A 144,179-nucleotide genomic window follows, 5' to 3' on the forward strand; every position below is an offset into this window, starting at 1 on the left:
TAGGGAAAGTGTTGGATAGCGTAGAGGTTAAAAATAGCACACTTATAAATAAATTATTTTTTTAAATATTAAAAAATGTAATTATTAAATTAATCTAAACTATTTACAAATACCAATAAATAATTATTAAAAAAATAATTACCAAATAATAATTAATATCCAAACAATTAATTATCAATACCCAACTATAATTGTAATAACTACTTAATTACATATCAACTACTTTTCACACTATTCCCCTATTAACACACAACAAACTCCAATAATAAAATAATACACTTAACATAATTATCAATTAATCAATTAATTAAAATTAATTACCAATTACTAAAAATGAATTACCAATTAATAATTAATTAACAATAATATAATTAGCAAAAACAATTAATGAAAATAAATTATTACTTAATTGCATTTAAATTCCTTCCCACCCTATTCCCCTATAAACCCATAACCCTCTACAGAACATAATTATCAATTAATCAATTAATTAAAATAAATTACCAATTAATAAAAATTAAGTGCCACTTAATTAAAATGAATTTATAATTCCTAAAAAAATAATAATTCATTTAGTATAATTAAATTACTTCCCACACTATTCCCCTATAAACCCACAACCCGCTACAGAATATAATTATCAATTAATCAATGAATAAAAATAAATTACCAATTAATAAAAAATAATTAACAATTAATTAAAATTAATTTATTATTCCTAAAATATTAATAATTAATTTAGTATAATTAAATTACTTCCCACCCTATTTTCCTATAAACACACAACCCGCTAAGGTACTAAAATACAAAATTTACTTAAATTACAGTAAAAAAAAGAATACATATTAAATACATAATAATATACATAAAAATCATATAAAAATCAATATTAGTAACATCGATATTACTAACATCGATATTAGTGACATCGATATTACTCACATCGATATTAACAAAATCCATATTACTTACCTCCGAAATTCTGTCCCTTCGATATTAAAAAAATCAATATTGCTTTCCTTCTATATTCTGTCCCTTTGATATTAAAACATCGATATTTTGGTACGTCGATATTAAAATATCGATATTTTGTCTGCCTACCTATTCAGGAAGCAGAGATAGTTAAACTAATCTCCAACGCATAACACTCATTCCACTCCCTTGAGCAGCTACCCGCTCAACTGACCAAGGACTTGAAGCTCGTCCTAGCCCCAGTATGATGCAAGATCATTAACAGCTCACTGAGATCAGGAGTCGTACCAGATTGCCTCAAAGTCGGTCAAGTCACACCTCTGCTGAAAAAGCCAGGACTAGATACTGAGGATTTGAATAACTTCAGACCTATCTCAAACTTACCTCTTCTGTCCAAAATCATGGAAAGATGTGTACTTCCTCAACTGACCCAACATTTGGATAATATCAACCTTCTAGATCCCCATCAATTGGGCTTCAGAAAAGGCTGCAGCAATGAAACCACAATCCTCAATGTCATAGATGATCTACACATGTAACTTGACTCAGACCAATGCTGCCTGCTCATCCTCTTGGAGCTATTGGCTGCATTCGATTCAGTCAACCGCAAGCTTCTCCTCAAGGTTCTACAAGAAAGGGCTGGTCTTGAAGAGACGGTCCTCCTCTGGTTCTCCTCCTTTTTCCACAACCGCTCACAAAGAATAAAAAATGTTAATTTCAAATCCGGCCTCCACCCCATTACTAGGGACGTTCCACAAAGGTCAGTGCTCTCCCGTCATCTTTTCAACATTTACATCAAACTACTCACCTCTCTACTCAGGAAATCCAACATCCCCTTCCACCTTTATGCTTTACGAAACGCAGTTATATCTAGAAACCTCCTCCATTGAAGACCTCCAGAGACTCAACACCATGCACAAAGAGGTGCAACATTGCCTCAGAAGTAACCACCTGAAACTCAATCAAGAGAAAACGAAAATACTCCTCATCTCCAACAAAGACGAAAACTCCAAATTGCAGAATGGCTCAAAGCTATGGGCGCCCTCAATGGCAACATCACACTGGCGGATTCAGTAAAATCTCTAGCTATCACCCTAGACCCGAAACTGGACATTAAAAAACACATTACAAGATCCGCTAAAAGTGCTTTTCTCAACTTGAAACTACTGTACGAAATAAAACGCTTCCTCCTGCCCAAGGACCTTAAACAAGCCACCCAAGCATTGGTGCTCTCCAGAATCGACTACGGGATTGCAGCCCTGACTGGCACTGCAAAATCCCACCTCGCCCCCCTGAAAACAACCTTCAATGAAGCAGCAAGAATGGTCACCAGAACTAAGAACTTCGAACACATCTCCCCTGCACTCAGAGAACTTCATTGGCTCCCAATTGAGTTACTAGCCAACTTCAGAACTGCCTGCCTCACGCACAAAGCCCTCCACACAGGCAAACCGGAATACCTAGCCGCCAAACTCAAAAGGGCCGGCCAGTCCAGGAACCTCAGGAGCTCCAACACTCTACTACTCATCCCGCTGAAAACTCGCAAACAAAAAACGGCGACCAGATCAGTTGCTGGAAACGCTCCCAAAGTCTGTAACTCCTTCACCCCCACACATCAGAACGATCCCCTTGTTTCAAAAATTCAAAAACCTGCTTAAAGTCCTCTTCCTGGATCGCTCTCAAGCGAAGAGATAGGAGCTAAGGAAGTACTTTAACCGGCACTCCTTCCAACTTTAACTAGGTGACCAATGTCACTGATTCGGATCTAGAAAACTTTTTAGAGACTAGTATTGTTTGAACAAGAAAACTCTTTGGATACTCGACCCAAGGATTGTGGATTACAATGGTACATAACTAAGTCACCTCCAATGGCATTTATCTTCTTGTGTAATATGACAGAACTATAACATGCTCAGTCGTTTTTGGGAGGTTTTTTAGGTTTTTTGGGGGATAGGGTGACAATTGTTCTATGTCTGTAAGGGAACATATATTATATTCATTGTTTGCATGTTCTGGTAACATTTACTACTTATATGTCCGATTCGCTATGTTCCTCTATATTCTCTGTACTGCCCATTTGCTCATAAGTTACTTGCAGTGAAGCGCTCTGATACCCTCAGGTCCAGCCAGCGCTCCCAAAAAAATAAATCTAAGGAACCGAACACACAATCCGGTGCCATTCACTACTAGGGCATGTAGCGCACTCACACTCATGCCCTGGGAGTATTCTAATATAGCAAGAGCTGTGCAAAACATTGGCCAGTAGCTTTTTAAATTCCAAGCCGAGTAACAGTAACTTGCGCACGCAGGCCCCTTTATGACAAACCTGTGGCATATTTGAAGATCTACCTCCCTGGGTGGCACAACCAGTGCTGCAGGCCCACGGAGGAGCATTTGAGTTACATGCCCTAGGTATATGTCTTACCCTTAGCCAAGAGACTTACAGTTTACTCAAATTAGTGAATCATGTATGCACCAATCACCATTATGTATATAACAAGTGCAGCTCTTTGACACTGAATGGCAGTGTCAACGGCACTCAAAGTCCTACGCCAGCAAAACAACGTCCAAACAGGTCAGAAGCCAAAAAGGTCAGGGAAGACCACGCCAAAAGATGTCAGGTCCAACACGGAGTATTTCAATATTATTTTTAAAAAACGTCCATCTCCTGAACATATCTTGCTGTCTACCTCTTCAGAATAGGGAACAGGGGCTGGTACTCTGCAAATTGAGTTAAGATTTTTCATGACTATGGGTATAAAGAGATCCTTTCATGCAATGCAGTCATCCTTGTCTTGAAGAAAACTGCCAACTCATTCTCCATCTCCATGGAATGTGGTATAAACAGTTTTACCTTAAATAATTTCAAGATAACATTAGCATTGTGAATTATCACGATGGTACGTTATTCTGTTTTTACAACTGAACACAGCATAGTGGTAATGAAAAACTCTGCATTGATCTTTAAAAAACAGCATAATTAAACCTAGCAAAAATATGTATTATAATAATTTATCAGTAGGACACTGCTCAATAATGTATATATGAAGGTAAAATATAAAAAAAATATGTTATGCACAAATGAATTCAATTAAGTTTGTAGTATTCTTTTGTTGCTTGGATGATTTTCTTTTTTACAATTCCCTCTGCAACTTTCTGCAAGTAGGATTGCCATCTGTTATCTGATGTTCTTCACTTTCTTCAGTTTGGTTTCTCTCTCTTCTACTTATTGTAATGTCTAGCTAGAATCAATTGTCACCCTTGTTGTTTTCAACCATACATGTTATATAGTTTTTTTTCAATGCTTTTATTGGCATTTAATCATGTTGAGGGCATTTCAATACATATATTGAAACATTTGGACGGTAATTTTGTATTTCTAGTCTCTTATGGGAGGGTCATCCGACCATAAGCAATCCTTTTGCCTATCCCTACAGCATATATCACATAACATTCTTAAAGCATACCTTCTTGTCAACATAGCCACTTAACTACCCTAAATGCTCCCCTCCCACCCTCCCTCCTCCGTGTCTGAATGTCTACTTATAATCTACGGTTGATTCCTGTTTACAGCTCCACTTATGTCCCACTCATGGCTCATCAGGCTGTGTTCATAAACGTCCTTCACCCACTTTGCTACTCTTGGCGGGGCGTGACTCATCCATGACATGGCTAGACTGTGCTTTGCAAGTACGAATCCTACCATCACAAATTTCCTACTCAGTTTTTAGTGTTTAGGAGTAGGGAGCAACCCTAACAGGACCTTACGGACCTCCTTAGGTATCACCCATCCTGTGGCTTCTTTTAGTTTGGCTAAGACTTCTGTCCAGTAGGGGTCCAACGTTAAGCAAGCCCAGGTCATATGTATAAAATCTACGTCCCTTTCACCACAGCGGGACATTAACCTGACTTATCTGGGTATATTTTATTAAACGTTTTGCGGGTAAGGTAGGTTTGATGCACAAAATAGTATTGTATTAGTTTAAACAGTTTATTCGAGCTCACTCGTTTAACTCCCTCATGTATTTTAATTCAATCTTTTTCTTTTAAGGGAGCTTCCACTACTGTTGCCCATTTTGACTGAACAAGGAGTACGTGGACCATTTTATCCTCCCGGATCGCCGGGTACAGGTGCGAAATCAGACGACATCCCTGGGCCATACATAACATTACTTGTAATACATTTGTAACAGGGGGTGTTTCCGGGAATGAAGGCCATACTTCCGAGGTTATGGGATATCTTCCTATAATGCAATAACTGTCTCCTCCCCAAGTCAAAAGCAGTCTCTGTGCTTTCCCGTGTGATGATTTGTTTATTTTCAAATAAACCCCCCATTTTATGCATCCCCCCTCCTTCCATCTACGGACGGACATAGGCTCTGCAATTTTAGAGAAGGGCTGAATCACCCAAAGCGACATCTTTGGGGCATATGGCGCCAGACCCAAGACCCTCCTAACTGTATGTTCCCATGCCGCTGCAACATACCGCATTATGTAGGGGCAGGCGGTGGTACCCCCTTCCCCAACACCAAGAGCTCAGGAAGTGAGCCTCCTGGGAAGGTACCTGCTAACAGTCTCTTCTCCCAGTTGTCTGCGTCATCTAGCCAATGGACTGCATGCTGCAGCTGAGAGGCTAAACAACAGAATTCGGAACACTGTACCTTCAATCCCCCAGTTTGTCATGTTCTCTGTAGAGTGGTCAGGCTCACCCTTTTACGTTTGATACCCCTTAGCAAGTCTATTAACAGGTTATCCAGTATTTTAAAAAAGTGCTGCAGGATTTTATAAAGAGAGTGCTGCATTGCATATAAGTATCGGGGTAGAATGATCATTTTTGTAATAGCAATTCTTCCCATAAGGGACAGAGGCAACTCCCACCAGAAACGCACTGAGCCTCTTATTCCTTCTATTACCTTCCCTATGTTAAGGATCAGGTACCTCTCCTACGTAGCTGCCAATCTGATTCCCAAATATCCGTCCAATCAGGAGTAGTTTCGATTTGCCCGGATTTACTTTTAATCCGGATATATCACCAAATCCTTGCAGTGTATCTAGAAGTATAGGAATCGCTTGAGCAGGCTGTCGGATGTACACCAGTGTTTTAAACCATACATGTAAAGTAATAGCTGGAGACTAAAGGCTGCAAACAGCAATTGGCATTCCCATAAAGGTTTTTAATTTCACATATTGTTTCTGGAGCCGCAGAACGGTCCCGGTCTCCTCCAGTACACCATCAAAGGCTTACACTGAGATGTTCCCCTAATTTGACAAAGGTTTTGTTTCGCTCTTTTTGAGGCCAAGATGATTCTGACAGCTCAATGATCAGAAAAGGAAAGAAGGTACAATGAAGAACTAAGACAATTAAACCCACATGTTATATCCCGAACAAGGAGTAGGTTGATGTCCCTTAATGCAAGTTATCTCCTTTATCCATTTGTTAAAGTTACAGCCCTCAACAACGCCTTTTGCCTTATTAAATATGGGGCATTTGGGCCAAATTACTGAAATTGCCCAGGTGAGTGAGTAACGTGTGCCAAGGAGAGGTAGGAACTCGTGTTTTTGCCACAGGCAAAAGCATGGGGATCAGGAAAACAAGAACATCAACCACTGGCCAAAGAGACACAGGCATGGACACTCAAGCGAAGGAGACCCAGAAATTGGAGAAATGAGGTCTAAGTAGGAGAGCATGTGAATGTAAGAAGACACTGTGCCTTAACGACAAAATCCACTTAGACTCACTCAACTGGCCAAAAAACAGCTCATGGTTATGCAGCGATCTACAGTTTGGTAAATGCTAAGAACAATTTCTTCAGAAGAAGAACCTGCAGAACATAAGACTTTTCCAGCTAGAATTGTCTTTAATATAATGTAACAGTTGTCAGAAATGGCTGCGGAACAAATACTTTTTTATTGGCTTCAATCAGAAAATGAGTACAGTTTAAATTTTACAGTTAACTTTAAAAGTACAGAAAAAATTAAATCGAAAGGATAAGAGTAGGTAAATAGACATTAAATTCCTTTTAACGTAAAAACGTTAGACTTTTCATCTGCAGAAACAGCACGCTTATAGAGAGCTTCCCGAACGTCGGAGCTGCAATCCATGTCTTTTTTCGTGGTTGCATCTTTGATCTAATAGTTTCCTTTTATCAAGCCAAGGAATAACATTCACGCGGAATGTGCACGTAGATTTCTGGGGTAAAAAGAAATAAAAGAACAAGTTCAGTAACAAAAATATGCATATGGGTAGCTTCAGTAGCGTGAGAGCTTGCTCCACCCCACACATAACATGGCTGCCGAGCTTCGCCTCGCGCTTCCTGATGTTACAAAGTATTGAACCACAAGCAGGACACTTTCACACTTTAAAACCTCACGGGTACGCGTTTAACAACTTCATTTAATTTCTTAATCAAATGTGAAAACCTGATTTTGTTACTGAGTTGGCTCTGGTGGCATTCAACGGATGTCCTCCTTCAGAACTTTTGGGTAAATCTGTGCTATTGTCCCAAACATTGTATTACTGTAAGATTATCTTTAAGTAGGAGGTTAGCAGTGTTTTTGCGAGTTTCCTCGCATCCACTGGAACAGAGTTAACATCAATAAAAATCTTTCATTTTCTGTAATGTTGGTGAGGTTGAACCAATACTTTTGATTTCATGTGCACAAGGATTTATGCACGGTTGATGTGCTAGCCGCTTAACCCTATTCTTGATATGTATGACAAGGTTGATTTCTATTCCTTGGGTAGAGTTTAACAAGACCGTGGGGCATATTTACAAGGGTAGTGACAGACTGAGGCGTTAGCCTTCTTGGCTTAACGCCTCACTCCGCCACTTCAGAAAACGTAGGGGTGCACCATATTAACAAGAATATGGTGCACCCCTGAGTTTCCCCTGCGCTGGTGCTACATCATGCAAGGGTGTCTGCGTGCAGGGGAAGATTGTTTGTGTGCAGGGCGGTCCCCCTTCCTGCACATAACCAATCTTTAAATGCTTGGTCCTAATTCTGGCGCTGCTTCCTAGTTACGCCTCCCGTGTAAATAGGGGAAAGCTCAGAATCAATGGATGTTGCGGTGAAACACCCACTGGAACAATCATGGCCCTTCCCTTTCATGCTAAGTAGAGCGATAAATGTGGCCTTACCTACAAGGCAGTGTTCTGTCTTGTTAAGTGGCTCAACTCTGCCTTGTAAATAAGGCAAAGCTCCTATCGCTGCAAGAACGTCGCAAAAATTGACTTTCCCTTGGTCATACAGGCTTGTCAATATGCCCCAGGTTTCATTGGATGTGTGTCACTTTTATCACTACCTTTTTGCACCAACATTTAGACTGAGCAATCATGCAAAATATTGTTTTGGTCAGGGTGAGTTGGTGAAAATGTCAATTATGCATTTGAGAGGTGCAAAATCACAGCAACACAGTTCAGTCTAGTTAATCCGAAGATACTGGAAACATTTTCCAAAATGCTATCTTATTTCAATCTTTTCTTATGAGTCCACGCTGCAGTACTCTTTCTCATGCACTATGGGCCTCATTTACAATGAGGATGTGCCACCGCAGCATCATTTTTTGCGACGTTTCGGTAACGCAGGGTTCTGCTTCATATTTACCAGGCAGCACTAAGCCACTTTGAGTGGCTTAATGCGACCTTGTAAATATTGTTCCCTTCAACGCAGTTTTCTGTGTTAAAGGGGCATGCAATGGTTGTTGCTGTGGACGTTGCAGCAACACCGATGGCTTTTTGAGACTATCCAGATTTAAGAGGAATCGTAACTCTATGGTAGGAGAAATATCTTTATTTCGCCTCAGTTTTAATTTTTTTATGTGTGATGTATTTTGCAGCACACATAGAAGGAGGAAAAAGCCTCTTGTGATTGCTTTTGTGCAGGAAAATGTCCCTTCCTGCGCAAAAACAATCATACCTGCAACGCAGGCACCCTTGCACCATGGCGCAAAGGTATGAGCATTGGGGCATAGCAGTCCATTGTGGTACAGCACAGGGGAAAAGGACAGCAATGTGCTGTATGTGATAGGCGCATTCCTGCTCCTTTCTTTTGCCATAGGGCAGCGCGGTGTAGCAGGAAGGCCTGCGGCACTGCCCTACAGCAAAATCTTGTATATAAGCCCTATGTGTTTATGTTGATGCTCAGGAGTATTACAAAGCTTACCTCCACTTAAACATTCAGGGCCTGATTCACAAAGGGCCTTCACACTTGTGGCGGAGGCCTCTCGTCGTGGGGGTGTCTCCGTACTCGGAGTGGAATCTCCACAATGATAACTCTCATTGTGGAAATTACCCCCGAATTCGGAGAGTCCCCCACGACTTGGGGGTCTCAGCCACAAGTGTGGAGGTTCTTCATGAGTGAGACCCTCTAAGAGGTAATGGATATCGGCCTCCTAAGCAAGTAGCTTTCAGAGGCGAATGCTTCTTCCTTCTTGAACAGTGCTCACCAATTGCAGACCTTTCACTGTACTGCAGAAGAATTGACTGGACCTTGGTAACCAAAACAAATATTGAATGACCAGTTATTGAGCTAATGTACAGAACATTGAATAACAGAACACAACAGGTGCACTTAAAAAGTAAATATCAGTTTGACCCTCCCCCAAAAAATGCACCAAATAACGCACACTAATTCTGGCAAATTCATAATGGAGAATAGTTGCATTCTCCACTTGGGTTACTAATGTGAATGGTATGAATACCCTGATATTTCTAGCTCTCTAAGCAGTATTTGACAATGTCAACCATCAGGTAATTGTTGACTGCCCCCACATTCTACCTTCTATGATACTGTCTTAATTTGGTTTGAATCCTTTGTAAGAATCAGGATTCACGCTATTTTCTTTCCTACATACTTCTTTACATTTCTTTCTTAGTCCGCTGATCTGCAGGAGTTTACATTTTACAAGTTCACCAATAATACTCAGCCTCTTCTAAGGCTGGTGGTTCTCCAGATACCTTGTGCAATATTGACACTTTGATGTCAACCAGTTAGTGCCCGGATAGGAATACTCTCCCAGAAATAAAAGCGAGTCGCTGTCGCCCTTCTCTGAGCACTACAAAGCCACACCGATGGCAGATCTAGGCTTTAATCATAGCCACAAAAAAATATTTTTTTGTGAAATCTGCACACTGTACCTTTAGCATGTACGGAGAGGTGTGAAAAGGACACTCTTCATTTTCAGGGGCTGTTTGTAAGCATGTTGTCAGACCCGTCACAACTTCCGCTTCAAAGTTAATCCCAGCGACGATCTGCAAATTTGGAAAATAGAGCAATATTTATATTCACCAGCATCATTTTACCATAGATTGGTTTTAATGCCCGAACAGAAAACGATTACCACTTTGTTAAGCAAGACGGATCCGTTGAATGAACCATAAGTTTGACATAGAATGTACGAGCAGAGATTCACATTCCAGTAAGCTGAACATTGCTGTTTTTCTTCTTTTGCATGGTGCAAATTAAAATGCATTACAATTTACACAAAAGTGAATCATGGCATATAAATTAGATCACTGAAGAGAAAATGACGTAAAAAAATACCTACCAGAATGCATGTTCAGATATATAGCATGTTATGTTCGCACAGAGCAGGCTCCTCTGTTATGGCAGAGGAGCATCAGCCTACTGCTGAGAGGCAGCGGAGTCAAACATGAAAAATAGAATGGTCAAACAACCATTTCAGGCCCTTGGCCCCCATGCAGTTACAGTTATCACACAGACACACTGATTTACTATCTGGAACTGGCCCAGGGCACGTGCAACCCGACCCTTTTATTAGCCATGTCACCTGACCAGTGACACATGTGATGGATGGGTGAGGGTGAGTGTGGAAGCCACGCCTCAAGGAGGGGCTGGTGGAAGCACAGCATTTGTAGGAACACTAGACCATGACCATCCGGTCACTACATCCCTCTCAAACTTGACTAAAATAGACAATGAGTCCAACCTGTGGCAGAGACCAAAATAACAAAGATAAGCTCCACTGAGTCTATCCAGACGGCAGGCAGGATAGGATGAGTGGAAATGCGTAGATGGCATCACGGCATGCCTCCATAGTTTACCCAGATTTCTCTGGACCGAATAGCAGTGTGGATGAAGTCCATGTTGTTACAGTCCACCTGGGCACTGTGGGTCCTGTCCCACCTGGTCTCACAGTGTGGAAGTCTATTTACAAAGTTCACTCTCTTACCAGGAATCCCCTGAGGCCCTTTTCACAAGGATTCCACAGAACTGTATGGACTACACAGTATCCCTTCCATGACACACCATAGGGCCATGGAGGAATCGCCACCAGTCCCACCTTCAAGTCACTTGCTCTGCCTCAAGAGTAGTTGTTTCAGGGTTGATGTACTCTTGCCATCTGGACTCTGGTGAACAGGCATTCATAGGTCTTTGGGGTTACCCAGTCTCCATGCCTGCTCTCATTGTGTTCTGATGCCTGCTGTGGAGCAGCCACAGACACATTTCCCTTAGCGGGTCTCCCCTCTCATGGAAATCCCTTGATTCCCGTGCCCGTGGATTGCCATGGGTTGGCGGGGGCTGTGCAGTCCTCTCATAAGCATTGCCAATGGGTCACTGAGGAACTCCGAACAGGGTCACGTCCAAGCCTCATGCACAACCCAAACCTTTGGTGAGAAGTGTCACCTGAGTCATATTAGCAATATTTTTGATTATATTTATTCAAAATGTTCTCAAGGCGCCATGAGGCCAGGCATAGCACATGATTTTTTTCGTGTAGAGCATCATGAATAGCAAAGTATATATGACATGCAGTGGCTAAGTGTTACAATGCTAAATGTACTTTGTAATGTAAGTAGATCCAATAGTCGTAGATGTTCTTGAATAGGTGTTTATTAGTTAAAGTTGGTAAATAGGAAGGCCCCACTGGGAGCAGCATCCAGCTGCTCAGCCCCACTCATTCAAACTGATTACACATTCAAACCATGCATGCACGATCATTCTAATGACATCACACACACACAGGCTGAGCAGCAGGGAAAGAGATGATCAGAATATAACACTAAGCTATCATCCCCAGGTCGGCACTGATTCACACTTTGAAAATGGATTTAGACATTGTACTAAGAAATTGTAGCAGTGTCAATATAGAGACATTGAGGACAATGCAAGAAGTTCAGAAGGAAGGATCTTTTATATGCAAATAAATCAGATGATATGTGAAAAACTAGGCTTGTAGTGGTGACACAGTCGGCTTTGTCAAATTTAACGCAAGAAAAGATCCAGTGATCAAAGTGTAGTTGGACAAGGCAGCATGGCTTGGGTGAGCCCACCGATAAATAATCTAGAATCAGTTACCAAATCATATCAAATAATGATGATGTATCACTGATTTGACTCACTATAACTAGGGTATTTAAGTGCTGCATCTAATAGTGGGCTATCCTTCCAGAATATAATCTCAGTAATATTGTGGTACCATAATATTGTGGGCAAAATATTAACAACCAAAGGTTGGACAAGGTAAATAAAGGTTACTTAACTCCAACAGAAAGATTTGCACTTTGGCAACATATCTTCAATATAGTAGATGTGGAGTTAAAAATAGTAAATCTATACTTACCAATATGAAAAAGCAATACATCTGTGCACTCATTGTGTTCACAGATTATTGTAAGCCAAGATGTTGGAATTGTTGATGCAAAAGGGGTAATAGTTTGTGGACAAAGGACTGAATTCTATATGTATATATTTCAGTCCTTTGGCCACAAAAATACGAGTGCACAGATATATTGATTTTTTGATTGAGATATATATATATATATATATATATATATATATATATATATATATATATATATATATATATATATATATATATATATATATATATATATATATATATATATATATATATATATATCGAAATCCACAATCCTGCAGCACAGGGATTCCAGCGAACACCAGCACAAAAAAGCAGGTACAGACCACAACGAAGGGTGAAGAAGTGCTTTATTCCAGAATGGGCAGCAGCATGACGCGTTTCGTCCGGGGATATTATACAAGATGAGAAGTGGATGAATCTATGGGTATGAATTTAAATCAGTATGTCTGTTGTTGGCTACATTTTGATACAGTGACATTGTTATTTATTAAATTTAAATGATTTTCTATTTTTGTACTAATATGATTGTTTTGACTTTGTTACTTGCCTGCATTACGTCTTGTTGTGCTCTGTGCTTTCTCTGCTGCCCGGAATCACCCGCAACGCCGCACCGGTCATTTCTGAAACTCCTGGTGGGAAGAGGGTCCCAGGAGCTATGCGGTAGCCACAGCATCCTGCACAGCACCTCCCATTTTGCCATGCACACTCTGGGGAGGACAATTTTGTTTAAATAGATTTTAAATACATGCCTTCCTGAAGAAGGCGTCTCCACTACGCCGAAACGCGCGTCGTAAAGAATATTTTTTCTGCCACAATTTGATATTATGTCTTACAGTATTATCCTGTTTATTATTACAATGTCTTTGTGTGATTTATATACTCAGTAGAATGTATGTTTTCCCTCTAATCCTGTAGTGAGGATTTTTTAATTAAACTTTTTTTTTATATAAATAAAACAATCGATTCTGATTTTCTATTTTTCTCTCCTTTTTCATTAATGATATCTGTTTTAGATAATATATATTTATGTTGTCTGACCTATAGTATAGTTGTTTATACACCTCTATAAATTAGAGATTGCCTAGGAATGTTTATACATTGTTGAAATTTTCCCTGTCCTAGGAATCAACCTATGAGTGATTCAGGGGGTCCTTGCTACTTCCAATACACTCTGGGGAGGACTACAACCCCCAGAGTGCATCACACCAGCCCACAGCTGCCGCAAGTGAGGTGGAGGCGGGGCCAATGCACTTATAGCGCAGCTTCTCCACCCGCGGCGCAGTACGTAGCCCGGACAAAGCCTGTACCAAAGGCGGGCCCATCTGAGGCTGACAGAGGCCTAAGGAGGCTGGGCTGGGTCACCCCTCTTTCATGTGTGTTAGGACTTTTTGAACTTTGGACACCGATACTGATCAACTGCAAAGATATCTTTTGCTCCTAACAATGACCACCAAACGTAAGATCAATGGGCAGAGGGTGGGGGGGGGTGTAGCGGGAACGTTGGACGCGTTTTTATCAAGGGCGGAATCAGTTTTACAGCATGAAATCCAGCTCACAGAGAAAAGCCTCTCTTTCGGGACTTATGCGGGACAAAAAAGATCATCCTTGGGGGCTATACCCTTGGTTAAATCTCAATTGGGCGTACCGCAAACCATGATCTGCCCAAGTATGGAGTCAGTAGAAGCTGGTGCGGTTGGCGTACCCAGTGATGGTGTAATCTCTAAACAAGGAGTTTTAGAGGTGGACAACCCAAGCATTTTGGAGCCTAACCAAAGCCCAAGGCTGAGCCTTTCTAGAGTTCCAGGGGGGGCCACTCCTGCGCAGAAATTAGACCTGCCCACTTCCCCTGTTTTATCCCAAGCTCACACTTTAATTACGCCCCAGGCAACAAAAAGTGACCGAGTCACTAGATCTAAAAGAACGGCTAAGGAAAGGGAAAGTGTGGCATGTTCCTCCAAAATTAGATTGGGAGCTAACAACGAGGGAGGGAATGAGGAACCACCTGCAAAACGCACAAGGGGTGGTGTGGCACTGAGGAGCAAGGCCAAAGCTAAGCTTAAACACCAAGCCCTAGGGTCATGTTATAATCTTTTCCCGAAACCCAATTATGGTACACCTCTTATTCTAAATTCTGATTCCTCCACGTTGGTGGAACATGAAGGCGATGCTGATCACTGGAAATGCCTGGAGACTTTAATTTCTGTTCTCCCAGCACCTTTTTTAAATAAACTAGGGCGCTCGAAGAAAAATTGTCTCTCCTTCTAAAAAGGACTCACGGCCCAGATAATTTGGAGGCATGTGGGTGTTACGGCACTATCCGGGAGGGTGACAATGGACCTGTGGCCCTATCACTGCCAGGGACCTTTGGTCCTGTGGGGGATTGTAATGGGGATGCGACCCATGGGGCAGGAAAATTGTAATGGGGATGCGGCCCATGGGGCAGGAAAAAAGCTCACTGGTAACGCGCGCCCTGCAATGCTGCGACCGTTTAGCTTGCCATCTGGGTCGGGGGGAACAACCCACTATTGACCATGGGTGGCCAGGGGTTAGCTGGCCCGGCGAATGTTTTCCGCCCAGACGAACAGTACCTGCTTATGCCGGTGGGCCCCCAGAGACCATTAATTGTCCCAGTAAGGATCATAGAGATGGCCCTATTATGTTGAACCCTGTGATTACTAAACCCTCCTGGGACGTCTTAGATCTGCCACTGGCTCATGTCCTTATGTCATGGTCTTGGCTGGTGTTCCTCCCCTCAGACCAGACCAACCGGAATCTTGGACCCAATTGCGTAATAAAACCGTAGATTGGCTATCCAGACAGAAAAGCTTTAGGGTAGCCATGAGCAATAACATCATAATGGTGCGCTGAGTTGGGTGTGTGGGCAGTCGCTAAAGACTATTGAGGGGGACTGTGTGGTTGTTAACTTTCGAAACCCAGCGGTTGTTCAAACAATTTTAAGGGGGCAGCTTTTGTGCCCTATGTCTGCGAACTACATATGGGCTTTGCCACTGGGTTATTTTTACAAGCCCCCTGTTAGAACACTGAAGTAGGCAGTTCTTCCCATTCCTGTTTTAAAGAGGTTAGAGGTATTGTCAAACTAGATACCCAAGATTGACTACCCGTTAGTAACATAGTCCCAGTGGTTTCATTGAATTTGGAGAAGACGGAGGAAGAAATATATGCCCCCCTGGCTAGTCCATTGATTTCAATTATCTCTCCCCCTTTGGAGTGTCAGCCTTCTCTACCTGGTATTGCTACCTCTAGCTCTACCCGGCTACCAACTGATGGAGGCTGCACAAAAGTATTATCATGGAATATTTCTGGCCTAAGGGCCAAAAGGGCGATGTCAATAGGGAACTCTTCCTTGCCACCCATCACATTAAAGCCCTTCAGGAACCATGGGAAGCTAAAGAAATCTATTTTTTGGATGGGTTCACATCGTTTTGTAAACATGCCATACCATCCGGTATGGGGACAGCCAGGGGGGGGGGGGGGGGGGTTACTGTTGTTAATCTTAAATTGTCATACAAAGCAAAGTTGATAGACTCATGTTCACCTAATATCTTGATACCAAAGCGATGATGGACGAAGGGTTTGAGCAAATCAAACACTCACCCACAGTCAACTGATCTGGGTTTAATCCATCACCATTCTTTAGCTCACTCCACCACCCAAGTTCAGACATGGCCATATGCAAATCAGTCTGACCCTGTGCCTCATGGGAACAGTCCAGCCCGAACTGCCAAGCCATGTCTTCCCTGGACCGAAAACATGCATCCTGGGACCGGTTTCGGATTCATAATCCTCATCAGCCATGCTATCTTGAATCCAGTGGTAGAGTGAGCAAGGGATCCACGTCTCGGTATACCCTGCCAACTAAGAACGAACAAAGCGATACCAAAGGGGATGATGGACGGAGCGTTTGAGCAAATCAAATACTCACCTCCAGTCATTTGATCAGGGTTTAATCCAGCACCATTCTTTAGCTCACTCCACCACCCCAGTTCAGATAGTATACAGTCAAAATATCGAGTTAAAAATATAGAGTTGCATTAATATCGAATTAAGATATGGAATGGACAATATCGAATGGACAGAAAATAGACAACAAAAATATCGAATTTGAGATAAGTAAGTTAATATCAATTTTTTAATAATATCCTATTTTTTAAAGTGTTTTTTATGTTAGTACATGTGTGAAAAGTGTATATTTATTTTATAATTCATTTTAATTAATTAATTTTATGGTATTTAATTTTTGCGTAATATAATTCTGTAGCAGGTTGTGGGTTTATAGGGGAATTGGGTGGGAAGTAATTTAATTATAATTAATTAATATGTTAATTTATTTATTGGTATTTATTTTGAATTAATTGTTAATTAATTTTTATTTGGTAATTATTTAAAATATAAGTGGTAATTCATTTTCATTAATTGATTAATTGATAATTATGTAAATTTTTTTAATTTATTTTCTGTAGCGGGTTGTGGGTTTATAGGGGAATAGGGTTGGAAGTAATTTAATTATAATTAATTAAATATGTTAATTTATTTATTGGTATTTATTTTGAATTAATTGTTAATTAATTTTTATTTGGTAATTATTTAAAATATAATTGGTAATTCATTTTCATTAATTGATTAATTGATAATTATGTTAATTTTTTTTATTTATTTTCTGTAGCGGGTTGTGGGTTTATAGGGGAATAGGGTGGGAAGTAATCTAATTATAATTAATTAAATATTTTAATTTATTTATTGGTATTTATCTTGAATTAATTGTTAATACAAAATTAATTGGTAATTAATTAAAATATAACTGGTAATTAATTTTTATTAATTGATTGATTGATAATTATGTTCATTGTATTAATTTATTTTCTGTAGCGGGTTGTGGGTTTATAGGGGAATAGGGTGGGAAGTAATTTAATTCTAATTAATTAAATGTTTTAATTTATTTATTGGTATTTATCTTGAATTAATTGTTAATTAATTTTTAATTGGTAAATAATTAAAATATATTTGGTACAAGTGGTCGATTAAGATTCGGGAAAAAGCGCTCTTAACTGTACGGAGCGTGTTCCCCTTAAGAATTGTACACCTACAACGTCCCCATACGTACGAGCAATTACGATCCTAAGCCAAAGCGCCACTCCGTACGACTCGTACCAAACACCATACAACTAGAAAGTACATATGGATTGTATCCAGGTGACGCGGTACGCTACGTCCGAACGTAAATAGGCCGCTCTTTCCGGACCAGGAAGTACGATCCGTGTTGATGACACTCCGTACATCCCTTTTGCTACGGGAGCTGAAAACAGCCGTAAAAGCAGAGTCCGGCCTGGACCGCACCCCGGTATGCGACATACACGACATGAACACCATTGTCCGTGTCATCCCAGTCCTATATGCCTACGACCTCGTACATAGAAACCGACGACGGCGCAGACGGTGAGTACAACATACCGCAACAACGGAAGTATACCTGTATGGGGCGCCACACGCGCACATCACCATTGCAATAGTGAAACGTGCCGCATATACGCTATAAATGTCGGGATACGGTGCGCCACATGTTAGCGCATATCACCATTGCAATAGTGATACGTGCCGCACACACGTCTGTAATGTCTGGGTACAGTGTGCCACGCGCTAGCGCATATCACCATTGCAATAGTGATACGTGCAGCACATACACCATTAATGTCGGGGTACGGTGCGCCACACGCTAGCGCATATGACCATTGCAATAGTGATATGTGCCGCACACACATCTGGGATGTATGTGTACGGTGCGTCACATCTGAGTGGTGGGTGGAAAAGACTCCCAGCAGTGCGTAACAGTATTGGGGGTGGGTGCTGAGGACTCCCAGCAGTGCCCAGACATAGGAGGGGTGGGTGCACAGGACTCCAAGCAGTGCCCAGACAGTATGGGGTGGGTGCAGAGGACTCCAAGCAGTGGCCAGGCATAGGAGGGGTGGGTGCACAGGACTCCCAGCAGTGGCCAGACATAGGAGGGGTGGGTGCACAGGACTCCCAGCAGTGCCCATACAGTATGGGGGTAGGTGCAGAGGACTCCCAGCAGTGCCCAGACATAGGAGGGGTGGGTGCACAGGACTCCCAGCAGTGCTCAGACAGTATGGGAGTGGGTGCAGAGGACTCCAAGCAGTGGCCAGACATAGGAGGGGTGGGTGCACAGGACTCCCAGCAGTGGCCAGACATAGGAGGGGTGGGTGCACAAGACTCCCAGCAGTGCCCAGACATAGGAGGGGTGGGTGCACAGGACTCCCAGCAGTGGCCAGACATAGGAGGGGTGGGTGCACAAGACTCCCAGCAGTGCCCAGACATAGGAGGGGTGGGTGCACAGGACTCCCAGCAGTGCCCAGACATAGGAGGGGTGGGTGCACAGGACTCCCAGCAGTGGCCAGATATAGGAGGGGTGGGTGCACAGGACTCCCAGCAGTGCCCAGACAGTATGGGTGTGGGTGCAGATGACTCCCAGCAGTGCCCAGACATAGGAGGGGTGGGTGCCCAGGACTCCCAGCAGTGCCCAGACATAGGAGGGATTAGTGCAGAGGATTCCCAGCAGTATCCAGCAGTGCCCAGCAGTGCCCAACAGTATAGGGGGTGGGTGCAGAGGGGTGTGCATTTCCAACATCATACCACAACTACATGCCTGTATGTGTACATCCCTAACTTGTAACACTCATGATAGTTGCATATCAACACATCACTCACAGCAGTGACCTACTCCAAGTAGAATGGTATCCTGTCACACACTGGGTGACACACCACATGTGGTTGTTTTGTCAGATCCCGCATGCATATCCACCCATGTAGTTTGCTGGCTCACCCCCCCCCCCCCCCCTCCCCCTCCATCATGGCTCAATAGTGTGTAGTCATGTAACAGACCAACAAACAAATGAAGCACAAATGGACTAATAAAGTGTCATGTACATCCCGGACATGATGTGAATGTCCAGGTGGTGAAACATGTACTCCCCCATGAAAGGAACAGGGTAGAAAACCCCTAGATACAAAGCACCCAAATGTGTTTTGTGTGCACAAATTTCAAATTTTCCAATCTGAATCATGAGGTCAAGGAGGATAACATTGTCATGCATAGTGTGAAAAATTATGATAGACTCCCTGAAGGCATTACTACACACTACAAACCCAAGCACAGTGAGTAGCATGGTTGGCACTGACCAATTATCTGATTTCATTTGTGAGCAGGCATGGCCATTGCAGAAGGGAATGTACAAATATATGGGAAATCCATACAAAAGTCACCACAACAATTGTGCAACTGTTTGTAGTGAAGATCTCATGTGTCATTGAGGAAGGAACACTCTTTCGGATAATGTCTGTATGCAAATTGCACACACACCAATCTAGATAATTTGCTGCAACATAGGGATAGCACAGAGATACCATGGTCCACCTCATTCCCATCAGAAAAATAGACATCTTTCACAATACCAAAACATTAACATTACACCAACTCGTAGGGACACAGCACCTAAAGCAATTCCCTGAAATGCAATAGTTCAGAATGAAAAATAAAATGCTTTATTCAGCGCCATAATGTAAATGAATAAATAAATGAGTCCAGGCTCACAGAAGGCCAATGGCCAGTCCAAAATACTGTCCATAACAGTGGTGACTTTGTGGAGGCTGTCACCCCCAAACTTGCCTGCACATGGTGGAGTTAGAGGTCTGTGGACCCATGGGGGGCATCATTGGAGTCAGTGTCCGGCACCGCAGGGACAGGAGAGGGAAGGGTATGTGTAGTGGGTGCAGGTGGGGAGGATTCCTCCACAGTGGCAGGTGCAGCGCAAAAGGATGAAACATATTCAGCGCTGCACACTGCTGCCAGTTCTGACAGGCTACCACCTGAACCCGAGGACACAATGGGAGTGGAGGTAGAGGGCTGTGAGTAAGGTGTAGTGTGTCTGTGGGTGGGTGTGTGATGTCTGTCCCCTGTCCCTGTGGGTGTGCGTACATCCCCCTGAGATTGGGTGCCTGGAGGTCTGCGCTTTGACTTACGTGTGGGTGTGCTGGGTGTCTCTGTTGGGGTGTGTGATCTGGTGCGTCTGCGTGTATGGTGGACAGGTATGGGAGAGGGGGATGTGGATGGGTCCGAAGGAGTGGGGGGGGGGGTTGACGCTGCAGGATGGCAAGTGCTGCCTTCAGTGTAGAGTCTATGGACGACAAACTCCAACATTGATCAGACATGTCAGATGACATGCCCTCCATGAATGACAACAACTGTGTCATGATTTTTGTTTGGCCATGGAGGACAGTCAGCATTGACGTCTGACCAACTTGAATCTGTCGGAGTAGGTCCACCGACTCAGCGCTGAGGGCAGCAGGGGAGACAGGGGCAGGGGCTGCAGTGCAGGGGACGAAGGAGACACGGGGGCAGCTCGGACTGAAGGGGCCCTAGATAATGGGAGGGTGAAGATGGGTCTAGAGGAGGAGGGGACAGACATAGTGGGTGCAGATGCTGTTGCTGCGTATTTCCCCTCCTCCTGGGAGTCCGAAGCCGAGCCGTCCGCATGATATGATGTTTCTTGCTCATGAGGTCCAGCCGCCTGACTCCCCTCACCCTCTGTGCCACTGCCTCCCTCCAACACCTCAAAGCTGGTGGCACTGTGGCTGGGTCCCTCTGCCTGGTCTGTGCTTGTGTCTCCTACACTTTCGGGTGATGTTGCTGTTGGCAAAGAGAAAGTAAAAATATATATCAGTCACCTGTACACATCAGAAATATGAGCAACAAATCATTTGGGGACATTTCTAATCATGGCATGTGTTGTGTCGTGCTAGTGGGCGCCGGACAAACACCAGACTCTGGGCACAGGTAGGTTGTTCAGGGTTTCTTTTATTTCTCTTTCTTGGCTGCTGGTCACATGTACGTCCGTCCTCATGCCCGTCCTGGTCAGTCTGCCCTTCCTGTCCCTAACCGGATGTGGTGTCCGGTGACCTGGTCACCTCCCTCATGACCCACAGGGCCCTAGCGTCCTCCTGTCCTGTCGCCCTATCTGTCGGGTCACGACATCTCCCCCTTTGTTGCAAAAAATGTTCATGGTACAGTTCTATTGATCAATTTCACCCCATCACCCTTTACAGCATTTACTCATTGTTGTGGTGAGAGAGAGAGAGAGAGAGAGAGAGTGAGAGAGAGAGAGAGAGAGAGAGAGAGAGAGAGAGAGAGAGAGAGAGAGGGAGAGAGAGAGTCCAGGTGTCTGATCGACCCGTCTCTCCACTTTCTGACTCCTATGTTTTATCGCTTAGTCTCTTTGTCCCCTTGCATTCCATTTCGGTCGCTGTTCTCTGCCATCGGCTTTTTCTTCTGTTTGTCGGTTGTCCTCTTTCTGCTCTCCTCTTGCCAGCCTCTCTTCGTCCACTTCTAGCTCCTTGCCGTGTGCCCAATGTCCTGGGCCAGCTGGCACTATCTCTGTTGGCTCCTCTCTTTCTACGGCCGTTTTTGTTTTGCTTGTTCCTTCAGTGATTCTTTTTCGTGCTCTTCCTCTTTCTCTGGTCCCTGCTTCTTCTCTTTGCTTGCTCTCAGTGCGTCTTTCATTTTGTTTCTTGTCATATGTCATAGTTATGAGACCCATTGTTTGGGCGGTGCTGTTGTTCAGCAGGCATGGTCCTGGGACGTCGCCTTTCAGCACATGGATGTCCTCTTTGTTCTTTTTGTCTTTATACCTCAGTTCCTCTGTGAACTTTCCCAAGTTTGTTACCTCTTTCTTTGACCCCCAGGTGAAGATCTTCACCTTGGACACTCTCAGTGTCGGCTTTGCTTCCATCTTCTCGTACTCTGATGCACACATGACATTGCATGTTGCACCACTGTCCAGTATAAATTCCGCTTCATGTGCTCCTACTCCTATCTTTGCCAAATCCGTCTTTTCCTGGGTGCTTCTGCCTGTACGGTGTGTTGTTTCTCCTTTTTCATTTTTTTCTCTCAGTCCTGTGTCAACCTCCGACATGTGGTATAGTCTTTCCACTTTCTCTTCTTCCTCTTCTTCACCTGACCCTCTTGATGTACTTCTCCTTTCTCTGTCGACATACCTGACGTGTCTTGTTGTCGACTCTTGTTGTCTTCCTGTTCTTCCTCTGCCATCTCTGAATTGTACGCCTTGGCACATACTGGCGTAGTGATTTCTTCCATTACATCTTTTGCACGTCTGGCCAAACGCTGGGCACGGGCCTCTGTGTGGAAATTCAATTCCGCACCTGTAGCACGTTCCTTCAGGTTGTCTCCTCTCTGTTTGTTCCCTCCAGTCGTTCCTCTGCCGGCCTGTGCGATATTTGTTCGTCACGTAGTGTGCGTTTTCGATTTCAACGTTTTTCCCTCTTTCAATTTCCTTGGCCTTGGCGTTGCTCTCGCCTCTGCTCTTGCCAGTGACAGGATGCTCTCCAATGAGGTCAGTTCTTTTAGGATCCTTGCCCTGAATCCTGTGTCACGACAGCCTTCAATGATCCGTAGCCTTATTGCTTGTTCGTTGTCGAATTTGTCGAACTCACAATGTGTCACCAATTTTCTCAGCCTTGTCGCAAAGTCATCCAGCGTCTCGTCCACTTGTTGACCGCAATAGTGAATGTATATCGTTCGAAGTCAATGTTCCGTTGTGGGTCAAATTTGGCCGTTAGGCATATCTTTAGTTTCTCATATGTCTTTGTTTCTTCGGTTGGCAGTGTCACTAGAAGTTCTTCGATGTCATCCCCTGCTAAGTTCAGCAGCAACCCTAGTCTCTTTCCTTCTGTTACATCTGTTGCTTCCATATATCTTTCGAACCGTCTCATCCACTTCTCCCACCTTATTCCTGTTTGTGGCTCCGATAAGTTGAACAGCAGAGGCCTCCTGTATTGTGCTCTGGGCTTTGGGTCTGCCATTCTTGCCTTCTTGCCTTTATGTGCTCTTCCCTCTTTCTTCTTCTCTTTTTTTTTTTACTGTCTCTTTTGCTTCTTTTCTTTCTGTTTGCCTTTTTTTTTCCTCTTTGTTCTTTTTGTGATTTTTGTCCCTTTTATTTCTTGTTTTTCTTCTTTTATTTTACTTCATTTGGCCTCTTCTGGGCTTCCTTGGTCCTTTTTTGTCTTTATTCTTGTCTTTTTCTTCTGTTTTTGGCTTCTTTTCCTTCTTGCCTGACCTTAAAATGGCCGCCCTGTTGGTTTCTATGGTCTTTCTTTTTCTTGTCCTTTTCCCCAAAATGGCCGCCGGTATTCTCGCGTTGTTTCGTGGCCAATCGTGATTCTGCCTGTCCTCAAAATGGCCGCCGCGCTGTTTCTCTGCTCCTATTGGCTCACGCACCTGATTCTAAGATGACCGCCGAGACTCTCGCTACTTGCACAGCGTCTGCACTTTGCTTCCAGCGATCGGGGTGGGCTCCCGCGTCGCTGTATTTCTCCTCAGCAATCCTCTGTGGCAACCGCGATCCAGGGTAGACTCCTGGTCTAAAATCGCCGATCTTTGTCGTCCGACGTCGAAGACCATGCACACGATGGGAACGTCCCTTCATCGCCAGATGTCGTGTCGTGCTAGTGGGCGCCGGACAAACACCAGACTCTGGACACAGGTAGGTTGCTCAGGGTTTCTTTTATTTCTCTTTCTTGGCTGCTGGTCACATGTACGTCCATCCTCATGCCCGTCCTGGTCAGTCTGCCCTTCCTGTCCCTAACCGTATGTGGTGTCCGGTGACCTGGTCACCTCCCTCATGACCCACAAGGTCCTAGCGTCCTCCTGTCCTGTCGCCCTATCTGTCGGGTCACGACAGCATGCATCATGAGTCACATGCCACATAACTCAGCACACATTAAAGTCTAGTACTGCGCAATTGTAATAGACACAACACTCCTTGTATACAAAGATACAAGTAACAGACCAGGCCACAACTTGAATGAGAGTCACAATGATGAGCCACTGTATATCAACAGGTCAGGTGTTGATCCATCACCGTTCTTTTGCCCACTCTGCCACCCCAGTCCAGACATGGTCATGTTCCAATCTGTCTGACCCTGTGCCACATGGGAACAGTCCTGCCCGAACTGCCATGTAAGGCCATCCCTGGACCTGAAACAAGCTTTCTATCACTGGCATCACAGCCGTCTACAGCCAGGCTTGCGTGAAGCACAGATGTGTATACAAACAAGCATGGCTGAAGACGGCTGTAATGCCAGAAAGTGGTCCCAGGAACCCTGTTTCCAGTCCAGGGAAGGCATGGCTTGACATTTTTGGCTGGACTGTTCCCATGAGGCACATGGACAGACGGATTTGAACATGACCATGTTTGAACTTAGGGGGCAGAGTGTGCAACAGAAAGGTGATTGATAAAACCCTGACCTGTTGACTGGGTTTGAGTATATGATTGGTACAGAGGCTCCCTCCATCACCACACACTATTGTTAAACTCCTCACAGGGGCATCTATCATCAGATCATACAGTTGCAAGCATATAACACACACTGGCTGTCAAGTGAAGTGGCCCAAATGTCCAAAATCCTGAAAATGCCTAAGCTAATGTGCCTGGATTGTGAATATTAAAAACATCGCTGCATTGTTAACACACCCTCAACCACATGGGAAATGTGAATACAGTAGTGTGCACACCAAGACAAAACTGCATTGCACCACCAATACATACATGTTGCACAAATCTATGTGGAACAATCATCTCTGTGAGTCAACAACATAGCCTCCAAATCCAACAATTACAGCATTGTCCATCATCACAGGGTAAGTGCATAGTGATGAGTTCGCATCAGAAATTACATACACAGCTCACCACTGACAAGGCTAAACAGGCAGGCCCATCACACCTCCCCTGCACAGCACCCCCATCACCCCGTCAATGTGAGTGATACAGCTCAAGTAGTGAAAACTCAGTATCAGGGTATCAATAACTGTGCAGCGATTTAAATTAACCCAAGGTCACCTCGTGTGGCTGCCCATCCATATTAGTCACAAACAACCAGCAACATATTCTTGTGAATATGCATACACGCACTGCCCAGTGTGAGTATGCACAAGCCAAACATTGTATACATGGACAGTGTGCACATGTAGCTAACACATGAGAAATACAAAGTATACCAGGGACAAAGGCCACTGAGGCTGACCCGTGCTAAACTCAATGTTGAGACTCATGATCAGTGCCAAAAAATCATGAAGGGCAAACACAGTGCACAGGTCGTGGAACAGGTAAGGTACCATCACGTGTCACAGACCTCCCTCCAACTTGATGATGTGCTAAGCAATATGCATACTAATACATTGCACCCTAGGAGTACATGCGCAAAAATAAAATACCAAAAGCAAGGGACACATGTGGAGGATGGGAAGGGATGTAAAAGAGCATCAGCTGAATATGGGGCATTGAAATGACAATGCAAACATTGCCTGTCCGACCAGACCACCCCAACTGTGGGAGTGTTACCAGGCTTCTGAGCACTGCAGGTAGCAGGTGACACACATGACAACAAATAGACATGTACCTACCCCCTCCTTGCTGCTGTCCCTCCTGCAACTGGCTATGGAGGTCTAGAAAAATCACTTCCAGGACCCGGAGCATGTTGGGGGTGAGGTGACGGGTGCCGCCATGCCGGCGTGGAGCTTCAAGCTTCAGCTGGACCGGGGCGATACGGCAGGTCCAGCACCGGATGTCCTGCCACCTCTTTCTGATGTTCCGGATCCTTCGGCGAGGGCCCCCTACAGACCTGACAGCCCTGGCTATGTCCAGCCAGATCTCCCGCTTCTCATAGGCAGTTACCTGTGAGGAAGAAAAAGTGAAACAACATCAGTACACCTGCTCCATGTCCCAAAGACACACACTTGCACCACATTGACGATGACAACAGGGCATAGGATGCTGACAGGATTTGCATCATTGTCCATGTGAATGTGGCCTGTAAGCAAACACCAATGCACTACATGCCTTTGAAAGGCAACAGATGCCATAAGGGGTGCAAATCACTCACTGAGCATGACACACACTGAACAAGATATGCAACTTCAGGGTGGTGGACAGCACGTGACATGCTGTTACATATCACACTACACCTAAGAACCCAGAGCAGACCACACATGCACACCCTGGCACAGATCATTTGCTTGTCATTGTCAACAGTGTATACAACCTCACTTTGCACATGTCACACTTTACAAAGATGTGACACAGGCGTCCTGCTAACTGTCCAAGTCATGCACATGGCACTGCATACTTGTCACATCAGATGGGTACAGCTGTGGCGTACGCCATTAATCAGTGTTGCCAAACATCGCATACACAAATAGCCAGGTGACAAAGAACATTCACACTCTTCAATGTCCATGACTTCAAAGCATGCATTTGTCCAACATCCACACAGGTCACGAAAAACAATTAACAACTGTGAGTACATTCATCTGTCACTCTGGGGGGAACACTGTTACACCTCAGTAAATCATGGCTAAAAAACATGCAAGGTGTGGCACCGCAGAAAGTGTGATTCACATTGCATTGAATGTCACAGTTAGCACAATGCAGGTAAGCAGTAAACACTATTTAACTACATCATTCACTGCATGGGAGATACCACAATGTACACACCCAGCACTCACTCCAAACAGCATTGCATCTCTGTTTCATAAATACACAATGGCTGTAGTGACACTCTCACATTCATCACTCACCTGATCCCCTGGTTTCCCATACAGCTTGCTGAAGCTTGGTAGGAGGGCATCCAGCAGGGCCTGGTTCTCCTCCTCACTGAATGCAGGTGCCCTCTCCATGGTCAGCAAAATCAGAGTCCAAGGAATGCAGAGACAGCAGCAGTGTTGTCCACTCCAATGTTGTGCAGGCAAGTGCCCTCTCACAGCCACATGCAGCCTTAAATCAGTGCTTCTGAGGGGCTGTCAGTCCAAGGAGTACAGTGTGATAGGCCAGATTACTTTGCATCCTATGTTTCATCCAATCCCATTACACATAAGGCCATGACACACATTTGCATGGTTTAAAAATTGAGCTTGAGCTCCACAACAAATTTTGCAACATTGTATAGTTTTGGCCAACTGAATTTTTCAGAACACCTGTAGAACACACTCAAATCTCTGCTTCCTTGACAACTAGCCTGCATTCTGGTCATTCTACTCGTCCCCTAGATGTTCCCTATGTATTTTCTGGGATCCCCACACAAGTACGGTGCGTTTTCCATCGCAAATGCAACTTTTTCAATAGTGAAACGTCCCGCACACACACACGCAAAGGCGGGGTACGGTCCGCTCGCGTATGGCTCAAATGTAATAGTGAAACGACCCATACACACGCACGTACTATTGGGGTACGGTCCAATCGCGTATGGCTCGAATGTAATAGTGAAGCGACCCGTACACATGCACGTACAATTGGGGTATGGTCCGCTCGCGTATGGCTCGAATGTAATAGTGAAATGACTCGTACACATGCACGTACTATTGGGATATGGTCCGCTCGCGTATGGCTCGAATGTAATAGTGAAACCACCCATACACACGCACGTACTATTGGTGTATGGTCCGCTCGCGTATGGCTCGAATGTAATAGTAAAACGACCCGCACACACGCACGTACAATTGGGGTACGGTCCGCTCACGTATGGCTCAAATGTCATAGTGAAACAACCTGTACACATGCATGTACTATTGGGGTACAGTCCGCTCACGTATGGCTCGAATGTAATAGTGAAACAACCCGTACACACGCACGTACAATTGGGGTACGGTCCGCTCATGTATGGCTCGAATGTAATAGTGAAACGACCCGTACACACGCACGTACTATAGGGGTACTGGGCGTTTGACACGCTCTAGTGAATGCATGTGTACGGTGCGTTTTACAAGCTCACGCATGGCACCATTACAATAGTGATACCAGGAAAACACATGGCAGGGATGTAGGTGTAGGGTCATAATGAGGATGTGGATGTATATATTGGCATGGCATCCTTACATCAGCAGGCTCTAGGTGTGGCAGACAGTGATATAGCACAGGACATGTGATCATGTGGCACAGTTGATGTGTGATGAGCTGTTGAGACATGTCATTTGTGATGGGGCACTATGAGGTTCACATAACCTTTACACTTGTAACATAAGTAACATCATAAACATGTTGTGATGCACATCAACACTGGGATGGCACACTTTTCAGTACGGGCATCTGTCACATGATGCCAGGGATCGGGGCACTGTCTCACTTGTCAAATTGACGCCCAGCATGACCCTGTGTGACAATGTCATGTGTGTGCCATGTGAAAGATTAGGCATGCTGTTTGTATACCGTAAACTTAATCTGCTGTAGGTGCATCTATGAGGGGTCTGTGCCGTGATTGCAAGGGTTTCACATGTACGCACACCATGCCACAGGGGCATTTCAACTGCTCGTGTGTGATGGCATCATAAATCATTTGTCCCCAAACATACAGGTCTGCATTCTGAGAATGGCTGTGGTGTAGTTTTGTCAAATGCACACTTCATTCACAATATTACAGATATGTGCAATAGATAGCACATGTGACGTGGGTGTGTGCCTTGCAGTCAGCTGTCTGGATGTGTTGACAACCTTCTCATGCAGGTCACGTGACGTGTGTCACTGACGTGATACATTGTTCTGCCTACTCATACCAGCCCAGCAGATCATTTGTGTGCATGTCATGTCAATTTCACAGACAACAGGTGTATCAGTTCTTATGGAGGAGTGCCAGCTAGCTGGCATATGTGTCCTTGATGTATAGCCCACGCCAGACTCAATAGTGATTTGATGTGTTGAAGCAGTGTTGCTTGGGCTATGTACATTGTAATTGTCGTTGGCTGACAGTTGTACACCTTTTTCCCCAAATATGTTGTGCAGGGCACTCCCTCTGCCAAGGCCATTGCCAGACTTGGATGCCATGAGGGAACGTGATTGCATCCGCCGTTACACATTCACTCAACAGTTGATTCAGGACTTGACGGACAGGCTGGAACCACATCTCCAACCACGACACAGGTATCCAACTGCGCTGACACCCAAGGTAAAGGTAATGGCAGCCCTATATTTCTTTGCCACAGGTATGTTCCAATTTACCATAGCTGATGTGGGGGGGATGTCACAGACCATGTTCAGCAGTGTCCTACGTGATGTCTTAGCTGCTATGTTGAGGCACATTGATGAATTCATAAAATTCCCTACTCCAGACAAGTGGACAGATGTCAAGGGTGATTTCTATGCCCTGGGACACATGCCACATGTAATTGGGTCCATTGATGGAACAAATGTGCCACCACAAGCTCAGGAGCAGGCCTACCGCAACATGAAACATTATCACTCTATAAATGCCCTGGTGGTGTGTCTTGCTAACATGCTGATTTCACATGTTTGTGCACGTTTTCCAGGATCGTGCCACAATGCATTCATCATGAGGCGTAGCAGGGTACCACAGATGATTCTGCAGCTGCGCAACCATCGGGCATGTCTTGTTGGTGGGTAAACTCGGTTTCTCATTTATGTCTCAATTTTATTTATTTCTCTGACGGCATCACATTACACACTCATTGCCATGATGTCAATTTGTAGGAGACGCAGGATATCCCAACATGCCGTGGCTCATGACTCCGCTCTGCAACCCCAGAACAGCTGCAGACCAGCGGTACAGCAATGCACACTGGCAGACCAGGGGAGTGATAGAGCGAACGTTTGACTCCTGAAGAGCCGGTTCAGGTGCCTCGACAAGACTGGCAGATCCCTCCCAAACGCCTTGCTCAAGGTGTGTAACATCTTCATTGTGTGCTACATGCTGCACAACATGGCAGTTGAGAAGACTGTGCCACTCATCCTGGATCCTGATGAGCTGGAACATCCACCCGTTGAGGATGAAGGCCTTGGCCAGGATGCAAGCGATGAGGAGGAGCATGATATCCGGAGTCAGCTCATACGCAACTTCTTCTCATAATGGTAAGCCCTAGGAAAATAGTGTGCAAGCTTGTACCATAGAGTGGCCTGTGTAGAATACTGTGTGTCCAGCTGACTGTATGCAATGTCACTTTGATGTTTGTTGTGCAGTGTCACACAAGTGCTGATGTAATGCCACACACATACGTGCAATGTGTGAAATTGGAATGTGCAAGTGTACTACATTCTTAGTGTATTATACATGTCACGGTATGACATTGTGTGAGACATCACAACCACGGCCTCTGTGGGGAATTGCAGCCTCACTGTGTGCAGCAGGATGTGTCTGGATCATCCCCTCAACCTTGTGGGCCAGTACAGTTTGATTTCCCAAACACTAAGTTGTGTAGGTGTGGGCCAGTGTATGTCCCACATGTTCAGTCAACTGTCCTGTGAGTCTGTTTGCATGGATGCATTGCCCCTTGTGCCAGTATGTCATGTCACTGTCATGTCGATACCTCCGTGCCGGTGGAGAACACTGCTTCGCTAGCCTTCTCTGTGAGTTGATGTTAACTTTCCATTCCCATGATGCCAGGTATGTTGCGCTGATGACATCACAAGGTTGTGCTGTAGCAAATGTTAAATCTCCGTGCCACCAGTCGAGTGAGGCTATTCACAGGATTATCTTGTGCCGTGCAGCATCTCAAGGTCACGGTAAGGTTTTTTTGTGGCTTTGTTCATCATTACTCGCTGTTGAGTTTGGTTCCACCTGCTTGTCATGTTTAGCATAGTGAGGCACAGTTGCAAGAGCCAATGACTGGCTCCTGCTGGGCTTCCTTGTGTTTAGGTCATTCCCTTCCTCATTGGAGGAGCTGCTTACGGCTCTAGTGGATGATGTCTACTTTCCCTTCATGGCCCTTACGGATTCACAGGGCTAACTACGGATTGTTGGCTTTGTGTCAGTAGCACTGCTATACATAACATTTTCAGAGATTAGGACCCTCAATCATACACTGTGACTTAGTTGATGGCTGCATGGATCTAATTACATAGTAGCAGCCTTGTGAGCGTTACACATGCTTCATTTAGGTGACAAACTGCGCTACCATTTATGTATCCGTGTTCAAGCATCTGATCTTGTCTCATTGCAAAATCTGTGATCACACATAGGGTACAGTGGTGGTGGTTACACTCCACAGGTGTGACTTGTACAATGTAGGTCCGGAGGTATTCTGTGATTCTGTGACTAAAGTATGGAATCCTTATGCTTGTTTTTCCTTTGTTTCAGATCTCCCTCCCTGTATTTCCTATCCTCCCCTTCCCTCGCCTGATCTCTCTTTTTTGTCTGTCATTTGTACTCAGACTAATGGGCTATTTGGAGATGGAACCCTTTCAGCATCGCACCACTCTGATGATCAAAGGTACGGACAGTCCCTGGCAGTCGTGTGGAGAATCTTTCACCAGCATTACAGGTAACATCATTGCATGACTGTTATTGTCTTTGGAGCAATGCCACTGGGCATGTACATTGGCTAATGCAGCAGGGCCTCACAAACAACTTTATCCTATTGTGTAGGAAGTGTGTTTCCCACAGTACATTGTGCCTCATTGCTGTCAACGCACATCTCTTGCCAGTCTGCATGCGTTCAATATGGCATTTTTTACGATGATTGTTCATATGTGGTTACTTGTACAGTGACAACATGCATGCTGTTGGTAATGGCAAATGTACCATATTGTGTGTGATGTACATGGTTGTGTATGTGTTGTTTAGATTGCTATACACGACGTGCAGGCTACACCTGCTGACGCCATGTGTCCTGTGCCCCGCTTGGCCTTATGGTGTCTTATCCTGTGCCCATGATCTTTGGTGATTTTACACCCAATTTTGCTCGCGGTGACCCATGGGTAACCAGACACTCCTGCCTTCACATACACATGTCACTTTGTGCCTTGCAAGAATCCTTGGGTTTGTGTGCTTGTTTAGCATGTTGTCTCACCCCTTCTGCCGTCATGTGTTCACTCATTCCTGCTGCTGCATCCCCAGCCACAACACAGCACCGAGTGGCCAGATCCTGCACCACACACGCCTGCAAGATACTCCTCCATCCATCTATTCTTAAAGCATGCTGCAGCTTGTCTGTGCCACTGTTGCACAACCTCCATGACAAAGGCAGGTTCGTCACGCTGCGAGTTTTTTGTAATTTTTATTATGACATCTGTGTATGAATTGTTTTACCTGTATTGTTTATGATTTATATATGCTGTGCATTTATTGTGAATATAATGTGTTATGTTTCTTTTATTGTATCATATAGTTGCAACGTGTTGTAGTTACTATATGATTTTTATCTATGCTAATTAAACATATATTTTTAATATATATTTATATTTCATTGTTCTTCTCTCTGTATAGTTTGGACTAATTGTTCACTAACTCTTGCTGACGGCCTAGGTTGTTTTTCTCATATTGGTTCTTACCCTGCCCTAGGAGTCTGCGTACCTTACTACCCAGGGGGTCCTTGTTTAAGTCTCACACATTCACACTGCAAGACACTCAGCTCATTTCATGACTCATGTGACACAACAGACTCATGCTCCAGCCACCCACCACACAGTGAACACCAGACAATCATCCACCTAGTATCACCCTACCACAAACACACCCATGACAGCTTCTCAGCCTGTTTGTGCAACTCATACTGGCAATACGATGCAGCCCCACATAACAGTGTGTCTACGTACAACCAGATCATGTGTCTCGTACAGCACACACACAACTTCCAGCAGCACCACATTGTATTGTGTTACCTCATCAACACAACAGCACCACCCATCGCCTTCATTACTGTAACGTGGTGGTACGCAACCTCAGCACACAACTTCTACATAGCCATCACAGACGGATAGTCCAAAACCCACAGGGACCACACACCAAAACCAGGATTATGATTGGTCTAACATAACGAGGTACACCATCAGAGTCACATACAACACCAAGGACACACTTCGCATTGTCAAACATCTGCACATCCGGTATCACACCAACAGCCTGACCACCCTCATTGTAACTATCATCTACAGCTCTCCAATCCTACACACAAAATTTGGCTAAGCCATCTATCAATCAATCAATCAATTAATTTGTTGAGCACCCTACCTACCCATGAGGGTCTCAATGCACTGGGTGGGGGCTGCTACAGATCGAATATCCACGTCTTGAGAAGTCTTCTGAAGGCCAGCAGGTCCTAGTTCTGTCGTAGCCTTGTAGGGAGGGTGTTCCAGGTCTTTGAGGCGAGGTAGGAGACGGATCTGTCACTGGCGGTGGTTTTACGGATGTGAGGGACTGTGGCAAGTGCGAGGTTTGTAGAGCGGAGGCTGCGGGTGGGTGTGTAGAAGCTGAGTCGGTCGTTGTGGTATGCTGGTCTGGCGTGGTTAGGAGCTTTGTGTGCGTGGATGAGGAGTTTGAAGGTGATCCTGTTGTTGACAGGGAGCCAGTGCAGGCCTCTCCGGTGTGGTGTGATGTGGCCGTGTTGGGGATATCGACAATCATACGTGGCGATGCGTTCTGGATGCGTTGCAGCCGTCTCAGGAGTTTGGTTGTTGTAGCTGCATAGGCGGCGTTCCCGTAATCCAGTGAGCTGGTGGAGAGGACCCAGATGACTGTTTTTCACGTGTTGGAGGTGATCCATTTGAAGATCCTGCTGGGCATTCAGAGGGTGTTGAAGCAGGAAGCTGAGATGGCGTTGTCCTGCTTGGTCATGGAGAGGGAGGATTTGAGGATGACCCACAGGTTGCGTGTGTGGTTGGTGGGTTCTGGGGCTGTTCCTAGCGATGTTGGCCACCAGGAGTCGTCACAGGCTGAGGTGGTGGGGCCGGGGATGAGGACCTCCGTTTAGTCAGAATTGTGCTTCAGCCTGCTGTCCTTCATCCATTTGGCAACGGCCTTCATTCCTCTGTGGAGGTTTCCTTTGGCAGTGTGTGGTTCTTCGGTGAGGGATATGATCAGCTGGGTGTAATTGGTGTAGGAATTGATGTTGAAGCTATGTTGTTGTGCAACATGGGTGAGTGGTGCCATGTGGATATTGATCAATGTCGGGCTGAGGGATGATCCCTGTGGGACGCTGCGGATGGTCTCAGTGGTCTTGGAACGGAAGTGTGGGAGGCAGACGCTCTGGGCTCTGCCGGAGAGGAAGGATGTGGCCCAGGCCAGGCCAATCTCTTGGAATCCGGCATCATGGATGCGTGCTGTTAGGGTGTCTTGGCAGACCGTGTGGAAGGCTGGTGATAGGTCCAGAAGGATGAGGGCGGCTGTTTCTCCTCTGTCCATGAGGATGCTGATGTCGTCGTTGGCGGTGATGAGGGCGGTGTCCGTGCTGTGGTTGCTGCGGAATCCAGACTGGGATGGTCCCATGATGTTGTTGTCTCCGAGGTAGCGGGGCAGCAGACTGTTGACGATCTTCTACGTGACCTTTTCTGTGAAGGGGAGCAGGGAGATGGCCCTGAAGTTCTTGAGGTATTTGGGGTCCGCCTTCTGTTTATTCACTAAGCCATTGATCTCAGCATTCTCCCAGCTCCCAGTGAAGGTAGATGTCTCGAAGGTGATGTTGATTGTTTATTGGAGAATGGGTGCGCTGGCTTAGCTGGATTTCTTGAAAATGTGGAGAATCCATGTGTCAGATGGGGATACGGAGCGGATGGATTCCATGGTCCTGATGGTGTCTTCGTCGCTGACGTTGTACCAGGTGGTCAGGTTATTTGTGTGGGTGTTGGTCTAAGGGAGGTGGACTCGTTTGTGGGTGTGGGGGTAGCGGAGTGGAAGCTGTTGTGGATGTCGATGATCTTACGGTGTAAGAAGGTGGACAGTGAGTTACCCAGGTCTTGTGATGGGGGTATGTCATTGGTGTTGTAGGTGGGAGTTGTGAGTTCAATCACGATGATGTGCTGTTTGCTATTGTGTGTGTTGCTGTCTAGGCTGTCCTGTTGGCGGTCCTGATGAGTTGGTGGTGTCTGTGGGTGGCGCTCTTGTGTGCGGTGTAGCTGTCTGGTGTTTGGTTGCGGAGCCAGTTCCCCTACAGCTTCCGACAGGTGCACTTGGTCGTCCTGAGGTCTTCGGTGAACCATGCAGCTATCTTGTTGTTGTGATAGGTGGCGGAGGTCTTGAGTGTGGCGAGGGAGTTGGCACAGTCGTTGATCCACTGTTTGAGGTTGGTGGCAGCGGTGTCGGAGTAAATGTGGTCGGCGGGTGGTCCCAGAGCGAGGGTGGCAGTCAGTTAGTCCACAGTGGCCTTGCACCAGCAGCAGCGTGGCATGTGCTGTGTGCGGGGTGGTGTGGTGGGTTTACTGTAGATGAAGTGGAGGCATCTGTGGTCTGTCCAGTGGTGTTCGGTGGTGTGGTTGAAGGAGACGTGTGGAGTTGCGGAGAAGATGGGGTCCTGTGTGTGTCCAGCGGTGTGGGTAAGAACAATATGTAAAAATAATTTAAAAATACTCAAAAATATAATAAATATAGTTAAACATATTTTATATTATTTAAAATTAATAAGTAATATAGATAATTTAATAAAAAAATATTAAACAAATAAATATAATAGATAATATATATACTTACTTAATAATCAGTTTTAATAACTATTGTAATAACATGTAAATAATTAAAAATTGTATACATTACAAATTCAACTATAAAAATAAAATAATAACATAAATACAAATTTAATAATTATAAAAAAAAAATTATTTACTTTTAATATTTCTAAAATTAATTATTTATTTATTTATTTATTTAAACTTATATTGCGCACAGCTACCCTCAATGGGTTTCCCGGCGCCAGGGATAGATAGAAGAAAGAAAACCAGCAAAAGGCCCAAACCAGAACAAACAGTGCAGAGGGATCAGTTAAACAGAAGAGTCTTCAGTTTTTTTCGAAAAGGAAGGAGATCAGTCTCGGCTTTCAGAGCCGACGGAAGGGCATTCCACATCTTTGGGCCAAGATAAGAAAACGAACGGCCACCCATTTTGGCCAATTTAATTCTGTGGACCAGAAAATTGCCACTAGTGGAAGATCTTAGGGTACGACCAGGCTTATAGACTTGAACCAAGTTCTGCAGGTATTTGGGAGCAGAACCCTGCCGGATTTTAAAAAGAAGGCAAAAGGTTTTACATTTTACGCGGTTCGGGACCTTAAGCCAATGAAGGTCACGCAGAGCCTGAGCTGCAGAAGATCTCCGGGGTACATTACACAGTAAACGAGCTGACGAGTTTTGCACCACCTGAAGCTTATTTATTGTGGCCTTATCGGCCCCAAGATAAAGCAAATTCCCATAGTCAATGCGGGAGATCACAAGAGCCTGGACTACAGTTCTCCGAGTGGAGCAAGGTAGCATCCATAGGATCTTCTGCAACCATCTTAAGGTGGAGAAACAGATTGCAGCGACCTTTGTTACTTGCTGTCTCATAGAGAGCCTATCGTCGATGAGGAAACCGAGGTTGCCGGCTACGGGGGCTGGATTCGGCAGAGGACCCATATCACAGGGCCAATGCCGAGGGCCCCACAGATCTTTTTTCTTGCCCAAGATAACAACCTCGGTCTTGTCACCGTTGAGCTTGAGCAGATGGTCGTGCATCCAAGCAGCAACGCGTGACAGGCCAGATTTCCAGGCAGAGACCTCATGGCCCTCACTGCTGGAGAGAGAGAACACAATCTGCGTGTCGTCGGCATACGAACAGATTGTCAAACCGGCGTCCTCCACGATGGTAGCAAGGGGTCTGATATAGATGTTAAACAGCAATGGGCTGAGAATCGACCCCTGGGGGACGCCGTGTGCCGATGAATAGACAGCAGATTCAGATTCTGTCGAAAACACCTGAAAGGTGCGCCCACCTAAAAAGGAGGCAATCCAGGCCAGAGCAGATCCAGCAACACCAAGGGAGCGGAGAGAGTCAAGAAGAATGGAATGAGACACGGTATCGAACGCTGCACTCAAATCCAAAAGGATGAGTGCAAAGGTCTCCCCGCGATCGATACCGTGCCGAAGCCTCTCCGTTACCCCGAAGAGTGCGGATTCAGTAGAATAATGAGCACGAAACCCGGATTGGGACGGATGAAGATATCCCACTTTCTCGACAAACGAGTTAAGCTGGGTGTTCACATGTCGTTCCAAAATTTTAGAACATGCAGGCAGCAGGGATATGGGCCTAAAATTGGCTAAGTTAGTGATGTCCGCGCCAGTCTTTTTCAACAAGGGAACGACCATGGCGTGTTTCCACTCCTGTGCCACAGTAGACTCTGTAAGAGATGTATTCAGAAGTCTCATTAGGACTCTCAGTGGCTCGAGGTCCAACAGTTTTATAATTTTTATAGGCACCGGGTCCCGAGGGGAGCCAGATCTAATACTGTTCAGGCACGATAAAAAGGTGACGTCATCAAACAAAAGTCAGTCGATGATGAGAGTTGAGGAGAGGGGAAGAGGACTGCTAGAGGTAGCCGCTGGTAAGGGATCGGCAGATGGCGGGGGGGTAGTCAAGGATTCATGAATACGCTCCACCTTAGAAATAAAGAAATCTGCAATAGCATCACACTGTGGTTTATCTAGAGCTGGAGGAGAAGGTACCGTATCTGCTCCCGTTAGCCTCTTCACCACTGCAAAAAGAGCCCGCGGACAGTTCTGTGCCTGAGTAATCGTAGATGCCGTGAAGGTGGCCTTGGGCAATTTACAGTTAACATGATAGCTCTTTAGTGCTTCTTTATAAGCTGCCTTACTAGGGGTTGAATAGGAGAGCCTCCATTTTCTTTCCAAGGCCTTGCACTTGGCTCGTTGTAATTTTAACTCTTCAGAGAACCAAGGTGCAGGAGGATGAAGAGATCTGCGGTTGTTGGATATAGGGGGAAGGAATGCAGTTACAGCATCCGTTAACCACTGGGAGACTACAGCATTGGATTCTGGTCCAGATTTTTCCAGAATCGGAATAGATTCAGTAAGATGTTGATTGAATGGCACCATATTAAGCTTATCCCACCGATAGGAAGGATTGCTCATACCAACACAGGACTTAGCATTGGTTAAGGAGAGAGGTAACATAAAGTGTACCGCAAAATGGTCAGACCATTCTAGTGGGCGAGCCCTTTGGGAACAGTCATAAGGTAGATTAGAAATAATTGGGTCTAACAAGTAACCGGCCGAATGAGTAGCCCCAGAGTTGCGAAGTAAAAGATTGAAGACTTCAAGGTCAGACAATAACGACTGACTGAGAGTACCTTCGGCATCTTCAAGATGGATGTTAAGATCACCAAGAATGGTGAAATTAGCCGTTTTTAGTAGTACAGGGGATATGATATCGGCCAATGACGATATCCAAGGGCCAGCATTGCCTGGAGGGCGGTATATCAAAAGACCGGAAAGCGTTAGTTGAGGGCCTATCATTAGTTTAAATAGAGCGGCCTCACTTCCAGGAAGGGAAAAAGACTCCAACTTGCTTTGGTAGATAGTTTTAAAAATGATAGCGATTCCCCCACCCTTCCCGGAGGCCCTGTCCTGACGTACCATCACGTAGTTGTTAGGAACGGCTATGGCAATGTCAGGTCCAGAGCTTTCGTGAAGCCAGGTCTCAGTCAGAAACAATGCGTCTGGCAACTCTTCATTTATAAAATCAAACAAATTGAATTTATTTTTGGGAAGCGATCTACAATTAATACTCCAAAATTGGAGAGGAGGGGAAGTCTGAAGTTTCTTAGTGGCCTTCCTTTTACCCGGGTAATGTGCCTTGGTGATTTGTGTCTTAGAGAGCATCATTTTACCGGTAGAAAAGCCACAACCTGCACAGGTAAAATAATGAGTAGGCAAAGTGCAGGAGGTACAGGAGGCGGGTATGCAGGATCGCATAGAAGTTAAAGCATGAGCAGAATACGTCAGACGATTGGAAGACAGGTCGTGAGTTAACCAACCTGAGCTGGAGTGCGAGATGTCAATGAGCGGCCCGTCCTGCAGCCCATCCTCAGCGCGGACGGGCGCAGACGGGCTAGACTCTTGCGTGACTCCGGCAGTGATCCGGCGTTCCTGCTGCGCGTCAGCATGATCTCCTTATGAGGGTTCGAGCCTCCTTGTGCGCTAGAGCGAGCACTGCCCGACCGGCGTGCTTCCTCACCTAAGATGGCCGCCAAACAATTCGTCTGCCGAGGGGCAGAAACAAAAGGATCCGGGACCCGCAAAACACGGTGTATTACCAATTATTGTGCAAGTATGGGGGAGCAGCCCTTAAAAGCAGGGGAATAACAAATTAAAAACACAAAGAAAATAGAAAACGAGGAGTTTTAAAAACGCTTATTAATCAAGCATATTTCGTCTCTTTAGCGCGCAATGCGGTATGACCGCTCTATACAGGTCAGATCTTTGTTTAAGGGTATTACAAGCAAGGCAGAGCCCTGGATTTACCCTCCTTATGAGGGGTCGAGCCTCCTTGTGCGCTAGAGCGAGCACTGCCCGACCAGCGTGCTTCCTCACCTAAGATGGCCGCCAAACAATTTGTCTGCCGAGGGGCAGAAACAAAAGGATCCGGGACCCGCAAAACGCGGTGTATTACCAATTATTGTGCAAGTATGGGGGAGCAGCCCTTAAAAGCAGGGGAATAACAAATTAACCACTTGGATGCTAGGGGTTTTCCCCCTCCTGTGCTGGAAAATGCCATTTTAGTGGCACCATGAGGAGCTCAGCTCGTCATCAGCACACGACACCCGTGGGTGATGACGAGCTGAGCTCGTCGTCAGCATTGAAGGGGTTAAAAACACAAAGAAAATAGAAAACAAGGAGTTTTAAAAACGCTTATTAATCAAGCATAATTCGTCTCTTTATCGCGCAATGCGGTATGACCGCTCTATACAGGTCAGATCTTTGTTTAAGGGTATTACCAGCAAGGCAGAGCCCTGGATTTACCCTCCTTATGAGGGGTCGAGCCTCCTTGTGCGCTAGAGCGAGCACTGCCCGACCGGCGTACTTCCTCACCTAAGATGGCCGCCAAACAATTCGTCTGCCGAGGGGCAGAAACAAAAGGATCCGGGACCCGCAAAACGCGGTGTATTACCAATTATTGTGCAAGTATGGGGGAGCAGCCCTTAAAAGCAGGGGAATAACAAATTAAAAACACAAAGAAAATAGAAAACGAGGAGTTTTAAAAACGCTTATTAATCAAGCATAATTCGTCTCTTTAGTGCGCAATGCGGTATGACCGCTCTATACAGGTCAGATCTTCGTTTAAGGGTATTACCAGCAAGGCAGAGCCCTGGATTTACCCTCCTTATGAGGGGTCGAGCCTCCTTGTGCGCTAGAGCGAGCACTGCCCGACCGGTGTGCTTCCTCACCTAAGATGGCCGCCAAACAATTCGTCTGCCGAGGGGCAGAAACAAAAGGATCCGGGACCCGCAAAACGCGGTGCATTACCAATTATTGTGCAAGTATGGGGGAGCAGCCCTTAAAAGCAGGGGAATAACAAATTAAAAACACAAAGAAAATAGAAAACGAGGAGTTTTAAAAACACTTATTAATCAAGCATAATTCGTCTCTTTAGCGCGCAATGCAGTATGAACGCTCTATACGGGTCAGATCTTTGTTTAAGGGTATTACCAGCAATATTATATACTACATTAAGTAAAACAAAACAAAAAATATTAAATAACAGAGGAAATAAAATACTATTCCAACCCCCCCCAAAAAAACAGTAAGGAAAATGTTGGATTGCGTAGGGGTAAAAATTACTATTCCCACTCCAGAGAGTGCAACAGTAGGGAAAACGTTGGATAGCGTAGGGGTAAAAATTACTATTGCCACTCCAGAGAGTGCAACAGTAGGGAAAGCTTTGATAGCGTAAGGGTAAAAATTACTATTCCCACTCCAGAGAATGCAACAGTAGGGAAAGTGTTTGATAGCGTAGAAGTAAAAATAACTATTCCCACTCCAGAGAGTGCAACAGTAGGGAAAGCGTTGGATAGCGTAGGGGTAAAAATTACTATTGCCACTCCAGAGAGTGCAACAGTAGGGAAAGCTTTGATAGCGTAAGGGTAAAAATGACTATTCCCACTCCAGAGAATGCAACAGTAGGGAAAGTGTTTGATAGCGTAGAAGTAAAAATAACTATTCCCACTCCAGAGAGTGCAACAGTAGGGAAAGCGTTGGATAGCGTAGAAGTAAAAATTACTATTCCCACTCCAGAGAGTGCAACAGTAAGGAAAGCGTTGGATAGCGTAGGGGTAAAAATTACTATTCCCACTCCAGAGAGTGCAACAGTAGGGAAAACGTTGGATAGCGTAGGGGTCAAACTTACTATTCCCACTCCAGAGAGTGCAACAGTAGGGAAAACATTGGATAGAGTAGGGGTACAAATTACAATTCCAACTCCAGAGAATGCAACAGTAGGGAAAGCGTTGGATAGCGTAGGGGTAAAAATTACTGTTCCAACTCCAGAGAGTGCTACAGTAGGGAAAGTGTTGGATAGCGTAGGGGTAAAAATTACTATTCCAACTTCAGAGAGTGCAACAGTAGGGAAAGTGTTGGATAGCGTAGGGGTAAAAATTACTATTCCAACTCCAGAGAGTGCAACAGTAGGGAAAGTGTTGGATAGCGTAGGGGTAAAAATAACTATTCCAACTCCAGAGAATGCAACAGTAGGGAAAGTGTTGGATAGCGTAGACATTAAAAATAACATAATTATAAATAAATGTATATTTTTAAATATTAAAAATATTATTCATTAAATAAATCTAAACTATTTACAAATACCAATAAATAATTATTCAAAAAATAATTACCAAATATTAATTAATATCCAATAAATTAATTACCAATACACAAATATAAATTTAATAACTACTTAATTACATATCAATTACTTTACACACTATTCCCCTATGAGCACACACCAATAATAAAATAATACACTTAACATAATTATCAAATAATAAATTAATAAACATTAATTACCAATTAATAAATATTAATTACCAATTAATTATTAATTAACAATTATATAATTACCAAAAACAATTAATAAAAAAGTATTACTTAATTACATTTAAATTACTTCCCACCCTATTCCCCTATAAACCCATAACCCGTTACAGAACATAATAATCAATTAATCAATTAATTAAAATAAATTACTAATTAACACAAATTAATTACCTATTAATTAATAATTAATGTATAATTCCTAATAAATTACTAATTAATTTACTTAATTAAATTACTTCCCACCCTATTCCCCTGTAAACCCATAACCCGCTACAGAACATAATTATCAATTAATCAATTAATTAAAATAAATTACTAATTATTAAAAATTAATTACCTATTAATTAATAATTAATTTATCATTCCTAATAAATTAATAATTAATTTACTATAATTAAATTACTTCCCACCCTATTCCCCTGTAAACCCATAACCCGCTACAGAAGTTAATTATCAATTAATCAATTAATTAAAATAAATTACTAATTAATAAAAATGTATTATCTATTAATTAATAATTAATGTATAATTCCTAATGAATTACTGATTAATTTACTATAATTAAATTACTTCCCACCCTATTCCCCTGTAAATCCATAACCCACTACAGAACATAATTATCAATTATTCAATTAATTAAAATAAGTTACTAATTAATAAAAATGAATTACCTATTAATTAAAAATGAAGTTATAATTCCTAATAAATTAATAATTAATGTAGTATCATTAAATTACTTCCCACCCCATTTCCCTATAAACCCACAACCCGCTACGGTACTAAAATACAATATTTACTTAAATTACATTAAAAAAAAATAATACATAATAAATACATAATAATATAGATAAAAATCATATAAAGATCGATATTAGTAACATCGATATTACTAACATAGATATTAGTAACATCGATATTACTAACATAGATATTAGTAACATCGATATTACTGCCATAGATATTAGTAACATATATATTACTTACATAGATATTAACAAAATCGATGTTACTTTCCTTCGATATTACTTACATTCGATATTACTTACCTTCGATATTACTACTTCGATATTATTGTACTTCGATATTACCAATTCAATATTTTGACTGCCTACCGTGTGTCCTCAACCGGACTCAGATCCCAGTGTGTGGATGGCTGCAGTTTGTTCAACACTCTTGCATTTTAATGATATCCCCACACATATGTATTTGACTCTGGGTACAAAACTTCTCCACCAATGCGTATTATGTTATTTTGATTTATTTTCTGATCTTGTGCGGTAAACGTGAGTAGGTGCTGTACAAAATGGGGGGAATCCAAAGTTCACAGCTGGAGATGTGATGCCTTACAGTTTGAGTGAACAGAGTCCAGGCCACAGTGCTTGGCATCATTGGGCCCACTGCGACCAGCAAGTCCATGTGGGAGAGTCAATTAGGTGATGCTGTTGCACACAATGGCAAGATGCCGGGCCAGGTGACCTGGGAGTTGTGCATAGCCCACTGCCTCTCAACGTCTTAGCCGTGGACGACCCACCTTCCTTGTGGGACCCTCACGTGCAGGCCTTGACGGTGCCTGGGAAGCTCCATCAGACAATTCCTCCTCCTCCTCCTCCTCCTCCCTCCCTGTGGCTGGTGTTGCTCTTTGCCTTGATGTTTCTCGCCTGGTGACACAGGGAGGGTGCTGCATGTTGACAGCAATCTGACGGAGTGATTGGCTTATTTCCCTATGCACTGTCAAGAGCTCATCCAGTCTTGCCTCCACCCGTCCCTGGTGTCGTTGTTGACTGGCATGTTGCTCGGCCTGATAATGTTTAATTTCGTTGAGGGCCTCCACTACCTTGCTGAACTCCCTGGTGTCCGGCCGGTGTGCATCCATGATGTTTTGGAGTTCTGACATACCGGGCCCTGCAGCTGGCTGGTCAGGTTCTCGCCTCTGCCTTGCGCCACTCCCACCATCCCTGCCCACACGAGGCTGGGCTGCGCTTGTGGGCACATCGGATCTACGGGACCCATGAGTGATGGCAGTGGTGGTGTCGTCTGCCACCTCATGGGTGCCCGGCGAACCTTGTCCCTCATTGTCAGACTGGCTCTGTTGTGGATTATGGGCAGGGCTCAAGCTGTCTGCTGGGATGTGGCAGGAATGGGTGTGGTGGTTGGCACAGATGTATCTGATCCAGCTGCTGCACGGGTTTGGGATCCAGAGGTGCCAGGTTGGTTGGGGTCATCCACGGTGTGTTGAGAGGCGTCGCTGTCGGTGGGGTCAGGGCCCTGCTGAGCCTGGGACTGGGATCCATCTCCCCCTGGTTGGGGGTAGTTTCCACACGTTGCCCTGTGGGTGTGAGAGACAGACACTGTTAATGCACTATCATGCAGCATCCAATTTTGATATCCATTGTCGTTAGCACTGTTCCACCTGCGTTGGATTGTTGTCATTGTTCACTTGTGTATGGGTATGTTGTGGGATCAGATTGACATGTGCTCAGGGGTCATTGACATGTTCCGGACTGTTTACGATGACTGGCACAGCCATTACTGTGGCTTGTGTCGCCAGCACGACACAGATCCAGCTGTGCTCTGTGTGGCCCAATCTGCACAATGCAGCGTCAATCCTTATGCCATGATTCAAGCACGCACAGGGTTTAAATGCAGCATGTTTATGATAGAGACTGAGTGGAATTTTTCTAATTTCAGTCAGCGACTTTTGAGAGGTGTTGCTGTGCCGTGACGGCCACCCACTGCCAACCCCTCTGGACCAGTACACCTACTTCTGGCACAGGGCTTTAGAACGTGGCACTTCTCCAAGATGCATCACCTTGTCAATACCCAGGTCCATGGTGCTACTTAAGTGCATCCACAGTGTCCAAAAGCTGTGGCAACAGCATTGTGTGAGAGGCACAATGGACTTGTGATTCAGCACTGTGCATTTTTTGATTGGATGTGTCAACAGGTCAGTATTTGTTTTGTTGTGTTACATGACGAATGTGACAGTGGTGCACTCCATCGCCTGTCCCCAGAGGCTCTGTTTCTGTAAGGGGTGTGTGTGACAGGCCATGCTAGTAGTTTGAGTGTGATTTGCAAGTGGCCGTCCCTCGTGGTGTGTCTGTCCCCCCTGAAGCATGCTGCCATGATGGTGGTTGTGAGTTCCTGTGCAGGATATCTGACCTTGTCCTGGTGTTAGTGTTTGCACTGGTCACAGGAGGGCCTTGTGCTGCCTACACCAGTGCCCAGTGTAAGCTATCTTGTCAGTACTTTCACACTCCCTGTGCATTGAGCATGGTGCATGATTGTGTACCTGGGCCATATGGGATGAGTGCAGCCTCCTACCCTACAACTTGCACCCTCTCACTCTCCCCTTCCAGCCTTCTGGCACTCCCATTGCACCCCCTATACTGTTAGGCACTGCTGGGAGTCATGGCCACCCACCCACATACCACCCCCATACTGTTAGGCACTGCTGGGAGTCATAGCCACCCATCCCCATACTGTTAGGTACTGCTGGGAGTCATAGCCACCCAACCCCATACTGTTAGGCACTGCTGGGAGTCATGGCCACCCACCCACATACCACCTCCATACTGTTAGTCACTGCTGGGAGTCATAGCCACCCATCCCCATACTGTTAGTCACTGCTGTGAGTCATAGCCACCCACCCCTATACTGTTAGTCACTGCTGGGAGTCATAGCCACCCACCCCCATACTGTTAGGCACTGCTGGGAGTCATGGCCACCCGCCCACATACCACCCCCATACTGTTAGGCACTGCTAGGAGTCATAGCCACCCATCCCCATACTGTTAGTCACTGCTGGGAGTCATAGCCACCCACCCCATACTGTTAGGCACTGCCGGGAGTCATAGCCACCCACCCCCATACTGTTAGGCACTACTGGGAGTCATGGCCACCCACCCACATACCACCCCCATACTGTTAGTCACTGCTGGGAGTAGTAGCCACCCACCCCCCACACTGTTAGGCACTGCTGGGAGTCAGAGCCACCCACCCCCATACTTTTAGTCACTGCTGGGAGTCATAGCCACCCACCCCATACTGTTAGGCACTGCTGGGAGTCATAGCCACCCACCCCCACACTGTTATACACTGCTGGGAGTCATAGCCACCCACCCCCATACTGTTAGGCACTACTGGGAGTCATGGCCACCCACCCACATACCACCCCCATACTGTTAGTCACTGCTGGGAGTCATAGCCACCCACCCCCACACTGTTATACACTGCTGGGAGTCATAGCCACCCACCCCCATACTTATAGTCACTGCTGGGAGTCATAGCCACCCACCCCATACTGTTAGGCACTGCTGGGAGTCATAGCCACCCATCCCCATACTGTTAGGCACTGCTGGGAGTCATAACCACACATCCCCATACTTATAGTCACTGCTGGGAGTCATAGCCACCCACTCCATACTGTTAGGCACTGCTGGGAGTCATAGCCACCCACCCCATACTGTTAGGCACTGCTGGGAGTCATGGCCACCCACCCACATACCACCCCCATACTGTTAGTCACTGCTGGGAGTCATAGCCACCCACCCCATACTGTTAGGCACTGCTGGGGGTCATACCCACCCATCCCCATACTGTTAGGCACTGCTGGGAGTCATAGCCACCCAACCCCATACTGTTAGGCACTGCTGGGAGTCATGGCCACCCACCCACATACCACCCCTATACTGTTAGTCACTGCTGGGAGTCATATCCACCCACCCCCATACTGTTAGGCACTGCTGGGAGTCATAGCCACCCATCCCCATACTGTTAGGCACTGCTGGGAGTCATAGCCACCCACCCCCATACTGTTAGGCACTGCTGGGAGTCATAGTCACCCACCCACATACCACCCCCATACTGTTAGTCACTGCTGGGAGTCATAGCCACCCATCCCCATAATGTTAGGCACTGCTAGGAGTCATAGCCACCCACCCCGTACTGTTAGGCACTGCTGAGAGTCATAGCCACCCACCCCCATACTGTTAGGCACTGCTGGGAGTAATAGCCACCCACCCCATACTGCTAGGCACTTCTGGGAGTGATGGCCACCCACCCACATACCACCCCCATACTGTTAGGCACTGCTGGGAGTCATAGCCACCCACCCCCATACTGTTAGGCACTGCTGGTAGTCCCCCCATGTTACATTAGTTGTTTGTATACTCACTAGGCTCCACAGCTCCTTCGATTCCGTGATCTCCCACCGGTGGTAGCAGGGCCATGACTTTCTCCTCCCAGGGATGGTATTGTGCAGGTCTGCAGGGACCACCACCTCCAGTGTGGTGTGCATGGGCGTAGTCTTCATCCATCTTCTTCTTGACCATCCTCCGCAGATCGTACCACCTGGCCTGGCAATCCCTCCTGGTGCGCCTGATGGGTGCAACAGCATTGACCTTATTGACGATCCTCTCCCACAGACGTGTTTTCTCTGCAATGCTGGTCTGTCTGACCCATGCACCAAACAGCTGTGGCTCAACTCTGATGACTTCATCTGTAAGGATCTCCATCTCCGGGTTAGTGAACTTTGGATTCTTTGGTGTGGTCATGGTGTGGGGTGTATGTGATTGGGGGGTGATGGTGTGTATGGATGAGGGTGTGTGGGTCTGATTGTGAAGGGGGTGATATGGGTGTGAATGAGATAGGGTGTATGTGTGAAGGTGTATGGGTGCAGTTGTTGGTGTGCTGTTAGTGTTTTGCGCCAATAGGTATGTTGCAAAGGATGATGGGTTGTATGTGTGGGCCCTTTTATTGGTCGATTTGTGGGTGTGGCTTATTTTGAATTTTTGGTGGGTGTGTTATAAGGGGTGGGTGTGACTTGGGCCCTCTGTTTGCCTGTTTGGATGTGGCCAGGATATTGTTATCCAATGGTGTGTACACAGGAGACATGTTTTGTGGGGTTGTGCGACTCGTTTGCATCCTTCTTGTGCTGGTTTCGGGGTTCGCGTGCGCTTTATTAGTGGGGGGGTGCGATTCGTATTTGTTGGTGCTGCTGGCTCATACAGGACGTTTTTGGGGTGTTCGCGTACGCTTTATTGAGTGGTGTGCGGTTCATATTTGTTGGTGTAGCTGGCTGATACGGGCCGTTTTCGGGGTGGGAGTTTGCGTACGCTTTATTGAGTGGTGTGCGGTTCGTATTTGTTGGTGCGGCTGGCTGATACGGGCCGTTTTCGGGGTGTTCGCGTACGCTTTATTGAGTGGTGTGCGGTTCGTATTTGTTGGTGCGGCTGGCTGATACCGGCGGTTTTCGGGGTGGGGGTTCGCGTACGCTTTATTGAGTGGTGTGCAGTTTGTATTTGTTGGTGCGGCTGGCTGATACGGGCCGTTTTCGGGGTGGGGGTTTGCGTACGCTTTATTTAGTGGTGTGCGGTTCGTATTTGTTGGTGCGGCTGGCTGATACGGGCCGTTTTCGGGGTGGGGGTTCGCGTACGCTTTATTGAGTGGTGTGCGGTTCGCATTTGTTATTGCGGCTGGCTGATATGGTCCGTTTTCGGGGTGGGGGTTTGCGTATGCTTTATTGAGTGGTGTGCAGTTCGTATTTGTTGGTGCGGCTTGCTGATACGGGCCGTTTGGGGGCGTGTTCGCGTACGCTTTATTGAGGGGTGTGCGGTTCGTATTTGTTGGTGCGGCTTGCTCATACACGATGTTTTCCGTACGAATCATGCTTCAAGCGCGACTACGTTTGCCCGTACAAAACGCGTACTCGATCCCCAGTCTGGATCGTACTTGTTTGGTCGTACGGCATGCTTACAAATCGTACGGTTTGAGTTCTGACGCCATTTCGTATGGGTCTTCGATTATGGTTCGTACGGCTCGCTGATATTCAGACGTATTTTCGGGATACGGATCGTGCTACGCAGTTCGGACGGTCTTTTTTCATTCGTACGGAGACGGCTACGAATACGAATCGTACGCCGTTTTTTTCTCCCGAATACGAATCGGCCCCCAAGTATCTTGTGAAATATGGTTAAAAATGCGAAATGGTGAAACCATTTATCAGAAGTAATCGTAGACTGTAAAGGGAGTGGAGCAGATGAGAATTTATAGATTTTAGACACAGTATGGCCTGAATGTAACCACATAGAAAGGAGTGAGACAATACTCAAAACATGGACAGGGGTATTTTAGCAATTTTAACCTTTAGTTTAAAAAAAGAATAAAAGTCCATATTACAAAGATGATATTTCTTGGCTAAAAAGGAAAAGGGAAGCGGATCATGATTAGAGTCATATAGGTCCTTCACCAATCTAATACCTTTGGCTGCCCACAACGAGGCTATGCTAGGATCAAAGTCAGTAGAAAGTTTATTCCATAAAGACCATCTTGATTTATGTATAGGTTTAGATTCTTTTTTATCAACACATTTAAATGCATTAATCAAGTCTAATATAATACGTTGAGAATGGTCTAAACAAAGCTTAGAAGCTGTGAGAAAAGAAGGGATAGAAAAAGGAGTGCAAAGTTACCTTTCAATATAAATCCAAGGGGGTACCAGTTGTGAGTCTGGGAAGGAAATCTGATATAGATTCCAATCCGGAAGATTACAACCACCCAACTCAGAAGATTTTCTGTGGTATTTGGAGGCAATTCTACCTCTCCTATCTCTCTATAAGAATTGTGAAGAGATTGGATCAAGTTCGTGGAAGAAGGCAGAAGAAAGGTTTATAGGTAACATGGAAGATAAAAAATTAATAATAGGGGTTATCATTATTTTAAGAGTTTGTAATCTTCCCCACCAACAAATGTATTTAGGAGACCAGGAAGATAAAAGGTCTTTGACCTTGGATATGATATGAGATTCATTATAGGTGATAGTATCTGGCAGGTTCTTACACAACCAAATCCCTAAGTATTTGATATGAGTCGATGGTCGTTTAAAACACGAATCACCCATGTGAACAGGAAACACAATGCGTTTAGAGGGAACAATTCTGTCTTCTCCTTGTTAAGAGTGTACCCAGAGACGAGTCAAAAATCACTCATGATGTTAGAGATAACTGGGATTGCTGGTGCAATATCTTCTGAAAGAATAAGAACGTCATCCACGTAGGCGGCTGTTTTAAGTGTGTACAAACCAAATTGAAACCCCTTAATGCCCTGATTCAAACTAAGTAGATGAAGAAGCGGATCTATAGATAGGAGAAAAAGAAGGGGTGAAAGAGGACAACCTTGTCTAGTGCCCTGACGAAGATTAAAAAAGGAAGATGTAGCACCATTAATTCTGATATTAGCTTTTGGTTGCTCATAAAGAGCCATGACCATATTAATAAATGAATCGCCATGGTTATGGGATTCTAATACTGCCTGTAGAAAAGGCCAAGAGACTTTATCAAAAGCCTTTTCATTGTCAAGGGCTATCACCACCGATGGCAATACAGAAAGCTTTGCTTTTTCCAATATATGACAAAAGGTCTGAATGTTGTCTCTGGCAAATCTCCCTTTTACAAAACCTGTCTGGGAATCATGTAGGAGATTAGGAATGTGACACTCTAACTGTTTAGCTAAGACCTTGGTAAAGATTTTAGCTTCCATATTTAATAATGAAATTGTACAATAATTTTTAGGATCAGCATGATCTTTACACTCCTTTGGTATAACTACAATGGTAGCCTCAGCAGCCGAACCAGAAACCTACTAGAAACAACATAATTATCAAAAATCATCTTAAGATATTTGATAATTGAAGGAGTAAAAGTTGTATAAAAGGTGATAGGAAAACCATCTGGCCCTCGAGCTTTCCCTGAGCGAGTAACCTTAATGGCCTGGATGATTTCCTCAATCTCAATTGGATTTCCTAATTCAATCATATCAGTTTGGGAAATAGTATTAGTAGGAATTGACTGAAGAAACTGTTCACAGGTAGTCTTGGTAGATTGATCTTTAGGAGTATGTACTTTTTCATAACATTCTCGAAAGACCCCGAGAATTTCTTGTGTATGGAATTTCTTTAAACCATTTTTATCAGTATTATGAGAAAAGCGGGTTGTATTGACATTCGTGTTTTGATATTTTAGCGTGGAAGCCAAGAGCTTACCAGCTCTATTCAGTACCAATAAATGGCTAGATATTTGGGCATGTACACCAATATAAGCTCTTTTAGTGACTATGTAATTAAAAGTGTGTTTCAGGTTTTTGATATCCTGCAGGAGTGATTTGTCATTTGATTGTCTAAATAATTCCTCTTTACGTTTAATCTCATCCCCCATAGATTGAAGGGATTTTTTAATGTCACTGTTCCTTTTGGCCATTTTTTTAATAACATGACCCTGTATGGAACATTTAAATGCTTCTCACAAAACAATTGAAGAGTTCACCGAAGATTCATTATCCTTAAAGAAGTTATCAATTACCACATTAAGATCTTTAACTTCATTATTATCTTCCAAAATGTCTGTATTAATACGCCAGTTATGGGGGCCTCTCGTATCTGTGAGATTAAGAATAGTTAAAGACACCGCTGCATGAAACCGCTGCATGGTCAGAAACAACTATTGGATGAATCATGAAATTTGTAGTATATTTTAAAAGAGAGGCATCTACCAAAAGATACTCAATGCGAGCAAAGCTAGAATGTGTCGAGGAGAAAAACTTGAAATCACTACCAGTAGGATTATGCAATGTCCATGCATCAACCAGATGATGAAGCAAGCACATATTGAGTAAGGGTTTATGCAACCTGGGGGGGTCGAAATATAAACGCAGAGTATCTATCCAAAATAGGATCAAGGGGAAGATAAAAATCCCCACCAACCATTGTTCTAGAATTTTGTGGAATATCAGTAAGTTTTTTATGTGTGGTGCGCCAAAAAAGTGGGTCATCAATATTAGGGGCATGTAAATTCATAATGTATAGATCTTTCTGAATCGTAAGTCAATTGGGTAAGTAGCCATTTACCACTGGTATCATGTTCAGCTGTAACAACAGACAAACCAGAGCTTTTGGAAATAAGAGTGAGCACCCCATTTTTTCCCAGAGGCCTCAGAACAAGTAACATCAAGAACCCAATCTTTCCTCATAAGAAGAGCCTTTTTAAAGGCTATCTTCGTCTCTTGAAGTAAAACCACATCACCAGATAAACTTTTACAGTAATTCCAAATTTTGTTCCTTTTAACTGGCTGATTCAATCCCCGAACATTAAGTGAAACTACATTTAAGCCCGTCATAGATATGTAAGGAGCAACAAGATTGAGTACATCTGATAAAGAGGTAAAAGGGAAGTCAAGAAACAATTAAAAACTAAAGTAAGTGTAACATAAATCCCAAAATAAAATGAAGCAGATGTCCCGGAATTAGGATAAAAAGAAAGGAAGGGAGTAAAGACTAGAAACAAGAAAAGAAAGAGCAAGAGTACTCCACAAAAAATGGAGCATTAAAAAAGTGTAACCCCACTAGGGGATATGTGTAGTAGACAAATTGCATAGGGGAAGCAACGTGGAGGAGCAACAGCAGAGACCATCAACCACGGTGTAGACGGGTCAACAATAGATATGTCGCTAAGCGACTAAACAAGTGTACTAATACCAGTGTATTACTATATTGCCTATAACCCATCAATAAGAAAAAATAATGCAAATTCATTAAGTATAACTTACTTGAACATTGAAAAAGACATATATCATGTCATAAATAGAAAAGGTGAGGTTATATTAGCAGATAAATATCAAGCTATGTTATTATAAATAACAATATGAGGAACTATCACTATCAATCTAAGGTATTATAAACCGGCCTATAAAATTAACATAAGTAAGATGCAAAGAGGATAATCACAAAATATAGAATGTAAAATATCTAGTCCACTATAAATTGATGGAAGTCAGGAACAGACTCATTCAACAGAATCATTCAGACAATAAGCATTAAATAAAGTATCTAACATTAGATGCAATTCATAAGTTCAGGATAAATATACAATAAAAGAAAAGGGTCAAATCGACAAGAGTCAGCAAAATAATTTGACATTTCAATAATGAACAATTATGTAGATAAATATTAAACACACATAAATAAGTTATCGCCAACGTAGAGTAATAAGATGAGACAAAAAGTCAAACAGAAATTAGAATAAACAAAACAAATAGAAAAAAACAGTAAAAGGTAGAATAAAGGAAATAAAATAAAAAAGAATAGGGAAATAGAGTATAAGATACTTACTTTTGTCATCAGATTAAAGAGAGAGAACAGTGATGATAAGTCCAACTATAAAGTGATATTACACCAATGAGGTTTCATAGCTATGAGCTAAGATAAATGTATAGCTATTATAACATTGATGACGAATGATGTCATGAAATAATATATCTATTTAGAGAGATTACTGTCTAAAGTGACCACAAAACAGAGGAAGAACAGAGTAAGGAGCAAAATCGAAATTGGAAAAAGCAAAAGAAATAAAACACGAGGAGATAAGAAAGATAGAAATGAGTAAGAAAGTAGATATATATTGACGTAGTATAGTTTTAACAATATACCTACAGAAGAGCCCCAGAAAATTAGGTCAACCAGACTGTACATAACATGGGATGTGATCCCAAATAACATTACTATTAGTACGGCAAAATGCATTATCCTGTAAAAAGTAAAATCAGTTATTAGATAATAACTAATCTAGGATGAATGAAACTTCAGTGTGTATCACCCATTGTAGGAAGAACACAGAAAAACAGCAATAACCAGAAAGATTGTGGCAAGGCACAAAAACAGAGAACCATCATGTGTAATAGCTGAATGAGAAGCATTAGGCACAGACAAATCAATAGCTGTACATCGTTAAGGGCAAAAAGCACTATGAAGAGAGTCTGAATCCATCTGCAATTCAGTCTGATTGTCCAAGAATGTCGAGAGATCTGAAGGTTCATAAAAAATCTGTGGACGACCTTTGAAAGTTATTCTGAATCTTGAGGGTCCAGCAAAGGAAAATGGAATGTTCATATCAATGAGTCTCTTGTGTAAATTCAAGAAGCTTTTGCGACCAATTTCAGTGTCGCTGGCAAAGTCTTGTGATATTGATATTGTGTGACCTTCCCATTGTATTGTTCTAATCCTCCTCATTTGTGCCGGAATTTGCTCAGCATGTTGGTGAAGCAAAGGTTTAAAGATCAAAGGTCTTGGGGGCGTGGCTTGCAGCCGAAAGGAATGGTCGCGCTCTGAAGCGGCTCCTCGGCACTCGCTGCTATTTCCAGCGTCAATCCTGTGCCAGTGCCTTTGTTTTGCCCCAGACTTGGGGGTATTGCTCTGCTGATCACCTGGGCTCCCCTACCCCGTCCCCGCTGGCCTACGGACCCTTGGACGCTGGGGCTTGCTTCTGAGGACCAGCTCCCCTTCGGCCCAAGATGGCGGCCGCGGTCAACAGCCGTTTTGCTGTAAACTCTGGAGCCGCTACGAGAATCTAGCGGCCACCGATCCTTCTACACGGCCCAGTCGGGGCTTGGGGGGGAGATCCTTCACCACTTCAGCCTGGTCGCAGCCTGCTGGGCCTCACAAGCGACGAATAGTCTAACTGGAATCGGGCCCCCCCTGATGCCCGTGCCCATATCTACACGAGTCCCTGGCTTTGGGCCTACCGCCGGGGACCGCTTTCGGGCTGCCAGGGACACCTGATCCTCTCGGCATGGGTCGCGGCATACGGACCTAGTGAACCGCCTGGCGACTTACCTCTCGCTGCCTGGACGTGCGGCTTTTGCCATATTGAGGGTTTGCGCGCCTCACTGGGGCCGCACTTGGTGTGTGGCCCCAATTTGAGCTGGGCCCTGTTCGGAGGCGCAGAGTGCAGCGCTCGCCCTTTCTTCTGCACAGCCTGGTGTCTGAGTCCTGTGCCCACCCCAGCTTCTGGAGCCTGCTGGAGCTCGAGTGGCTCTCACTGTGGGGTGTCCGGCCCTCCCTGCGTCGGTAGTGCCACCTGGACGCTGTACCCCGGTTGCCGGCTGATTGCTGCCTTGGGCCTAGCTCTGGAATCAATAGAGGGCACATCTTGCCTCCACACCGACGTTTAGACTATATGACCTCTTCTGTAGTTCCTGGGCGCTCCGCGAGGAGGGCTGGCCCGAGGTGCCCCTTCCCTCCCACCCTCATTCCTCCTGGTCGGACAGGCTGCCCCCCCCCGCCCCCCGCCGGTATGCTGAGAGCCGAGAAGTGAGGTCTGCGCAATCATGAGTAGAGCACCTGCTACCCCCCCTTTTTTTCTCGAGACTGTTGCTTGTCCTCACCTCCCCCGGCCCCACGAGATCCCAAGACTTTCCAGAGTGACTATTCCAACAGGTGTGGGGACCACATACATTTCCACAGCTGCCGGGGGGGGGCCCTTTCTAATTGCGCACTCCTCGGTCCTGCGCCAGTGGGACATACTGTGCGGACTGGACTTCATGATGGCCTCTAGTAAAGGAAATAAGCCCTCCAGCCAGAGACAGATTAACAAACTATCGTGGGGTTCTAAAGGAGAGCCTAAGGATGCCAACCCGGATACCGTATCTAAAACTGTGACTCCTCCTCCTGCAACGAGGCCCCCCACCCTAGAGGATGTGATGGAGGCGATCGCTAGGGTCCGGTCCTCATTGGAGACCCGTATAGATTCTGTGAACATTGAAGTGACGCTGCTGTGTGCGGACCTTCGCAAAATGGACACTAAAGTGAAAGACATAGAAATCAAAACCACGGCGCTTGTTGATGATACCTCCACCCTTCAGCAACAAGTGGCTCAACTCCAAAAGCAGCAGTTGCAAATGGGGGTACTCCTTGATGACTATGAACGGCGCGCGCGGTGCAGCAACCTCCGAATCCTAGGTGTCCCGGACCGCCTGGAGGAACCGGCTACCGATCTCTTTGTGGAGAACTTAATATTGTAACATCTCCAGCCGAAGCAGCTGTCCAACTATTTCTCCATAGAGCAGGCACACAGAGTCCCCAGGGGCAGGCCGAAGCCGGGCGCTCTCCCCCGTCCTAATATTGCCCTTGTGTTTAACTTCAGTGACCGGGATGTCATCCTCCAGACGGCGCGAGCAGGACCGCCTTTGCGACTAGACAATGCCCAGATCACGATCTTCCCTGACTACACGATGTAGGTTCAGGCTCGTCGGCGCAGTTTTCTTGAAGTAAAGAAGGCACTCAGAGCTCAATCCATCAAATATTCCATGCTGTTTCCCGCTAAGCTATGTGTTGAGTCGGAGGGCAAGACTTGGTTCTTCGAGTCCCCTGCTGAAGTGTGGGATTGGCTTGAGGGGTGGCGTCAGCCTGCGGCCACTCAAATCATCACAGACAATCGGCGGACCACTCCGGCCCAGAAGCGCTACCTGAAAGCCAGGATTTATTCAGGGACACTGCTCACGGTGATCAATGATGCTTTTGTTTATCTGGTCTCACTCCATAGGTCATCCCGATAGAAATATCTTATGCTCCATGACCGGCCACTTCACTTGGAACGCTTTTACCTCAGACCGTCTACATATTGACTGCTTGTTACTCATTCCTGCTTTTCATGCGATTTCCCTGATGGCTTTTGTGTTAGGTTCCACTCACTTCTTGTTTTAATGTGTCACTGTAGTACTGTTGTGGCAGTCCACATCGAATTTAGCTGCACTGGACTATTTCCTCTTGGACTCCCTAGGTGTGAACCTTTCAGCAGCTCGCTCCTTTCAGCTGCTACTCCGGGTCGCTGCCCAGGAACCAGCCCTGGGATGTTGAGACCTTTTTCTTCTGATTGGACTAAGTTTATTGACTGATGCCCACCCTGACCTACTCATATCCTTTTTTCCTGGTCCAGATAATATGGAGCGTCCTGCTCATTTTAATGTTTTTCTGTATGATGTGAACGTTATTGTTGATGTAATTTGTTCTAAAATGCACTAGGCTAGTCAATCCTGTACATTTGCAGCGGGGGCACCTTTTGGCTCTCCACACACCCCATCAATGTTTGGGAGGGCGACAGGCACTCTGCCTAGTTGGGGGGTGGATAGTTCTAAGTCCGCGGGCAGGGGGGCAGGGAGGGGGATCGGGTTGGGTGGGAAGGGTGTTCTTGGGGGTTCCACTTTGGTTTCTTTCTACTTTTTTTGGTCATTTTCGTTTTTTTTTGTTGTATGCAGACTTTGCAGAGTCCTCCTTACCTATGGGCATATTAACCACAGCCATCCAGCCTTGTTTGCCTTTCTATCAGCCACATATTTCTGTCCTCATTCCCGACTAACACAGCTTTGGGCTATAATCCTTTTTTCATGTCCTGTACTATACAACCCACCATGACCCACTCTACTACTAGGACCCTCACTCTCATGACTTGGAATGTCAATGGACTTGGTAGTAAAATAAAGAGGGGGGTAACAATGCAATACCTTAAGCGCCATGCTCCAGATGTGGTACTACTCTAAGAGACACACCTGATAGGCAATACCTGTTGAGCACTTCACCGAGGGGGATACAGACTACTAATTCATGCGGGTTTGACCTCTGGCTCCCGGAGCACCGGTATACTTGTCAAAAAAAACCTCCCCCTTACATGTATCAAAACGTGGGCTGACCCCTTGGGCCGCTTTGGGGTGGCCGAGACCACATGAGAGGGACGACATCTAAACATTATCTCAGCCTATGTCCCACCAGCGTTGAGCAAAGACGCCTTGATGACCTTGGAACACCTGTTGTTAGACTTCCCCCAAGGTACACTGGTTGTGGGTGGGGACTTTAATTTGACTATGGACGAAGCTATTGATAGGCACCCTAAGCGTAGCTCCCATAAACAGTGCTCAGACCTCTTAGACTTCACGCACGGTATGGGCTTAGAGGACCTATTGCGCGCATCTCACCCCGATACCCCATATTACACACATTATTCCAATGCCCACAATAGTATCTCCCGCATCGACTATATTTTCTGCCACACGGCTGATGTCGGCCTCTTTCGTAGTTCAAGGGGGCTCCCCAGAGGTATATCAGATCACTCCCCCCTCGCTGTCGAACTCACCTACCACCGACGGTGACCAGAGGTCCCATAATTATCAACCCTTGGCTCCTAAAAATCCCGGATATCAGAGACAACCTGCTCGAACATACTGAATATTATTTTGCAGAAAACCTTGGCTCGGTCCACTCGGCCATTACAATTTGGGAAGCATATAAAGCTGTCATTAAAGGGAGGGCGATTGCCCTTAAATCTGGATATCAACTCAAACAGGCCAAAATATTGCTTCAAACTGAGTCGGAGCTGCGCGACTTAGAATCTGACCTTAACACTACCCCATCCGATGACACAGCTGCCCGTCTCCAATTGAAACAATAGGAATACAGATTGCTGGCTCTTGAAAAAGCTCAAGCAAAACTGTTGCAAACCCGCCACCGAATCTACGAGCTGGGAGACAGGGCAGGCAAAATGCTTGCTTGGCTAGAACGCCGCGAACAGGGATCTAGATGGGTTCCGCTACTGATTCGTCCTGATACTTCGCGCATCACAGACCCACTGGACATAGCTAAGGCAATTGCAGACCACTTCGAAAGGGTCTATTCCTCGAAAGCATACTACTCAGCGGACGAGTCTCGCCTCCTTTTGGGGAAATGCGCCTGCATACTATCTCCGACTCTGATAGGTGAGAATTAGACGCTGCTCTCACGACTGAGGAGCTTACAAGCGCCCTCTTCGCCATCAACTCGGGGAAGGCTATGGGGCCTGATGGTGTCCCCGTTGAATTCCTCAAGGGAATGGCTCAAGAAGTATTTCCTCACCTGAAAGCCATGTTCGAGGAGAGTTTGGAACGTGGCACACTACCACTGGATCAACGCCTGGCCTCCATAGTAGTTATCCGTAAGCCCAATAAGCCACCTGCGGACTGTGGCTCTTATAGGCCAATATCTTTACTCAATGTTGAGGTCAAGATTCTGGCCAAGTTTCTGGCCACCAGACTCCTTACAGTCCTCCCCTCCCTTGTGCATGATGACCAATCAGGGTTCCTTCCAGGCCGGAATACAGCTATAAACCTCCGCAGGCTCCATAATGTACTGGGCAGACGACCCTTCCTGCGGGAGGACGCGGTGATTCTGTCCCTAGATGCCACTTTAGCGTTCGATTCCATAGAATGGTCCTACGTGTTTGAAGTCTTGAAACTTTTTGGCTTTGGCCCGGTTGTTATCCAGTGGGTCCGGCTGCTCTACACCGACTTGCTGGGACAGGTACGTGTTAACGCTCACACTTCCAGACAATTCCAATTACATAGAGGAACCAGACAGGAATGTCCCCTCTCCCCCCCTTCTATTTGCGCTCACTCTGGAGCCTCTGGCCCAGTGGATCTGTACAGATGCCTCCATTAAAGGGCTGCGATGGAACGACGATACGATTGACAAAGTATCCTTATATGCGGATGACATACTTGTATATGTCTCCTCTCCCAAATCCTCTATTAAATTTAATAGTCTGTTTCATGTCATCGAGAACTTTGGGAAATACTCGGGTTTCTCAATCAACTGGTCCAAATCGGCCCTGTTTTGTCTCCACGGCCCTCCGCCCGTGCTCCCAAGAGGGTTCTCCATTGCAGTGGCCAAAGACGGCTTCAAGTACCTGGGTATTTTTGTTTGTCCCGACCCCAAGCTCTTCTACGAGCACAACCTAAAGGGCCCGCTCCAGAGTCTCCACTCTGACATTTCTCACTGGCGTACACTGCCCCTGTCCCTCCCGGGTAGGGCAGCTTTTTAAAATGTTGGCACTCCCGCGTTTTTTGTATGTCCTTCAAAATTGTCCCTACCCGATTGCTGACTCCTTTTTCCGTACACTGGAGGGTGATCTGCGGCTCCTCTTTTGGGATGGTAAGTCATCTTGCATCGCTCTACATAAACTGACTCAGGGGGGGTATCGCCATTGCCAAATATGCGCCTTCATTACTGGGCCTCCCAACTGGTAGCCACCAACTCCTGGATCCACGGGTCGCCTATCAATCCGGCTTTCCATCTTGAGCGCTATCAGACGGACGTGAGGGTTATTTGGGTGCCCTATACAGTAAATTTACCCTAAGTCGATTTGTAGGACCCATGACACAAACCATCGCTATCTGGCACCGTGCCACTAAAAGTATGGGTTGGTCTGACATATTTACCCGAGCCACTCCGCTTTGGGCTTCCCACAAGCTAGGTTCCCTCTGTCACCTTAAGGGTTTTGACAACTGGGACATGATAGGCATCTCCACTCTAGGTGACTTGATCCATAGGGGTAAATTATTAACTTTCGCCGAACTTCAACAGAAGCATAATCTTGCCCAATCTGAGACATTCAGATACCTCCAGATCACACATGCTATCACAAACTCTGTACCAAACCTCTCCTCCCTGCCGGAGGCCTCACCCCTAGAAGATAGGCTACTTTCAGAACCGCTTCAGACTAAGGCAATATCATGTACTTACCGCAAACTGTGCAATAATATGCCCGACTCCTTCCGGGCCCTGCATGATAGGTGGCAAGAGGATGTGCGAGACCTAGACGTTGAAGATTGGAGATCGGCACTCATGTCCCCTAGGGAAACGGCGATAAATCACAGTTTCAGATTGATCCTATTGAAAATTCTACACAGAACATATATGTCTGCCCCTCTCCTGGCCAAACTGGGGAGACGCCCTGATGAGAGGTGTCTCCCCGGCTGTGGCCAACCTGGCACCTTCTACCACGTCCTCTGGGGATGTCCAGTTATCCAACAATTCTGGGACGGGGCGGTGCGAAAAATGGCAGAAGCTGTGGGAAAACCCATTCCTCTTTCCCCTAGGGAAGGACTTCTTAATGTATGGGGTGCAACTGACCTCGCTGAGATGGAGCTTCAGTGGGTGGCCCTGAGTTTTTTGCTGGTGAAGCGAGCGGTGGCGATGCACAGGGGTGCCCCCTAGAGGCCTCTCCTGGTGGGCTGGTTGGCAGAAATGGATAAATGCATGCTGGCTGAAAAATCTATATTCAAGGTCAGAGGATGCCCCAAGAAATGGGATAAAAAATGGGGACGCTGGAATGCCTACTGAGGCGAACTCTGTATCCCCCCATCGGTGGAAATGGCAATGGATAAGGCTGACTCGAGATGATGTAATGATCCTTAATGTGATTTCTTTCTGTATGTGCCTAATTTATTTGTTCCTGTATTGCAATGCTTCTATCGGACACTGACTCTGCTTTTGTTGATTTTTTATTTTCAATAAAATTTTAAAACAAAAAAAAAAAGATCAAAGGTCTTGGAGAAGACATTGTTTTAGGTTTAAAAGTTGGAACTCTATGAGCACGTTCTAACTCAAAATCCTTGTGGAACTTAATATTCAGAACATTTGGGATCCAAGTAAGTAAGAAGTCAATCACTGAAGGAGCAGATTTCTCACAATCCTCTGGTAATTCACAAATAGGAAGATTACTTCTATGATTCTGATCTTCCTGCTCAGTTAGGTCCCTTCTTAATGAAACCATGGAGCACTCCAAACTTTGGCTGTATTTAGCTTGTTTGTTTGTAAAGTCTACTACACTACTTATTCGGGTTTCAGCGTTGGAAACACGTAATGAGAGATTTTGTAGGTCATTTCGAATTGCCACCACCTCTACTTGAAGCAGATAGGTGTTTGTTTTGGTAACCTGTGCTATATTGTGAACAGTATTAAGTTGGAGTAATATAGTTGAGGCAGAGTCAGGACTATCTTTAGCTGTTGATTCCGGGGTAGGTGAGGTCTGCTTAGAGCGTTTCACATTACCCTTGGAGTCTCTGTCTTTGGTGCTAGCACCCATGCCTTCCGACATTGGATAAGGTTGGGAGAGCAACAATCTGATAACCTTAGGTTTGATAGAAGGAGCAGGTAAGGTGAGATATGGCCATAAAAATTTGGGTAAGGAAATACCTGCTGTGTGTAGCAAGGTTACACTGTAACACCCATGTGAAGCGAAAGTTTCGTACAAAAAAAGGTGAGGTATTAGTAATAAATCTCCAGGGAGTAAACCAACTGAAGAAAATGTTGTAAAAATAAATCAAGCACTGACTTATAATTTGCTTCTAAAACTAGATATTACCAACAAGCTATGCGCATACAGTGTAGGACTTGACATGGGCAGCCAATATGTAGAGGTAAAACAGTTGTAAAGGCAGACAGCTTTAAGATGCAATGCCACAGATAAAATATCTCTTAGTGGTAGGCCAGCAGTATTGAAGCAAAAACCACCCTAAAAGTAGACTTTCTGATTCTTAAAAAAATATATCACATGGAAGAGTTCCTGTCAGCGGCCGCCATCTTGTATGCTCTAATGGCATCAGATGCAAATATGCGCTTACTGAAAACTAGAAAATCGAAGACCAGGGTTCTAATAATGGAAGGGTTAATGTTCACAGTACCTTATGTTCAGCATAAGAGGTAAGTAGCCATTAAGCACAAATAAGCAAACTCCAACCTCTAAACGGCGAGCCGTGACGTAACTGTCATATCGGGCGTTCTTTCCAATATTCCTCTCAGAGGTTGGCCGGCAGTATTAAAGTAAATGCCACCAAAAATAGTAGTCTTTGTGTTTTTTTACAAAGAAATATATCCCATGGAGGAGTTTCTGTCAGCTGCTGTCATCTTGTATGCGCTAATGGCGTCAGAAGCAAGCATTCCCTTGACTGAAAAACTGTAAATTGGAAGACCAGAGGTCTAATAATGAAAGGGTTAATGTGCACTCTACTTCATGTTCAGCATAAGAGGTAACCTGCTGTTAAGCGCAGATAGGCTAGCTCAAACCTCTAAACGGCGAACCGTGACGTGACTGCCATATTGGGTGTCATCTCCGATTCTCGTCGTGGTCAGGAATGCCTCACGAGAAAAGACAACCAAAGAGGCAACTTAGAGCACCATTGAGATGCCTCCCGAAGTCACAGTTCATTCCGTCACTGTTCTGTGTCTAAGGGTGCTCGAAAATCACCCAAAAGACATCTTTAATCGAGCTTCCGCACCGGTGATACTACGGGGCTCAAAGGAATGCCGCCATCTCCATTGCGTGCTTAGCCACGCCCCCTACCTTTTGTATTTTTAAAACCAGCAATCCATTTTTATGTGGCATGGTTAACTGTTTTGCTGTGGCATTTTGTCCGTGATTTTTTTTGCATCAATTGTAATAAAATACAATGTAAGACTTTGACTTCATATCTGGATACTTAGGAACCTATTTATGAGAGCCCTTCATCACTTTTGCTCCACGTAAAGTGGTACATGCGTGATACAGGGCTCTCATAAAGATTTATGAAGCCATGCAACATCCACCCTTCGTGGCTTTGAAAGGCCTCATGAATCATGAGTAAGCCGACACAGAACAAATCGCTGTGTCACCTTATTCTGCTCCTGGGAGGAGTTCCTGGGAGTCGTGGTGGGTTTCCTCATGCAACACCCATGGAATTTGACACTGTCCCAGATTCACAAAGTGATGTAAACCTGGGTAAGCATCAAATCAGTACGCTTCCTGAGATGAGGCGTAACTAAGAGAAATATGCTAATTTCTCTTTCTTGTTTCCTCTTCCATGTGTGCTGCATTCAGCAGCACACATAGAGAGAGGAAAATGCCTCGTAGGATTGCTTTGGTGCAGGAAGGGGCCCCTTCCTGCACAAAAAAATCCTTCCTGCAATGGAGGCTTCCTTGCACCTTGGTGCAAGGGTGCCTATGTTGACTCCAGACTGCCAAAATGCAGCCAGAGCAGGCAGAAAGGGCATGAAGGCACTGTATTCCTGCCATGTTACTTTATAGTGCGTTGCTGCGCTGCCCTATGCCTAAATGTCATAAATTAGGCCCTCATCTCTGCTTAACAATTGGGACACAAACTTGTTAAAAACACCGATTAAAAAAGGGTGCTGCCTCTGTTCCTATTACTAATTGTGCTTCATAGCGGGAAACACAATGTGTGTCAGTAAATTGTTCGAGGGAGCAGATACCTCGGGGCACACAGCGTGCATTTTATGCTGTGAATCTCTAGCCCTAATCCCCAGCATTCAGTAAATCCCCTGGAAGGTGCCCCCAAAGTTTAAAGACAACTACAGTAGATCAATACACTAGGGCTTCATACCCTTGAGGCGGTACGTGGGCACAGCTTCCGTTGGTGCATCAGGTGCGGAACCCCAGGCCCCAAAGGCCTGAGAGGCCCACTGAACCCTGATTATTGCTCTAATCTAGAATTCATCAGTCAGGTACCACATTTCCTTCCTTTCATAAGGACCCATGGCAGACTGGATGCACTGCCGGGACCATACCACCATCCAAACTGGGAGGTATAGCATAGACACCAGCTTACTATTCTTCAATCAAGTGCGTATAATAAATTCTGGGTGAACATGTGCTACTTCTTCCACACACCTGGAAGACATTTGCAGGCATACCAGCAGTGCCAGGATCTCTGCTACACAACCAGATCTCAAGTTAGGACCTCACACGCATATTCCCACAGTGGTCATGCTACACACACCTACGCTACCCAACATGCTGGTCCACCTATACTGGCTCTAGACAGAGAGCAACAATGACAAACTAACACCATTTGCACACTATTAAAAAGCCAGGTATGATAACAAAAAACATAGGCTCCAAAACACAACTGTAAGTGTGTCACCTTTATTGACTAGATTCGTGTTTCAGCTAGGCTTTTCATTAATTCACATCCCTGCTTTATCCCGTTATTGCTGTTTTTCCATCTTTCGCTTATCTTTTCTTTCACCGTTTTTCTGGGTGCAAGACTGATGAGGAAAAATAAGCTCCGGTCTCCAAAAACGTGTGCCGGTGTTCTCTACCTGCAACAACCGGCTTTCCTCCTTATATCAGTTCTCGACTGACGCCAGTGTAACATGCAAGGCTTTCTACCTTAATGTTACTATATATGTATCGCAGTAGGTGGCTATCTCAAGGGACTCAGGCAGGGCTAGAAGCAAAGAAAATCAACACTGTTTTAAATGCAGATTTGAAAACAGGCCCGGTTATAGTGGGTGGGCCGGGTAGGCCACGCACACCCAAACATAAGTCTGGCCCACCCAAACATGAATCTTGGCCCTTGCTGCTGAAACAGCTTCCCCGGCACACACACGGCCGCACCTGAGCACTTCACAGGTCTTTTAAAGACCATTTACATGCTAACAAGGCTTTGTTGTTTTTCACCCCTTCTTAGAGCCCCTGCAGCTCCACTCTGCATATTGCTGGAAGAATCAGCCACCCTTCCCTGAAATTCTTTCTTAGCCCCCCCCCCACCCCCCCTCCCCGAACTTTGCCTCTAGTTGCGCCTCTGCTGCAGAAATCCTCTGCTGTTTAAAATGCTGGGGGCAGTTATTTTCCCACATTCGGTGAGGACATTTTCCTCAAAGTTGGAAGTGCCGTTTTTTCAGAAGATGCTTAAGATCTTCACGAGGATTTTCTTTTAAGAACCATGGTTTGTGCCCACTCTGCTGTAGTAAATGCTCAGCTCTTAATGACGTTTAAACAGACTTGCTTTATTTAATTACAGCCAATAACTTGGTGAAAATTGGGATAGTCTGTAATCTACGTGTGGAAACCAAAACTGGATGCGTTCTCCTTGTGTAATGTAACTGGTGCTCAGGCAAAGCACTCCAATAATATGGCAACATTAAACATGAAATGTGGCAGAAAGTGCCTTATAAATCAGACCACTCAAGATTCCAGGCACTTGTCCTTTGGATCGAGGCGCACCAGCAGTGCTACGTGTTTATGCCACAATTGAGAGCTCTGGAGCGGAGACTACGGGGCACTGCACTTTTCTCATAGTGTCTGCAGTCAGTCAAAAACGTGTTCAGAATACATGCCATCCATCCCTGGCCATTCTGCAGTGAGCACAAAGTGGTTACATACTCCTGTTGTAATTGTGATTCTGTTGAAATGGGTGTGAAGGGACCGTTTTGATGGGCCTACACGGTCTTCAAAATAATAAGGTTAAAGTGCCACTTTATTTTTCAATAAAAATATTTTAAATCTAAAAAATAAAAAAAATAAAATGAAGTGCTCACTTGCTATTTAAGTCATTCCCAACTTTATGGCCCACCACTTTCAAATGTCACTAGCTGCCACTGGCAGCAACATTAAGAAGGCCAACAGAAAATGGCCACTGAAATGTAAAACGTTCCTCTGAAAGTTTTTTTTTCTTCTTCTAGGTGTTGCATGATTGGGCCTGGGCTCTTTCTCACAGCCCCCCCAATCACTCATCTCCTTTTAGAAAGGTGGGCTGTGCCCCAGCCCACTCGTGCAGGTAGAATAGGGGCATGGCGAAGGGGAAGGGGACAAAACCTTTCTTTCACATAAATGCAAGACAACAGTAAAAAATGTCCAGATAACTGGTGATTAATGATCCTGCTGGAGAGCAATCCTTTGTTGGTAGTTTTGAAATGCAGACAAACTGTAGTTTATGTGGATAGTTCAGTGGGTTACTGCCTTGGTTACAGAGATCCTTTTGTTACGTGCAGTTCAGACGTTACAATCCTAACAGGACAGTGACCTATGAACTGTCATCAAAGAACTGCATACAAACCAGAAAGATATAATTAGAACTTTTTGTTTTCGTGTAGTTAATATGTCTCCAGTCTTTCATTATTCTAATGTTGCTATAAAGAGTTTGTTAAGGCAGACATACATTTTAATCAGTAAAGCCCCCCCACACCACCACTTGTGTATGCTTTAAATCCTGTGTTTGTGCTTCTCCAGACCAAACTCTCTTAAAACATACTTCCCACCAGTATGGATGACATGTGATTTCAACTCTTAGTAATACTCAATGGCTTATGGGACATTCCATATAGGCTGATTTACATACTTGTATGATTCATTGTCTCTGCATAATAATGTGGGCACGATGTAAAGTACTGTGACACCCTAAACTATGAGTAGCGCTATACAACTAATGAAGTGCATATGTCAGAGAGGGGCTACGTGGATATGAAGGGCACTGGTGGAGGGTGGTAGTGAGGGAAGTTGAGGAGGAGGTCATGGGGAGAGGCTACGGAGAGATGAGGGGCCCTGGTGGAGGGTGGTAGGGAGGGAGTCTGAGGAGTAGGTCATGAGTTGGAGGGGCTATGGAGAGATGAGTGGCACTGGTGGAGCAAGGCAGTGAGGGCATCTGAGAATGGGGTCATGGGGTGCAGGGGGATACAGAGAGATGAGGGGCACTAGTGGAGGGTGGTAGTGAGGGAGTCTGAGGAGAAGACCATGAGAGGGAGAGGCTACTGAGATATGAGGGGCACTGGTGGAGGGTGGTAGTGAGGGAGTCTGAGGAGTAGGTCATGAGTTTGGAGGGGCTATGGAGAGATGAGGGACACGGGTGGAGCGTGGCAGTGAGGGTATCCGAGGTGGGGCCATAGGGGAGGGACTATGGAGCTATAAGGAGCACTAGTTAAAGGTGGAAATGACTGGGTGCAAGGAGGTGGTCATGGGGGTGTTGGGGGGCTACAGAGAGATGAGGGGCACTGGTGGAGGGTGGTAGTGAGGGAGTCTGAGGAGGAGGTCATGAGGGGGAGAGGCTAAAGAGAGATAAGGTGCACTGTTGGAGGGTGGTAGTGAGGGAATCCGAGGAGGGGTAATGGGGAGAGGGGCTATGGAGCAATGGGGGTCCCTGGTGGAGGGTGGTCTTAAGGGAGTCTGAGGAGGAGGTCATGAGGGAGAGAGGCTACATAGAGATGTGGGGCACTGTTTGAGGATGGGAGCGAGGACATCTGAGGAGGAAGGCATGAGGTGGAGGGGCTATGGAGAGATGAAGGGAACTGTGGAGGGTGGTAGTAAAGGTATCTATGGAGAAAGAGCTCAGTGTTGAGGCACCAATAAAGACTTTTGCACCAGCGCTAAAGCCGACCCTCTCTTGGCCTTTCTGTTTTTGTTTATTTAATTAGCAGTCGGGTCATTAGGGCCTCTGTGGAATATATTTTAAAGTGTGTGCTCATTTTATTTACTGTTATATTCAATGATTTAATTTTGAGGGTAATTTTCCGAATGTTTTTTACCGGGAATAATGAAAATGGAGTTGAATGGTGGCAGATATGGGGCTGGGGCTCAAGGTCAGCTGTGAGCTAAGGTGCACAAGAGTTGGATGGTAGAAAATGGATAATCAGGCCAGGTTGTAATGAAGAGAGATTCTCTCTGAAGACTGGCAATGAGGGAGGCTGAGTAGTGTTCCTTGCCTTATACTTCCACCTCAGAAACCTCTTCTTCCCATCAAAGGGACCTTACATGAGATACATTTCAAAAAGAAAAATTAAATGTTAGTTAATCAGGCATTTTCTAAGCGCAGGCAGTGGTCCGTGGGACCATTGTCTGCTCTTAAAAAATATTTTTGCATCCATTCACAAAGAGAAAGGGATCTCCTGTTGACTCCTTCCTCTTTCCGAGTGGCTTACCGCCTACTTGAAGTAGGTGGTAAACTGCAAGTGTTTTACAATTGCGGTTAGAAAACAATGATACATGCAAATGCGGCTCGCTATTAGGAAGGGACGCCCTTGGAATGCCCCTTCCTAATACAGACATGCACAATAGCGTTTGTACAAACCAACACCCTTTTTTGCAGTCGCAAACGGGCATATTGCCCGTTTGGGACTGCAAAAAAAGGTTGTACATCTGGCCCTTAGTAAACTAAAAGGGAAGTCTGTGTTGTGCCTTACTTGTGGCTTAAATTCTTAGTGCAGATGAAGCACTATTATAGTAGACTAAATCAATCAGAAAATGTATTTTTAAATAAACTCTGTGTTGCGTGATAGGGCACCTTGTAGTGTTGGTGCTCACTCTTAGCGGTATTATCCTAATTCGTAAATAGTTGCTATGGTGCTCAAGGGAGGGGGAAATCACCCACACCCCTGATATGTGACCCCTAGGGATCTACCTTACAAATGAGAACAAGCCAGAGCACTCAAATATCAAATGATATATGAGTGCTCAGGCTTGTTCTCACAGAAAATGTGCTTTGTACAGTGCACATCTAGAACACATGCATTTGAAAGTGCCCTCTTATGTGATGATGAGTAAAGGGGGCTCAGGGAAATAAAGGTTTGGCTAGGATCACACAATTTGGTCGAGCACGGAAGCCAGGATTGATCCCAGGATTTCTAGTTTTACATTTTGCAATTCAGCAACTGGATGGGTGTCTCAATTTCCTGTATTGCATTACAGATTGATGCTTTATCTTTTATAATTTTACTATTTTAGCACATGAGAAAGGAGCTCACGGAAACCTATGTATGGATGAGTTTATGAGGGAGTTTTCAAAGCATAATAGAAGGTTACCTCTTTGACTGAACTGCTAGTTTTGAAATGGTCGGTGAGAAAACTGCTGGCAGTTTTCATAAAATACTAATTTCTCTTTTTTCAAATGTGTGACTGTTTTTCAAGAATGTGTATCTTTGAAAGTACATCGCAAAATAATGAAAAGAAAGTAAAATCTATCAAGTTAAATTTGTGCAGAGAAATAAGTGTTGGACAAATTGCAACAAGTAAATAGCTAGCCTTTCTAATACAATGATGTCAAGGCTTTCGTGTGGTAATAGGGACTTCCTTAATCTTGAACTATTATAATATTCTTGGTATTCAAGTACTTGTATTGAAGCCTGGCCTGCTGGAATTCAAGGGTTTGTAGTCAGGTGCAGACATTGCTCTTACTTTTAAATAACTCTCCACATGCTCTGTATACACACAAAATCAATCCGTGGTATAATGGTGACTGTTTGCAAGCAGATATGATGCAATCTAGGGCTTGTAGGCTACTTCCAGAAGCAACAAATTTGGCCCGCAGTGCAGGGGCAGCTCCTACACTAGGGCGGAGGAGCGTTGCCTCACGGCTTTCTCGCAGTGCGAGAAGCAGAAACATAAAATGGTAATAACTTTGAGGTATTACCATTTTATGTTTGCTTGCGGGTGGGTGCGGCTGCTCTGCAAGCAAGGCTAGGGAGGAGTGGTGTTCCCACTCCTGAGTGCGTAAAGACTATTTGGTCGGCGCTCTGGGGCCGCCCAAACCAGCCATGCACACTCTGTCCTTCTCCATCTCCATGCTGATTAATTAAAATGAATATAATAAAAAAAAACCAGAGCGACACTCCCCCAGTCCCCCACTCCTCCCCCGTCATGCCAGCTGTGACTGCTGCAGTGCCCCCCCCCCCCCCCTCCCCCCGAAAGCACCCTTGGCCTACCCAAATAAAAATACCTGGCGCCGGGCCTGTTTGGGAACATCTTGGTACTGCCATATTAGCTTTCTACATTACATTAAGTAACTTTTAGAAACGTACATCAATGAAAATTAAAGCTGTATTTTTCTCTTGTGCATTGCACCGGAACGAACACGTAACTTTCAGATGATTGTTACATATTGTATTGTGCTTGCATTTAATAACCTAAGTCAATGCCCCCGGGAATTCGTTAGCATCAATATACCACTTCAAAATAAATAAATATGTAAATCATCAGGGCAAGGTGCTTCAATCCTTCAGCGCCTTATCACATTATGCCCCCTGCTCACCTGACGTTTAGCTTTAGAAATGCTCATGATATTTCTTCTATACATGTCGTTGCTGCCCTTGTTGTACTCGTGCATAGCAAAGGTCATGGCCTTCTTTAGACCCTCGTCCTGCACATCAACGTCTTCCCAGCCTCCCGGCATACCACACCTTGCCGTAGGCACCGCGGCGTAGAGGACCGCGACGGCCATTAAGGAGACCTGACACGCGCCAAGCATTTTCTCTGTCTCCTTGAGTCTCCCCTGCTGTCTCGTGCTCTCCTTCCCCGCTCCGTGAATAGACATTCGCAAGATGCTCGACGGTTATTTAAGTCCGTTTGCAGGCAGGGCTTGCCAAACTCATCCCATGACACCTTCTCATGTTTTCTTTCAGATTTCAAAACGCAACGGGGGTTTGGCAGTCAATCCTGAAGTCATCTGCCTAGTGTTATGCAACTGTAAATACAGCTGGAGGCTTAGAGAGGAAAATCAGCTAAACTAAATATTAACCTACGGCCCGGGGCAAGCGGTCTGCAGAATATCACAGTCTTGTACTCTGTGAAGATTACATGAGCATCTACATCTGGTCCCAGGCCTTCCCGTCACGTTTTTTTTAAACCAAGGAAAAAAGGTTTCCAGACTAAAGCATTTTTTTCATTCTGGTAACCCAACTCTCCGGACAGAAAATTATAAACACGCGCAATGTAACAATGGTCGCCTCACTCACGCGAGAGTTTATCCTTTGGAATTTGTTGCGCAGTTGCTATTCTGTTGGTAGAGGAGGGTGAAGTGGAATTTTCCTTGGTTTTGAAAGCAGAGTGTCCGGAGCTGATTTTCATGACGTCCTTCTATACTTAATCTTACCGAGAAATCGGATGAGCAAAGGGCGTGCACATAGCCAGCAACACTGTATTCTGCTCTAATAATAACGTCACCAGCAGGGATATGTAAGGGTCTGATAGTTTAAACAAAGCTAAGGATTAGGGAGTTCACAGAGACCACAGATGTTGACAATTGATAAAAGAAGGGCAATGCTATTTGTGTAGCGCTTTGGTGCAACAAGTTTTGTTAACCTATTGGCATTCATATAATGGTCACCACCATTGCTAGGGCATTGCGACAGATAACCTCTCACAGGCGTGCACGTTCCCCCCATCCTTCTTGGCCATACAATGCAAGTCAAGTCAAGTCAAAGTATGCTTTATTCGAGGTTTCACTCATAAAAGCAGATACATTCAACATTTTAAAAATACAAATAAATTTACAATTAATTATATTAAGAGCTAAAGCATTCATTTTACAATTATTGACTTGGATAGCAATTCCAGTTTTAGGAATTAGAAACAGTGCAAAGTAAGCAATTTGTTAAAAATAGTACAAAAGTTAAAATGTACCTGATTAAAACAATTTCATAAGTAAAAACATAGGCATAGAATATAGACAAGGTAATTGGTCAGAGAATAGTCAAATGACTAGCAGTCTCTGTCTGATCGACCATGCCCATCCAAGATACTTGGCAGTAGCTATTGATATCCATGTCAGACTGTTAGTGCGAATAATACACAAGGCAACAGTACTGCTGGTGGTTCCCAAGTTCTTGCACATCGGTGTTAACCAAGTACGCCGTGGATCAGAATAAGCTGTGCAAGAAAATAAAAAATGACCAATTGTTTCTTTGGCGGTACCACAAGCAGGACAACTGTCGCTCGCTCCACCGTCCCATTCTGCTGTCAAAACTCTAAGGGGGAGCGCACCTGCTCTTAATTGGAAAAGGAGCTTTCTATCACCAGGCCTTGTTATGATGTCCCAATAGGGTTCCAGGCAGGGATAAAGTTTAGCTTCTAGGAATGTTCCAGCCATAGATCCTGTACTCGAGCTGCCCCAGCCCCTAGAGGCTACCTTCTCCCAGTAGATTTCTTTTAAGACTCTTTTAGTCGGAAAAGGCGCTGGGTCTACCCAAAGTGATCTCAGACCAAGCTCAGTCAAAATTGCACTGAGTGATTTGAGCACTCAATTTTGTGGAATGCATCTGCCTTGATAATGTCTCGGAACCCCTCGGCATAATGGGAAAGCTCAGGAGTCGTCCAGAGCCTTCGCCAATACAGAATCGGTCGGAGCCTAACCAAGTCTGTAACCGCTTTTCTGCCCAGATCATACCTCAGGGGCAACAAGGGAGTACTTTTAGGTACACCAGTTATTGCCCGGAAAAACGTATTTTCCGAGGTTTGAAGTGCAGCTACCTTCTCAAACCCCCATTGCTCAGCACCATAAAGTGCGGAGCCAAGAGCCTTTGCTTCATATACCTGGAGAACAGACTTTACGGGTTTAGTCAGGGATTTTCTATTCTCTAAACTGATAGCACCTGACAGTTGTCTGTGTCTCAGTGTGGCAAGATATATGTGCTGGCTCCATCTGTTCTTACTCGATATATGAATCCCCAAATATGTGAAAGCATTCACCAACTCTAGAGGGCGGCCATTCATAGTAATTTTAGATTTAAAGCTACAGTGGGGGTTGAAAACCATAAGTTTTGTTTTGGCCACATTGACCTCCAGGCCATGCTCCTCACAGAATAGATCAAAGATGGAAAAAGCGTTCTGGAGTCCGCTTGGAGTCTTTGATAGGATGAGCGTGTCGTCTGCAAACATTAAAATAGGCATTTTTATGCCAGATAGTGAAGGAGCATCCACCTTTGCAGACAACATACGGGCTACAACGCCATTAATGAATAGTGTAAAGAGGGTGGGTGCCATTGAGCAAACTTGTTGGACGCCCCGCTCAACCGGGAAGTCCTCAGTTACCTTACCATGTCCCCCCCACTGAATCCTAGCAAAGTTTGTTTCATGAAGTCTTATTATCAGTGACAATAGTTCTGTAGGAACACCCATAGTCTTGAGGACTGACCACAGCTTGGACCGTGGCACTAGGTCGAAGGCAGCCCACAAGTCGACAAAGGCTGCGTATAAACTGCCCCCGCTCAGTACCATGGTCCTCCATTGCAACAAGGTAAAGCGTAAAACCTGGTCCACCGTGCTTGTTGACCTACGGAATCCCGCTTGGAAAGGTGACAGAGCGTTTTTCTCCTCTGCCCAGTCAAGCAGCCTGTTCACAATCACACGCCCCACTACCTTTTGGATGGCGTCAATAAGGCTTATCGGCCTGTAATTGCCAGGCTGTGATTGGTCACCCTTCTTAAACACTGGTATTATTACCGCACCCTGCCAGGATGTTGGTACCTCTGCACCCTGGGCAATAGCGTTAATAAGAAGGTAGATGTACTTACACCAGCGTTCCTTATCGTTGATAAAGACATCCGCTGGAACTCCATCTAGTCCTGGAGCGCGCCCGCTGGACACAGAGCTCAAGGCCGCCATGATCTCATTTGAGCTGAAGGATTTATCTTTAAAGTGGGTTTGACTTATACCCACTAATGTGGAGACCTGTTTAGGCTCAGCATACTGTGTTTTAAAGTATTTTATCCACTCCTCTTCTGGAACGTTGTTACCTGGGGGCTCGGGTTGCCCCTCACTACCCCACTTGACAATGCTCTAGAATAACCTAGAATCATTTCTATCACAGGCTACGTTTAGCTCAGACCAGTGATGCTCATCCCAGGCTTTGTTTGCCTTCGCTATACTAGCCTTATACTCCTTTCTAGCAGATTGGATAGCAATGGGCTGTCTCCCTTTTATGGCAGCTCCTAGGGCCAGTCGTGCTTCCCTGCAATGGGCATTAAACCATTTTGCTTGTTTGGGTGCTCTCACTCTGGTGACTTTTACGGGCTTCAAAAAGTGTTTTTTGATTACACAAAAGAGAGTATCATGAATTTCAACCACAGTACACGACCCAGAACTAGAGGAATTGATGTGTTCTAGGGCTAGTATTGCTTTATCTGCCTCACAGTTAATGTTGGCAGTGGCCTGCTGGTTGGTCGCTACATTTACCCACCTTAACCTGCGCATGTCATTTGTAGGGACAATTAAGGGAGGAATAAGGACATTAGATCCTATGGACTCGCCATACAATGCATCCTCCCCTTCCACCAATCATTCAGGGGACAACAGTTTGTGGTGAACAAAGGCCGCAGTTTGTTACAAAACATGGATCTTATATCACACAACTTACTGCTTGGTCATTCGTGACCTAAATTAGTTTTTTAGATATCACAATTATCACTCTGCATATTGACTACCTGTTTTACCTCCATTGATGGCTGATAGCACTGCCCCTGCTTGATGGCTCTTTTGCAGGTTTCTCGGATTCTGAGGGTTCTAGGCTTACTTTGCTACCGACCTTGTGGGCAACCATCGGACCCAGCTCGGGCTGTAAGTGCTGTTCTACTTCATTGGACCCTTGCTGGCCACTCGCCTAATCCACATGTCCCTGTGGTGTGACATCCCAAGGAAAATGTCAGAGCAACTCTTCAATTCTGGCTGTCCTTGTGTGCTGTCATCTGACCCCTGTGAAACTGCCGTGAGGCATCCCAAGTACACCATCTGATCAACTCTTCTACCTAGGTTACTCTTTTCTTTGGGTGCTCTTTTGGGCTGCCTTCGCCTTGCCCTCTTCCACTGTCCTTACGGCTGGGCCGCCCGCATTCTCTTAGTGTGATTCGGTGGCTTCCAAGGCGATGAGGCAAGGTCCGATTGTGGTCAACGTAAACCCCTGCCACCTTTTGACAATCTTGTTCGCCCTGCCCTCCTTCGTTCATTGGGTGGTTCGTAACTTTCAAAAGACATGCCCAATCGCTAGGTGTCTTGTTGCTGACTTTTATCCACTAGCACTTCGGGTGGCCTGCCGCAGATAAGGGTTTCCTGCGGGCCCCTATCTGATCCGGCATTACCTCCCCGGCCCACGTCACTTCTCTGGCACCATATGATGTGGACTTGGGTGTATCATCTAAAGACTGTCTGGGAAGTTGTTGATTTTCTTTATTTGTTATTATATTTATTGTTCTCAGCATTTGCCATAACAAATACACTATAAAACATACAAGAATGTGTGGTGATCTCATTTCTCTTATACACTAGAACTGTTTCTCCGGAATGTAGAATGTTGTTGTTGGTTTGGGGTTAACTGTATTACATGTTCGTCAGTTGCCTCCGGACTGCAGATGCCGTGGCTAATAAATACAGACTTGAAGAACCTATGCTTTCTGTCTCTTCATTAGCTTTGAACTACCACAATTTGGCAATGATGTTAGCCACAGCAAAGGACCTACGCATCACTGATCTGCCGTAACCCTCCTACTAATGGAATTGGTGCCATTTCACGCATGACAGATACGGAATCCACAGGCCAGTCTCTGTATTATATTTGTGGTCATCTATGAGACTTTCTTTTAGACAGAGTGTCTTTTGTGTATGCAGCTTTCTCAATATTTGTATGGCATGCAAAGGTAAAGGCAAAAAATGTCAACGTTAAATGTGTTGATGCTCGAGCGCTTACCTTATTCTTTGAACCCCACATACTCAGAATTGTCTCGCCGGTGTGCCTGCACAAGCCCATCACATGTAGCACGTACCTGGGGAGGCACAAGCACGGGGAAGTCAGGCATCTTATAGTGTAGCTTACGTTGTCATGCTCAGCCAGCAGCCAGCGTCTAATAAAGTTTGTCTAAACTAGAACGTCACCCTTCTGCGATTTTAACCCAATCCAGCGGCCATTTTCAAAGCGAGTGGCAAACTCAAGCCCAGCATTTAACGACGTGTCAAGATACACCCTCAGGAAACAGAAACACCTACGTCCTGGCGCTGGCATATTGTCTATAAACTTTCACCAAACCGAAACGTCAGCCTGTTTGTTTCTTTATCTCGTCAGCGGCTATTTTAGGAAGCGTTTTCATTAATAAAGCCTCACGTCAGCGGCCTTCTTAGAATGGTTGCGTCTACATTTATCAATCCTATGTGTCAGTTCTTAGGATTCATCCACAGTTCTTCTGCTGTGTTTCACAGAATGCATCCTGACCATCCGTTATATGCACATGTCTACAAGTTCTTTGGATTGTGCATCCGTGACGTGCACACATAGTCCAGAAATCTTTTTTTCTTCAAAGGAATCCAGTGTATTTTTACCTTTCTTCTGTGATCCACGCACACAAACATTAGATTGATGAACTAGGCCACTCACTGATCTGTTGTTTACTTCTTTTAGGCTCTCTTTTATTTTCACCTTTTTTTCTTCTCATGGCTACAATGCAAAATGTCAATGCTCCTCCTCCTTTTCTTCAACCACATGGTGATCCACCTGTTTCATTGAGAAATTTGTGCAGGGCTTTCACCAAGTACCTGGGAGCTTTTGAAAGCAACTGATGTTGACCCAAGCGTAAAAGATTTCTATTAAAACACAATCTGTGGTTTGAGGGTCAATCTATTTATGAGCATTTGCCAGCATACCAAGTTCAGCAGGATGGAGTAGAGTTAGATGAATATAAATTAGCTGTTAAAAAATTGGAAAAACAATTTGATCAACCAAGTTTAATTGTAAACAGACACACATTTTTCACTAGAGAGCAATTGCAAGACGAGTCAACTGCCACATATGTAGCAGTGTTACGCATGTTGGCTGCAGAGTGTGAGTTTGAGAAATTCACAGATCAGCTTATTCGTGATCAGAAAGTAGTACATTTTTGGGACAAAAAGGTCCAAGAGAGACTTCTCACTATGAGAAATCTCAGTTTGATAAAAACTATTGATGTGGTGAAAGGTATTGAAGTCTCACGCAGGCTTGTAATGAACTTACACATAGGGAAAATAATGAGGTTTCTTTTGCTAATGACAACACCAATTCTAAACAAAGTAAAGCGTACAAATAAAATACTAAAAGAAAAGAATACAAAGGGGGGCTTTTTCTCCAAAAACACATCTGTTTCAGGTGTGGTTATCCCAATCACGGTCCCAATGGTCGACCATGTTCTGCCAAGAATGTGAAATGCAAGTTATGTGGGAAAGTTGGCCATTTTGCCTAAGTTTGTCAGTCATCCAAGGATAAAGTTAATGCTATACCAGATGGTGATTTATGTGACAGCTCTGAACATGAACACAGTGCGGGTAGATATATTGCAGTTGTTGTACAAGGTGGTGAGTCAAACTGTTTTGATCCATATGAAGACATTTTGGTTGACAGCAAAGTATTGAGACTTCTAATGGATTCTGGTGCAAGGATGATAATGGTGACTGATGAGCTATTCTCAGAGGTGTGGGGTAACCGACAAGTACTCCGACCTGACAGGAATCTTGTAACTTATGATGGGAGGAAGATTGAACTGTCTGGGTATTTTGAGTGTCATCTCTAGTTTAAAACTTGCACTATTTTTGGTAAAGTGTATGTGGCCAAGAAAGGTTTGAACATACTCGGGTGATACCACCAGGGCCTGTTTGTAATGACAATTAGAACTGGGAAAAATGTCCAGAATTCTTTGGTCACTGATGTTGTTCAAACTGATAGTTCTTCGGACACTACTGATCGCAGTTCAAAGTGGACTGGGATGTTTAGCTCTATTTTCAGTGACAAGTTGGGTACGATCAGAGGGTTCAAACACAAGATCAAAGTTCAAAAGTGTGTCACACCTGTTAAGCACAAATTGAGAAATGTACCTTTCAGTGTTCCTGGTGAGTTAGCCAGATTCTTAAAAAAATGTGTTCAATTTGTGTAATTGAACCGATAGAGTCATCTCTGTGGTTATTTTCCCTTGTTATTGCCAGGAAGAACAATAGCCAATTGAGAGTCTGCATAGACCTTAGGAGTCTTAACAAAGCCATTTGGGTGGATTCACATCCCTTACCCAGAATTGATGACATCATTAGCACTTTCTCTGGGGAAAAGTTATTTTCAAAAATTGACTTAGCGTCCGCCTGCCATCAGCTGGTTCTTGATGAGTCTTCACATCATCTCACAGCTTTTGTGTCACAAGTGGAGACTTTTCAATTCAAGAGAATGCCTTTCGGCTTAGCTTCGGCGGCTTCAGTTTTTCAGCGTGTATTTGAGAATGTTTTAAAAGGGATCAATGGTGTTTTAACTTTCCAAGATGGCATACTAGTTGCTGGTGAAGATATTATCACTCATGATAGACGCATGCATGCTGTGCTGAAGATCCTACAGAACATTGGGGTTGTTGGTAACCTTAGCAAATGTGAATTGGCGAAAAGAGACATTGTGTATCTGGGCCATGTAATCTCTGAGAGGGGGGTCGAGCCCTGAGCGGGTATAGTCAATGCAATCACTAAGGCTCCTTTTTCCAAGAGTAAAGAACATGTTGCGTCTTTTCTAGGTCTCTGTGAATTCTACTCGAAGTTCATTCAGATATTCTCAGCAAAAACTGTAAATTTAAGAGAACTGTTAAAAAGAAAAAAACATTTATGTGGGGTAAATGTTGTAAGGAAGAATTTTAAGCTTTGAAGAATGAAATTGTGTCAGCAGGTATCCTTGCACCGTTTGACTCTTCCAAAGAGTGAATTGTCACTGTTGATGCGAGCAACAATGGTTTAGGTGCCACTATTGCTCAGCTTAAGGGTTCATCTGAATTGACTGTTGCTTTTGCATCAAGGTCTTTGAGGTTAAACAAAAAAGTGTTTTCTGTTATTAAAAAATAACTTTTGGGTTGCTGTTGGGCGGTTGAACGATTCAATTGTTATATTTGGGGAAGGAAGTTTACCCTCAGGACTAACCACAAACCTTTAGTCAGCATTTTGGGTGACTCTGTCACTAAATATCACACACCCAGATTGGCCAGGTTAAGCTCTAAGCTTTTACATTATAATTTCACTGTTCATTACAAGACCGGAGGCTACATTATGCATACAACTTTTAATGCGTCTCCAAGCAGCCGCAAACATCATAATAGAAAGGTTCCATTGAGAACATTCAAAAAAATAAACTCCAAGAGCCATCAGAAGACTGCCTCTTTTAAATGCGGCTCTGAGCAGATAAGTAACCCTTACTTCTTACTCTTCTCATTGTTAGTTTATTATTATATTCTTATAGAAGGAGTTTTAGGGTGATTATCATTCCCTCCCTCCTCCTTCCTTTCCATACTGATTTCCAATTTACGGAAATCCCCTACCCCCCTTTTCCCTCCTTTCTCAGGTCGGATTAGCGCTGTTTTAGTAATTTCTTACTTGGAGTATTTAATTCAGTGCTGTTTAGGTATCTAATGACCTTTCCCTTTCAGCCACGTAAGTATTTTCGCTCCTTATGTACCTTTACATATACAATTTTTTAGAATTTATTTGGGGACTTACTTTTTTATTCATCTCTTCATGTCCCGTTAATTCGCCACCTTCATTTAGGGTTTTTTAGCGTTTACGCCTTTGCCATATGCTTTTTATCGCTGTTAAACCATGCCGCTCGAGCCCCGTCGTGAGGCATAGAGGAAAGACCCTTAGGAGCAGTAACGTCACGTACGCGCGTTGCTAAGGCTCTTTTCTTTCCTACAATACCTCACGTCACAGTTGCTAGGCATCAGCTGATCGCGTGTTACACTACGAGTCTGTTGCTCTATAAGCTGCGCTTTCCCTCGTACGAGGATACTTTATTTTACCCGTCTTGGCATCGTCTGAAAACCTTTGCTTCAAAATTGTTATTTAACCGCTTCTGGCATCATTTACAAAAATCGTTGGAAATCTTTTGCTTTGGATTGTTTTTTAGTTCTACAACACTATCAGTTCTACTTGTGAAAACACATTACCCCCCTATTACCCCCCCATGCTCGATCCACTGGAGCCACCTCACACTCGTATTGGGTATAGGAGGGAGGAACTCATGTCGTGGCGGTCTTTGAAATTCACCACATGCAGATTCGCCCACGAGGGAGGACAACCGTTCCTGCCTTGCGGGGCCTGTATTGCGGGTCAGGATAGGGCCCCTGATAAATCGGTGCTCTCAATAGCTTTGTTGAACTGCCGGTCTCTACCCAGTCACGCCACAGAAATTAACTCCCTCATTCTGGACCACAAGTTGGATGTGTTATTTTTAACAGAGACCTGGACTTCCTACTGCTCGGGCCCCGACATGGTTAGAGCACTTCCTCCAGGCTTTCTTATATCACATCTGGACAGACCTGTGGGGCGGGGAGGAGGAATCGCCATCCTTTATAGGGATTCGCTAGTTTGTAAGGTTCAGGACGGAGGGATGAGCGATTGTGAGAGCTGTCAGTTCTCTCTTCGCTTGTCACCTACTGCGTCCATGGCGGGCCTTCTGATCTATTGTCCACCTGGGACTTTGGGGAATTTTCTTAATTCCTTCTGGTAACTTTGTAGCTTTGGGTGATTTTAACATCCACTTCGATGACCCCTCCAACTCTCTGGGAGTAGATCTGCAAGGCGATCTTAAAGCATTTGGGATCAACTTGGCTAACTCGGGTGCCACACATGGGAAGGGTCACTTGTTGGACCCTATATTTTCAAACTCGGATTGCCTCAAAGTATTACCAACGTTGGCTCTGCCTTGGACAGACCATTTTATGGTGCCTGCCCAGTGGCAGTTTGATGTCCCAGTGGCATCAGCTCCCAGGGTATACACCGTGGAAAGAGCCTGGTCCAGGCTCCCAGTGGACACCTGGGCGGTACATCTGGAGGCGTCCCGGCCTCCCCCTGGGTCCAATCCGTTAGTTGCTGATGAGAACTTAAACATCTGGCTCACTAACTCACTTGATGCTCTCCTCCCCAAGAAGAAACAACTCACCAGGGGTAAGAGAGTGGGATCTGCGCCCTGGTACACACCTGAGCTGAGAACACTGAGGAAGGGCTGCAAGAGGCTGGAGCGGACCTGGAGGAAAGATTGGAGCAAAACGAGCCGGAGAGAATATCGGGCGGCTCTTAGTACCTACAAATCCGCTATTCGGGCAGCGAAATCTGAGTTCTTTGAGGAGAGAATAGGCTCTTCGGCCAACTCCTCGAAAGAATCGTTTAGGGTCATCAAAGAACTCTTGAAAACTCCCGAACCTCAGGTCATTCACGACAACCCATGTGAGAAATGTTCAGATCTTGCCTCCTTCTTTAAAACCAAAATAGATAGCATCTTGGCATCTCTCCCCCGGCTAGCCCAGGAGACCCCCTCCGGTGGTAACCCAGGGTCTCAGCCCAGGGTGCGGTCAGCGGAGTTGATTTCTTTCGGCCCTGTCACTGTAGAAGAAGTTCTCGCAGTCCTGACAACCATGAAAAGTGGTTCTCCGAAAGACCCTGCACCAATGAAATATCTTAAGCAGGTAGCCTCCACCATCGGCGGCCCAGTGACGGACCTTATAAATCTATCTTTCACCCAAGGAGTGGTGCCCCCCAGTTGGAAGGGAGCGGTTGTCAAGGCTCTCTTGAAGAAGCCTAACTTGGACCCCGCCGACCTTGCCAACTTTAGGCCTATTTCCCTGCTCCCCGGCCTTAGCAAGGTGGCGGAGAAGTTGGTGAATAGTTCTGACTAGGGGTGGGGTTCTCTCTAATAGCACTGAGGCCCCCATTGAGTCATCTCAAGAATCTCCCATATTAAATAAGACCCTCACTCTCGATAGGTTGACACCTTGTGGCAGTGATATCCTGGAGCAGATGCAATCTATCGCAGGTGATAACAATGGGAGCAGGGAAAAGACAGGAAATGGCCCGATACAGGTGAAGAGTGACCTTTGTGCACTGCTTTTCTGGAATGTAGCAGGGTTGAGGCAAAAAATTACTAACCCAGCCTGGGAGTCTGTAATAAGCGGCCAGGATATAGTGGCCCTGCAAGAAACATGGACTCAGGACCCAATCCATGTAAATGGTTATAGAACCTTCTTTACCCCAGCAGTTGGAGGCCATTTTGGAAGGGCAAAGGGTGGTTTGACTACGTTTGTTTCAAATCAACTCAAAATTAATCAGGTTCATTGTCATTTATATTCTAATTACTTTCAGCTCATAATTCTAAGAGATTTTAAAGGAGCGAAGGTGATTATTATTAATTTCTACAATAATGTCCAGAGGGAAGAAATTGTGGTTGCGATGAAGCAGCTCAAGGAGGAAGTTCAGTTAGAGGTAGATAAAAATGACAGAGAACTAGTAATTTTATGGGGGGGGGGGGGGTTTAACTGTTCACTCTGTACCAAAGGGAGCCAGGGCCTATGTGGCCTAATGACAGAGAGAGATATGTATCTGACTCACTTTGATCACACCTTGATGGGGGACTTGTTGAACGAATTACTATTCATGTTTGACTTGGGGTTTGCTAATGAAACAGCGCTAAAACCCACACCCTTCGCCCCGACCTTTGTTGGTAGAGGTTTGGTGTCAACCATTGACTTTATTATCTCCTCCAGTAATCTTAATCATAGAGTGGTGGGGGTTACAAATATCCAATTGCCCATAAGTGACCATCTCCCCCAATGCCTCAAGGTAGCAGATTTGTTCCCAGACCCATCTACGGCCGTGCCTCTTGTTGAGGCAGCGGTTGATGTGGTTCTCGGGAGACAAAATGGGTACACACTCAATTGGAGCAAAGTAATCCCCGCAACATTCTTCAAAGAACTCTGGGAGGCGTGCTCTACTAGCTTTATGACCTGTTTGGGAGATAATTCTAGTAATGATCAAATAATTGAGCACTTTGGTATAATAGCTACAAACATAAAAAGTAGCTTAAGGGTGGAGGCAAAACGTAGAGGTAAGGGGGTCCAAGAGTTGGTTCGACAACGCATGCACCAGGGCGCTGAAAAATTTAAAACATGCAGTACACAGAAGCCCCAGGGACACAGGTGAAATAAGAGCATGCAGGTCTACATATAACCAGGCCCTCAAAGTAAGGAAAACTGTGCTAAATAAGGAGGCAATAGATTCACTCTGCGAGGCTTCAAAAACTAAAAATTCCGCCGCATTTTGGAAAGTAATTAACACCCCTTTCCCTTATGAAACCCATACGGCGCGAATTGAGATCGCAATAAACGAGGATAATTGGGTGGATCATTTTTCCAATCTCTACAAGGCACAGGATGATATTCGTAGCGGAGGTCCTCATATTAGCTTGGACTTACAACCAGGCCCTAATTTGGTTGTAACACTTGATGAGGTATTGCTTGCCCTGAGAGCTACCAAAGGAGGCAAGGCAGCTGGGCCTGACGGGATCCCTGCGGACCTATTTAAAGTAAACACTGAAATCTGGGGCCCATTGTTGGTACAACTTTTTAATGCGGCTTTATCGAGGAGCTTGAAAGATTCCTGGTTTACCTCTGTCATCGTCCCAATTTATAAGAAGGGGGATAGAAACAGCTGTGCCTGTTACAGGCCAATCTCCCTTCTCGATTCTTCAATAAAAATCGTGGGACGAATAGTGTTGGCAAGACTCCAAAGCTGGGCGGAGGAAAATGAAGTCATGAGCGACTTGCAATTTGGTTTCCAAAAAGGGATTGGCACAATCGAGCAAGGCCTAAATTTAATGTTATTGCAACACAAATATATAAGGATAAAGTCGGAACGCTTGTATTTTACCTTTGTGGACCTTTCATCAGCGTTCGACTGCGTGTCACACACCAAATTGTGGGCAATAATGAAAAGTTTGGGAGTGGACAACACCATCATCTGTTTCCTGAGGGAACTTTATAGTGGAGCCACAGCTTCTGTTCGCTACGGTAGGGGGGGCGAATGCTCCAGACAATTCAGTGTGGGCCGTGGAGTGCGTCAAGGTTGTGTTTTAGCACCTTTTCTTTTCCTCCTCTACATTAATGGGCTTGAGCATCACCTGCTGCAGGAGTGCAGAGATATGCCCAGGGTGGGGAGGAGGGCAATCCCTGCGCTCATGTATGCGGATGATGCCGTGCTTATGGCACGTACTCCTCAGGCTCTGCAAAAACTAGTAGTAAGTTTTGAGAACTTTATGCTGAATCTAGACCTACTAGTAAATTGTAGTAAAACTTTCACAATGAACTGTGGTCCAAAATCAGGTAAACCGATGAAACAGATGTTTTTAAATAATGTTCCATTAGACAACACCCCAACTTTTTCCTATTTGGGCATTTTATTCCATGAGTCAGGTTCTTGGACAAGCGCAATTAAGGCCAGAACTCTTCTATTCATGAAAACGATCATGGCCCTAAAGAATTTTGTTAGAAAATTGGGCAGGAAGCCGATAAAAGAAATGTTAACTATATATAAAGCAACATGCTTATCCGTGACTATGTATGGCTCAGGTTTGTGGGGGTACGGAGATGTTGATCCAATCCAGGTGGTGGAAAACAAATTTATGAGGGAAGTCCTTGCAGTTCCACAGTGTGTTGCCACATTTAACTGTCACGCTGAACTTGCTCAACCCTACATAACAGACATTATTAAAATTCAACCTATCCTTTTTTCGGCAATCAGCGCGGGGATACACAGTTGTGCAGCCATGCGCTTTATAAATGTTTTATTATTATTATTATTATTGTGTCATAGGGTATGGACCACAAATGAATGCGTTATGAATCGGGCTCTATTACAGGATACCCTCAGCCTGGATCATGTGGATAGAGCAGAATGGCTGGGATACGTAAAGTGTTTCCTGACTGAGATTGGGTGCTATTCTTATTACTCGGATCCATCTTCAATGGATAGCATCTCAAGGAGTACACTGAAAACCCTCTGCCTGGACCATCTTGAGGATAAGAGGAGGAGAGCTGAAACTCTGAAACATTCAGTATATTCCCACCTCCTTACTCTATGTGAGACTAAGTCTGCACAGCCATACCTATCCCTGCCCATGACAAACTATGATCGCTTTCTTTTAACTCGTTTTAGATTTTGTATATTTTTTAGATTGGTGTCTTTTCCTATTATGAACTCATGGATACGTATATTGCCCACTTGCTCGTGTGATGGCATGTCACATCAATCGGATATCCATATCCTTTTCTTCTGCAGACTTTATAGTGCCTCTCGTAGAAAAATTATCGTCCCTTTTTTAAAAGAAATGAATTTAACCAGATGCCGCCCAGCTTTTTTTAGAAGTCCAGAGAATGGATACGGTTTTAACTGTAACTGGGGTTTTAAGTTTTTTAAAAAGTGTTTTTAAATTACGGAAACAAATGGTAACTGAAATGGTTTAAATTTTTTCTTATTGAATAACTTTCTAATGATCTCCCTCAGTGAACTCACATTATGAGCTGTAATCATTGTAATCTGTTTTTATGTCTGTTACTTTTATGGTTACTTGTTTTTAACCGAATAAAGTTCTTTGAACTGAACTGAACTGAATAGTCGCCTATCGGGCTTTCTGGAGTCGAACTCCCTTCTGGGTGACTCCCAAACGGGCTTTCGCCCCGGTCAGGGGACCGATACTGCCCTGCTGGCAGTCGTGGAGAATGCCAGGAGCATTTTGGATTCAGGGGGATCGGTGGCAGTGATCCTCCTGGACCTCAGTGCGGCATTTGACACCGTAGACCATCAGGTGCTTCTCCAACGGCTGTCGGGGGTGGGGGTCTCCGGGATGGCCCTGAAGTGGTTCGCTTCCTTTTTGGAAGGCCGGACGTTTGAGGTGTGGGAAGGCCACGAGAAGTCATCATCGGTCCCTCTCCAGTGTGGTGTGCCACAGGGCTCATCGCTGAGCCCTACTTTATTTAACAATTACATGGCCCCACTGGAGAGTGTGGTACTGCCTCTGGGTATCAAGATCATCAGCTACGCTGATGATACTCAGTTGGTGGTAGGGCTTCCCCAGTCGGCTTACCAACCCGACCGGCTGCACACGTGTTTGGATAAGATCTTTACGTGGATGTGTAGCTCAGCACTCAAGCTTAACGGCTCAAAAACGGAACTGATGATGTTGGGGAATTCCCCTCCCTCCTTATCACCTAGCAGCTGGCCCAGCTGCCTGGGAGCGGCACCCACCCCCAAACAGGAGATCAAGAGCTTGGGGGTGTGGTTGGAGCAGGACCTTTCCTTCAAGACACACGCTAAAAAGACCGCAGGCGTGTGTTTCGGTCTGCTCCGGTCAGCCCGGAAGATCTTACCACTCCTCCCAGTGGCCTCTAGGAGGTTACTCATCCAGGGGCTCATCATCTCACGGCTGGATTTCAGTAACGCGTTGTTTCTGGGGGGCCCAGAATCCACCCTAAACAAACTGCAGCAAGTGCAGAATGCGGCTGCCAGGCTCCTGATGGACCTTCCCAGGCGTCAGTCGGCTCTCCCTGCACTGAAGGCGCTGCATTGGCTCCCTGTCAGAGAGAGGGTGAAATTCAAAGCACTCTGTATGGCCCACAAAATTCTGCAGGGGAAAGGCCCACCTATCCTACGGGATATGGTTCAATCTTATAAGGCCTCCCGCGCTCTCCGCTCAGACCATCAACATTTGCTGCAAGTTACGAGGGTAAGGAAGGCAAGAACCGGTGGCAGAAGATTCTCCATAAATGTGGCCACACTGTGGAACTCTCTTCCTCTGTACTTGCGCTTGGAAACAAGTTTCTTACGTTTCCGCAAACTTTTAAAAACTCATCTGTTCCCTGCCTAATTCCTGTGTCTCTTGGTTTGGCGTTTTTCTCTGGATGAGCGCGGGGATGCCCAAGGGTAACCAGGCGCGATATAAAACTTATTAATAATAATAATAATAATAATATTTAATTATATAATAATTAAGAGAGGAAAAATGTCTGATTCAGACTCGGAGGGTGCCTCTGCCCCTACCCCTGGTGCTGTATAGGACAAAAGTGCTGCTATACATGACAAGACGCAGTCACATCTGCGCAATCCTATGGAATCAGCTTTATCTTCTAAGAGGACCATCTCTCCCGATGAAGATGGATTTGTCAATGGTCATTTTCAAGATTCTTATGAATCAAAAGGGGGTAAAAAAGCCAAAAAGATTAAAAATGTACAAGACTTACCCCCTTCAAGCACTATGGGAGGTCCTCGCACCTCGCTGTATATGGGGGGTCCTCGCACCTCAAACCAGATGGGTGTCCTCCGCTGCACAACATTTCATGGTGTCCACCGCGGCACAACATATCATGGTGTCCACTGCGGCACAATATATTTTGGTGTCCAACGCGGCACAAGATATTCTGGTGTCCCTAGCGGCACACAAAAATAAAGTGCTAATGGCCCTGAGATCCTCAATGATTTTGGGGATGATAACTCCGATAGCATCCCTGATGAATATGTACTAGATTTGAATGACGATTATGATGAAGATCTCTTTAATCCCCCAGAATCTTCTTCTTCTTCCATTCCCAAAGATATAATTCTTGACCCTCTCGGGGAAGAAATGTTTTCACCCCTTAATCTTACACACCCAAGGAGCTCTCAATGCTGGCCCCACGATCACGTGGCTAAATTAATTGACAAATGGTTGAGGTTTCCTCTCGAGCGCAATACTCGTAATATCCTAAGGGCCGAGTGCGCAAGACCCTCTATTGGCGATAAAGTGTGCCAGACTCCTAATTTGGACCCTGAATTAATTAAGTTTCTTTTTAAACTTGGACGAGACCCCCGAAAAGGGATGGAGAGGTCTCTTAAAGGTTGTCAAGACCGTGTCCTAGATATCCTTGGCCCCTTAGCAAGGATTATAGATGCCGCAGAGGAGAGCCATCTTAATGGAACTCCACTTGACACTGATTTGATAAGAGGTCTTAGTCAAAGAGCCCTAATTCTCCTCGGAAATGCCAATTCAGGCTTGAATGCTGAAAGACGGAGAGTTGTCCTAACTAGGATTAATCCAAAGCTTTCGGATTTGGCCGACAAAGAAACATCTCTAAATCCAAAAGGTCTTCTATTTGGGGAAGAACTCATTAAAAATCTGGGAAAATATGTTTCCATGTTTACAGCCTTGGACAAGGCGCAACAGAATATGGGTAAGGTTTTTAACAACAACCTTTTTGGACGGGCCGGAACCAGGGGCCGCTCTTCCGGCCGATATAATCAAAGGTCCAATTCAAGATCAAGAGGTTTTGGAAGAGGCTCCCAACAATCCAACTACTCACAATTCTTTCCGCAAAGAGGACGTGGTTTTCGTTCAAGAGGTTACAGATCCCGCGGCCAATCTTCAAGTGACACCACACCAAGTGAGTACCTTTTCCCCTCCTATCCCTCTTTCTTTCCCCTCAGAGGTGGGAGGGAGACTCAGATTCTTTTCCCGGAACTGGGAAAAAATCACTCAAGATTCTTGGGTTTTGAACACAGTCCGAGGTTTCAAGATAGATTTCACAGAAACCCCAAAACAGTCCTTTTTTCCAAAGAATTTTCAGATACCCTCAGATCAGGAAAGTATAATAGAGGAAGAGATCTCTTCCATGCTCAAAAAAGGGGCGATCATGCAAGTCCCAATGGAGGAACTCAAATTCGTAAGCACTCTCTTCCTTGTGGAGAAAAAAGAAAAAGGGTGGAGACCAGTTATAAACTTAAAACATCTCAACAAATTTTTGGTGTACCGACACTTCAAAATGGAAGGGATTCATCTCTTAAGGGATCTTCTTCTGGAAGGAGATTGGCTAGTAAAACTAGACCTGAAGTATGCCTATTTCACCATTCCCATGGCAGAAATTCACCAACCCTTCCTACAATTTATTTGGAAAGATCGTTTATTCCAGTTCAAAGCCCTTCCTTTCGGTCTTTCATCAGCCCCTTGGTGCTTTACCAAGGTGATGAGACCTATTGCCTCCTTTCTGAGAGAAAGAGGAATACGTTTAATCATTTATCTAGACGACATTCTAATTATGTCTCAAGAACTCTCTCAAATCTCCAAAGATCTGGAAACTGTTATGAACCTTTTAGAAAATTTAGGTTTCATAATCAGCAAAGAAAAATCTGTCTTAACTCCTTCAAAGTCGATGGAGTTTTTGGGGTTCACTGTGGATACATCCAAGTGTCTCCTTCTTCTTCCCTCCAAAAAAATTACGAAAATCAAAAAAGAAATACGTCGTGTTCTGAAGCTCAAAGAATTTCCCCTCAGGGATCTTGCAAGACTCCTTGGTCTCCTTTCTTCCTCTATCCAAGCAATATTCCCGGGACCCTTGAATTATCGAGCTCTCCAGAGAGTGAAAGGGAGAGCTCTAAGATCCGGTCTTTGGTACGAGGACCTCATTTCATTAGACAAGGACGCCAGTCTAGAACTGAACTGGTGGCTAGAAAATCTAGATGCCTGGAACGGAAAAGCGATTTTTGGGACGAAACCCGAATTCGTTTTGGAGTCAGATGCCAGCTTGCATGGCTGGGGTGCTTGCCTTCTAGACCAGAATACTGGTGGAACGTGGTCTCAGGAAGAATCTTTCCAACACATAAATTATTTGGAACTCACCGCTGGTCTTTACGCCTTAATGAGTTTCAGACACTCCTTACAAGGGAGATCGGTCGTTTTGAAGATGGACAATATCTTGGCGGTAGCTTATATAAACCGCCTGGGTGGCACAAGATCTGCAGACCTTTCGAATCTGGCCAAAAAACTTTGGATGTTCTGCTTGGAACACAAGATCGCCCTGAAAGCGGAATATCTTCCTGGGAAAACGAACATTTCTGCAGACTGGAACTCGAGATTCCTCAGAGATCACAGCGACTGGAAACTCGATATTTCGGTTTTCAATTCGCTCAATACAGTTTGGGGACCTTTAGAAATAGATCTTTTCGCAAGCAGATTAACATTCCAACTCGAAAAATACTTCAGTTGGATGCCCGATCCCGCAACTCTAGCCGTGAATGCATTTCTTCAATCATGGAAGAATCTGAAGTGTTATGCCTTTCCCCCCTTCGCAATGATCCAGAGAGTTCTACAGAAAGTCAGAGTCGAACAATGTTGCCTTGTTCTAGTCACTCCCTTCTGGCCCTCCCAAGCATGGTTCCCAACTGCTCTGGAACTGAGTTACGACACCCCTTTCCTAATCCCGTGCCAGGATCATCTACTAATAGGCGTAGATGGCAAAATTCATCCTCTAATACAGACAGGGAATTTGAACCTTCTTGCTTGGAGAGTGTCAGGAGATCTAACGAAGTCTCAGGACTTTCGACAACGGCTTCAACTCTCCTCTCTGAGTCATGGTCTTCAGGAACCCATTACAGATATAACAACATCTGGAGAACATGGGTTCGTTGGTGCTTGGAAAGAAACTTGGATCCCCTTGAGGCTCCTATTGTCCACATAGTTAATTTCCTATGCGAACAATTTGATAGAGGTCTTAGCTACAGAACCATCAATTGCTATAGATCTGCAATCTCTTCTGGCCATATTCTGGTGAATGGTAAGACGGTAGGTAAGAATGTTATTATTTGTAGAGTCATGAAGAGCATCCGTCTGAGAAGACCACCAAAGCCGAAATATGATTCTCTATGGGATGTTAACTTAATTTTAGACCTCTTTATTTCTTGGCCTCACAACAATTTTCTCAGTAGAAAATTTCTCTCTTTCAAACTCGCTACTCTTCTCTGTCTCATTTCTTGTAGAAGGGTCTCTGATGTTAAAGCATTAGACATTTCTAATGTCATGTTTGGTGTTAAGTTTGAAATTTATCGTAGAACTAAGACTATGTCTGATTCTATCTTCTATCCCCGCTTTGACTCCTGTCCTAAGCTTTGTGTTGTTGACTGTTTACGGGAGTATGAACACAGAATGTCCCTTCTCCGTTTTCCAAACGTAAATCAATTACTGGTTCCTTTTGTTAAACCTCATAAAGCCATTTCCTCTAGCTCTATTTCTAGATGGGTTAAATCTGTTATGGGTCTAGCTGGTATTAATTTACGTAAATTTCAAGCTCATTCTGTAAGAGTTGCTATGGCTAGCAAATCACTTTGGTCTGGAGGTAAATTGGATGATATTCTTAAGGCTGCTGATTGGTCAAACGCTAGCACCTTTGCTCGTCATTACTGCAAACCTATAGAACATATGTCTGATGTAGTTTTACAAAGCTACCAACATGCATAATGTAGCCTCCGGTCTTGTAATGAAATTGCGATTCTCCTATTACCATGACCAGAGAATCTGGATTTCATTAAAGACACGGAGGCTCACATTATCCCACCCATCCCTCCCTGGGATGTGAAGTGTTTTTGTTTGAACCGTACTTATTTACAATTGTCTCTTTTTCAATACAGCTTATATTATTGAATATACTTTGTTAAAATGTTTCATTATTAATGATTCCTTGATATTGTTTACTCTCAAACTTACACATTTTTTATTCTTTTCAGATAATCCTTCTTAAATCTTGGGATGCTTGGATCCTCGTTGAACTCCGATTTCTTTGGATTGAATTTCTACCTGAAGTTAATGGATAATTTGGAACTTGTTGCAGTTTTATGAACTTTATTTGGATCCTTTTGCTGTTTTATGACTTCTCTGTAATTTCCTCTTTTAAAAGAGGCAGTCTTCTGATGGCTCTTGGAGTTTATTTGTTTTGAATGTTCTCAATGGAACCTTTCTATTATGATGTTTGCGGCTGCTTGGAGACGCATTAAAACTTGTATGCATAATGTGAGCCTCCGTGTCTTTAATGAAATCCAGATTCTTTGGTCATGGTAATAGGAGAATCGCAATTTCACTGTTGAATATATTCCTGGAGGAAAGAATGCCAAGGCAGATTATTTGTCCCCTTCACCTTTGAGTTTAACTGATTATCCAGAGAATGCTGATGAAGCGTGTGAGAAGTTGGCCTAGCATATGCTGTCCACTATTCGAGTGGGCACCTTGCACCAGTCCAAACAACCCTTATTGATGGTAGGTTTAAAGACAACCTATCTAGAAAGCTATCCTAGTGGTAGCTGTGGAGAGCAGTCTTCAGGCTAGGTCTTGAAATAATATAAAGTAGCTTGTTTTACCAGTCTATAATCTCATGAATGACCAAATGGAAGGAGAACCACATCAGGTAAATATATAAAATATATGTATTTATTCTAAACACATCCCTCTAGTCTATTTATGAGGCTAGAGGCAAAAATACATTCAGTAAAATTATTTAGCACACAGTAAATTAGCACTATATATGTTGAGCCCTAGGGGTGTACCAAACCATATATTAAGAAAGTGGTATGAGAACCACGACTGACATAGATACAAGGCCTAGAGACTTTAGAACTGCTGGGGCCACCAGGAACCACCCAAGGTAGTGATACAGGGGACACATGCAGTGTCTAAACACAGCTGCGAATCACCATTAACTTCTATAGGGAAAGTCGCAGTTGGAATTTTACAGATAAAGGACACTTAGAAGAGGACTTGGAGCAAACCCCTTTAGCACACCCAGGGAACACCGGAGTACTCGAGTTACCTCACCCAGGGAAGCTGGGTGCATAGGTGTCTGTTTGTGTCGGGTTTCTTCGTCGATTTCAATGGAGAGCTGCTGCAAAGTGCTGCTGGCGTCCAAGTGGAAAGTGTCCGGGTGGATACAATGGTGGATCGGAGATCTGAAGAACCTGACAGCAGAGGGGACAGAGTCTGGGTCACTTGCCAGTGACCAGGAAGGCGATGAGCCGATGCCCACTTATGCCTGGTGATTTCAGGTGAAGAAGGTGAAGCTTGACTCTTCAGCCACAAGGACCAGGAGGCGTCGATGACAACCAAGTTTCGAGCTGTCCCAAAAAGGATGTCGAGTGCTGCGATGTCCGTTGCCTGATTGGATCCAACAAGCCTTGGCAACAGCAACCCGTGCAGAAAGCAGAGATTGGCTTTGGTGCAGACCAGCAAGGTCTGAGGGACTCACCACTCGGTGGGGAGTCAAAGCACATCTGGAGCAACCAGAAAAGCTCAAGAAACAGTAGAGTTACCTTTGTGGGGACCTACCAGTTGACAGACCAGGGATCAAAAAGGGGACTCAAGCAGAAATGCTAGAAGCAGGCTCACGGAACACTCATAGACTGTAGGCCCACAATCTTCAGGGCAGATGGTGCTCGGGGCTTGGACTACAAGTAAACCAATGCACAACTTGGGGAAAGCTCGGGAAGTTGATGCACTAGCAAATGTGCACGGTGTCCAGGAGTTCCAGTTCCACATCACTCGTGAGGGCTACGGGTCTCAGCTTTGCTGGGATCTTGTGTCAGCCTCTGAGAAGTCTGGAAGTCTGTGTCCTAAGTCACAAATACTTAGGAGTCCGGCAGGAGTTTCGGAAATGCAGACTGGCAGGATGCTTCTTTGGTGTCTGTTTGAACAGGGGAGTCACTCCTTGACCCCAAGGGGGATTCTTCAGTCCTCTAGTCGATATAGTGTGTAGAAGTTGCAAGATATATGTTATAGAGTTTTGTCCAGGTGTAATCTGAAGTCCTAAGGACTGGGGTCCCATACTTATACTAAGATAGGGAGTTGGATATACTCTGGGGGCCCACCTATGGGAGGGTCTGGGGAGAGGGGTGGTTACACCACTTTTCCTTTGTCCAGTTTCACGCCAGAGCAGGAGCTGAGTGTCCATGCAACCGGTTTGAACTGGGGTATGCACAGGGACACCAAGTGTGCCCTCAGCACTGTCTAAAAAGCATTCTCTGAATGCACCCACCCAGCCCCAATACACTAAAGCCTGTCTGGGAGGTGGTTACACCTCCCTGTGACAGGAAACCTATTGTCCAGACCTCCTCTGCTAGAGTTTGGTCCAGCAGCAGGAGTTCAGACCCGTGTCTGTGGCTGCAGCATCCATTTTGTGATGCTAGGTCTCTTTTAAACTATTACTGGTTATGTCAGTGTGCAAGTCTCTCCCTCTAGAAGGGTGGAATTCTACCCCCACCGCCAGGACTGGTGGGGGGGGGGGGGAGGATTCCAAAGGGTTTGACACCAAACACAACATGTTTTCATGCAGTCATTCCAAAGTTGGCATTTACTGCGAGGTTATAATGCACTTAAGAGTATATGGTCTGGCTGCATCATAGAACAGCCTCAGAGAATAGATTCTGAAAGCTGCAGAGGGGTCCTGCTCATGCATGGGCACCCTCTCACACAAAACCAAGCACTATGCCTTTAGAGTGATAAGTCCTGCCATAGGAGTGCCTGATAGGTTTATATGTGTCAGTGATTAAAGGTAGATATAGGTAACCTATATCTTAGTAAGGGGTGCATGCACCACCTTACCCAGGCTGCAAGGCAGACCCGTGGTGCCATTTTGGAAGGCTTCCCAGGGGTGGCATAATACATGCTTCAGCTCCTGGTAGGCCTCTAGGGTACCTATGCCCTTAGTACCTAAGTTACCATATACTAGGGACTCACAAGGGTAACCCAGTAACCAATCTGGAGTGTACCTAAAGTACATGCAATCATTTTAGAGAGGAAGCAGCTAGGCTGGGGTCCTGAATATCAGGGCCCCAGCCAGACTAAAGTCAAGAAACAGTGAAACACCAGCAAAAAGTGGGGGTAACCATAGTAAGCAGATCCTACTCTCCTACACAACCCCCCCCCCCCCAACGCAGGGACATTAAACTAACCTTGACCAGTTGAGTCTTCATGTTCTAAGTGGAAATATCTGGAGAATCCATCTGCATTGGCATGGTTACTCCCAGGTCTATGTTCCACTGTATAGTCCATCCCCAGTAGGGAAATGGACCACCTCAAAAGTTTGGAGTTTTCACCCTTCATCTGTTTTAGCCATAAGAGGGGCTTATGGTTAGTCTGAACAGTGAAGTGAGTGCCAAACAAGTATGGCCTCAGCTTCTTCAGAGCCCAAACTACAGCAAAGGCCTCCCTCTCAATAGCTGACCAACGTTTCTCTCTATGGATCAGCCTTCTGCTAATAAAAGCTACTGGCTGGTCCTGACCTTCATCATTCAATTGTGACAGCACAGCCCCTACCCCCAACTCAGATGCATCTGTTTGGGCAATTAATTCTCTGGAGTAGTTGGGACTGTGCAGAATTAGTGCAGTGCACATGGCCTGCTTCAGGTCATCAAATGCTTTTTGACAGCTAACTGTCCAATAAACTTTCTTTGGCATTCTTTTAGAAGTTAAGTCATTCAGGGGTGTCACAATGGAGCCATACCCCATGATACATCTTCTGTAGTACCCAGTCAGGCCCAAGAAAGCTCTGACCTGAGTTTGGGTAGTTGGAGCAACCCATTCCATGATGATCTGGATTTTGCTCTGTAATGGTTGAACCTGGCCTCCACCTACAAGGTGGCCTATGTACACAACCTGACTCTGCCCTATCTGGCACTTAGTAGCCTTGATTGTTAGGCCTGCCTTTTGCAGGGCCTCCAAATCATTTCTCAGGCAGACCAGGTGATCCTCCTAGGTGGAGCTAAAGACAGCAATATCATCTAGATATGCTGCACTATATTCTTCCAGGCCTGTTAGGACTTTGTTTACCAACCTTTGAAAAGTGGCAGGTGCATTCTTCAGACCAAAGGGCATTACCACAAAATGGAAATGCCCACTAGGGGTTGAGAATGCTGTATTTGGCGTTGCATCATCAGCTAATCTGATCTGCCAGTAGCCAGCTGTAAGATCAAATGTCCTCAGAAATGTGGCTGAGGCCGACATATCTATAAGCTCATCGGCTCTTGGGATTGGATGGGCATCAGTCCTAGTGACTGCATTGAGACCCCTATATTCGACACCAAACCTCATCTCTCTCTTACCACTCTAGGTTTGAGGTTTTGGTACCAAGACCACTGGACTAGCCCAAGGACTATCTGAGGGTTCAATAACTCCCAAATCCAACATTTTCTGGACTTCTGTCCTGATACAGTCCCTGACATAATCAGGTTGCCTGTAAATCTTATTTTTTAACAGGCAGACTGTCCCTGGTGTCTACTTCATAAGTGCACCAGGTAGGGTGACTTGGAGTCAGAGAAAACATATGTCTGAACTGATTGAGCACCTGTCTGATCAGTGAGGCTGCCTGCCAAGGCTACACCATCTACTGATCCATCATCAGGGTTCTGTGAGAGCAGGTCAGGGAGTGGATCACTCTCTTCCTCCTGTCCCTCATCAGTAGCCATGAGCAAGCCCATGTCTGCCCTGTCAACAGATGGTTTCAGTTTGTTGACATGAAGCACCCTATGGGGGCTCCTGGGAGTTCCTAGGTCTACCAGATAGGTAACCTCTCCTTTCTATTCAACAATAGTGTGGGGTCCACTCCACTTGTCTTGGAGAGCTGATAGAGCCACAGGCTCCAACACCCACACTTTCTGTCCTGGCTGGTAAACAGTCAGTACAGCCTTTTGGTCAAGCCAGGCTTTCTGTAATTCCTGGCTAGCCTCAAGGTTTTTAGTTGCCTTTTTCATGTACTCAGCCATCCTGGCGCGGAGACCAAGTACATAGTCCACTATGTCCTGTTTAGGGGGTTTGAGTGGTAACTCCCATCCTTCCTTCACCTGACACAATGGGTCTCTTACAGGATGCCCAACCAGAAGTAAAAAAGGGCTGTAGCCAACCCCCTTCTGAGGAACCTACCTGCATGCAAATAAAAGGCAGGGCAGTAGGATGTCCCATCTATGCCTAAGCTTTTCTGGGAGACCCTTGATCATACCCTTTAAGGTTTTGTTGAACCTTTCAACTAAACCATTGCATTTTTGGCTGATAGGGTGTGGTGAATTTGTAATTCACTCCACACTCCTTCCACATTGCAGTCAAGTAGCTAGACATACAATTTGCACCTCTGTCACAAACTACCTCCTTAGGGAAACCCACTCTTGAGTACACTCCCAAGAGGGCTCTTGCCACCACAGGTGCTGTAGTGGTCCTAAGGGGAATTGCCTCTGGGTACCTAGTGGCATGGTCCATCACCACTAGGATAAACCTGTGCCCAGATGCTGTCTGAGGATCCATTGGTCCAACAATGTCAATCCCCACTCTCTCAAAGGGAACCCCCAACACAGGCAGTGGTATCAGGGGGGCCTTTGTGGTGCCACCTGCCTTACCACTGGCTTGACAGGTGACACAGGAGCGACAAGACTCCTTTGTGTCTTCAGACATATGGGGTCAGTGAAAGTGAGGGACAATTCTGTCCCAAGTCTTGTTCTGGCCCAGGTGTCCTGCTAAAGCAATATAATGGGCTAGTGTCAATAGGAAGCCCCTGAATTTCAAAGGTATAACCAACCTCCTGGCTGCACCAGGCTTGGGGTCTCTAGCCTCTGAATATAGGAGTCCGTCATCCCAATGAATCATATGGGTGCCATTAGCATTCCCAGCACCCTCAACAGCAGCCTGCTGTCTGAGGGGTTCAAGAGAAGGGCAGCTCAGATGCTCCTGACTCAGATCTGCCCTGGAAGGCCCCCCCTGTCCCCAAGAAGTAAACCTGATCAGGCTCAAGCTCATCTGGGACAGTTCCTTCTTCAGGAGCTCAATTATCTCTCTCAAGAGACTGATCATCAGTCTGAATCAGGGGGGAAGGCACTGCCTTTACCCTACTGCTACTTTTCTTGGAAGGCACCTGGTCCATTATTCCAGAATCCAGGGCCTGTTCAGTGTTAGACTTTTTGACCTGTGACCTAGTCACAGCAAACACATGTGCGGAGATCCCTAACATTTCTGCATGGGTCCTTAACTCCACTTTAGACCAGGCTGAAGTCTTTAAATTATTTCCAAGCAAGCACTCAACAGGGAGGTCTGCACTTACCACAACTTTCTTGAGGCCAGTTACCCTCCCCAGGAGAAATTAACAACTGCCAGGGCATGGTTGGTCCTGACATTGCTAGCATTGGTCACTTGGTAAGGTTCACCAAGTATGATCTGTCCAGGGTCCACAAGGTCTTGTGTCACCATTGTGACACTTGCTCCTGTGTCCCAGTAGGCCAGAGCCTCTTTTCCATTTATCAAAGGCTGCTGTCTGTATTTGCCCAAGTTACTGGGACTCACAAAGGAGGACATATCTATGCATCCATCACATAGTAACACAGCCTGAGTTGGAACTCTGATTAGGCCAGAGTCCATCTCAGAACCCAGAGTTAACCCTACTACACCCTTCTGCTGAGTACCACCTCCTGTAGCTAAACTAGGGGGGAAAGTTGCCTTAGGGGCAATGGTGTCTGGAATTGAATCTTTATTTCTAGTCACTAGTCCAATGGCTGTTCTGCTTACAGGCTTTATACCATGGTTTTGTTTGGCCCTTCTTTTTGGAAGACTGGGAATGCTCACCATTAGAAGATTTTTGTGGGCCTTGTGAAGACTTCCGATCTTTACCCTGCTCCCCACCCTTATTAGGATCTTACTTCTTCTGGTCACCGCCTTGGTTCTGTCCCTTCTGCTTCACCCTGGTTCTGACCCATTTGTCTGCCTTCTTTCCCAATTCTTGGGGAGAGGTCAGATCAGAGTCTACTAGGTGCTGATGCAACAGCTGATTCTGACAGTTATTAAGGATCTGTTCCCTCATAATCAAGTTGTATAATACTGTATAATCACATACTTTACTGCACAGTAACCATCCCTCCAGAGCCTTAGTAGCACAATCTACAAAGTCAACCCAGTCCTGAATCTGTGTCGTTTGGGTATCTCTGAACTGTATTCTATACTGCTCAGTGGTTAGGCCAAACCCATCTATGAGAGCACTCTTCAAGACTTTGTAATCATCAGCATCCTCTTCTCTGACAGTGAGGAGCTTGTCTCTACCTTTGTCTGCAAAGGAGAGCCACAAGATTGCTGCCTACTGCTCCTGGGGGCCTGCTGTACTTTGCAGGCCCTTTCCAGTGCAGTTATCCATTTGTGGATGTCATCCCCACTCTGGTAGGGAGGGACAATCTTGTTTAAGTTTCTATGGTCATAAGACCTTTCCCTACCACTAGGGAAGTTGCTGTCACCATGGTACTCTAGTCCCAACTTTTTTCTAGCTCTTTCAAGCTCTAGGGACCCCCTTTCTAAGGCTACTTTCTGTCTCCTTATTCTCACTTGAGCTTCTTCAAGCCTCATCTTGTTGTTGCATGTACTTTATTCGATAAAAATGTTATCATAAAAGCATGTACATCCATTTAAAACAATCCATTTACACACAACCGAATTTAAAATCACATAGAAAATTCCATAAAAAAGGATATGTACAAATAAAAGTCGCTAGGACAACTAAAATACAATCTGTAGAAAGCAGTATTTGGAAAATAAGACCCACAGACGCGTAGCTCTTATTTTTCATTAACAGCTTAGTGCGCGTTAGCCAAGCGCTTCCCAAGTAATTTGCCACCCCGCAAACCATGACAAGAGAGCTGGTATTGGATATTAAGATGCGTTGAGCCACCCTGTAATTCCTAAAACCCCAAATTTTGCAGATGGGTTAAAGCCAAGTTCTTCTCGCCGCCCTATAGGCTGTGCATGCGAAAAGGAAGTGGACAAGTGACTCAATAGGGGCTGTACAGCCTGGGCAAGAAGCAGATGCAGAATTGCACTGCTTCCAGCCTGCTGTCAGTTCCCTAGCGGGAGGGTTCCAAACCTCAGCTTCAAATAGAGCACCCTGTATCTCAGAGATTGGATGAAGTCGAGGAAAAGTTTGAGGTTCCGGACAGGCTTGTGTTCCAGAAACTGCTCAGTAAGGATCCCCCATTTAGCACTGAGCAACTCCTCCGCCTGAACCCAATCCCAATATGCTTTCTTGATTGTTTGTTTGGGTGGTGGACTCTGGCTGGCTCACGTTTCCCCCAGCCCTATGTTTGAAACAGCTATCTAAGCTTACATATCCACTTAATCTTGTTACATGTATCCAATTTAATTCATTCATTTAGGGCAGCAGCATAGTTAGCCAGTTTGGGGGTCCTCCTTAAGCGTACCCAGAATAATAAAGGGCGAAGCCGTACCATATCTTTAATGGAGCGTCTGCCCAGATCCTGCCGAAGGGGCTTTAGAGGGGTGGAGGATGGGAGAGAAACCAGACCTCTGAAAAACTTGTTCTTAGATCTTTCTAGGTCAGTGGTATTCTCGAACCCCCATAGTTCAGATCCATATACTGCTGAAGGTAATGCTTTCCCCTCATACACCACGAGGTCCGGGGCTACTGGTTTGCTAACAGAAGATTGTTGGTCTCTTAGAATGGACCCTGACACCCGCTTGTAGTTGAGAAGCATTTTGGCAATGTGCGAGTTCCAATTCATCAAATTGTTGACCAGAACTCCCAAATAGTCAAACGACTCAACCACGTCTAAGGGAGTACCATTAAGAGTTATGCCATTCCTGAATCATCTCGATGGAGACAGAGTCATTAATTTGGTCTTGGTGGTATTGATGGATAACCCTCTTATGTCACAAAACAGGCTAAACCTGTCTAGCAGTTTTTGCAGGCCTGCTGGGCTTTTAGATATCAGGAGGGTATGACCGGCAAAAAGCAGGTTGGGTGTTTTTTCTCCCGCCAGGGTTGGGGCATTAGCAGGGTCCTCTCTCAAATGGTCTACCACCCCATTAACAAAGAGACAGAACAAAGTTGGGGCCATCACGCAGCCCTGGCGTACCCCCCTGTTCACCGGCATCCTCTCGGTCAACTGGCCCTGGCTCCCCCACCTGACCCTGGCATAATTTCCCTCGTGAAGGCGTTTAATGAAATCAAGGATCATAGTGGGGATGCCCAGGTCATGCAGCACCTGCCAGAGCTTGGCACGTGGAACCAAGTCGAAGGCGGTCTTCAGGTCTATGAAGGCCAAATAAAGACTGCCTTTCCCAATGATCACAGTTTTCCAGTGGATCATGTAAAATCTAAAGACCTGGTCCATCATGCCCACCTTCTGTCTGAAACCTGCCTGGAAATGTGAGAGGATATTACCCTCTTCCATCCAGGACCCCATCCTCATTAGGAGGACCCTGCCAACCACTTTCTGTATTACATTGAATAAACTAATCGGTCTGTAGTTGGCAGGGTCTTCTCTGGGACCTTTTGATATATTGTAACTACCTCCGCTCCCTTCCAGGAGTCGGGTACCGCATAGACTCTCGCTATGAGTTCATCAGGAGACAGATGAAAAGAGCCCAGGGCTTTGGGTCGTGCAAGAGCAAGTCTCTAGGGAGGCTGTTGGGACCTGCCGCCTTTCCTCGAGCTATACTCGCTATGGCAAGGGATACCTCATTAATGACAAAGGGGTCAGCTGGTGTAACGCTCTCAGATGCAGATGGAGTGACTCACTCTGTGGGGACGGGATGCCTCCTTCACCACAGTACAGGTTGAGAAAGTGATCCAGCCACTGTAGTCCTGTAATGTGGTTTGGGATCGGGTCAGCTCCCCTTCTGGTAGCTTTGTTGATTAGTTCCCAGAATAAAGTTGGATCCTTTAATTGGGAGGCAGATTTAAGCTCCTGCCAATGCGATTCTTCCCAATCACGCTTTGCTAGCTCAATAGTCCTTATGTACTCTTTCCTAGCCGCTCTTACTAATAATGGGGTCCTTTTTTTGCAGAGCTAATGATAAAACCCTCCTCTTTTCTCTGCATGTGGCTGTGTACCAGGGGTTAGTGGATCTTGGAGGGCTTCCTTTCATCGCTCTGGACTTATTAATAGTAAAAAACGATCCCAACCTCTCTACTGTATTAGTGTAGAACTTGGTGAAGGGGAAATCATGTATACTTTCATAGGCTTCATTAATCAGTTCGAGCTGTTCGATCTTCTGATCTATATACTCCCTTATACTGAGCAGTTTATCTTCCTGTTGTACAACCTTGTGCCATTTCAGACGTCGATTACAATTCGAAGGCATAACCTCTTTTGTTGATATTAACCGAACCTTAGTTGCCTCTGTGGAAGAGAGTGCCCACTTAATTTGCATGCATAAAGGATTATGATCACTATCCAAAGTGTGCTTTACTTCCATGTCCAAGAGTTCACCCCACAAACGAGTATCCAGCAGAATATAATCTATCCGTGACGGACAGCTAATCCTGTTGTAGGTGTTGGCCCCACTCTGGTCGGAGTGTGTCCTGCCATTTAGTGGTCTCAGATTGTATTCTAAAGTTAAAGCATTAATTTGAATCGCCCTTTGTGTCCACTTCCTAATTGGTGCTATGGTCAGGGTGGGTAAAGCCCATTTCAAATCTTCCTAACTGGTGCCCAGGAAATCCTCCCCACTCAGAGGTTCATATGTGCAATTGAAATCCCCTGCCACAATGATTTTGGCGAGAGGGGGGCTAAGAGATAATTCTGTCTCTAGTGCTGTTAAAGTGGCTGATGATTGTGCCTCCGTGGACCCTCTCGCATACACATTAAAAAACTCCACGTTGGTACCATTGGGTGACCCTTTAATTGTCAGGTGTAGGATATCCTTTGAGGGTGAATTGTGCAGGGTAATAGACCAATTCAGTGAGATGTTAACACATATGTGGAGACCCCCAGGTGGACGTCCTTTTCCTGAGCTTACAGCAGGGATGAAATAGGTGGTATACCTGATTTATGTAGGGGGACCCTGCTCCAAGTCTCCTGAAACAAGCACACATCATGCTTCCTGATGAATTCATTCCACTCTGGGATGGAAAATTTCCTTTGCAAGCCCGCTATATTTCAGGAAAGGAAGTGGATCACCCTTGAATTTATGCCTAATGTCCCTACAGCACTGTCATCAACCCACCCAGCCCGTTCATCATTAGATCTTTCTGTAGCTGGGTTGTTTCGGCAAGGGACGGACCCTCCACTTTCCCTGCTTAATGAATCGGTTGAGGAATTCAGTTGCTGGGCCTCATCTAGTCAATCCACTCTATTAAGACCGGATCCTCCCTCCAACCTGGCTGTTGACCGAAGCGGGAAGCGTCTGATATGGATACAGAATGCTCGGGGGCTGTACGATACTCTAGGGCCAATAAGTTCTCAGCAATTGCTCCGTTGACTAACTGCAACTCAATGCAGTCAATCTGGGAGTTAGCCGAAGAGATCCTTTTTACCCTTACCATGTCTTCCCTAATAATTGACCTACAGCCCCTTACATGTCGTAACCAGTGGATCACTTTATTGTGAAGGGATTCACTGCTTTCATAGACTTGGCTATTCGTATGTTTTGGAACCTTGGTCATGTATACTATTGGTGGGCGACCCCGTAGGGGGGTACTACTCCCTAGCATACCGGGTCTGGCCTGCCCTCTCTGACCTTCCTGTTGTGGACAGGAACTTCGATAACCTGGCTTGCTAGAATGTAGACCCGAGGTTTTGCCTTTGACTCCCCAATCTTTGGCAGTCTCTGCATAAGATCTAATAATGCCGGAAGTAGTGGACGTACCAGAAGAGCCCTGGGTTAGATTGCCTGGTACTATGGATGGCCTAGCACCCTCCCTCGGTTGATTGGGAGACAAAGCCCTAGTTGCTGAACTTGTTTGGGTTGATTTCGATGAGCGGAGCACATATGACAGAGGGATAATCAACTCTACGTGTTAGCTCCTCAACCATCAGTCTCAATGAGGCCAATTCACTTTCAAGAGATTCTACTTTCTGCAATAGGCCCTTATTTATACAGCCACAGTTGGAACAAGCTGTTACATCAATAGAGGGATCTGTGGCCATATGTTCACTCATTGGGTCTGCTAAGATACCCTTGGTAATTTGTTCTAATACTGCAAACCTATGTGAGCAGGGGAGGTGTGCCACAGGCTGGCAGACATGTGAGGCCCCTTGGGTGGAGGAATCTACTGCCATATTTAGGGTTCCAACTATCGTAATTGCCTCTGGGGCCCCTGCTATCAAGCTGTAAGCTTCACAAATGGGGATTTTTAAGGCTGGCTTCTTGATAAAAAATTGACGGAATTACCCTTTTCTGGGTCTTCATGAGAGCCACTTCGAGGGGGTCTACGGTTTCCTCATTCATTGATAACTATTTAGCATATTAGCAATATCAGTAAGGGTTAAGAAGGGATGTAAAAGAGAGAGAGCGCGCATGACACCAAAGTTTGTACCATAATTAAATTTGTATTGTTCAAAAAAGGTTATAACATATATAATGTACAAAATAGATCTAAATTTGTGCGAAGAGTCCCAAGTGTATTTGTAAGAACCAAAAGCAACAGTTGAGTGACAATCGCTGAAGGTATTTACAAGCGTGCTGAACAGGTCCTGAAGAGACCCCACATTCCAGTCGGGTCGAAACGCCATTGACGAATAAAGGAAGCAAACCATTCACACAGCACTTATGATTGTATATGTTTGCTGTAGTATTCTGTATGAGTTTATTCTAAAACGGTCACTTCCCTGGAGGATAATTGTTTGAAACCTTGTAAATACCTTCACCGATTGTCGCTTCCCTGGAGAATAATTGTTTGAAACCTTGTGAATACTTCACAGATTGTCACTCAACTGTTGCTTTTGGTTCTTACAAATACACTTGGGACACTTCGCACAAATAGAGATTTATTTTGTACATTATATATGTTATAACCTTTTTTGAACAATACAAATTTAATTATGGTACAAACATTGGTGTAATGAGCGCTCTTTCTCTTTTACATCCCTTCTTAACCCTTACTGATATCGCTATTATGCTAAATAGTTATCAATGAATTTTAATGTACTATTCCACTGGAACCGTTGTTTTCTATATAAAGTATGCACCCTGGTTCCTGAGTTTGTAGGGTTCCCTTGTCTTTTCCTTTTGGCATAGATACAAGGGTAGAGCCTTTAGAACCACTGGGGTCACCAGGAACCACCCCAGGTACTGGGGGGACCCACGGGGGATGCGTGCAGGGTCTAAACACAGCCGCGAATCACCATTAACTTCTATGGGGAAAGTTGCAGTTGGAATTTTAAAGATAAAGGAATCTTAGAAGAGGACTTAGAGCTACCCCTTTAGAACTAGGAGGTTCTAGAGTCAACACCCACGGCAGCACCGGAGTACTCGAGCTACCTCACCCAGGGAAGCCAGGTGCAAAGGTGTCTTTTCGTGTCGGGTTTCGTCGTCGATTTCAGTGGAGAGCTGCTGCAAAGTGCTGCTGGCGTCCAAGTGGAAAGTGTCCGGGTAGATCCAAGGCTGGATCAGAGATCTGAAGAACCTGACAGCAGAGGGGACAGAGTCTGGGTCACTTGCCAGTGACCAGGAAGGCAATGAGCGGATGCACACCGATTTCAGGTGATTTCAGCTGAAGAAGGTGAAGCTTGACTCTTCAGCCTCGAGGACCAGGAGATGTCGACGATGACCAGGTGTGTGATCCGAGCTGTCCCATGAAAGATGTTGAGTACTGCGGTATCGGTTTCCAGATTGAACCCCAAAAGCCTTGGCAACAGCAACCCATGCAGAAAGCAGAGATTGGTTTTGGTGCAGACCAGCAAGGTCTGTGGGACTTACCACTTGGTGGGGAGTCAGGGCATGTCTGGAGCAATCAGGAAAGCCCAAGAAACAGAAGAGTTACCTTCGTGGGGACCCACCAGTCGACAGACCAGGGATCGCAAAGGGGCCTCAAGCAGAAATGCTAGAAGCGGGCTCACGGAACACTCGTAGAGTGTAGGCCCAGAATCTTTGGTGCAGATGGTGCTCGGGGCTTGCGCTACAAGTAGCCCAATGCACAATTTTGGAAAAGCTCAGGAAGTTTGTCCAGGAGATCCGGTTCCACATCACTTGTGAGGGCTGTGGGTCTCAGCTTTGTTGGGTGTCTTGTGTCGGCCTCTGCAAAGTCTGGAAGTCTGTGTCCTGAGTCACAAATACTTCGGAGTCCAACGGGAGCTTCAGAAATGCAGACCAGCAAGATGCTTCTTTGGTGCCTGTTTGAGGAGGGGAGTCACTCCTTGACCCCAAGGGAGATTCTTCAGTCCTCTAGTTGATATAGTGTGCTGAAGTTCCAGAATATATGTTGCAGGGTTTCGGCCAGGTGTAATCTGAAGTCCTAAGGACTGGGGTCCCATACTTATACTAAGATAGGTGGTTGGACATACTCTGGGGACCCACCTATGGGAGGGTTTGGGGAGAGGGGTGGTTACACCCCTTTCCCTTTGTCCAGTTTTGCACCAGAGCAGGCGCTGAGTGCCCCTGCAACCGGTTTGAACTGGGGTATGCACAGGGACAGCAAGTGTGCCCCAGCACTGTCTGAAAAGCATTCTCTGAATGCACCCACCCAGCCCCAAAACACTAAAGCCTGTCTGGGAGGTGGTTACACCTTCCTGTGACAGGAAACCTATTGTTCAGGCCTTCCCTGCCGGAGTTTCATCCAGCAAAAGGAGGTCAGACACATGTCTGTGGCTGCAGCATCCATTTTGTGATGCTAGGGCTCTTTTAAACTATTACTGGTTAGGTCAGTGTGTACATGTCTCTCCCTCTAGAAGGGTGGAATTCTACCCCCGCCGCCAGGACTGGCGGGGGGGGGGTAGGATTCCAAAGTGTTAGACACCAAACATAACATGTTTCCATGCAGCCAATCCACAGTTAGCATTTACGGCGAGGTTATAATGCACTTAAGAGTATATGGTCTGGCTGCATCACAGAACATCCTCAGAGAATAGATTCTGAAAGCTACAGAGGGGTCCTGCTCATGCATGGGCACCTTCTCACACAAAACCAAGCACTCTGCTTTCAGGATTGATATGGTCTGCCATAGGAGTGACTGATAGGTTTATATGTGTCAGTGATTAAAGGTAGGTATAGTTAACCTATATCTTAGTAAGAGGTGCATGCACCACCTTACCCAGGCTCCAGTAGCAAACCTGTGGTTCCATTTTGGAAGGTTTCCCAGGGGTGGCATAATACATGCTTCAGCCCATGGTAGGCCTCTAGGGTACCTATGCCCTTAGTACCTAAGGTAACTTATACTAGGGACTCACAAGGGTAACCCAGTAACCAATCTGGAGTGTACCTAAAGTACATGCAATCATTTTAGACAGGAAGCAGCTAGGCTGGGGTCCTGAATAGCAGGGCCCCAGCTAGACTAAAGTCAAGAAACAGTGAAACACTAGCAAAAAGTTGGGGTAACCATAGTAAGCAGATCCTACTCTCCTACAAAGAGGATGAAGTATGTGCTAGCATTGATGTTTGTCATGATAAAACCTTTACAGAACAAGAGTGGGTTGATGTAGCTTCGAAAGATGAGGAACTTGAGTGTGTTAGGAAATTTGTCATGGATGAGTGGCCAAAAGAGAAAACCTTACTGTATGGTTTGCAGGCTTATTTTAAGGTCGCTGATGAACTATCTATTGAGAAAAATTGTATGCTTGTATGTGGTGATAAATGTGTTCCTCCTGTTGGTTTGAGAGATAGAATTATCATGTATGGTCACGAGGGTCATTTAGGTCAAACCATCACCAAGAGGAAGATCAGAGACAGTTATTCGTAGCCTGGGATGGATTCTGCTATTATTGCCAGTGTTTGAGCTTGTGTCATGTGTGCCACTAGAGATAAGGGTCTCAAAACTGAAGCAGTTCCCCTCCAACCTGTCACTTTGACTGACTGTGTATGGTCCAAACTAGCTATTGATTTCATTGGTCCTTTCAGTATATTGCCACGCAAATTAAAATTTGCTTTTGTAGTTGTGGACTATTACAGTAAATGGTGAGAAGTGAAATTTGTTGAAGAATCAAATACCCCTGGTGTAGTCAAGTTTCTCAGTAATTTACTTTTAAGGGAAGAGTATCCAAAAGAGATTGTCTGACAATAGTGTCCAATTTGTATTGAGGGAAATGAAAAGTTTTCTGGACAGCAATGCCATAAAACATAAACGTGTTGCTTTATATCACCCACAAGCAAACTGTCTTGTAGAAAAAATGAACCACACCCTGGTGGAATGTATAAAGGGGGCTGTTCAGAACAAGGTAGAGTTGTGTCATGCTGTGGAGGAAATGTTATGGTCACACAGGTCCTGTCCCAATGCCGTTTCTGGTTTTCCTCCATTTGAAATCATTTGGGGTGCCCCCCTGCTTCCAGGCTGTATCCTGCATGGTTGAGGGAGCCAAAAGTGATCGCATGTTGGTGTGGATAAAATTGTTAGACACAGTGTTGAGAAGTTTCAAGCTAAAATGAAAAGTCACTATGATGCGATTTATAGGGTGCAACTCTCTAAGCCAGATCTGTGTGTGGGAGATTGGGTTCATGTCAAAGATCCAAATCATGATACCAGTTCTTCTGGTTTTATTTATCCTCCTAGACAGAGGAGTAGTGGTCGTGCTATCACCAAACCTGTAAGGTTTTGTGATTAATTTTCCCCTTCGCTTCTCTTTTCTTACAAAGTATTGTTGTACTTTTACCTAATCTTGTGATGTTACTGTGTATCTGCATTTGTAGTTAATTTTGTTTTTCTTCCTTATCTCTTTTCTTTATTCTTTTGTTATTTTGTTGTTTCTTTTGTATTTTGTGTAAGAGAGGGAGATATTGTGGTGATCTCATTTTTCTTACATACTAGAACTCTTTCTCTGGAATGTAGAATGTTGTTGTTGGTTTGGGGTTGACTGTATTGCATGTTCGTCAGTTGCCTCTGGACTGAGGATGCTGTGGCTAATGAATACAGCACTTGAAGAACAGCGCCAGGATACTCCTCGCGGAGTGACAGACACGCTTTACAAGGTCCAGTACTTTACTTACTTTACTTTACAAGAACCTATGCTTCCTGTCTCTTCATTCGCCTTGAACTACCACGGCATGATTAAAAGAATAGTGCAACACAATAAAAATGTAAAACATTACAAGATAGATATAACACTGTATAAGTCAAAATCAGTTGTTTTTCCACATTCCAATCATGAAACAAGCACTCCAAATAAAGATAAAAATTGTGTGCTAGATCCCTGGGTGATCACTACTGCGAAAGAGAGCTAAGGTATTTCTGTCATTAAAAAAATTTAAAGTGGAAAATATGGGATCAAGCTAATTTATGCGAACACTTACTAAATTTGAACAAAATAGCACAAAGTGCTCAATAGTTTCAATTTCACCACTGGCACAATCACATACTACATCAATCCCCTTGGTCTTACTCCATTTGGCAACATAAGCCTTCAATGGGAAGGTCCCCAGACGAAATGTTGTGTATGAGCACCATATCTCAGAGTAGATGTCATCCAAGTAGGGTTCAAAGCTAGCACTAGATCTGTGCTTTAGGTACCCCTGTACCAGGATCCTGTTCTTACTTAATTCATACATCATTACATTCTTAGATTGCCAATGAGCCTCCTTGACCTTAGTTATCATTTCTCAATAAATCGCTGTGGGGTTAAAAATAATACCGAATTCACAGATAATCAAAATAGCTTACTTATTCTAAAATATCACTATACAACGAGAAGGGGCATTTTAAGTCAATCCTTGGTTCCAGTATCATAAGGTTAGTCTTAGAAACATCCATTGTTAAGTGTTTCACAACACAATATTCAAGGAAGACCGTAATCAATTTATGCACAGAAGATTGGTAAGACAAAGTAAAATTGCGTTGTCTACATATAACTCAGGTATAAATGGGTTACCAAGTGTGATATTGTCATTGCCTGGCTCCAGCACTTGGCGCTAGGACCAGGCGAGAGGAGAGGTTGTGGAGAAAGGAAGTGGAAGGACGAAGCGCCAAGGAGACGTGAGTTAGTTTGAAGAAGTACGAGAATAAAGAAGGTTGTGACCATAACTGCTCTTGCCTGGGCTCCTTCTTTCTCAAGACACGACAACTGGTGACGAAGGCTGGGACCGATCCCGATCTGGAAACACGTGCTGCAGTGATGAGCCAGCGCCTGCCAGCTGATGCCTGTGACTGTGCTCCTGAGCGCATATAACACTGGCTGCAAGTGGAATTGCACCCGGGAAGAGGTTGCATTGAGCCTAAAAACCTGATACTACTGCTCAGTGCATGCTGCCTCATCATGCCCAGAGCAAGTCCCTGCCTGCCTGCAGTTCCAGTACCATCTCGGCCCACAGCCTCGTGCACATGTGTCCCACTCGGCGGCCACATTATAGTCAGGCAATACAGCCATAAACCTGCAAATACCACGGCAGCCATCTTAAAACCAGGCAAACGTTTGTAACTTGCCCACTTACGGAACCTGACTCTGTCAAAGCTCCACACACCGTTGCACCTCCGGCCGCATGCCCTACAGCAATCGCTGACCCCCAGAGAAGTCAACAATCCACATTTACACAGCAGCATGTTAGTGGCACCGGACACATCGCAAAATGCACAACCTGGTCCAGTAATGCCAGGCGTATCCTTTTGTATGTCCCCCAGAACTTTAAGGCCTAGATGTAGGTAATTTTATTTTACCACTTCTTAAATACCGAATTTTACCGATTCGGTATTTAAGAAGTGGTAAAATAGAGAGGGGGGGATGTAGGTATTACAGAATCGGTAAATACCGAATCGTTATGATTCAGTATTTACCGACTCTGTAAATACCGATTCGGTAATGCCCATTGATTCCTATGGGCATTGAAGCCCATAGGAATCAATGGGCATTACCGAATCGGTATTTACCGATTCAGTAAATACCGATTCCAGCAAGGGTGCAGGGGGTGTCACTTTGACACCCTCTAGCACCCCAAATACAGGCATGTGTGCCATGTGGCACACAGACATGCCCTAAGGGCATGTCTGTCTGTCACATGGCATAGGTGTGCATGCACACATGTGCATGCACACCTGGATTCGGTATTTTACCACCCAATTGGATTGGGTGGTAAAATACCGACTCTTAAGGGCCTGTGGCACTGTAAACTGTGCCACCTACATTTGTAATTACAGAATCGGTGTATTTACCGATTCGGTAATTTACCGAATCAGTAATTTTACCGAATCGGTAAATATACCGATTCTGTATTTTTCAGCCCCCTACATCTGAAAACCCTAATGCCGGTGGGAAACGGCCGAAATCGGCCGTTTCCGACCGGTATTAGTGCTTCTACATCTGGCCCCTAGCCCTCACATCTGGCAGTGGCATGGGTCCAAGATGGCAAAGCTTGCTAGAAGACTTCTAAGATTTCACGATGGGGTCGCAGCTCACTGACCCCAAACAGCAACTTATTGCCCTGCGCAATATGATGGGCAAAGACGTCGGTCAGCTGCGGAAATATTCCAAGAGGCAGTGAGGCTAGTTATTCACATTCCCAACGCATTCAACTACAGCAATAATGTCTTGATATTCGGTTACACTCTCAAGGAATACGACAAAGCGTTAAATTGAGTGTCACGCTCTCCTAAACACCAACCTTACACTTAATTGAGACAAGTGTGAATTCCACAAATCAACACTAAAATTCTATGGACACATCTTCTCCAGTGATGGAATGTGACCTGACCCCGAAAAAGTGATGGCACTGGCTGACCCGCCATGCCCTAGTGATGTCAGTGACATACGATCTTTCCTAGGCATGGCCAGCTACTGCACCTGATACATTAAAGACTACGCCACCATCAGCTATCCCCTTCGGCAACTCACAAAACAAGGACAACCATTCCGATGGTCAACCCAATGTGAACAAGAATTCAATAAAATTAAGACTGCAGTAAATTCTGCCATCAACCTGGCATACTTCGACCCTCACAAGAAAACAAAGATCATGGTTGACGCAAGCCCAGTAGGACTTGGAGCCATCCTGGCTCAGTATGAAGATGAAGGGGATCAGCGACACATTGTAGCATATGCCAGCTGCAGCCTCATAGACACTGAGAAAGCATACTCCCAGCCGGAGAAGGAAAGTCTGGCAGTTGTATGGGCATGCAAGCATTTTCACTTCACACTGATCACTGATCATCATGCCTTGATAACCATATTCAGAAATCCCCGAGCAAAGATGCCTCCACGAATCGCGAACTGGGGCATTCATCATTAAGAGTATACCTACACGATCATCCACAAGCCAGGAAAAGCTGACAACGCTGCAGACTATCTGTCAAGACATCCTAAAGCCTCAACATGAAGGCGGCACTCACTGGCGGCAGAATATATCCACTTCGTCATTGACCAGGCGAGACCACGATCTGTCCTGTTGAAAGCAATTATAGATGCCACTGCACAAGATGCCACAATCCAAAACATCATACACCACATTCACACAAACTTGTGGAGACACATAAAAGACGACCTTACAATCTGTAATAATGGACTACTCCTAAGAGACAGACGAATTGTCCTCCCACAACTGATACGTCAAGGAGTTGTTAACTTGGCACACGAGGGATACCGAGGTATAGTGGCAACGAAGAAAGCACTATGGGAATGTGTCTGGTTTCAGAACTTTGATCGCATGATAGAGGTCACGCTTCAAGACTGCCCTCTATGCCAACTGGTAGGGTGCGACGAACCAGACAGCGTATGCAACAAGTGGCTATTGACTTCTTTGGGCCACTGAAGTTCGGGAAATACATTATTGTTATCATGGATGAGTATTCCAGATTCCCCATCGCACAAGTGTTGTCAACAAGAGCCACCACCATCTCACTGATTCTAGACTAAGCATTTGCAGCGTGGGGAATCCCCATGGTAGTCAAAACGGACAATGGCCTGCCATTCAATGGACACAAATTCAAGGAATTTGCCAGACACCTTAATTTCAAACACCGGAAGATCACTCCCATATTGCGTCCAGCCAATGGGATGGTTGAGAGGTTCATGGCTACAATAAAGAAGACCATTCAACAAGCAGAACTGGACTGACGAGACACCCAACTTGCGCTCAACAAGGTGCTGAGAGCATATCGAACCACGCCGCAAAGCACTACCAATAAATGCCCAGCAACTCTGTTGCTGGGAAGAACAGTGCGCACCAGAATACCTGCCGCCGATGCTCCATTCCCATGACCAGATGATGTTGGTAGAAGTTGATAAAGGGTAAAAGGCGAAGATGAAAGAATATGCTGATAGACTCTGCAACGCTAGAACATCTGACATCCAAGAAGGGGACTGGGTGCTGGTCAGACAAGAAAGGAAGGCAAAAATGGACAGCCGGTACAGTGACCAGCCCCTACAAGTAACGAGTCGGAAAGGAACGATGGTCACGGCTGCCTTTGAGAGCAAGAGAATCACACAAAATATGCCACAATTCAAGAAGTGCAATTCAGCAGCGTATACCTGCACAGCAGAGTCAGAACAAGATGCAGATTATTCGAGTCAAGAAGTCGAGAGCCGAGAAAAGCCAAAGACACTTCCAAGCTCAAGAGGGTCAAGAGAATTACCCCTTCCTCGCAGGCCACAGAGAATCATTCGGAGACCTGCCCGACTCATTGAGGAACTTTAACTAAATGAACATTGAACTTTAAAAAAGGGGGAGATGTGATATTGTCATTGCCTGGGTCCGGCACCTGGCTCTAGGACCAGGAGAGAGGAGAGGTTGTGGAGGGAGGAAGCGGAAGGGCAGAGCGTCGAGGAGGCGCAAGTTAGTTTGAAGAAGTACGAGAATAAAGGTTGTGACCCTAACTGCTCTTGCCTGGGCTCCTTCTTTCTCAAGACACGACACCAAGCTTCGGGCAATCTAAATTCAGACTCTCAAGGTATGGACCGACAGCATTCAAAAATATGGAAAAAAGCAAAGAGGCCAACACACACACCCTTGCTGCACACCAGTGGTTATCAAAAAGCTCTCCTTGATCCATAACGCTCTTGAGCAGATGTATCTTTGTGCAAATTCTACAAAGCCATGACCAAATAGTGTGGAAGACCTTGCAATTGTAACGTTAGCCACAGTAAGTCCCTATCTACTGAATCAAAAGCAGATTTCAGATCAACAAACGTTAAAAACAATGGGACCTTCTAAGGAGTATAAACGCATTCTCTGTTCCACTGTTCCAGTGCCACGTTTGAAGTCTGTTTGATTGTCGGATATAATTTTTCCATCTTCAACCAAGTCTTGAATGCAATTCGAAAGCACCCTCCCATAGAGTTGTTAATCTGTGGTTCGTAGGGAGTTTTTGCAGTGTTTACAAAGGATTTCGTTGGGATAATCTGAAAGCAAAACAAGCTTGCGCTTTAAAGAGGTTTGCAGATTCTGTGGTGTATTAATGCGTGTGTTGTAGTTATTTTCCATTTTTAATAATGGATGTCAGTGGTTCACAGGATTGCCACCTCTTTTACGAAAAATGCTGCCCATTTCTTTGTGTTTTTAAATTCAGGAGGAGCTTTGAGCTTGCATTGAATATACATTTTGGTAAAATCCTTTTTATTCGGTTTAACCTTAAAACTCTGCACTTATAGGTTGGGCAACTTGAAAAATATTTGAATTGATTTATTATTGTATTTACTGTTTTAAGTTAACATTTTGCTAAGAGGACAAAATATAGTCTTTTGCTGATTTTCCGTGTTTTGTTAATTAGCCTATTCTATGTCTGTAAAGTACTGGCCAGAAGGCAACACTCATTGTCCAATGCTCATCTAGAGCAAAGTGGTTTTAAAATAAGCATCGCAAGAAAGAATTGTTCTAAATTTATATTATTTAATAATGTAAAATGTCTTGATAGAATAGAGTTCAAATTATGAAAATCTTGTTATCATTGAGCTCAGAGGGAAAATTCCAGAATTTGTGGGGATGAACAAAAGTCCTGCCACCCAGCATCTCACATTTCAGCTGAAAACACAGCACCCCACTAGTGTGGTGGGAGTATAATGAATGACAGGAAAGCCCCCAAAATGCATTGTAGAGACATCAAGATTTTTCTATGAAAATTCAATCCTTCTGGAGATCTGGATGGCTGTGGGTTCGTAGGTAGATACTTTTATTGTGGTATTTCTTTTAAAACATAGTTACAATATACAAGTAAAACCACATAAACAAACATTGTGCTACTCTTAAGTGCTGCAGCAACAAACCCGTCCCTCAGCGGTACTTACGGACTCTGCCCCCAGCGCCAGATGAGGAATGCACATCCACATGTTGGAGGCCCGAGAGCTGACAACAGACAGAAGAGTAGAAGATGGGCGGGCCCACTTTCACGTGCTGCGCAGAGGCCTGTACTGATAATTAATCAACAGAGAGTCGTGGTGAGGGTACAAAAGAATTTTATATGCATTTAATAATATTTAGAACACTGGGGACTGTAGCAGCTCTATGGTACTTGATTTAAACTACTGGTGAGAGGTTGGATCTGGTGGCCTCACCCCCTTCTCTCCTTAAATTATATTGCTGCTTGCACATGAGACTTGGAAGGCATTAAAGACCTAAATAGTGCAATAGGTGGTCAACTCTGTGAGTTACCTGAAGGTGCACTATGCACTGGAATTCTGAGCCCAGTGTTGACTGGTGTGGTAGAGGACAGAGCTGGGCTTGGTTACAGACTGCCGATTGGAGGGACACCAGTGGGGCTACTTTCTACCTGCATGCCACTAAAACTCAAAGGGGGCTGGGGTGTAGCCTTGAATGCCCGAAACACTATCGAAGACAGTAGTGTTAGAATGGCGCAGAGTGGGGCTACGAATGATGCTGGCAAGAGGGGGAGACTGCTTCACCATCTAACCAGGATATCAAAAATGTAATTAGGAAAGAAATAAAGTAATTACTGAAAAGACCGACGAGTGGCAACAACAATGACACTGCTGCACCAGAATATGGAAAAGCTGAGAGAAAGAGTTAAGGACTTGGGCATGAGAGCAGAGGGTGTGAAGGAACTTTTGAGTGTACATTCTAGTCAGATAAGGGACCAGGAGCAACGCATGCAACAGGAGGAGGCAAAACCTGCTGGTTTAGAAGATCGATCCCGCTGTAATAACGTGCGCATTCTTGGATTGCCAGAGGGCATAGAAATGGGGCCAGTAAAACTGTTCCTTGAGAGCTGGCTCCCCACAGTGTTACCAGGACTGAATGTGAGATGCGAATTGCACGTAGACAGAGCTCATAGAACTCGTAGTGGTAGGCCTAAGCCTGGTGCGTCCCGCGCATCAGCTGCAGCCCATCAAGGTAAGAGCGGTGGGGTCAGGCGGGGGGGCATTTCGAGGGACAATGACGAGGTAAAATTAAATAAATAATGAATTCTTCCTCACCACAGTCCATCGAAATCCCTCCCACCTGGCACACCGCACTTACCTGCACAGGCCGTGGCTGGATCGCATGTATTTTAAAATACAGAGATAAAGTGGGTATCTTGGCAGCAGCTCGCACACAGGGAGAGGTAGAATGTAATGGTAACAAGATATCCTTTAACCCAGATTATGGTATGACAACCAAAAAAAACACAATTCTTGTGTAGAAGTTAAAGGATGGGATTATTCTCTGTTGCCTCCAGCACATTTGAGGATTGATTGACAAGGGAAGTGGCATGTTTTTTGATCAACCAAAAGAGGCAATGCAGTTTATAGAGAGTCATTAATGTTCGCACAATGGTGCATACTATCTTGGCTGCCTGGCATGATGATGATACGGGTGGGTGAGCTGGCATTATGTTACGTAACCGAGGCGGGACACATTTCAAATGATAGATAATAATACATGTTGGCTGGAGTAGGGATACCTGTTCTGTTTTTGGCATGCCTGTTAACAATGGCATTGTTGAACCTGGGGGAACCTACTTCCGGGGCCCCAGGGAACACTGCGCTGTAATGGGGAAGTTTGATTTGGTTGTTGTTAAAGGGGGGAATGACACCCATTGTGTCAATTGTGGAGGCTAGGGTCTAGATGTAGGTAAATCTAATTTACCGATTCATACATACCGAATGTTACCGATTCGGTATTTATGTATCGGTAAATTAGAAGGAGGCAGATGTAGGTAATTTTTAAAACACAATTACCGAATCTGTAAGATTCGGTATTTACCGATTCGGTAAATACCGAATCGGTATTGCCCATTGATTCCTATGGGCCTTGAAGCCCATAGGAATCAATAAGAAATACCGATTCGGTATTTACCGAATCGGTAAATACCGAATCCTGCAAGGGTGCAGGGGGTGTCACTTTGACACCCTCTAGCATCCCCAAGTACAGGAATGTGTGACATGTGGCACACATACATGCCCTAAGGGCATGTCTGTGTGTCACATGGCACAGGTGTGCATGCACAGATGTGCATGCACACCTGAATTCGGTATTTTACCACCCAATAGGATTGGGTGCTAAATACCGACTCCTAAAGGGCCTGTGGCACTCTGTGAAGTGCCACCTACATATTGATTTACAGAATCGGTAAATTTACCGAATCGGTATTTTACCGATTCTGTATATTTACCGAATCGGTAAATTTCAGGGGTGCAACAGGGTGTCTTTTTGACACCCTGACACCCTTGATTTTGCAATCTTAATTTGCAATTCTCTAATTGAGAATCACAAATTGAGATTGTCTTCCCATTCATTCCTATGGGCCTCTAGGCCCATAGGAATGAATGGGGAGGTATTGCTTAATTGCGACTCGCAATTTGCGACTCGCAATTCAGGAATTTTAAGAAATCGCTATTTTTTAAGCGAGTTCTTCATGCATTGCATTTTGCTAATCCTTATTAGCGAATCCTTATTTTTCGCTAATAAGGAATTGCAAAAAGGATGTTTGATGAATCTAGGGGATTATCTCTAATACACAAATTTATTAAAAATATTGACACAAATAATTTTTATAAACACTACATAGTTAAAAATTGAATCATAAACTGACAGGAGAAAACCTAGACAATTGACTTTGTCTTGCTGATGTTAATTTAGATTAGCTTGGCACAACAGAGGGCAGGAGTTTTAACTACGTGTCACCACAACACTGTTGACCCTTCCAAATTTAACAGGAAATAGAGCGTCAACGTGTTTCAGTAGTATTTAGTCGATAAGACCACCTTCATCAGGACAAAATTAATATATTTCTCCTTACAACTGGTGTCACCCGTGCAATCGCACAGGTGTGATTGTCCTTCCTGGTATTTTTTAATTAAGGGTATTTCGATGCCGCAATTAAAATCTTTTATAAGCAACGTATATATTCTTTATAATGGTTCCCTTGATCAATCAGTGGAACAACCATGGAGCCAACCCTTAGTCGTTGAACCAGAAAAATATTGTATATATAATCATTACGGACAATCACACATGTGCGATTGCAAGGGATCAGTAGTTGGCTATTACTGGCCTAGTATTGATGACCCCACAGCATTCAGTAACTTGCTCTCTGAGTTGCTGGATTTTCATGATCCTGTCATATTGGCAGGGGATTTTAATGTGGTTCTTGATGACAACCTTGACCGTACTACTAAAAGCAGGAGTGTAATACATAATAAGTCAAAATCAATTATAAAAAAATTGATTAAGAATCTTGGATGGTGCAATATATGAAGAGAACAGAAGGGACCTCTAAAGAGTTTTACTTTTAATAATAAAAAATATGGGCACCAATCCAGAATAGGTCTGTTTTTAGTCGACCAAAATATAAAAAAACAGGTTTGTGATGCAAATCGCGTAGGAGCACACTTATCCGATCATTCTGTGATAACATTGACCTTGGCCCCTTTGACCGCAGCAACACAATGGAGATGGACTATGGATCGTTCCATATTGGCTGATGACGAGGTGATAAACAAACTAGGCTTTGAGTCTCTGGAATTCTGTTGTAATAATTTGGGCAGTGCCTCAATAGGGTCTGTCTGGGACACTTTCAAGGCCTTCTTGAGGGGTAAGATTACATCAATTCAGCTGTATAAAAATAAACAATAGAAGGCCGAAATTCTAAGCATAGAAAATAAAATTCAGAGTTTGGAACATAAAATACAATGCAACGAAGTAGAGTATGAGGATGGACAATTAATGATTCAAACTCTTAAGACGGTTCTGTTGGCTGTAGTAGAAAGGAGGCTGCAAGAAAGATGGCAAGCTCGTAAATTGGCCCACTTTAATTATGGGGAAGGTTGTGGCAAGTTACTTGCCTGGAAGATAAAGAGTGATCAAGCCAGGAGTTTTATAAAATAACTTAACTATGGCAATGCTGGATGTCCAACTACAGCGGGAGCTAGTATAGAGGATACTTTGTTAAAATATTATGAGGAAGTATATACAGAAGACCTATGTATAACAAGGAAGGAAGTTCAAGATTGGCTAGAGGAAGAATTACCTCACGATCCTTGATCAAATGTATCACAATTATTTTGATGTCCTCTCCTTTGGCTGCTATTTTATCTTTCAATTGTATTCATTACCCCTAAGGTTGCTAATCTCTTTCGTGTTGACCGCCATCTGAGATGCTAGATCTTTCATCTCGATCTCCAACTGTGCAGTTCTTTCAGCTACATCATCTAACTTTTTTTTGCAGATTCTCGCAAACAGACCAGATTTCTTTCTGATTTAACTCAGATGTTTCAAACCTATTTCTCACCTCGGCTGTCAGAAGATGTACCAACTCCACAACTGATTGCGCCTGAGCTTGTGGTTGAGGCTGAACTTGAGGTTGAGGCTGAACTTGTAGTAAAGATTCATTCTCAATTTGTGCACCATCAATTGCACTTGGGTCTCCTCCTTTTTACATGATCCTGTAGTTGGGTTTGGGTTTGTAAATGGAGTTGTACAGGTTGTACCTCCATTCTTCCAGAGATGGTATACTCCTCTGTTTCAACTTGGCCCCCTTTCTCTATAGGCACTTACTCCTGAGGTTCCGAGAGCCCTGCCAAGACCTGAAACCTATTGATGTTAACTGTATCTAAGCCTCTTTGTGAGCCAATCTCAGGGGGACCTACAGTGGGGGTTTTTAATATCAATTCTTTAGGAGCTACCTTAAAGAAAGTTCTCAATGAGGGAGTGATCCTAGGATTTAATACTTGAGTCTCTCGATTCACCTTAGATTTTCTCTTTTTCTTCGGAGTTACCCATTCTCCCGGGGCCATGCCCCCTTGTTTCAAGGGAGGGGAGTGTTTTGTTCCACTATTTAATTGAAGAGAGCCCTGCTCCCCCTCATATAACTTTTGCTTAGTCCACTCCTCAGATGATACCGATTTTGCTCCGTTTTCACTCCCACTGCTCCTTCCACTTTTTCTACCGATAAGGGTCCAATTGCACTTAACTTCTCATCTACTCCCCCTTCCTTTACTGAAGATGTGCTTGAATCTTCCTCCACAACTATTAGAGCCCCACTACTAACTCCTTTATCTTCTATCACCTTAGCCAGTACCTGCCCTCCTTCTTCCTGACTCTTACCACACTGGCCTGCAGTAACCTGCTTCTAGAAGTCACCTTTAGGCTTCGTATTCAATTTTGTGCCTAGCGTGCTCAGCCTCACTTTGTGCGAACCTTTATTGCCGATCCGCTGCACCAACATCTTCCGGCCCCTGCCGAGCTCCCAAGCAGCTCTTGCCCAGCAGGGATCCAGGATTGGGGAAGCCCGCAAGACGTCGGAGCTCGAGGGACCCAGGGATCCAGCTCTGACCGCAGACACGACCTCTCCCACGTTCCCGGCGTCTCAACCTCTCCAGCTCCACCTCTAGGCCAGCAGCAGCGCAGAAGAAGGAGCTGCAAACCGCCACTGACGGATAAACCAAGGACCTGCTCAACACGCCAGTCAGAGAAGCTGTACTCCACTCCACCTTCACCATGGATTGGTAAAAATCACTTTTCTTTTTTTTCTTTTTAAACTGGAGTTATCGCTATCCACGTTTCTTTAGCGGCCCCAAAATTTTCTAATTACATACTGCGGGTTCTATTTTTCCATTACATCCGCATAATTTCTCCGTAAGTCAGGAGCCTCCACAACCGCGTACCAAGCCGTTGCCATGTTTCCCCGACCGGTTTCTCCCTTTGAGTGTAGTTTTGGCAAATGGGCATGCAGAGAGTGGGTAAACACCCCAATTCTGTGTCTCTCTGGGGGCAGAAATACCGTATGTTCCCTGGGGGTGGGTCCAGATAGTCCAGTGCCACACCACATTTCCTTTTGTACCTTTCTTCCATAGTAGCCTGATGGGCATTAACCACCACTCTACCCAGCTGCGCAGGTTAGAGTGTTTACCCTTATGTGCCCATTCCAGATAGGGGTAAAGGGGGAGGGTACAGAAAGCTCAAAAGCCCTAGCAAAAAAAGGGAAAAATAGATTGGGGCTCAGGATTTGCCAATCCTGGCACTGAATTGCTGCTCCCACCAGTCTTTCTGCTCTTTGAAGTAGAACACAGGAGTATGCAATGTACCTTCCCAGGGGGGCAGAAAGCCCACTAGATATCCGGAACTGGTGACCAAACAAAGTACAGCGTGGGGTGTCAGTCCATCTTGGCATTGGATCCTACCCCTGGGCACCAAATAATCTTCTATCCTCCCATCCTGTATTTTTATAGCATTCTTAAAAACTTTTATAACAGGTCTAACATTGGTGTACTTAGACCAAGATTTCCTTCCAACATGTGCTTTTATCTTGACTAAGTCACCTATCTTGACCTCTTGGAACTGGGCACATTTCTTGTCATCAAAATACCTTTTCCTACAAGCTTGCTTTTCCAACTCCCTCTCCCTCCAAGCACCAATGCGGTTATCCACAAACCCTTTATTCAATTTCATCCAACCAGGACACCACATTGTATTAGGAATTCTGCCTTTAAATAACTCAAAAGGAGACTTTCCAGTGGTGGAGTGGGGAGAACATGATAGGCATCAATCCTTTCCTTAAGAGCTTCTTTCCAATTTAAACCATTTGCCCTTGCAAGCTGAATACATTCTTTCAATGTTTTATTCACTCTCTCAACAGCACCATTGGTTTTAGGATGGTACAAAGAAGATCGCTTGTGAACAACGCCATGATTATTCAAGTAAGAGTCAAAAACTCCAGAACAAAATTGTGGACCATTGTCTGACAAGATGCTATTAGGAAAGCTTTCCCTCTTGAAAATTTCCTCCAAAAACTTGATAACCAAATCTGACGTAATGTCACTAACTGCACACACCTCAATCCAACGTGAATACAAATCAATTACCACAATCAAATAAGGAGTGTCAGACACACCAGAAAGAGGCCCCAAAATATCAATAGATGATTAGGTAAGCTCCTACAAACCATGGGCATCTGTTTAGTTTTAAGAATTTTATCACTAGCGCAACATTCAACACATTCTCTAACCATTCTTTCTATCTCCAAATCCATTCCAGGCCACCAAAATTGAGTACGTAACATCTCCTTAGTTTTTACAATACCTAAATGACCAGAGTGTGAATGCAATAACAATTTTTTTCTTAATCCTGATGGAGGTACAAGTCTTACTCCACGTGTCAACAAACCATCAGTTATGGATAATTCCTCAGAAACAAGAGACCATGGTTTATCCAAACGCCTGTTTTCTATCAACATACCCATCACCTTAACTAACACTTCATCCTTTTCCAGTTCATTTTTTCACTCAACCTCCTCAACAATACCTTCCGTAATTTCACAGACGTTAATACCATCATCCTCCTCTTCAAACACATCCTCAGCATGCACATTATCTCTTTTCACTAATCTAGAGAAACAATCTGCAGACTTATTAGAAGCGCCAGGTATGTACTGCACCTCAAAATCAAACTCCTGCAAAGAAATAATCCATCTCCTAATCCTAGACAGAATCCAAACCTTTCTTGCAAAAAACCTCTTTTAATGGCTTGTGATCTGTCATGACAATGAACTTAGAGCCCCAAATTAAATTTTTACATTTTCTCAGAGCCCAGAAAATCGCCAATGACTCTTTCTCAATAACAGAGTAATTTAACTCTGGTCCTCTAAGGCATCTTGAAGCACAAGCTATAAGAGAATCATTACCCTGTTTCCTTTTAACTATAATGGCACCAAGACCTTTATCACTAGCATCAGTAAATACATATGTCGGTAAACCTGGAACAAATGCATGAAGACATGGAGTTTTCTTCAATTCATCTTTAATTTCTTCAAACTCTTTCTTACATTCGCTTGACCATTCAAAAACCACACTCCTCGCAGTAAGTCTTCTCATATTCTTAGTTTTATCTGCAAAATGCATGATGAATTTCCCATAAAACTCCACCATACCAAGGAAAGACAACATCTCCTCCTTATTAATTGGCTCAGCCATATTATCAATAGATGCAACTAAATCACCTTTTGGAAAAACACCTTCATTCTTCCATACCAAACTTACACTTCTCTTTCTGAAGAGACAAACCAGCTTCACTCAACCTCTCTAAAACTGCACATACACGTTCATTATGCTCAAACATATTGGCTCCATAAATTAACAAATCGTCTTGATAACACTTTACACCACAAAGACCTTTGAGAATACATGCCATAATGCGTTGGAATACTGACGCAGCTGAAATCAGCCCAAAAGGCATCCTTTTAAATTTAAATGTGCCCATAGGAGTAATAAAGGCTGTCAACTCTTCACAAGATACATCTAATTCTACCTGGTGGTAGGCAGAAGCTAAATCTAAGGTGGTAAAATACCTCGCTCCTTCCAAAGTTCCTACAATTTCATCATTATTAGGCAAAGGGAACCTGTCCACGACAACCTCCTTATTCAAGGCACGTAAATCTATGCATAAGCGAATCTCGCCAGAAGGTTTCTTAGCTATAACAATGGGTGCTAACCATTCTGTGGCTTCTACAGGCTCTATAATCTGATTCTCAATAAGTTTATCAATTTCCTTCTGTACCTTTTCTTGTTCACCCAACGGAATCCTCCTTACTTTTGCTATAATGGGAATAGCATTTTTCTTTAATTTTATACAATGCTTGTAACCTTTTAAACATCCCAAATTTTCTTTAAATACACCAGGAAATTTACCTGCAAACATTGAAGACAAATCTTCCACCTCCTGTATCTGTACTTGAGGTGATGCATTGGGATTAAGTTTAACCCCTAGATCACGTTGATGTTTCCAACCAAGTAGTGCATCACCTTGTTTAGCTACATAAACTTTCCCAGGAATAATACGACTTCCCAACTCAATGGTAGCCACACAATAACCCAACAATTTGATGGGTTTCTTTCCATAACCCAAAGGTAAAATGTCACTTCTTAAGAGTTTAAAATTTTTCCCAAAATTTTTATGTAATAACGGTTCGTCAATCATTGTAATCTGCGAGCAAGACTCAAATTTAAATTCAATTAATGCATCATCAACTTTTACCAAATGTGATGGGTGTTCTAAAGGGCTTCCATTAATTTGAAAAGTCGCAGTCATTACTTGAGGTTGAGACCATTTTCTACTAGTACCTTCCCTCCTATTGATCTTAGTTCTACAACATTTCGAGAAATGTCCCCTCTTACCACAACTATTGCACATAGATTTCAAAGCAGGACAAATAGGAGAATTTGCCAAATGACCAAAATTTTCACATCTAAAACAAGAAAACTTGTTGTTAACATTCGTGACATTAGAGTTAGAATTATTCAAAGCAGAATCATTTTTATCTATAGTTGCTTTCTCTTCTTTTATTACTTGACATATTACTTCTTCAACTTTTGATTCTGAGTCCGTCGTCTTTTCTTTTTCTCCTTTTAATTCAGCACTTAGTTCGTGCCGCATACCCTCGCATAGTTAGCAAATATTTTCTTCCACTTCTGCCATTTTACATTCGGCTCTCCCTCCTGGACTCGTTAGAAAAAATGCTGGCTGCATTACATTCTACATTTTCCTTTATTTTTCCTTTTTTTTAATATATATATAACCTTTTGTAAAGGAAATAAAAAAAAATGTATACTCCTATATTTTTTTTTTATAAACTTAGAGATAGCTTTATAAGATCATATCTCTGTTAGCCTTAGAGCTTTATCCACTCACAATGCGTGTAACAACATTCTGTTAACAAGTAGAAGAATATCAGAATGTTTCATCAAAAGGAGAACAAAGAGACAGTCTCCTGGCAATACAGCGTTAACATTTTTTTTTTAGAACGATGAATGTACCATTGTTACGCATAGAACATTGCCTTTTCCTTCTCCGTGAAAATTTCCCTCCTTTTTTAGTTGAGCGTTGTGCGTCACATAGATAGAAAACAAGCTGTTTGAGTAGCGCGTCACTGACACGCATACGCTTCTGTGACAGGAAATCCTTCCGTGCTTGGTGGAACGCACACGCGAGCAAAGTCAAACGTCACAGGCACGCAAAGCGGTTGGAATGATTTCTCCCGACTTTTCCACTAAAGTCGATTAAAGCCCTTTTACGGCCTCCCACCACACTCCTCACCCTTTAATAATCACTTTTCCGCTGAAGATGAATTATCAGGCGCTGGGAAGACAACGCTTCCTTCAAACTTTTTCGGCCGCTGGAGGAGTAATGGGATAGGCGAGCAGGCTTCGTGTTGAGGCAGAAAAGGTTTCTCGATCGTCGCCAAATATATGTGGTGTTTACCACATGAAAGATGAGTAACAAGGTAAGTAAAGTTGAGAGGTAAGATTTATTAACCTCAGCCCCGAACAGCTCTAGCTCAAACTGTCTAGAATCTCAGAAGACATTCTCAGTACAAGGAATGTTACTAACACAGAATTCTGTATTCTTTAAAGGAACATAGGCATAACATGGTAAACATAAAAAACTCACCATTACAGTATAATGAATGTGTTATCCCTCCTCTGCTGACCTAAATGTTCAGACTACACTCAAGGGAATCCAGATATTTTCCTTTTACTACAGTCTTGTAAACAAGAAGGTTTTAAACTATCTAAGGTTCCCTTCAACCACCTTTATTATTATGGACAAAAGTAATTGTAGGCAGCCCAAAAACATGTTTACATTTATTCGCCTGACTAGAAATCCCCTCAAAGCTAGTGCATGCAACACGATATTACGTGGTAGCACCATGTCAGATTAAAATTAGGCTGTCGGGATTTCAATTTCAACCAATTTAAACACACAGGTAAGAAACATGGATACTACTGAAATTTCTCCACTAGACGGCAGCAGCACACTGTTTTCAGTGTAGCTGCATTGTTCTGCCAAAATAGGAGGGTAAATATTGGGGAGCACAGCAAATACTAAAGAGAGGATAAGTTGCAAAAGAGGCTTAAAAACATGTCAGTCAAGAGAATGGACTAAGTTGATTAGGAGCCATTGCCATGATGAAGTCATACCCTGTCAGCAACTGCACATTGTTGTCAGACAAGGCAAGGAGTTAGAGCTGTGTGAACCAGTTCAACAAGAGTGGACAAAACAGCATACTGACATTGTTATATTTGCTTCATGACTGTCTGGTATCAGGTTTCCAAGCTAGATGCAGCAATCCCTCCCTGAAAACAGGCCCTTTTTACTGCTCTTCTCAAGATTTCCAGGTAAAGACAGAATGTTGAGAATTGTACCCAAGATGCGTAGAGGAACCACACAGCAGACAATTGTAACTTCTGTCATGTGCAGCAAAGGGTAGTAGCTTGCTTGGCAATTGTACATGTGCTAAGGAGAAGAAGGCGCTGCAGGTAGGAAGCAGGTGACCACTCTCCTTCCCTGTGAAGCAATGCAGCAGCATTCTGTCCTCATCTGTCTCATCTCATCTGGACCAGACCATGAGTGGGATCTTAAATGGCAGTTGCTGTAGCGGCCCGTGGAGGGAGTTTGGGGCAGTGAGGTGGGGCGGGGGAGGGCAGGGTGGGGGGTAGTAAACAACGAAATATGGATAAACGGAGGTAAGTAAACATTTAAATGAATTTCTTTGCGCGCGCTGCATTGCAAAATGCGATGCAGCGCGCACTGATGATATTTTGGAGCATGGTAAGGATCTGGAGTGTCACAACAAAACCCTAGGCAGAGTTTTAACTATTTTGACAGATAAAGGCATAACCTTCAAGTCCTCCAAGTGCAAGTCTGTAGTGCTTTCAGTAGACTATCTAGGTTACAAGTGTTCATCTGCTAGAGTAGAGCCCAAAAAAGAGTTTAGTGAAAGCAATCAAAGAGCTTGCTGTACCACAAAATTAGGATCAATTGTAATCACTTTCTGGGATGTGAAAGTGTAATGCATGTTTCATTCCTGATTGCATCATGATCACATGAAGTCTCTCATGAAAATAAATCAGTAGTTTGCATGGACTGTTGAGTAAGATCAAGAGTTTGATTGAATTAAAAATGAATTAGCCAATGTCAATCCGTTGAAGCCATTTGATACCTGAGATCCTTCTATTGTGGTGACCAACGCTATCTTGTATGGTTTGGGGCCAGTTCTTTTGCAGATTAGAGAGTGTAGAGATTTAGTTATAGGTTTTGCATCTCGAGCATTGAGAATGGCGGAATCAACATATTCAGTCATCAAATGTGACACTCTAGCGCATTGGTGGGGTGCAGACCACTTAAGGAAATATTTGTGGGGGGCTGAATTTGTTTTTTGCATAGTTCATAAACCTTTGTTGGGAGTGTTTACTGCTGAGTATGCCAGCAAAGCCATACCACAAATCGCAAAATGCTGTTACAGAATGATAGACGTTTAATTCCACGTGGTGTATATTCCAAGTGCAAAAAATGTGTTTGCAGACTGTTTGTCCAGATTACCCCTTAAGGGTGGTACTGTAGAGCAGGGTTCAGATGAATATTTTTGTGTGGTTGCAGTGCTGCAGGGGTCAATGTCTCCATGTATTCTGGAGGAGGTGTGGATGTGGGCGGTGCGTGGGCACCAAACTTTGCAACAGGTGGCAAGCATGTTGAGTAAAAAGTGGTCAGATGCAGGTATAGAAGATGTTAAGGCATTTAAACATGGTTTCCCAGAACTGGGCATTAAGGAAGGGGTGATGAAAAGGATTGATCTACTTGTGGTTTTACATGTCATGCAGAATAAAGTTTTAACGTTGGCCCATGAGGGGCATATCTGGATGAGAGCCATGAAAAGAAGAATCAGGGAGATATGTTGGTGGCCTGGAATAGACCAGAATGTTGAGCATTTTGTGAGGGATTATAGCTTGCACGGTGAGTGACCCAAGTCACAATTCCCAGGCCTGTGGAGGCTATTCCAGTACCTGAAAAGCCTTGGGTAAAACTAGGTTTGGACATAATTGGCCTTTTTATGTTTTGGATGAGCACAATAAGTGCAGTTTTCTTTTAGTAGACTATGCTACCAGATGGTTGGAAGCGCAGTTTGTCAAAACAGCTGATACAGTAGGTGTAAAAGAGTTCTTACAGGAAGTACTTTTGAAGGAGGGTGCCCCATTGCAACTCATAATTGATAATGGGGTGCAATTTGTGTCAGGAGAGTTCCAAAAGTTTTTATCTTACTGGTGCATTAAACATATCACAACCTCTTAAAATCATCCCCGTAGCAAAGGGCTTGTTGAGCTATGCAACAGAACTATCAAGGAGAACATTCAGTTGGCTGTTGCTACTGGGTTGGTTTGGAAGAAGGAACTCAGGAATTTATGCAGGCTTTACGTTCTATTCCTAATACTTCCACCAATATGTCACCATTTGCCATGTTGAAGGGTAGGCTGGCAACCAAACTGGTTAGGCCTTGGATGTGTAATTCGACGGTGCCTGTTGACAAATTGTAGCAGGTGAAGGAAAGTTGTGCTAAAGCAGAAAGCAAATATGTGACTGGGAGGAGTCCTTCAGGTACACATCAGGTACACATCAGGCTGTTTTCAAAGTGGAGGATTGGATCAGAGTGAGACTTCCTGGTATTGTCCCTAAGGGTCACTTTAAGTTTTCTGTTCCCATGCAAGTCATTTCAGCCCAAAATAGCGTGGTTCAATAGATCGATGGCAAGTGGTGAAATAAAAAAAAAATATCAAAACAATATGGATTGAGAGGTGTTTTTTCGAATGTGCCAGATAAACCACCAAGGTCTGATGGGATGGATAGGTCTTTGAAGTAAGAAAGACAGAGAAGACTATCTGTGTGGTGTAAGGACTATGTAAAGTTATGAATCAAATGTTACGACTAGGGGGGGTCACAAATGATGTACATTTCTCTAATTGAAATGTGGGTTTTATTTCAGTGATATGTATGTTTGGGAGTTGATATGGATTATTTATCTGTGATTCTCCAAAGTTTTATTTTCCCTATTTTAGGATATAGGGTTTTCATATTATAGGAAAATGTCTTTTTTTGGAAGGTTGGTTGGGTAATATTTGTTGTGGGTTTATAGGAGAGGAGATGTGTTGGGTTCTATGATTAGAACTAACCCTGGGTGGAGTTCGCGTAGTCACGCTACACGGACTTCTGCGAAGTGGTAATAAAACCCTGCGAGCTACGCGGAATACCGAGAGCATGCGGAGTTGCTTGTTCCACCCATTCGCGATGCGTTTTTCCTGTTCCGGAACACGTATTACGTGTTCGGGATGCTGTTTGCATGCTTGGGGGAAATATCTTGTGAACTTGCCCATGCAGTCACCAATGGGCGCAGCCATCTTATTTTTCCACATGTTCTACCCGCTCGCGATGCGTATTTCTTGTTCTGGAACGTGGATTGCGTGTTCGTGCCCGTTCGCGATGTGTATTCCCTGTTCGGGAACGCCTTTTGCGTGTTCGCGATGCTTTTTGCGTGCTCAGGGGGAAATATCGCGGAATTTGCCCATGCGGTCGCAATTGGCGTGGCCATCTTGTTTTTCACTCTTTTGCAATGGTTCTGGGCCTGTTTTTCCATCCTACCTCTATCTTTTCAATCCTTTGTTTTTGTAAACTTTTTTAAATCTTTTTTATTTATTAGCTATCTCTCTATTTTCATGATTCTATATTTTGAGTTTTTTACTACTTTTTGGGTGCTTTTAGCTACTTTTTCACTCTTTTTATATTACTTGCTTTTTTCATTTCTTTTACCTACTTTTTTAATTCCTACCTTTTCTTTTCCACCCAGAGTACAGACCATGCCAAAGGCAAAGGGCAAGGGCAAGGCTCGTAGCCGCATCCAGAGCCGCGACCGCCTACCTTGCGGATGGCGGTGCCCAAAAGGGGGGCAGGCACGGGAATTATTTGATGAGGCTGAGGTGGCCGCACTGTTTCTCTTTTGTGCAGCTCCACCTCACCTTAACCCTGGCAGCAGGCGGCAGGCCTGGGTCTGGGTATGGGTTTTGGGAGCCTTGCCAGCGGTGGGGAAGGGTGCGCCGGGCAGTGTTTCACTGCTCTGGGGTCCGGCGCACCCCTAACCAGCTTACGCACCAGTGGTCAGATATCCTGGACCAGGAGCAGGACCTGCTAGGAGTTGAGGTCCCGGGGCTTGGTGAGTAGCTATTTAATACTACTACTTTGTGTTCTTCTGCTCTGTGTCATATATTGCGAATATAATTTTTTTCTGTATAGCAAGAATGCTGCTGCTTACATTGCAGATAAATTACGTTTAAAAATCTTCTGTGATTGTTGTGCCTCAGGTGGTCGGCGCTACTAATCTTACTTGTTAGCAATTTTGTGCTCGCTTAGTGTGATTATGTAAGAGTTTCTTTTAGCGAACTTAAGTTAGTCAATGCTAGAGAGACTCAGTCCTTACTTTGTCCTCCTGTCACTAACAAAAAGTGGTGGATTAATAGGTTAAGTTACTTTTTAGTATGAGTTGGTAATTTTTTAGCGGCCTGCGTGACGCATCCTCTGTTACGTCATGTGCTGCTGAGTTCTTCTTACCCCAGTCCTTAGTAGAACCTTTTGTAGTTTGTTTAGTGAGTGGTAATAGGCTTAGCACGAGCAAAACATCAGCATCAACCAACCAATAATTTGGGGTATGCAAAAATGTACGCATGTCCTCCATCTATGCATTTTTGAGGACTAAAATAAATGGAAATGCAGATTTTGTGAAGAATTGGCCAATCTGGAATAGGTGTGCTAGGTCAGGTGGTACTTAGGCTTAGTTAGTATTCTGGAATCAGAATGGAACACTGGATTAGTGTTGATAAATCATAACTAGACGGTCCGCGAATCCCCCGTTACTACTAGTCGACCAGATTAGATAGGTCAATTATATTGCAATTGTTTCCATAAATGTTTTTTTTTACTGTTATAAAAAATATTGTATTTGTTACCCACCAATCATCAATGTTTGTCTCTTTCTTTCTTATATCTTTCATGATCAGCATCCAGGGGCAAGAAGACGGGATCGGAGTCGGCGGGAGCAGCTGGAGAACACCAGGGACAGGATTAGGAACGCTCCTCTACTGAGGGCTCTGCTGCTGGCCCCAGTAAGTCTTCCTGTTGCTAATATTATTAATTATATTTCCCTAACTTTTACTGCAGCTTATTTTTTTCAAACTATTGTTCCTGTTTCCTAATGCTATTTTTTACCAATTCTTCTTTGATCTAGACTATCTGTCACTAAATTCTTGTTATCCCTGCCTCTGCTATGACTCTCTGTACTAGTACTATTAGTCTGTCTGTAGCTAAGCTTGCCCAGTTGGCCACTCTTTATTTAAAATGTTTTACTAAAACTCAGATTCACCAATAGCTCTAGCCACTGAGTCCAGGCTTTGGGTTGGCCTCTTCTAGTCTACTTAATCTAGAGAGGCTTTTCTACAATTCCCACCCACAAAATGCCCAACCAGATATTTTACTACTTTTGATAGGATAGGACAGACTACTAAGACATTGTACTGTTGAGAGAGACTAAGTTGTTGTGGACAACGATTGAAGAAGGCACCCTTTACTTAGCATTAGCAATAGCATTAGTGGTGGCCTCGTCTATCTGACTTCAACTCAGCTGGGAAAGTTTTATGTAGAAGACTAAGAGCCAGATCAGATGACATTGATGGAGGGTTTGAACGAAAAGAGAAAGAAGGGTGGAAGGAAGAAGGACGGGCAAGATGTCATATTTATGATTATGACTGGCAGAGAAGGATATGCGGGATGCATGCATAGGTGGCTGATAGGAATCAAATGCATGGGTGGTTGAAGGATGGGTGGAATGTAAACTAAAAGATGCCTGCCTGGGTGGGTGAAACTGTTTGGGTGGATAGCAAGAATCTTCTGGAGTGTTCATCTGTCAAACTCAAAGCCAAGGCAAGCATGGAAGGAAGGATGAATGGGTGGTGGTTTGAAAAAAAAGAATAAATGTTTGTTGTTGGTGAAACAAACTAAGGTTTTGAGAGAGATTAAGAAGAATGATAGACATGTTTACTTTGAATGGATGAATGCCTGGATGGTCCTGGATGGTATTCATCATAGATAGCATAGGTGGAGACTGTGACTGGATGAAGAGTCTTACTTCGAAGAGAATGTAAAAGAAACTGCACCAGAGTAGCAAAGCCAAGGAGAATAGAAGTTGTATTTTCAGAACACACCCTTAACTCACAGTAGTTTGCAAGCACGGCATATATATTGAGTATATATGTTGTTATCAAACCCCTCCCTTCGACTACGCGGCCCACTCCCTACCTACGTTAATTTATTCTCGACTGTGTAACCCTGCCATGGGTGGCCTAGCTATCAGCTGCATGGTTACACAATCAATCAAAACAAAGTACCTCATGTCGTCCCATATATAAGGAATGATCATTTGGATCCAATATCATCTGCCTTTTTGTAGTAGTCAGGGCAGGGTGATAGTGAAATTGAGCAGTTGCCCTTGATGATCATGTAACAGAGTATGGCCAATGCCACCCGTAATAGAAAAATACGATGATTGTGTAGTTAGATTCCCCACCTGCAGACAGTAGTAAATAAAAGTATGTTTGTCTTGGGCGCAAGCTGACTGAGCTGGCAGGCAGGCTACAACAAGGTTACATAATTTCGTTAAACAAGAGAGAAAACAAGACTGGTGTACTGTGTACTCGAGTCCATCGTCCTAGTATAATGCCTGAACCTCCCATAAATGTTAGAGGCCGAGGAGGTGGGAGGATAGATATTCCACAAATGTTATGTACTGTGCTTGTTAGTGCTTGTTAGTGCTACTTTGCCACTCTGTGTCAAATTAATTTGACTTACTGTTTTGCTAAGAGTATATTGTTAGTTTGTTACAATACACTTTTTTCTCCTTGATATATCTACTCCTTCCCAATCCAAATCCAAACCGGACAGGAAGGAGCTGGTAGCCATGGCTCGTCGCCAGAAGCTTCAGGGCATTCAAAAAGAGTATCAGCGGCTGGTTGTTCTGGCGGAGGAGGAGAAGGAGGCAGCAGCAGCTGCAGCCTCCTCCAATGTCCCAGGCTCCAGCCAGGCCCCCTCTGGACCTCAAGTAGTACGGAGCCACAGTCTGGCAGCCGCCCGCCACCGCACTTCCTCCAGCACTGCTGCCCCCCCTTGTGGATGCAATTGCAGGAAATTCCAGCACTGCAACCTCCTCCAAAACGCCCACCTAAAGAAGCAGATAAGGTCCTGGAGAAGCGACTAGCCCGCCGATGAAGACCCTGTGGGATGGCACCTTGTTTGTTCCTTTTTTTGGTGGGTGGGAATTGGGTGTTGGGGTTTGTGGACAATTGGTTGGACTTTTTCATTTTGGACATTGGTTGGGGTTAGGGAGGTGAGGTGGGTCAGGTGCCATTGTTGGATTTTTTATATAGTTGATTTCTATTAGGGGATTAAATTATATTTATACTTTACATACAATGTTAATCTTTTATGGGGGGTTACTGTTTTACGTCACACTGTTTACTTGCTGCTGCAGGGCCACAGCCAGTGTTTGATTAAAATAATCTGTAGATTTTGTAAGACACAACCATATAGATGTGGTACCAATCACTGAGTGACTTGTCCTACTAGTACTGTCAGTCTCTCCTCCTAGTCTATGCATTCTGCAACTGGACTCAAGGGGTGTGTAAATTAATGAATTATTTCCATTATTAATTATGCCTCCCCCAAACTTCTTCTCTTACCTGTGATTGATTTTTAACTTAGGCACAGCAATGTCTGCAGGGTGTTGATGGCATGGGTTCCCAACATGCCATGATTGTGGTGGTAGTACTAGAAGACACTGGCAGTAGCATTTGCAAAAAAAAGAAAATTAGACAGTCAGTCGCCTGAGAGAGATTCTGGGAGGAATAGTAGAATGAAGTACATTACAGTACACAAGAAGACTGCCAAACAATAATAATAAGAATGCTGATTAGCAATACTAAAGTAAAATAAAACATAATGGTGGTGGGGCTAGCCTAGTACAACAAGTTACAAACAGTAGTTGTGTTGATTTAATCGACACAAGCGTAACCTTTAAAGCTGTGTAGGAGGATGAAGAATCCAATCGATGCCGGCAATTGATGTTGGATTAGGTTCCTTTGGAAAAAAAATGTACTTGCAAATATACTGAGCATGGGTGGGCAAGCAGAAGAAGATCCTCGCCCTGCCTTGAAATTGAATTAGCGTTGCTTTCACCACATCTACCCCAACAAGCATGTGATCAATTATTGGTGTACATTTAATTTATTCACACCTCAATATGAATCACACAGAGGGTTAGGGTTTGATGAATGGTTGGGAAGGGGGGTTTGGGGAAAGGTTTGACAGAGAAAAACACTACCCATGGACAAACAACAAAACACAATCTTGGCAGACGACCATCATATCCATAAATCTGTTAAGGGAGAAAAAGGAATTGCATGCATGATGATGATGACTTGATGGTTAATGATGAGTAGTACTTACTAACTAAACTTGTAAACAGTACAGGGCAGCAGTATATTATTAATTATTATGCAATTTGCCTTGCCTATTTGCCCTCGGAGAGAACTAAATTACATACATTTTTACTTCTGTTGTACCGGGGTTACTTTGTAAAGCTAGTAAAGAAAATTAAAAAATAGCTGAAGGGATCAATTATAAGCAGAGAGCAAACAACAACGACACACAGAATTAATGTTTGAAGAAAAAAATGAATCAAATGATTTAAAAGATGAATGTTGATACTAAAGTGTTACTGTATATTATCCTGATCAAATTGGGGAGTTGCATCTTGGCATTCCTCTTGGTCCTCCTGTCCACGCTGCATCCGTCAATCTTGGGTGCCACCACCTGGCTGGTGGATGTGGATTCGTAGGTGAGTGTGAGTTGTTTTTCCCAGTATAGCACAGAGTAAAGGCCAGCCTGTAAGTGTAGTTGGAAAATAAAGGGATATTTAAAAATCAAGGAGAAAAAACCCCATAAATTAAGGAGTGCAAACACTTTCAGAGCAGCATGGCTAAATCATGGATTGTCTACTCCAGTGGTTCCCAAACATTTGACTCCTGAGGACCCCCATTGAGTCACCACTGGAATCTGGGAACCCCTAAGCAATTTCTGTGATTTCAATTTTAAACATTAAAACAGTAATAAAAAAAAAATAAACACATGTGCACACAAAACAAATACTCAAATTAGTAAGGATTTTAGGGGCATATTTACAAGCCCCTATCGCCATGGGAACGTCACTTTTTGTGACGATCCTGTGGAGATAGGGGCTTCCCCTTATTTACAAGGCAGTGTTAAGCCACTTAACATGACTTAATACTGCTTTGTAAATAAGGCCCCCTTTCACGCAATGCTTAGCGTGAAAGGGGTGGGCAGTGGGTGTTGGGGTGGGTGTTCCACCGCAACACCTATTGATTTTGATGCTACCCCCTATTTACAAGGGCAGTGTAAATAGGAGGCACCACCAAGAATAAGACCAGGGAAAACCACGTTTTTACTGTGCTAAATAAGGAGAAATGCTTTATTTCTCCTTGTTTTTGCTTTTTCCATGTGTGCTGCCTTGTGCAGCACACATGGAAAAAGCAAAACGCATTGGATTGTTTATGTTCAGGAAGGTGACCCTTCCTGCACATAAACAATCTTAAAAGAAATGGCATTTTGTAACTTCCATGTGTGCTTCATTAAGCAGCACACATAGAAGTGACAAAACTGAATTTCAAGATTATTTATGTGCAGGAAGGGGGACCTTCCTGTACATAAACAATCTACCCCTGCATGCAGACACCCCTGCACTGTGGTGCAAGGGTGCCTGCGTTGCCGCTACACTGCTAAGTGTAGCGCCAGCACAGGAGGAAACGCAGGGTTGCACCATATTCTGGTAAATATGGTGCAGTCCAGCGTTTCTGAAGTGGCAGAGAGTGTTGTTAAACCAAGGAGGCTAACGACACGCTCCTCCACTTCTGTTGTAAATATCCCCCTTGGTATTTTATTTTGAAAGAATTTGCAAAACACAAAACATTTTAATGGGAAGGTTGGTGCTGCATCTCTGTGACTAACTTTTAAATGGTTCGTTTAATTTTACAGTGCAAGGCTCCTGCTCCTGGAAGGGTCAGACTGAAAACCCAGAGCAGCCCTGGCAAATGTTTTCAAACCAGTCCCCATATGGTGCACACCGAGTGCAGTGAGTGGGCCTGACTACTACAAAGGGAGCTTTGGGAGGCTCTCCCCCAAAGAAATTTAGGAAACAATGGTTCAGTCTAAAACACATTCATCATTATATATTGAATTTTATTAGCTTTAACAAATAGTAAATGAAGACCTTACTATGCCTCAGGATACAACAATCTTTGTTGGGTTTTTCAATGGTTCCCTTATTATCACCCTATAACAGTGCCTCTCATCCCTCCATAGCCCCGGTTGTCACATGTATTTTATTTGTTTTATAGCTTCTCTCGTACCATTGTAGGATGTCAGAGCACTTTACATCACACACATATAGAGACAATGAATCATACATGTAAATCAGTGTATAGAAAATGTTACATAAGGCAAAGGGGACTACAAAGTGTAGGATTCACATGTCATTCATACGGGTAGCCATTTTTAAAGAGTGCTTGGTCTGGAGAAACGCAAACTTTAGGATTCAGAATATAACACAGTGGTTAGCATTGACTTTACCAATAATAATGTATTTTCACCGAAATAAACCTTTTAGCAGCATCAGGATAATGAAAGGCTGGGAAAAAACATAAGATACTAACTTGTACCATGCAGTTTGCAAGCAGCCCTATGATGAACGTTTGTAGGTCACTGTGCTAGATTACGGTTGTCACTCATGAACTGCACAGTAACAAAAGAATCTCTGTGACAAAAGCAGTAACCCACTCACCTATGCACACAAAAAAATGTTTTTTGAAAAGCATGGTGCACGTTCTTTGCAATAGGCATATTAACCATCTGTGCTACATTAGAGAACTCAAAGCTGCCATTGGACAAAACTCTCATCTCTCTCCAGCAGGTACATTTATCACTGGTATTATCTTGACACGTTTATTGTTGCTCGAAAACTACAAATTATAGAAGGAACTTTGCAGTGCTTTTAAAACTGCTGCCTGCAGAACCCCTGGGAATGTGTCACGGACCACTGGGGGTCCGCGGACCACAGTTTGGGAAATACTGGTCTACTCTGTTGTCTGTTTCCAGCATTAACCTACAACAGCAACAGGACAGAACAACCCACAGTGCCCACCCAACCTCCACTTCGCTTAGATTTTGACTGAGCCAGACAGAGCACACATGTCACATATATACAGCAACATAGCATTTTCCAAAGTAGGTAACTAAATCAATTGCAAAAAACACAGTTGATGGACAGAATGCAGAACAATGTCTTACATTCACCCCAGTACAAAGATCTGGGCCTAAATCCATCATTTTTTTGCACTCCACACCACCCTAGGTCAGACAATGGCTATATGCAAATCAGCCTTGACCCTGTGCCTCATGGGAACAGTCCAGCCTGAACTACCAAGCCATGTCTTTCATAGACCGGAATCAAGCATCCAAGGACCGGTTTCTGGTTATCAGCCTTCTTCAGCCTGGATAGCTTGACTCCAGTGATGTGGAGAGCCTGGGACTCACGTCTGAGCATACCCAGCCCACTCGGGGTGAAAATTGCAAAAAACACAGTTGATGGACAGAATGCAGAACAATGTCTTACATTCACCACAGTACAAAGATCTGGGCCTAAATACATCGTTTTTTTGCACTCCACACCACCCTAGGTCAGAAAATGGCTATATGCAAATCAGCCTTGACCCTGTGCCTCATGGGAACAGTCCAGCCCGAACTACCAAGCCATGTCTTTCCTAGACCGGAATCAAGCATCCAAGGACCAGTTTCTGGCTATCAGCGTTCTTCAGCCTGGATAGCTTGACTCCAGTGATGTGGAGAGCCTGGGACTCACGTCTGAGCATACCCAGCCCACTCGGGGTGAAAATTGCAAAAAACACAGTTGATGGACAGAATGCAGAACAATGTCTTACATTCACTCCAGTACAAAGATCTGGGCCTAAATTCATCATTTTTTTTGCACTCCACACCACCCTAGGTCAGACAATGGCTCTATGCAAATCAGCCTTGACCCTGTGCCTCATGGGAACAGTCCAGCCCGAACTACCAAGCTATGTCTTTCCTAGACCGGAATCAAGCATCCAAGGACCGTTTTCTGGTGTACCGCTTTTGGCCGCCATAAGTGTGGCAGGGTATGCTCAGACGTGAGTCCCTTGCTCACTTTGCCACTGGATTCAAGCAAGCCGGGCTGAAGAAGGCTGGAATGCCAGAAACCGGTCCTCGGAAGCTTGTTTCCGGTCCAGGGAAGACATGGCTTGGCAGTTCGGGCTGGACTGTTCCCATGAGGCACAGGGTCAGACTTATTTGCATATAGCCATGTCTGAACTGGGGTGGCAGAGTGGGCTAAAGAACGGTGATGGATTAAACCCAGATCTTTGACTGGGTGTGAGTGTTTGATTGATTCAGATGCTCCATCCATCACCACCCCCTTTTGTACCGCTTTTGGCCGCCATAAGTGTGGCAGGGTATGCTCAGACGTGAGTCCCTTGCTCACTTTGCCACTGGATTCAAGCAAGCCGGGCTGAAGAAGGCTGGAATGCCAGAAACCGGTCCTCGGAAGCTTGTTTCCGGTCCAGGGAAGACATGGCTTGGCAGTTCGGGCTGGACTGTTCCCATGAGGCACAGGGTCAGACTGATTTGGATATAGCCATGTCTGAACTGGGGTGGCAGAGTGGGCTAAAGAACGGTGATGGATTAAATCCAGATCTTTGACTGGGTGTGAGTGTTTGATTGATTCAGATGCTCCGTCCATCACCGCCCCCTTTTGTACCGCTTTTGGCCGCCATAAGTGTGGCAGGGTATGCTCAGACGTAAGTCCCTTGCTCACTTTGCCACTGGATTCAAGCAAGCCTGGCTGAAGAAGGCTGGAATGCCAGAAACCGGTCCTCGGAAGCTTGTTTTCGGTCCAGGGAAGACATGGCTTGGCAGTTCGGGCTGGACTGTTCCCATGAGGCACAGGGTCAGACTGATTTGCATATAGCCATGTCTGAACTGGGGTGGCAGAGTGGGCTAAAGAACGGTGATGGATTAAACCCAGATCTTTGACTGGGTGTGAGTGTTTGATTGATTCAGATGCTCCGTCCATCACCACCCCCTTTTGTACCGCTTTTGGCCGCCATAAGTGTGGCAGGGTATGCTCAGACGGGAGTCCCTTGCTCACTTTGCCACTGGATTCAAGCAAGCCAGGCTGAAGAAGGCTGGAATGCCAGAAACCGGTCCTCGGAAGCTTGTTTCCGGTCCAGGGAAGACATGGCTTGGCAGTTCGGGCTGGACTGTTCCCATGAGGCACAGGGTCAGACTGATTTGCATATAGTCATGTCTGAACTGGGGTGGCAGAGTGGGCTAAAGAACGGTGATGGATTAAACCCAGATCTTTGACTGCTTGTGAGTGTTTGATTGATTCAGATGCTCCATCCATCACCACCCCCTTTTGTACCGCTTTGGGCTGCCATAAGTGTGGCAGGGTATGCTCAGACATGAGTCCCTTGCTCACTTTGCCACTGGATTCAAGTAAGCCGGGCTGAAGAAGGCTGGAATGCCAGAAACCGGTCCTCGGAAGCTTGTTTCCGGTCCAGGGAAGACATGGCTTGGCAGTTCGGGCTGGACTGTTCCCATGAGGCACAGGGTCAGACTGATTTGCATATAGCCATGTCTGAACTGGGGTGGCAGAGTGGGCTAAAGAACGGTGATGGATTAAACACAGATCTTTGACTGGGTGTGAGTGTTTAATTGATTCAGATGCTCCGTCCATCACCACTCCCTTTTGTACCGCTTTTGGCCGCCATAAGTGTGGCAGGGTATGCTCAGACGTGAGTCCCTTGCTCACTTTGCCACTGGAATCAAGCAAGCCGGGCTGAAGAAAGCTGGAATGCCAGGAACCGGTCCTCGGAAGCTTGTTTCCGGTCCAGGGAAGACATGGCTTGGCAGTTCGGGCTGGACTGTTCCCATGAGGCACAGGGTCAGACTGATTTGCATATAGCCATGTCTGAACTGGGGTGGCAGAGTGGGCTAAAGAACGGTGATGGATTAAACCCAGATCTTTGACTGGGTGTGAGTGTTTGATTGATTCAGATGCTCAGTCCATCACCACCCCCTTTTGTACCGGTAACTAAATCAATGGCATGCACAGCTCCCATACTGCCACTACTACACTTGTGACTCAACTCCACCACTACACAGACATTTAGGTCTGCTGTGGTTGTTGTTGACTTGTTTACCTTTTATCCCACTTATGAAATGCCCTGAGCTAATCCATCAAACATCTCTGATCCTACTGAGTGACTGCAAAGATATTATGTCACTGTGGTCATCATCATGGTGTTGTCCAACTCAGTGTGCAGTGTACAGAGTGAGTCCATATCCCATATTCAAAATGCAATGGATCGGCCTGCAGTAGAAGTACAATTTTGTTATTAAACAAATATAAGGGAAACATTGACTTGAGTTACTTTTAGTGTGTAGATTAAATAATAGTACACAATGAATTCACTTCATGCACAACAAAGAACAACAACAACACAAACAACAATCACTCAGGCAGCGTCCAATGCATGCCATCATTCAATACCTGTTCCTCCTCATCTTAAGTTAAGGGGCAGTCTTTCTCGGCTCGGAAAGGAGGATAGCTATAGTAGTGATCATGTTCCACTTCTTTAGGAGGAACCCAACAAGGCAACATTTTCAGGTACTATTATTCTCCACCCAATCATCATCTGGCTTGAGGGAAATGGATTTAGGGTGAGTCGGGAGGATGGAGGAGCAGGACTCGGAGGAGTGGACTTCAGTTAAATGCAGACAGCTGCAACTCCGTATGGTAATAAAAAGACTAGAAGACAATGGTGATGGATTTGTTGTGATTTGAAGTTTCGAACCAGAAAGACAGACACACACAAATAAAAGTAAATAAGGAAGGAAAAAAGTAAGAAGTTCAAGACTAGTTGTCAGGGAAGTATAGCTCATCTTCAAACTCTGGGGGTTCAACCAGAAGTAGGTACTCATCTAACACACTACTTCTGTCACCTAAGTCGCTGTCCTCATCTTCCTGCATTGGTTAATGTATTTTGTAAATCAGTGGTATAAAGTGCTGATTCATTTTGATCATGTTTAACCTCTCCAAGTTTTTGGGCAAGAGACTGGTCCTTTTCAGTGTTACAATGGCACCAGCCGCACTGAAAACACGTTCAGAAGAGACACTTGCGACAGGGCAAGCCAGATACCAACACTGCAATGGGTTTTGATCAATGTAGACCTCTGTTGGGTCATCCAGATAGGCCTGGCCATCCGCTCAATGTTCAGGAGTGCTCCACTTTGCTTGGCATCTTTTGTTTTTGCATCAGCACTGGACCTAGCAAGCCCTTGCTGTAAATACCAATCCTGTGCTGATTTTACTGGGGCTGAAGATCCGGTTCTTGCTGTTGTCGATAGTGTTGGTGACCGCTCTGAGCCAAACGCACTGCCCTCAGGCTCTGAATCTGAACTTGACGTTGCATGCCCTGCTGCAGTACTTGTTGTGGGTTTGAGTAGCAGGTCTTTAATTAACAGCTGTTCATTTTCCAAGTCACTGGCTGCCTCAGCTATCCAAGTTTTGTACTGGGCAACATGCAGTTCTGAAAAAGGAATTAATGTCTTACTGTTCAGAGCCGATTTGTACAGAGGATCCAGAATTGTGGCACAAATATAATGTTTTTCTGAAACAATGCGAGTTTGTACCCTTGTATTTTCAGCTAAGCGACGGGATAAGCTCTCCACCAACTCATATGCTTAATTTTTTTTCTCCACACCTGTGTACGCTTGAGACACCTCCTTCAGCTATTGCTCTAGCATGTGCAACAATGGGATAGCTTGGTCCTTGTTGACTTCACGTGTGAAGAGCTCGAAAGGAAGAAGCATCTCTGTCAGGCATTTAACTAGGCCCCATTGGTCCATCTGTAGGTTCATACTTTTCACAGTCGCTTCCTTTATTTATTTTATTTATTTATTTAAGGTTTTTATAGAGCGCATAGTCACCCGTAAGTATCCCAGTGCTACACCTCGAAATCCAGAGGAGAAGGAGTGCAGAAGAAATGGGGGGTTTATGGGAAGAGAAGAGTTTTGAGCGATTTCCTGAAGCGCAGGAGGTTCGGTTCTGTTCTTAGTTTCAGAGGGAGCGCGTTCCATTGCTTCGCTGTGTGAACCGAGAAGCGGCGGCCTCCTGAGCGGGCTTTTTTCACTCTGGGTACCACTATGCGGTTTTCGTGGTCCGATCGGAGTGCTCTGGTAGGTCTATAGGGGGTAATACAGTTTTTAAGAATTGGTGGGCCTTCGTTGTGGAGCAATTTGTGAGCCAGGCAGAGGGCCTTGAATACCACTCTTTCCCTGACCGGCAGCCAGTGCAGTTTCTTCAAGGCGGGTTTCGCCGATGCTCTGGCCGGGGTGTTCGTGAGCATCCGGGCAGCGGCATTCTGGATTTTCTGTAGGGTCTGAAAAGTGGCTTCGGGGGCTCCCAGATAAATGGCGTTACTGTAGTCCAACCTGGATACAATCAGGCCTTGGATCAACAGTTTCCGGGAGTTAAAAGGAAGAAGGGGGAGCACTTTCCTACATGACCTTAGAAGGCCGAAACAGACGCCGGCCGTCTTCCTTGCCTGCGTTCTAAAGGTGAGATCTTTTTCTAACCATATTCCCAAGCTCTTGCCCTCCGTCTTGGGGGCAGGAGTTTCACCAAGACAGGCGGGCCAGGTGTTCGGGGGTAGAGAGAGCCCTTTTTGTCCCAGGAGCAGAATCTCTGTTTTTGACCCATTAAGCTTGAGGGCTGAGTCGTTCATCCATTGGTGTATTTTGGAGAGACAGCCGTGTAGGTTGGAGGGTTCTTGCTTGGGGTGAGAAAGAGTTACCACCAGCTGTGTATCATCAGCATAGCTGATGATAGTCACTCCAAATGGGGTGACCACCTCCTCCAGTGGGGCCATGTACACATTGAATAACGTGGGGCTTAGTGACGAGCCCTGGGGCACACCACACCGGAGGGGGATGGCAGGGGAGCGGCTGTCACTTTCCCAGACTTGGAAGGAGCGTTGGCAGAGGAATGAGGAGAGCCATTTCAGAGCTTTGTCCTTCACTCCGATGTTTCCCAGGCGTTGAGTTAAGACCTGGTGGCTGACAGTATCGAAGGCCGCACTCAGGTCCAGGAGGATCACTGCCACTGATCCTCCTGTGTCAAGAATGTCTCTGGCCTTCTCCACTGCAGCAAGGAGTGCGGTGTCAGTACCCTGACCTGGTCGGAAGCCCGTTTGGGAGTTCTTGAGTAGATGGTTAGTTTCCAAGAACTGTGACAGTTTTTTATTTACTAGTTTCTCAGTGACCTTACCGATCCAGGGGAGGAGGGAGATAGGTCTATAGTTTGATAGGTCCTCAGGGTCTAGGGAAGGCTTCTTGAGAAGTCCTTTAACGACCGCCTCTTTCCAGCTAGGGGGGACTTCACCTTGGGATAATGAGGTGTTAATCAGAGCGGTCAGCGGGGGCACTATGGTGTGGGTGATTTTTTTGAGGAACCGTATGGGCACTGGGTCACTGGGGGCGCCACTCTTGATTGAGGCAAATGTGGTAGCTACCTCCTCCATGGTAACCGGTCCAAAGGAAACCAGGTGAGGGGCAGATGATTTCAGGGGGGAATT

General features: G+C 44.7%; 1 protein-coding gene across 1 annotated transcript; it reads right to left on the reverse strand.

The window, feature by feature from the left end:
* Nucleotides 1–6,857: 6,857 nt before the first annotated feature.
* LOC147708456 (cystatin-like) lies at nucleotides 6,858–71,767 on the reverse strand. Its single transcript, XM_086927152.1, has 3 exons — nucleotides 70,918–71,767; nucleotides 10,110–10,223; nucleotides 6,858–7,162 (listed from the first exon to the last, which is right to left on the reverse strand). Exons 1-3 carry the CDS (start codon nucleotides 71,197–71,199, stop codon nucleotides 7,037–7,039), a joined length of 522 nt encoding a protein of 173 aa, XP_086783278.1. The 5' UTR covers nucleotides 71,200–71,767; the 3' UTR covers nucleotides 6,858–7,036.
* Between the last annotated feature and the right edge of the window lie 72,412 nt (nucleotides 71,768–144,179).

This window comes from Lissotriton vulgaris, chromosome 6, assembly GCF_964263255.1.
Source record: "Lissotriton vulgaris chromosome 6, aLisVul1.2, whole genome shotgun sequence".
NCBI lineage: Eukaryota > Metazoa > Chordata > Amphibia > Caudata > Salamandridae > Lissotriton > Lissotriton vulgaris.

Coding starts and splice junctions, on each gene's coding strand:
- LOC147708456 (XM_086927152.1), bottom strand. CDS start 71,199: ATGTCTATTCACGGAGCGGGGAAGGAGAGCACGAGACAGCAGGGGAGA. Junction 10,224..70,917: donor TTTCTAAAGCTAAACGTCAG/GTGAGCAGGGGG, acceptor CCAAATTTGCAG/ATCGTCGCTGGGATTAACTT. Junction 7,163..10,109: donor CCTCTCCGTACATGCTAAAG/GTACAGTGTGCA, acceptor TTTTTACCCCAG/AAATCTACGTGCACATTCCG.